The sequence below is a fragment of the Dendrobium catenatum genome, unplaced genomic scaffold, assembly GCF_001605985.2.
Source record: "Dendrobium catenatum unplaced genomic scaffold, ASM160598v2 fragScaff_scaffold_1483, whole genome shotgun sequence".
NCBI lineage: Eukaryota > Viridiplantae > Streptophyta > Magnoliopsida > Asparagales > Orchidaceae > Dendrobium > Dendrobium catenatum.
This window is the reverse complement of record NW_021319945.1, coordinates 405,261-549,439: the sequence shown is the minus strand read 5'-3', so window position 1 is coordinate 549,439 and position 144,179 is coordinate 405,261. Positions and strand designations below refer to the sequence as shown.

Genomic DNA, 144,179 nt, shown 5'->3' with positions numbered 1-144,179 from the left:
AAAGCGTGCGAAGCCTAAAACGACGTTTTCGGGTTTTACAGTTTAAACATGAATTTAGATTTCAAGTCCAATATTCTTACTTAAAAGGACTAGAATTTACATAACTTGGATTAATAAGTGAATGTACAAAGGTAAAATCCAACGAGATTTTGTTTTGTGTTCACATTAGGGGTTTAAAGCATCTTAAAAAGAAATTCGTCATAAAAATACAAGCTTTTGATTTCTACATTCATAAAACAATTCACAAGATCAATATTTAAACCTAATTTTATGTTAGGGGGCAAACAAAGTTGATGAGATTTAAATAACAAAATTATGAATTATTTAAATTCTCAATGTTGACCGTGTTGGAAGTGAATCTCAAATGGAGGAAACTTTATCATTTTAAATGCCTCCAAACCCTGATAAAACATAAATATAAATTTTAAATGGCTTCAATTTCACTCTTATGATAGTTATGTTGATGATAAATCTCAACCAGGGATTAATTCTAATAATCGAATTCTCATAGCGAAAGTGACTTAAATGTCATCCACAATAATGGTCATGTTGAATGTGAATCTAAGTCGGAGGAAACTTTATCTTTTTTAAATGCATTTAAAATCAAATAAAATATATATTTTTTGAAAATGTCTTGAATGTCATTTTGATGATGACGGTGTTGAAAGTAACACTTAATCGAAAGGTTAGATATCAAAATATTTCCAATTTTAAAATTCAATGTGTATCAAAATTCAAATATTTAGAGAAAAAAATAATCACATAAAAATTGAAGCAAAATTCTTCCATCTTTCGCAATCATTTGATGAGGTCGAAGAATTCAGAAATAATTTTAGCTCACAAATAACGAATTTCCAATCGAGAGTTTTACATGGCACATATCCTCTAACTGGTATTTTGGTTTCAAAATAGCTCCATAGGATTAGTGGTTAGGCCTATATGGCTCCACAAGTAAATAGTTATGACCGAGGCTCTTTGACTGAGTGGTTTTGCCATGGATAAACTTCTCTATATTACAATCACAACTAAGCTGGTATGCTCCCTAATGGCTAATACATTTGAATAATGAATCATATGTTATACTTAATATATAACAAAATCTTAAGTTATCAAAGGTTGACTTGAATTTGTCTTTTAGGAAAATATTCACCCCAAGTCTATAAGGTATCATTGTACGAAGCAACTCATGGCTGCCGGCAAAGATCCTTTGGTTATTGTAGGTCGACTATCTCCTTTGACCGAGTAAACTAGGGCCGATGACAACTCAGGACGATAGAATTATGAGATTTTGATTGAGTTTGTCATCATTCATTCACCATCCTCTTTAACTGTAATTTGGTAAATTTTAAAGCATAAATAGTAAAATTGCTACTATTATATGCTAGGTATTTAGTACCTATTTAATGATTATCTTTGATCCAAATTGTTTTCCTGTCATTGAGAGGGATAATTAGCCATGGGAGTTTCCAGGTATGGGAAACCTGAACTCAGATCCTAATGTCCTTACAAATGAAGGTAAAATTCCTGGGTAGTGTCTTATCTCTGACCAATTTGCTTTCTCAAATTTTAACTCAAAACTTAATCTGTTAATACTGTTTCCGAACATTTGGAGAGGCTGGGGTGCAAAATTTTCGAAGCCCACATATTTTTGGCAACATCGCTAGGGAATTTTTTTCTTTCATCTTTAAATAGTCGTACATAACCTATGAACTCATTAAATTCCCTTAAGCAAGGTTCCAAACTCTTACAATTTTATAAGACATTTGTTCGTATTATTTTGTTCTGTCGAGTTTATGCATTTTTAAAGTGTAAGGTGATGTGTAAAATTCTGATTACTAATTTTCAACTTTTATTTGTGTAGATTAGATCTCTAGAACACTCCTTCCATAATCCCATCTATTATGTGGTGCCAACATTTTGTTGGCTAATGATCTCATCAACATCAGAGACTCAGGAGAGGCCATCCAATTTGCTAGGCTAGAAGTACCTGTAGTTACTTCCGGGGCTGTCATCATCCCTATTCATGACATGACTACCCAAAGGCTTATCAAATGGCCTTATTCTATTGAAGCCTCGACATGATGCACACAGTTGTCAATGCAGTGAGTTCAATATTTGAGAGAGTTACCACTGTTGAAGAGGTTCCCCGAAAGAGGATCTCAGTCTTCAAAGGCTATCCCAATTAGAGACCTTGGGAAGAAAATCTTTTTGGTACCTACAAATGCTGCTACTCTTCCAGTTGAATTGTTGGCACTTGGAAATAATGATCATGAGGCTTTTTCATTTGGAGGAGGGCTGTCTAAGAGACAGAGGAAGATGAATGCTGAATTGTGGGCTCAATTATTACAACAGTGCACCTCTCTATACAACCAGCCCAAGAGACAAAAGTGAGTAATCATACTCGGAATAAATTTACAAACTTAAAATATGTGAAAAGGGACAACTCTATCATTGAGTTGAAACAGTCATTTTGGGCTCAATAACGCTAGGCCCTAATCCTTCTGAAGGAGCCCGAAATTCTATCCACCAAGGTTCATAAAGTCCTTAAAGTTTTTATTGAGAGAGGGCTAATGAAGAATAAAATATCAAAAGCTGCTTGTAATAGGGACTAAACCCCACGTGTAGGTTATCATCTGTCGTGGTAGCAGAAAAAGAAGGGAGACAAGCTCCGTAGATTGAACATTGGGGCTTGACACTTGGACCTCATGTCCAAGAATCCGCCGCTGAAAGGTCCTGGTGGAAGGAAAATGAAGTATGGAGACTAGAGTCTCTAAAAGAAAAATATATGAAGAAGAATAAAGGCATGATATATGGCGTGTACTCCTAGCGATCCGCCTATGAAAAATCCATCAACAATGGGTGTTGAAAAAGAAGGTCCCATATGATATCATATATGATGGTCGACACCCTAGAGAATTTTTTAGGAGATCCCATCGCCTTACAACTCCACTCTCAGGAAGAGGCCAATTTTAACCTTAGCTCTCCGATTGAGGAGCCTTTCATTTTAGATACAGAGCCAAAAATCTAGTGGATACGCCGCTTGAAAATCTGGATATAATAAGTAGAAGAAGATGATGATGAAACCGTAGAGGTCGAAGTAGTCTACATGGTGGGGCATAAGAATGAGCCAAGCAACACCATGAAGCAAGATCTACTATTGTTGGAGCCACAATCTCTCAAGAAGAATGAGCACAATATGATCATACTGAATGCACAAAGTCTTTTGCAGGGGATGAATAAGAGGAACATGAAGAAGGCCAACTACTAACTAATACCATCACGTTGGCACAATCATAGAGGTCTATGAAGTGCCAAATGAAGGAAAAATATAAAGAGATCTTGCAGCCAAACACAATAATGACTGAAATGATTGCATAGATAGCCGTGATGATGTTGTTGATGTAAAAAAGCATTGCTATTAATCTCGCACCAATGACAACGACTCAATGACTGAGAAATAGTGAGAAGATGCAAATGCCTCTGCCGAGTTAGCGTGACAGATGTTGAAATGAACCATGAATTATTAATTATAATTTCGCTCTCAACAAGAGTCAACCATATAACACTACGATGTGATGTGTCAAAGCAGTGTGACATGCACGTTTTACTATGTGCTTGTGCTTTATAGGCAACCTATGTACAGGGCAAGCACATAACTAGTTCAAAGGAGAAAACCTTTGTGCATCGAGGAACATCCATAATGTTTCTTGTGAATCCCGATTCAGGTTTCATTCAAGGTCACAATCGGCTATAACGAGCTATAGCAAGAAACCATAGATGATGATAACCTTGAAGTATATTCAAAACTTATGAATATTTCATTTGGCTTTTTTTGTCAATTAAAAATTATTATCCAAGTTCTGAAATATGAATAAGGGCACATGGGTCATTTGGCCATATGCAAAAACACAGTAGTAGGAGTGTAGGACAACTGGATTTTTCAAATAGCATGAACAAAAACTGTTTCATCCATAACAACTTTAGATAGTAGATTCTTTTTTAGCAATTTCACAATTGTCTTTAAATGCAACTCGAGCTATCTGGACCCTTTATCTTCACGTAATATTATTGTTGTTCTAGTAATCTTAAACCCATATCTCCTTTTTTTTTATTGTTACACTTTCCATTTATTTCAATAGATGCCCTACCAATTATAATTGCCCTTATGTGAAAACAGGAAGCAGACACTGAGGCATCTCACTTTAAATATACATGCATTCATTGATGGAATCGATCTTTTAATATTATAAATTTTCCAATTTTTATTTTGACTCTTAGATTTTGTAATTCTATGAAATATTGGTTTAATTTTGATTATAAATTAGAAGTCTCCGGGCATGTAAATTCACTGCAGATGTGAACATGATATATATGGAATTTAAACTATTTGATAATGTAATGGTATGCTTGAATCTTGAAAGGTTTCCTATAAGAATTTCTAAGAAACTTATTGCTAGACAAACATAACCTTATGAATTATGAATTGGAATTTCAATAACGCTCTGGCATAATTCCGCTCTTCAATATGTCTACTCTTACTATCTTTTATGAACCTGTTACCAATACCTTGAATTCTTTTCCCTTTACATTCCTTCTTGTTAAATTAGTAGCCAACATTTTACCAAAAAAATATATTCATTTTGTTCTTGAAATTACTCTGAATGGTGCATACTTGAGGTACTTGTGCATTGTTATGATAAATCTACTTTTAATGATTCTTCGATTCCTTTACAGAAGCATTGCAAGCCTTGATTAATGATATATTTTTTTCTTAAAAACCTGGTAAAATAATGCGAATCTGAAAGTCTATACAAATCAGATAGACCAATCACTTGTTAATTTTGATTTAGTTGTTTTATTTCGTTGTTTTTTTGTTGTAGTTCTTTGGAAATATGTCTATGATTGTTCCCTATAGAGAATGGCTTCTCGTTTGTTTGATGGTCGTGTCCAATCAATGTTCCTCGATGTTGATTTTGAGTTAGTTTGGCTGGGTTTACTGTTGCTGTGTTTCCTTCTGTGGCATCCTAGCTGAAGTAGCAGATTCAATGTTTGAGGAGCCATTCCCGCTGCTGGTGCTGTTGCTGGTTTGCGCTTTGCTAATAATCGATAATTTCTTTATTTCCTTCTATTCCCGATTACTGCACTGCAACGTTAGATTCTGGAAGTCTTGTGGCTTCTTTTGGCAGAGGTCTCTGATATTGAAGTACTTGGAGATTTCAAGTAAAATCTAACACTATTGATAAAAACAGTTCACAACTCCAATGGAAAACAGCAAAAACAAAAATTCTATTGAAAAATCTGAGGAAAAACACTTGAAATTCACTAATAGAAGAAGAAAAATAGCAAGATACAATTGATCTTCTATTCGAGAGGAGGATCGATCTCTCCCAAATCTCTAGACGCCTATAGAGCCCAATAGAAAACCTAAATCTAAGAGATCGCAAATTTAAGCCAAATTCAAGATGCCTGATCCTAGGAAAACAAACTATTTAATGCATATAATTCAAAAGGAAATCTCTAAACATTCCCTACACTCAAATTTTCCTCTCAAATCGCTAAAAAATCTTTCCCAAAAAGCTCCCTCCGAACTGGGCGGTCGGCTCCTGCATACCAGAGGCGTAAAGTCCTCCTGTTTCGTGTAAGCCGGTCCCGACCGGCTGGACCAATCTAACGGTCTCTGTCATGTGTATGACCGTCTGTGTAATTTCCTTATTCGGCTGGGTTTCGTAGTTTATATTGCCTTGTTTGTTATCTCAGAATATGGGAATCTTATACTTCGTGTTTAGCGTGTGGTGGAGATCGCGGTAGATAGACCTGAAACTATTGCTGGAAATGGGTTTTTGAGACTGTAGTCTTGCGTTTATCTTGATTCTTAGTTTTTGTGAAACTAATAAACATAAGTTTATTTTCAATTATGAATGAAGGGTCTCTAGGCTTTTAAAACCCAGTCTTATTAAAATTCAAATCCTCTCAAATTTGCGCACTGTTGACTGTGAATTCTTGGAACGTCTTTTACTGGCATGTTACTTAAATTTTGAGTAGCTTTTTGTACTTTTTATCTATTAATTTTATAATTGGTTTTTTATTTTTTATTTTTTATTTATAATTGATTTTTGCATGCGTGATTGAGATTTGGTCAAATTTGTTACACTATAATTTCTTTTTTATAGTCTAAATCTTAAATTGTTGCATGGTTCTTCATTCCCACATAATGTATTTTGTGCTTGGACTATAGATTGCAAGAAATCAATTTAATCCCGAGTTGGTGGTTTACAATGCTGGCACTGATATTCTAGATGGAGATCCTTTGGGAAGGTTGAAGGTACTATCTTTTCTTATCCATTTTTCATTTTTTTGTTAATATTGTTTTTCTCACTAGACATTAGCAAGAGGATGTACCTTGGTGTATGCTTTTTGCTGATGATATTCTTCTTGTTGATAGGACTAGAGAGGGAGATGAAGGTAAACTTGAATTATGGAGGTCAATTTTAGAGTCTAAAGGTTTTCGCATGAGTAGATTTAAAACGGAATATATGGAGTGTAATTTTAGTAGTAATAGACCTAGTGAGGGGATTGTGACTTTGGGGCGATCAAGTCATTAATAAGAGTACACGATTTAGATATCTTGAATCTATTGTTCAGAGTGATGGTGAAATAGATGAGGATATTATTAGCAGAATTCAAGTTGGATGGTTGAAGTGGAGGAATGCATCGGGCTTGTTGTGTGATAGAAAAGTACCCCTCAAACTTAAGGAAAAATTCTATAAGATGGTGGTGAGGCCTGCAATGCTTTATGGTGCCAAATGTTGGCCATTAAAAGAGAAGCATAATACTAAGTTAAGTGTGGTAGAGATGAGGATGCTCAGGTGGATGAGTGGCTTTACCCTTAGAGATAAGATACGAAATGAGCATATACGTGAAAAGGTTGGAGTAGCTCCAGTATAAGATAAGATTAGAGAGAGTCGCCTTAGATGGTTTGGTCACATAAAACGGCGGCCTTCCGATGACCCGGTTAGGAGAGTAGAGATATTAGATTTGACTTATATTAAGAAAGATAGAGGCAGACCTAAAAAGATTTGGTTAGAAAATATTAGGAACGATCTTTCTTTGTTAGATTTAAACGAGAATTTGACTTTTAATAAGACACAATGGAGAAAAAGGATTTATGTTGCCGACCCCATATAGTGGGATAAAGGCTTGATGCTGTTGTTGTTGTTGTGATATCCTTTGAAAAAAAAAAAATTAAAAAACCATCAGCCCATTGAAGCCCTCGTCTAGCCCAGCTGGGCTCACCCGTGACCTTGCCCCCCAATAGCCCTACGGGGCCAATGACCCGCTGCCCGCCGATTCGCCTTGGCTCACCCTCCTATGCCCTGGCTCATCCGTAACTCGCTGCCCGCCTTGCGTGACCTGCCCGCCATGTCTGCGTCTAGCAGGGTTTGAACCCCGCCCTTTAGCCCTCCCGCTGCCCGCAAGACCATCTTGCCACCACAAAAAAAGTATTAAATGATGAGTTGTTTTCTATTTATATTATAAAAGACATAATATTTAAAAGCTGAGTTTATATTTTATTTAAGAAAAATTAAAATAATCAAATTAATTTATAAAAGCTGAGTTGGTTTAGTTTAATTTATATTTTATTTAAAATAATTACTATATTTAAAAGCTGAGTTTTTTTTACGAATTTATTTCGGTTGGAAATCAGTGTTTTTCCTGTAGTAGGTCTACTCAAATGAAAATCTTTAAACTCTATGGTTGAGCTTCATAATTCGAGTTTACCTACAACTTCATCTCTAGTCTTATCAACAAGAAGAATATCATGAGCAATAAGCATACACCAAGGTACATCCTCTTGCGAATGCCTAGTGAGAATATCCATAACTAAAGAAAAAGTAACGGCTTAAGGTTGATCCTTGATGTAATCCAATTGAAATAGGAAAATACTTGGTCAAACCACCTTATGTTTGAACACAAGTAACAACTCCTGCATATATATCCCTAATGAATTGAATATAAGCATTATTAACCTCTTTCTTTCTTTTCTCAAACTCTCCATAGCACTTCTCTTGGAACTTTATCATATGCTTTCTCTAAATCAATAAAAATCATATGTAGATCCTCCTTATTCTCTTTAAACTTCTCCAGCAACCCTCTCAATAAATGAATAGCTTCCATAGTAGACCTACCCGACATGAATCCAAATTGATTTTAAGAAACATTAACATCACGTCATAACCTATGCTCCATAACTCTCTCCCAATGTTTAAAGTATGTCACATCAACTTAATTTCTCTATAATTCGCACAATTTTATGCATCTCCTTTATTCTTAAAAATAAGAATCAATACACTCATTCTCCACTCATCTGACATTTTTTAGTCTTCAAAATAATATTAAAAAATCTAGTAATCCAAGAAATTCATTCAACTCACACTTTTATTGGAATATTATAATGTACACTAGTTTTTCCACACTTCATTTTCTTTAAAGCCTCTCTAACTTTAGTTTTACTAATATGCCAATCAAAATAAAAATCTCTATTTTCATTTAGAGTGCTAAGGTCACTAAAGTCAATTATATTCTTGCAATCTTCATTGAATAACTTAGCAAAATATTTCATCCACCTTTGTTAAATATTCTCTTAAAAAAATATTTTTTGATCTTCATTCTTAATACACTTCACTTGAACTAAATCCTTACTACTTCCATCTTTTTATTTGACTAACTTATATATATATATCTTTCGTCCTCTTTAGAGTCTAATATATTATATAAATTATTAAAAGCTAAAATCTAGAGAGGGAGTTGAAAGTAAACTTGAATTATGGAGGTCAACATTAGAGACTAAAGATTTTCACTTGAGTAGATCTAAAACGGAATATATATAATGTAATTTTAGTAGTGGTAGATCAAGTGAGGGGATTGTGGCTTTGGACGATCAAGTCATTAATAAGAGTACACGTTTTAGATATCTTGGATCTATTATTCAGAGTGATGGTGAAATATCTGGTAATATTATTAGCAGAATTCAAGTTGGATGGTTGAATCGGAGGAATGCATCGGATTTGTTGTGTGATAAAAAAATACCCCTCAAACTTAAGGGAAAATTCTATAAGATGGCAGTGAGGCCTGTAATGCTTTATGGTGCTGAATGTTGGCCATTAAAATAGAAGCATAATACTAAGTTAAGCATGGCAGAGATGAGGATGCTCATGTGGATGATTGGTTTTACCCTTAGAGATAAGATACAAAATGAGCATATACATGAAAAGGTTGGAGTAGCTCCAGTAGAAGATAAGATTAGAGAGTCACCTTAGATGGTTTGGTCACATAAAACAGCGGACTTCTAATGATCCGGTTAGGAGAGTAGAGGTATTAGATTTGACTTATATTACGAAAGGTAGAGGCAGACCTAAAAAGACTTGGTTATAAAATATTAGGAATGACATTTCTTTATTAGATTTAAATGAGAATTTGACCTTTAATAGGACACAATGGAGAAAAAAGATTCATGTTGCCGACCCCACGTAGTGGGATAAAGGCTTGATGTTGTTGTTGTTGTTGTTGAGGTATCTTTTGAATTAATTCTTCTAAGCCATTCCAAAATCTTAATTTTAAACACATATCCAAACTTGCTTGAGTAGTATAAGCACCTATAATATAAATAATCTTAGCATCAACAATAATCTTCAGAACAATAATTATATCTTCACTTCTATCAATTTTTATAACATTATCCTTTAAACCCTTATTTATAATTACGCATACATCATTTCTAGTATGACTTCTACCAGAATACCAAGGTTTAAAACCTAAACTATCAATCTCCTTAGGCTTCTCTCAAACCATTTAGTTTCTTGAATGCATAAAATATTTATCTTCCTTTGGATTATAATATCAATTAATTCTATTAATGCCTATAAGAGAACCTACATTTCAAGATCCTATTCAAATTTTAGTTTCATGGACTAGTTTATTTGCCCACATCCGTCAATGATGTAGGAACCCTTTCTTATTTAACACTGCACATGGGCTTCGGTGTAGTGGCCCTTGCTTATTTGTCGCTATATTCAAGCCATACAACGCGTCGCTTCCAGGAAACACCCTAACATTAACATAATATATTAAAGGATTCATGTCATGATTATTCGACAAATTTTACGCTGATTGTCGACTACCTAACACATCCTTATATTTTTCTCATGTAGGACTTGAGACCTGGCAACAACAGTGGGTTAAAAAATTTATCTTTTGTAAAATTAATTAAGATATTTACTAAAGTTAATTAGTTTCTAAATATAAGTTTAATTCAATTGGTTTTGCTATTTGGCTAGTCTTAAATTATATTAAACCTAATTATATCCTATTTAGGTAAGTTGATCCATTTGCTCAGATTGACGTAATAGGTTGGTTAAATGGGTTGGATCATATTAGATTTGTGTTTCTAACTTTCCTAGCTATAATCTCATGAATTTGATTTGATTTGACCAATTAATTAAGCTTGTCCACTTTGAAAAGTATATTTTTATTTGGGTCTGAAAGAGATACATTGCACTATTTTAATAAATTGATCATCTTAGAGTAGTCAAATTTGGTCAAGTCCAACTAGAATTTTCTTTCTAACATATAGAGAATCACTCACAGCAATTTGACCAATTAAAGGATTTAGGCTAAGAGACCTTGGATTGGAGCCTTTGGGGTATTTTGATATTTTAGGATTTTAGGTAAAACCATGGTCAATAAGAGTTGACCATGGGTTTGGTTGAGTGAAGTTGAACCTTAAAGGATTTTGGGTCAATTTGGCTCAAGTCCAATGTCACTTTGGATGACCCAAAGGTAAAGATTATGAGTGTTTTTAATATTTTGACTATGCAAATGTTGACTCTGGTCAAAAAGTTTCATCAGGGTCAATCATGGACAAATTATGGTCAAAAGTAGGTCTTTTTAATTTGGTTTGGGTTCTCATGTTAGGCTTTATGATCATTTAAGGGTTATAATCAAATCTTGGTTGACCATAATCAAAGGAGTTTGATTATGGATCAACCTTCGGTGAAGATACTTCTACAATAGATTAGGAGTATTTAAACCCCAATCCTACATCAAAATATATGAAATTCTTCTAATTGAGGTGCTCATTTTTTATCATCAAATGTGTTTATGTGGGCTCCAAAAATTCGGCCCTGGCCTCCGCCCGACACTGTTGCAAGCTTTTCTTCGAGTTTTAACGAAATCAGTTCTGAGGTAAATTTTGAAAGGCATATGGGTTTGTAGATAAGACACTACCCAGAGATTTCGTCTTCATTTTGTGAGGACTTTATGATCTGAGTTCTGGTTTCCTATAGGCGCAAGCCCCTATAGTTAATTACCCCTCCCGATAACAGGAGAGAACTTTCGATTAAGGCTAGTCGTTAATCAGATACGTAGAGATACATGTTATCTGGCATATAATAGCAGCATGGGTTTGGATGTTGGAAAATTGAAGGTTTTATATTTAAAATAGAAATTTCACCATTTAGCACTTAAAGCGGATGGTGAGTGAATGAATGATGGACCCGATCAAGATCCTATAGTTCCGTCGTCCCGGGCCATCGTGGTCTCTAGTCTACTTACTCAGAGGAGGTAGTCGACCCAACCTGACAGAAGGATCCTTGTCGGCAGCCATGGGTTGCTTCATCCAAGGGTACCTTGTAGACCTGGGTGGGTATTTGCCTAAGGGGACAAATTTTAATCCACCTTAGCTAACAGAGGGCTTTCTGCTCTATCGATTATATTCTATTGATTCATATCTCAAGGATTTGATGCCATTAAGGAACGTATTAGCTTTGGCCATAACCAGTATTTCGTGGTGCCATTCGGTGGTAAAACCACTCGGTTCAGAGGGCCCTGGGTCATAACCGTTTATCCTGCGGTGCCATTTGGCAGCAAAATTGCCGGTTAGAGGACATGTACTATGTCCTTACTAGCAGTAGATTGTTTGAGAATGGATCATAGTGATATTTTTGACTAGGCATTAGCTCTTTGTGAGCTGAAGTAAATTTTAATTTATCCTCCTCGGCAAACTGTTGCGGATGGTGGATGGATTTTGCTTTAAGTGTTTGATAGTTGGATTTCAATTTTAAATATTTTTGAGATTTTGGGATTTTTGAGATTTTTTTTTTTAGATTTTGTGGGTATTTGGATGAAATTTGAAATATTTAGAATTAACCCCTCCGGTTGAGATCTTCGTTCAACACGACCATCATCGGGGTGCAAGGGGTTACTTCTCTTTGTTGATTGAACCCTATCTACCCTATCAAGTTGCCGATAGGGGATCAGGTTTCGTAGGATGTGCCTTTTTTAGTGAATTTTTTTTACTATAGTCATTGAAGGCCTAATATGAATGTATAAATTAAATATTTCGGTTAACTTCGTGACCGCATATTTATCTAATGGTTCGAACTCTCTCTATTTCTATTTACCTACTTAGGAGGATCAGGTTTGAATTCATTGACCCGCGCAGCATCTTTAGACGTCACGTGTGTTCTTACAACACGCTCGCTGGGGCCCATGTGGGTGTTTGGGGGTATTTTGTAATTATTTATTGAACATTGTCGACTCCTATTTACCCGCTTAGGAGGATCGGGTTCTAATTTGTTAACTTGCGCAGCATCCTTAAACGTCACGTGTGTTCCAATAACACGCTTGTCGGGGCCCATGCGGGTCGAGATTGTATTTTTCCCTTTAGTGTACCTATGTGTATACAATTTATGGTGCACATGCAGGGGTATTTTGAAATATTTTAGTTGTGCAGGTAATTATCATTTAAATACACAACATTTTTTTGAGAGCTTATACACGCCTTCTGTCCGCTAATACGAGTGTTGCGGATCCGGTGACGGTATGGTCTTGACGTTGACTCCCCCTTTCTCATTCACCGGGGAGGGTTCTTCTGGACTTTGAAATCAATGACTGCTGTCTTGAAAAGATCTCCTTTCAAGATCTTTAGTGTAGTAGAGTTGTTATTTCCAACGTTTGTGGACACCAGAACTATTTTTTTCTTAAGTATAAGACTAAGAAAAGGTTTTGGAACACCGGAAAGTTAAGTTCTAATTTGTTCAAACCTCTCTTCCATTATGCCAGGAGGTGTCCCTTTTCGTACATCGAATTGCCCTTGTACCCGACGTACTTGAAGAAATTAATCACCGTTGTCGTAGATGATATATATGTACTTGTGACCACAGTGGTTTGTTGTACATACGATATATCCACTGTTTTTATCCACAAATGGCTTGTGTTTATTTGTAGGGACCTGTTGTATCCACTACGATCTCTTGGAGGTGTTCGTAGAAGACTCGTTGTTCCTACATCATATCCACCATTTCACCAATCTTGGGTGATTTGATTGTACTTGTTTGTAGGGGATGGTCTTCCACTATTGAATGTCGGTATTGCCATCTCAATCTACAGGCATACTTGTAAGGAACATCATTTGTTGTGCATCATTGCTATGATTGTTGATAAGTCATTATGTTCATTCTTTTTTACTGATTTCAATACATGTATAGAACCAATGAGTCTTCTTGCATATCACTTATGTTTGAGGATTTTCCTCCGCGAGTTCCTCGTGGTTCATTCAAATTCGAACTCAAATTCATCTTGCCCATGTGAGTTTGAGTCCAAGAGTCCTTTGTGGCTTTATTGGGTTCAGGTTCTTATCACTCAAATTAAGCTTGAATTAAGTTCAAGATGAGTTTAGGTCGCCAAATTCTACATTGATCTTTGACAATAAATTTGTCAAACATTGATCATCAGCTCCAGTGGGCATGATGCAGTATATGCTGACATCTACTTGAATACATCTAGATATATCACGTGATTACTTCCATTGCATTTTGAATCCCTTTGGTTACAACTGAGATGCTGAATGTGGCTCTCTTGGTGCCACTCGTAGGCATTCATATTCTATGTAATTATGTTGCATTTTATTCGTGGGTGGTAGATTGAATACATAGGGCGCCTTCCACGATAGATTGTGGATGCTTGCATTTTATGTGTATTATACATCTTCACTTGCAAGAGAGCGATGTATCTGGCTGTCATTGAAGGGTTGTTAACTACATGATTGAACACAATTGCCTTTGTGATATCACTAAGAGTTTGTATTGTTGCTTGTGAGTGAACCAACATTTCACTTATATTTCGAATTTTAATGAATGTCCTTCATTCATTCATTGATCTCCACTTGCATAATCAAACTTAGTGATTGATATTAAGGTAATTATACATTCATTAAATTTGATTATCTAATTATGGTTCAAATCCGGGTTCATATCCACTATGCTTGATCCGGATCAAGTCCCAGTGTTCAAATTCACATGTCCCTTGTGTACAACTCAGATCTTTGCTTGAGTTAAAATTGTGTTCACTTGATATTCAATTCCGGTTCAAGTTTGAATTTATCTTATTTAGATTCAAGTCTTGCTTAATGATTTAAATTTTGTTCAAGTACAGGTCCATGTGTTTCATGCTCAAGTCCACTAGTTTGTGTTCGTTTGAGTCCAAGTTTTTGCATGTCCTTTTTGAGTTCAAAGAGGTCCGAGTACTGTCATATTTTCACCCAAAATTTCGGCAACCTCCTGGCGTTTCCCTCGTTTAGGGGAAAATTATGAAAAATTGTTTCTTTCCCACCACGCTAAGAAAAATGTGTATGGTAGGTGCCCTCTTTCGAGGACATCGCGGCCGTGTAAAGTCTTTGTCCCCATCATGCTAAGAAAAACGTGTATGGATCTTCAGTACATGTTACAAGAAAAGAGCAGTCGTTTCCCCGCAGGTACAAAGCTGCGTACGGTTACTTAAAAGTTATCCCGGCCATGCTAAGAAAAGCGTGCTCCAGGCTTACATGCCTCGTCGTATGCATCGCATCGGATTCCCTCCTAACACGCTAAGAAAAACATGTATAGGTGGTTAGCCGGCTCGTCGCGCACGCCGAGGGCAGGATTTTGGGGGCCGAGGGGTCGCTCACTTATCTCGTCGTAGGTGTCGTACCGGGTTTCCTTCCCACCATGCTAAGAAAAGCGTGTATGGGCGGTCTGCCAGCCCGACATGCATGTCAAGGTATTTTATTATTATTATTATTATTTATTTTTTTATTAATTATAATTAAATATTATTATTATTAATTAATTAAAATTAATTAGAATTAAATTTTTAATCAATTAAAATTAATATACAACTAATTATATTAATTATAGTTAGTATTTAATTAATCATGTGATTAATTATGATTAATTAATATTAATTATAATTATTAATTAATTGTAAGCCTCTCTAACTTTAGTTTTACTAATATGCTAATTAAAATAAAAATCTCTATTTTCACTTAGAGTGCTAAGGTCACTAAAGTCAATTATATTCTTGCAATCTTCATTGAATAACTTAGCAAAATATCTCATCCACTTTTGTTAAATATTCTCTTTTAAAAAAAATATTTTTTGATCTTCATTCTTAATACACTTCACTTGAACTAAATCTATATATATATATATATATATCTTTCGTCCTCTTTAGAATCTAATATATTATATAAATTATTAAAAGCTAAAATCTAGAGAGGGAGTTGAAAGTAAACTTGAATTATGGAGGTCAACATTAGAGACTAAAGGTTTTCAATTGAGTAGATTTAAAACGGAATATATATATAGTGTAATTTTAGTAGTAGTAGATCTAGTGAGGGGATTGTGACTTTGGGCGATCAAGTCATTAATAAGAGTACACGTTTTAGATATATTGGATCTATTATTCAGAGTGATGGTGAAATAGATGGTGATATTATCAGCAGAATTCAAGTTGGATGGTTGAAGCAGAGGAATGCATCAGATTTGTTGTGTGATAGACAAGTACCCCTCAAACTTAAGGGAAAATTCTATAAGATGGCAGTGAGGCCTGTAATGCTTTATGGTGCTGAATGTTGGTCATTAAAAGATAAGCATAATACTAAGTTAAGCGTGGTAGAGATGAGGATGCTTATTTGGATGATTGGCTTTACCCTTAGAGATAGGATACAAAATGAGCATATACATGAAAAGGTTGGAGTAGCTCCAGTAGAAGATAAGATTAGAGAGTCACCTTAGATGGTTTGGTCACATAAAACGGCGGCCTTCTAATGATCCGGTTAGGAGAGTAGAGGTATTAGATTTGACTTATATTAAGAAAGGTAGAGGCAGACCTAAAAAGACTTGGTTATAAAATATTATGAATGACATTTCTTTATTAGATTTAAAAGAGAATTTGACCTTTAATAAGTCACAATGTAGAAAAATGATTCATGTAGCCGACCCCACGTAGTGGGATAAAGGCTTGATGTTGTTGTTGTTGTAAAATTTTTGCATCCTAGATTGACATATTATTTTTTTAGACACCTTATGAGCCTCTTTATATCTTATCCAATTTTTAGAGTTTTTACATTTATACTAATTATTATGACAAAACTTCTTATTTTTTATCTTTTCTTACACAGTTTGATTCTACCGCCAACTTTTTTTATTAGGAGCTTTTTCTTTTGAAACTTCAAGCATATCCTTTGCAACATTCTTATTATGACTAGTTATTATTTCTCACATATCCTTTGCTTTATTATACATAGACAAAATCTTAAGTTCTCAAATCTTATTATCAAACATACTTTTGTTAGTGTTCTTTAAATGCTTACATCTAATTTTAGAATAATGTTTTACTATATTTGTCATATTCTACCCCTTCATCTTAAAGTCTAAAACTAACAAGTAATGTTAGATACATAAATTTTTACTTGGAATAACTTTACAATCTTAATGATTTGTTTTTCTTATAAAAAAATAGATATCTATTCTTATAAGTGAAGAGATGCTCATCTTTTTTCTTAAATAAAGTATTAGCAATGATAAAATTATAAGTTATAGCAAAATATAATATAGTCTTACCACCTTCATTAGTCGCTCCAAACCCATAGCCTCCATAAATACTTTTAAAATTCTCTACTTCTCTACCAACATGCTCATTTAAATCTTCTCCAATAAAAATTCTTTCTTCTAGAGGTATCTTTTGAATTAATTCTTCTAAGCCATTCCAAAATCTTAATTTTAAACACATTTAAACTTGCTCGAGTAGTATAAGCACCTATAATATGAATAATCTTAGCATCAACAATAATCTTCAGAGCAATAATTATATCTTCACTTCTATCAATTTTTATAACATTATCCTTTAAACCCTTATTTATAATTACACATACATCATTTCTAGTATGACTTCTACCAGAATATCAAGGTTTAAAACCTAAACTATCAATCTCCTTAGGCTTCTCTCCAACCCATTTAGTTTCTTGAATGCATAAAATATTTATCTTCCTTTGGATTATAATATCAATTAATTCTATTAATGCCTATAAGAGAACCTACATTCCAAGATCCTATTCAAATTCTAGTTTCATCGACTAGATTTTTTGCCCACATCCATCCATGATGTAGGAACCCTTTCCTATTTAACATTGCACCTCCGGTGTAGTGGCCCTTGCTTATTTGTCGCTATATTCAGGCCATACAACGCGTCGCTTTCAGAAAACACCCTAACATTAACATAATATATTAAAGGATTCATGTCATGATTATTCGACAAGTTTTACGCTGGTTGTCGACTACCTAACACATCCTTATATTTTTCTCATGTAGGACTTGAGATATGGCAACAACAGTGGGTTAAAAATTTTATCTTTTGTAAAATTAATTAAGATGTTTACTAAAGTTAATTAGTTTCTAAATATAAGATTTAATTCAATTAGTTTAGCTATTTTGATAGTCTTAAATTATAATAAACCTAATTATATCCTATTTTTGGTAAGTTGATCCATTTGGTCAGTTTGATGTAGTTAGGTGTGTTAAATGGGTTGGATCATATTAGATTTGTGTTTCTAGCATTCCTAGCTAAAATTAATCTCATGAGTTTGATTTGATTTGACCAATTAATTAAGCTTGTCCACTTTGAAAAGTATATTTTTATTTGGGTCTGAAAGAGATATGTTGCACTGTTTTAATAAATTGATCATCTTAGAGTAGTCAAATTTGGTCAAGTCCAACTAGAATTTTATTTCTAACATATAGAGAATCACTCACAGCAATTTGACCAATTAAAGGATTTAGGCTAAGAGACATAGGATAGGAGCCTTAGGGGCATTTTGATATGTTAGGATTTTAGGTAAAACCATGGTCAATAAGAGTTGATAACTTCATAGGCAGATTTATTAATCCATGAATTAGAATAAAATTTACATTTTTTTTAATGCTAACACCCTATTTTCCCTTCGAAGTATTGATATGCATTTATATTTTTCACTTTGTTGTGATCACACTCTTGTTTTTATTGGCTCAGATCAGCTCTGAGGGAGTGGTGATAAGAGATGAAAAGGTCTTCAGATTTGCAAAAGAAATGAATGTACCCATTGTCATGCTAACTTCAGGTACTAATCACCTCAGCTTCGATTGGGACAGTTTTTTAGTATAAAAATTTTTAGTTTAAAAAATTTTTATACTAAAAGGTGCTTTAAAAAATAATAAAAAAAATGTTTCAAATTTAGGTTTCGTTTGGGACGGCTTTTTCACTCATTCTTAAAAGCAGCTTTCTCGTATAAAATTTTTAATTTTTGTACTAAAAAGTTGCTTTAAGATATAATAAGAAAGTCGTCTCAAGTTTCGTTTGGGACAACTTTTTTACCGCTTCTTAAAGCAACTGCTTAGTACAAAAATTAAAATTTTTGTACTAAAACACTACTTTAAGAAGCATTAAAAAAATCGTTCCGAACGAAGCCTTAATCTTCATCTTGGTATCACTATCGCGTGTTCTCTCAAATAGATATTCTCCTTAAGCCTGTTTTATTTCAGGTGGTTACATGAAATCAAGCGCTCGAGTTATTGCAGATTCAATTACAAATCTTTCAAAGAAAAATTTGATTGATCTGAACTCTTCTACAAATAACAATCTGTAATATTCTGATATCTATGTTTTTTAATTGTATAGAAAAATGTTTGTAATTAATATGAGATGTATGTTTGATGAGAAAATTTTTTTGCATGCATACCTTTTCTATGAAAACATTATTATGCAAATCATAGTTCTATTTGAAATATAAAAATGTGATGATTTTGTTCATCTTGGCACAACAAAATTATATTTGCAGTAGAATTGTATCAAATGAAATATATATATTTGTTTGGCTATTTTGTCAAATTAGATATTTCAAAATTTTAGGATTTTTTTTTTCATTTGCAAATCTAAAGATTTTAAGGGGAAAGTTACATATATTGAATCCTTATGTATTTGTTTATTTAATATTTAAATATTTCTATTTTTATATAATATTTTAACTTTTAAATTATGTGAAAAATGTGATTAACAGTAATTATCAAAAGTAAAATATATATTTTAAAGCATGAGTTTTGATATGGCTTAGCGTTAAGTTGTTAAAAAATTAAACAAAAAAGCTTGACCTCTTTAATTGGGTTTCTATTGCTTGACCTATTAATCGCCATCTTTGGATTACGAAGGTTCATTGTGTGATGCGACTCACGTCTCTTCGCCTTGAACGAGATCCATTGCCACTCTTCGCCTAAAGCACACAGTCGTTGTCGTTGCCCCTACCGCACTGCTATTGCCGGCCTGCCGCATCTCCTGTCTGTCACTGTTGTTGCGTCTCTTCGCCTCCTTCGAGGTCGTCGCCGGCCTAATGGCCTCCAACAACATTCCTTTGTTGGCCTAAGTATCGCTGCCTCGCCGGAATTGGAAGTAGCACGCTTCTTCAACCATATCTCTTAAATCCGTGTCGGATCTGGTCAGCCCGGAAACCCAACGGTTTGGGTCTCGGTTGAACAAATCAACCTATTTATAAAACCTCGTAATGTCAAATAGTAACGGGTCAGTTTTAGGTTTCACCCGTTAACCCAAATTGACAACGCTAATTGCATGACCAACATCATCAGATTCCCACTGCTTGATCATTATTATTGAGCCACCACCCTCACCCAATCACCTTTATCGGATCACAATGGCTTAATCATTGTCCTTGGTAGGGGTGTAAGTAAGTCAAGTAGGCTCAAGCTTGACTCGTTTAAGATGCAGTCAAGGCTAGCTATTTTATGTTTTCTTTATTTTCTACTTGTGTTTATAGCTCTCTTTCTCATGTGGCTTTTCATTTTCTCTTGTTGGCCCTTGGCTTCCCTATTGCCCTTAGGTTTCTCTAGCTACTGGCTGCTCATTTTACGCTCACTATTGATCCCTATAAAGGTGTATTGACTTCTCATTATGTTGGCTATTTGGTTGAGTTCTATTGGATGCTTGACTGGTTCATTTAGGAGAGCATTTAATGCCTTTTCTCCCTTCTTCTCCTATATAATGTGGCTGATTTTCTTGTGTAAAAAGAGAGATTTGTGATGAATTTTTGGAATGTGAAACCTATGAGTTTTTAGCTTGCAAGCTATCGTCTTCTACCTTCCCTTTACTAATTCGTATTGGACTTCTATCTTCTTCTCTCCATATTTTTTATTCCATTTGTATCCTTTTCTTGAAACTATTATAAGTTGTAAGTGATGTTGTGTCGTGTTTTATTATAAGTTATAAGGTGTTGTTATGTCCTATTTAATGTGAGTTTGAAGTGCCGTGTTGTTCAGTTTTATTTGTGTTTAAGTTATATTGAAATGAAGTTTTTAATTTGCATTCCTAGAACCAAGGTTATTTTTAGGTTACATCAATTTGGTAATAGAGCCTTATGTTTCATCATTTTGGTATCAGATACTTGGGTTGTCGTGTGAGTCTTTCTTTCTCTTTAAAAATAAAAAAAGGAAAGTCTAAACAGTTAACAAGCTGAAGCTTCAATTTAAGAGGAAGATCTGTCATCAGAAAGAACGCATTTGGAACCTCAGGGAAGCACTGCCATTCAACCCAATGAATCAAACCAAGTAATCCATAACTTTTCATCAATAAATTGGCTTTCGTTTCAAGCAATTTCTACATATCGAATTTAGAATGATCGTCCGGATATCTTCCAGCAAGTTATTGATGCATTCTCATCAGGAGATGATATTCTTCTAATATGGGAGAATTGATGCAGTTAATCTGTGAAAGTTGTTTTTCTTCCAGGATCGTCCAGGACAAAGTTGGATCGTCCTGGGACGATCGGTACAGGTTGTGAAGAAAATTATGGCAGAGAAGTTCGTCCCAGGACGAACTGGGGTTCGTCTGGACAAAAATGCCTCCCGAGAGCAAATCGTCCCGAGACGATTTGGGATCGTCCAGGACGATCTGCATGGGTTTATATGAAAAAGAGATCTTTTTGAAGAGAGAGAAAAGCTCAGGAGAGAGAAATTCGAAGGAAAACGAAGAAAAAGTAATTTTTGGATGACTTCTGTCCGTTTCCGTCCCTAGCTGCAGTTGAGAAAGTTGACCAACTCGAGGTAAGACACATTCCTCCTTTCTCAATTTTCAGAAACGAGGATTTTGACGACTTTTCTGTTTCAGATTTTGTTTCCGTTAGCGAATAATTGATTCGTTTTGTACCGATAAAGGTTTTACCGCGTAACTTTTGGTATGTTTCTAAGATGATAATTGTGCACGTTTTGAGTATTTTTTGGAATATTTTTATCGGGTATTTCGAATTCTGCGGAGTTTTGATTGATTAACAATTTATTTGGATGTTTGAATTTACTGTTTCAGTACAATGAAAGTCTTATAATGATGTTGTGTACTCTCTATGATAATTTGGTAAATTTCTGAATCTGTGAATTTTATGGAAAATTTCGTATACTGCCATTATGCCGCTGACGATTTTTCTGATGAATTCTGATTTTTTGATTTGAATGAATTGTTGTGCTGTGATATAAAAAGAGAGTTATAAGGGGCCGGAATCCTTTGGGATTCCGTTGTCTGGGTCCGGGAAATCTGAAAATCTTAGAATCAGTTTTGTTCTGAAAAATTTCGTATATCTGTTCTGTTCTGGTGCTTCAAGCACAAAGGGAGACATAAGGGGCCAGAATCCGTCAAGATTCTGTCAGTGTCAGGGGAGGGAGGCATAAGGGGCCAGAATCTGTAGAGATTCTGTAAGGGTCTGGGAATCTGAAATCTGATATGTGTTCTGAGGTTGAAATGTGATTTCATCTGATTTGACATATGTTCTGTACTATTCTGTTTGTTCTGTACGATTCTGTCTGTTCTGTGAATCTGACTTGAATATTTGGTTATGAAGGGAATTCTGTTTGATGTATAAGTGATTTGATTTCTATTTGATCAAGTATCTGTATTCTTATAACTATATGATTTATGTACAATTATTTGAATTCTGTATGGCTATTTAAATATCTGCTTCTGATATGTTTTCTGATGAAAATTTTTTGGAGATTTGGATTGGTGAGTGTAGTCTTGCTGAGCTGTTAGCTCATCTTTATTTTCTGCGTGATTTTTAGGTTCTGGGAAAGGGAAGGAAGTATTGGACTAGAAGTTCAGTGTCTGATGTGTGATTAGGTATTTTGCACTTTTGATTTTTTGTACAGTCATGGCTTTTATGTTCTGTTCTTTTCGTCTATAGCTATGCATTGTATTGTACATGATTATTTTGATGAGAAAAAAAAAAAGAAAGAAGGAAAAAATAGTGGATGCATTTCTGTATATTTGGATGTTTTTAGCAGCTCTGTGTTTTCTGTCTGTTTGTTTGAATATCGGGAAGAAAGTTCTGAAGCAAATTTCAAAACTAGATCCTGGATTTCAAGTTCTATCGCCACTCGATGCGAGCGAAATTCGTTCCGGTCGGGTTGGGTCGTGACACAATTCTAGCTATTTTATGTTTTCTTTATTTTTCACTTGTGTTTTAAGCTCTCTTTCTTCTATCACTTTTCATTTTCTCCTATTGGCCCTCAACTTCTCTATTGCCCCTTCGATTTCTTCTGCTGGCTGTTTGTTTTTTCTTACTGGCCCCTTCGTTTCCCTTCTGTTGGTTCTTGATTTTCCCAGCTGGCTCTCAGTTTCCGTGTTACCGTTTAGTTTCTAGCTGCTGGCAGGTTGTTTTTGGTTCTTTGTTGATTTCTATGATGGTGTTTTGACTTCTCATTATGTTGGTTGTCTAGCTGAGTTCTATTGGTTGCTTGGGTGCTTCATTCAGGAGAGCATTTAATGCCTTTTTCCCCTTCCTCTCCAATATAATGTGGTCAATTTCCTTGTGAAAAAAGATAGATTTGTGATGAATTTTTGGAATGTGAAACATGCGGGTTTTTAGCTTGCAAGCCATCCTCTTCCACCTCCCTTTGCTAATTCATCTTGGACTTCTATCTTCTTCTTCTCTCCACGGTTTTCATTTCACCTGTATCATTCTTCTTGAAACTATTAGAAGTGTTAAGTGGTATTGTATCTTGTTTTATTGTAAGTTGTGAAGTATTATTATGTCCTGTTTAATGTGAGTTTGAAGTGATGCGTTGTTATGTTCTATTTGTGTTTGTTTAAGTTATATTGGAAGGAAGTTTGTAATTTGCATTCCTAGAACCAATGTTGTTTTTAGGTTGCATCAGTTATCGAGGGCTGCAAGTTCGAGCGCGAGCTTGTACTTGAGCTTAAGCCTAGCTCGGCTAGAAGGCTTGTTGAGCTGCTCGATTAAATTAAAATATATATGATAATTAATTTAAATTAATATTACATAATATAGTTTAATAATATTAAATTACTTATATGTTAACAAATAAAAATTCTTACAAATTTAAAAATTTTAATTTAAAATTAAAAAATTAAGTTCAACAATTGAGTTGAGCTCTTACTTTCTAAACGAGCTCGAGCTATGAGTTTTTAACTAGCAGAGCTCGAGCTTAGTAAACAAGCTTGAGTTGTGCTAGAGCTCGAGCTTAATAACAGTTAAATAAGCTTAGCTCAATTAGGGAGATACTCGACTCGACTCGACTTGTTTACACACATAATTGTCAGACCGCTATCACTTAGTCACTATTATATAAACTCCTCTCATGCCCTATCGGCTCTACACTTTTTTCCATCAAAGGCTCAAACTTTGCGATCTCAACTTCTCCAATTTAGGTGATGGGCAAATCTTTGGAATCAATTTTGTCATTGTACTTATCCAAATATTCTAATATGCAATAATTATATTATTATTCTTTAAATAATATTAAGCTTAATGCTAAGTTTTTCACAAACCTAACATAAGATTTGCTTTGCCTTTCACTATATATAATATTACTTTATATATTCTTATATCATAATTCATAGTAGGGGTGTCAATATTTGACACGACACGAAAACTCGATCCGGACCCGACCCGAAAAATCCGGGTTGGACCCGACCCGATTTCAAAACGGGTCAGGTTCGGGTTCCAGAAATCGACCCGTTTGAAAAACGGGTCGGGTTCGGGTTGACCCGGCGGGTTGCCGGGTCAACCCGCGAACCCGTTTTAACCTAATGCGCGACCAAGCCAGCCCCGTTGCCGCGCTAAAAACGGCGCTCGACCCCGTGGCGCGACCGCTCCGCCGCTTCCACTGCGTGACAACTCCGCGCGCGACCACCGCGACCGCGCGACCACTGCTCCGTGACCACGCCTTAGCTCCGTGACCGCGACACCGCGATCCGCGCGACCACCGCACCCGACATAGCACCGCGGCGTCCGCGCGACCCAGCTCGACCAGCATTCCCGGGTCGGGTCGGGTCAACCCGGCAACCCGCCGGGTCGGGTCCGGGTTCGCATTTCCAACCCGTTTTCCTAACCGGGTCGGGTTAGGGTCGACCCGTTTGAACCCGGGTCAGTTTCGGGTCCGACCCGAACCCGACCCGTGACCCGAAATTGACACCCCAAATTCATAGCAAAAATCAAATAAAATTTACCCATCAAATCATTTAAAATAAACAAATAATTTAATTTATTAGTTAATTTACTCTCTTTGAAGACCAACAAAGTTCATAACACAATTTTACTCTCTTTTCTTTCCCCATTTAAAGCTCTTTTTCCTTAAAAATTCTAGAAGCTTCATTCCAGAATTCTTCTAAAGTAAGTTCTTATACAACCCTTCTTAGTTCTTTCCTTCGCTCTACCAATTCCAAAACCCCAATGGCGAACTACGGTACGATACCTTCCTCCGCTTCTCCTCCATCTCTCGACTTCATCTCCCGCGCCAAGGAGCGTGGCCGAGCTGCTCTCTCAACTCGCCGGCCATGGAGCGAGATGATCAGCGCCCGGGTCTTATCCCTTCCCCCGAGCCTCGGCGATGTCTATCTCCGGATCCGCACAAACGTCACCTATTTTTCCATGAACTACGGCATCGTCTTTTTATTCGTCGTCTTTCTCAGCCTGTTGTTGCATCCCGGTTCCCTCCTAGTCTTCTTCCTCTTGATCGGCGCATGGATCTTCCTTTTCTTCCTCAGGGATCAGCCACTTGTGATTGGTGGTCGGGCGTTTGATGAATCGTTTATTCTCATCTGTCTATCGGTTGTCACCATTGTGTTGTTGTTGATATCCAATTCTACCGTGGACATTGTTGGATCGGTGGCTACCGGGAGTGTGGTGGTTCTAGCGCACGCGGTGCTGCGGAGGACCGATGATCTGGCTGTGGATGAGGAGGCGGCGGTGGCCGGTGGGTGGTATGCGGCTGTTGGGGAGAGCAGCAGGACTTCTCCGGCATCATAGTTCTGGACGATTTAGGTATTCATTTCAGGATTTATTGAAGCTTAGGTTTTGATATTGTTGGATGTTTGATTTCCAATTTTTTACTTGTATAGGTTTGATTAGGAGCATATCCCTTTTCTTATTTTTCAGTCATTCACAAATTAATGCAGTTTTAATGATTTTTTGTGTGATTTATATGTTACAAATGCCTTTGATGCGCATCATTCATGTTCTTGTTTGGCAGCTCATGTAGACCTATTTCAACAACGTATTTTGGATGTTTTAATTACTACTATTCTACCGTTTTCATCTCCGGTTTTCTTGGAAGAAAGGGATTTTTACTTGTGGTTATCTATTTTTATGTTGTGATTATAGAGCTTTAACTATGGGTGTTAAAATGGGTTGATGGATCAGGTTTGGGTCCGTATAAAAGTTGACCCAAACCAAATCTAGTCAATTCAAATTCGATCAGTTTAATAAACAGGTCAAAAACACCAACCCTTTTAAACCTATTTTTGTTTAATTTTTTTTTTAGCTTACTAACTATAAAGTTTAAAATATTTGATAAAAAAATAAGAAGAATATACTCATAAGCAAAAAAGTTTAAGGATAAAAAATATCAAATGAATTATTTCCAAGTTAAAAATGGATTTGTTGGTCAACTTGAATTCAACTGGTTTAATAAGTTGGTCAAAAAACCTAACCTGAACCCGATCTCTTTATTAAACAGGCCAAGCTTAACTAAAATTTTTTGGGCCTGATTGACGGGTTGAGTCATTTATTGAAACATCTAGCTTCAACTATTTTCCCCAAATGTTTCCCACTCTTCTTTTTGTCCAAATGGCGCGTTTTCATTTCTCTTCATATTTTTTGTTGAAAGATCTGTAGGTTGTTAACTCTGTGATTAGTTTTGAGTTGTTGATGACCTGTTTGCTATATGGTGGTTATTTAAGTTTAGTTTTCGGCTCCAAATCCTTCTCCACCATCTTTAATTGTAACCACACTGCACTTCACCTCTTCATCTTCCTCTTCCAGTGAAGATTTTGGGTTCTTGGTCACAACTGGAGCACTTCGAGTATCCTGTGGCTTGTCACTCCCAGCTACACAACCAAAGCTCTGAAACAGAAAAGAAATGAACATAGTAATTCTCTTCCTGCTCAGCTTTGATTTTCTCCTTTAGAAAAAGATTACAATATTAGTAATTGACCGACGGAAAACAGTTACAACAGACTCAACTAGCTGTATTACAAATTTCAATTTCTACTAAACTCCAGTTTGCGCCTTACAAATATGATAACAATAAGAGATAGTTACACTCAACTAACATATCCGTCAACCATGCCAGTGTTTTTGAAGAAATTATTATGTGCGTACAACGGACTGTCTGGGGCCGAATCAGAGCGTGTCAGGTCACATAGTACACGGTGGGTATACAGCCGTGATACACAACAAAGAGGTGATGTGGCACGCTTTGATTCGCCTCTGGATGACGTCTATATCTGCATAGAATAATTTCACCTGTTTTTGTGCTCTGTTTTCGGTGACCTTGTCCTTAAGATCAAAGATCAGATAGACCAACTGTAATTCTTATGTAGAAATCTAATAAGGGTCCTCTGTCTGGTGTCAAACCATCCATTGAAGTAAGTACTGCATAACCTGTTTATTGTTATGAAAAAGGGAACGCTGGTTAGGAAAACCTTTTGGTTGCAGTGGTGGTTGGCCCTCTATTAATGGTACTGATAGTGTCGCTGGGTGTAAATTGAAATCTTTGCAGAACAATATAAGGCAAAAGCTGGATGTATTTTACTTGTTTCCAGAAATCCCAACTTGTAAGTTGTCGGCCCAATCTTTGCTTTCACCCAAATTGTTCATAAAATCATATTCAATTTGCTAAAAGGCTGTGTGACTATTGATGATTGTTAATAAGGAGAAATTATTCTGTGCGGAGACCGGACGACGAGAACAGTTCGGATTTGCTGTCCTTTAACGTCTCTTTTGCAAATACTTAGCAAAATGGCAGCAAAATGGCAATCATGAATGCACTTTTGCTGAGTATTTGCAAAAGCGCAGCAAAATGACAGCAAATATTTCATTAGTAGGATATTTGTTGCGCTTTAGCTACACTTTTGCCGCGCTTTAGCTACACTTTTGCCGCGCTTTTGCAAATACTCAATAAAAGAGTAACATAAGTGTAATTGTGAATGCATATTTGCTGCCATTTTGCTGAGTATTTGCAAAAATGCAGTAAAAGAACAGCTAATGTGCAGCAAATCCGGAATGTTTTTGCCATCCAGTCTTCACACAGAATAATTTTTCATCAATAAGACTGTAATTTAGCTCACATTTGAGCACCCCCTGCAAAACTTATTCTCTGAGATGTTTTTGCTCTAATTGCTTCATAAGATTCTCTATGTGGTGTATGTTGATTCTTGGTTGCGTCAATACTCTATCTCTTTCCTTCAATAACACATCAACTGCCTCCTCATTGGTGTTATGATAGTCATATGGTATAGTAGACGGTGATTGACGTCAATACTCTATTGAGAGTCGCTACCGTGGTGGTTGGCCCTCAATATTTGACACGACACGAAAATCTGATCCGGATCTGACCCGAAAAATCTGGATTAGACCCGACCCGGTTTCAAAACGGGTCGGGTTCGGGTTCCAGAAATCGACCCGTTTGAAAAATGGGTCGGGTTCGGGTTGACCCGACGGGATTTTTTTTATTTATAATAAATATTTGTTTAAATATTAGATAAATTATTATTGGACCATAGCAATTAATTTACATTTTACGTGTTTATAAAATTATAAATTATAAATTTAAATTATTTGTCCTCAGGTTTAGTTCATTTTATTTTAGTTAGTTTTTTTATGCTCAAGAATATAATCATATATTGTGATTGTTTGATTCTAAGTATTGTATATAATTTTTTTAAGTAATATAAATACATATGGATGTTTTCATCAATAGAATTTACTTTCACTGATATATGATTCTATTATTGATAAATAAAATTAGATAGTTCTGAATGTTGTCTAATAAAAGATAAAAGAAAGAATTTTTTCAAATTAAATTTTTAGGCATAACATATATGATAAGGTAATAGTAGCATGTAAGTAGAACCATCAATCCTCTTAATAACCTCAAAAGGTCCAATGTATCGTGAACATAATATAGTGATTATTTCAAATACGCTGACATCTTTCATATGATTGACTTTGAAATAAATAAAATTACAAACTTAATATGAACGATTTTGCATTTATGATAATAATATTTTTTTTGTTTATACTGTAAAGAAATCAATCTTTCTTTGATTTGATGGATCCTTGTAGTTTCATCCACAAAAGCTGACCCCATCACATGTTAATTACCCACCTTTGTTAAAGACAAATGGGTCACAAACGAGTCTTGCATTTTCTACTATACAGAGCTTCATAAAGAGTCATATTTATGATGGACTAATAATTGTTATAAGTAAACTCTATCAGTGGAATATTATCCTCCTAATTACCCCCAAAATTCAAACCATAGAATCTGAGAAGATCCTCCAATATCTTAATAGTACTTTCGGACTGTCCGTCTATTTACGGATGAAGAGTTATACTAAAATTGTAAATATCTAGTTCATTAATGAAAAAACAACAACCGAACTATGAGCATCCGTATCAGACCAAGATATTTAACTAATGTTCATAGATTTTGAACTTATGAAAAAATGAAAAATAATTATGTAATCTTGCATGCCTCACTGATATCTAACAGCTAGTTGATGGTAACTCAATACTTACCACATGCCTAGATCATCTCAGTCACACACTCTCTCTTAGGGCAAACATTTTCACTAAACTTAGTTACATGATGCGCGTATTCATAGTACCCTTAGTTATACTCGCCACGATCATCTGAGCCAATGCTCTCCCTTCATAGCATCTCACTAACCTCACTCTACGCAGGTGATCTCGAAGCTCTCATACAAGTCCCTAACTACATCAGCCCACTCGCCAGTAGTCGGTTTCCTCGCTCACCCAAGCACACTTGCCCTTATCAACTTGATAAAGCTGGATACACAAAAAAATAATTCCCCAAAAACCTTCCAACCTCATCCTCTTTATGCCAATTAGGTGGTGGCACATGTTTAAGGCAAAATGCAATGTTGTACTTATTTTACTTTTTCTTGTGCAAATTTTCATGTAGCTATTAGAAATCTATAAGTAAAGGATGATGAATATCCATAAGCAAAATGCCCCTTTATTACAACTCATAATTTATATAATTTTTTAGTGATCAAGTTATTCCCACAAATTTTGAAGGAGACTGGCATATTCTGTCACAGTCTTGCTTCCTTATTTTGTGCTTCTCACCTTGACCGTAATTTTGAAGATTTGGGCAACATCCCGAGCTTTTGAGAAGATTTGTCTAGAGACATCCCATATGCCCTTTTCAGTAGATAGGAACATAAATGTATAACTAATTTCTGGAGTCATGAAATTTCATAGCCATGACACAATCATGGAGTTCTCTTCATCCCATGCTAAAAAGTTAGGATCTCCTTCTTTTGGTCCTCCTCCAAGGAGGTGGTGCATCTTTCCTCGCCCTTTCAGTTAGGTCTTCACAAATTGAGACCACTTCAGATAGTTCTTCCCATTTAGGCGATAGAAATGTTGCATACTTTGGAGATCGCCCCATCCTTGGTTATGAAATTTTTTTTAATTGATATAGTAGATAACTAGATACATTGCCATCTTAAATACTCACAATTTCTCACGTATTACACAACTCTCTCTCTCTCTCTCTCTCTCTCTCTCTCTCTCTCTCTCTCTCTCTCTCGTACACTCTTTGTTTTGACCTGTTAGTATGATCGGGTGTCTTTCACGAATAAATTTGAATTCAACGATAATTATGTCAAGTATCGTCTTATAAATATTATATGGTTTTTAAAACCTTAAAATTTATTTTTATGATTAGTATTACATATAAATAGATTATCTTATATTAGTTTTAAAATAAAATTCAATAGTTTTCAACCGATATCTTGATACAACCTTAAAAAAATACAGTCACAAAAGAAAATAACTCATGAAACAAAGTTTTAACATCATTATTTTTTATCATTACCTAGTGACATATACAGAAAAGAAGATTGTATTTCGATTCCATTAGAGATTGTATTTATAGCAAATTTCTTATTTGTACGACATATCTCACATAAGATATCTCTAGTAATAAACTTATTAAGGCTTAGGCTTTGTTTGCGACGGCTTTTTTATTGCTTTCTAAAACGGAGTTTTAGTACAAAAATAAGAAAATTTGTACTAAAACTCCGTTTTAGAAAGCAATAAAAAAGCTGTCTCAAACGAAGCCTTAGTTTGAGACGCTTTTTTATTGTTTCTTAAAGCGATTTTTTAGTATAAAATTTTTAATTTTTGCACTAAAAAGTCGCTTTATGAAGCAGGAAGAAAGTTGTCCTAAACAAAGCCTAAATCATTTTAAGTGTTTTATGAACTTAAAAAGCTAGCAATTTTTTAACTAAAAAAATACTTTAAAAACCAGGAAAAAAAGCTCTCTCTAACGAAGGCTTTGTTTGGGACGACATTCTTAATGCTTCTTAAAACAGCTTTTTAGTAAAAATCTTGTACTAAAAAACTATTTTAAAAAGCAAGAACGAAGCCATCCCCAACGAAGCCGAAGTTTAAATCTGACAAATTTGTAAGACATCACATTTGTAAGCCCGCAGAACCCAACAAATCCTCACAATCATCCCTAACTAAATTCCTCATAATCGTCTTTTGATCGCAACCAACCATCAACCCTCACAATTGTCCTTTGCAGTGCCCCTTATTGTGGTACTCTGCACTCATAACAATCTCAATCATCATAGCGCCAACAATTTCTATCATCTTTTTACAACCACCTTTTAACACAGCTCACTTTGATCTGTTAGCTGATAACTTTGGCTATCAACTGAGTGGTTTTGAATTCTCGTCTTGAGTATGCGATATGTGTGTGTGAGTTTGTCCTCTTAAAAAAAGACTTTTAGTTTAATTTTTTTTTGTATTTAAAAGTTACCTTAAAAAATAATAAAAAAATAATGTCAAACGAAATCTTAATTGACCTAAATGTCCTCACAAAAAAACAACCACTTTGCATGTTGTCGATGACTCGTTGTCATTTACATTACATATGAATATTATTGCTGGTGCGCTAGACTAAAATCAAGAGATAAATTTTCAACTAATCAAATAAAAAAATGTCATACATTATTTTATAATTAATTAAAATTGAAAAAAAAAATTTTTCATTTACATTATATTTGAGTTATCAAATATCCTAAATAATTGCAAATAAGCAGCTGCTATAAATATATACTTCTGAAATAAATATTTAATTATTTTAGCAAATTCTTACTCCAAAATATTTACCGTATCCTCGTAGGGGTGTAAATGAGTCGAGCTGAGGTCTTATCGAGGTTGGCTAGTCGGTTGGAAAGCGAGCTGGAATTTGAGCTCGTCCAACTGTAAATGAACTCGGACGACTCGTGAGTCATGAACATGATTTTTAAAACTCAGCTTTCAACCCATAAACGAGTTGAGCTCAAGCCGACTAGGAAGCGGCTGGCTCACTTCACCCGTGTATCTGCTCAAACTTCTCTCCCGCAACAGAGATAAGGGCGGGTCCCACACGAAGCGAAATGGAGCGATCTGCCGGGCACTAGAAGTACGAAATTTCGGAAAAAAAATTATTAAATTTATTTTTGAAAATTTATATTTATTAAAAATTTGAAATATTTTAATCACAAAAAAAAATTTAACAGATTTCTGCTTCTTAATTCTTAATAAATTGTTACAGCAATAGCAACCAACCTCCAATAATTCTTGCCTTCTTCCGCAATTATCTTCGGCACTCTCTCGCTCTCTCTTTCTCTCCATGGGGTATCACCGGAGGATCGCGCCCGCCGCCGTTCCAATTTCATTTGTTCTTCTACTTCTATGCGAATCGTCACTGGCCTTCTACCTTCCCGGAGTCGTACCTCGCGATTTCCAGAACGTAATGCCATTTTTTATAGTTTAATTTCGTATTGGAAACTATTCGGATCTGCTAGGTTTAAGTGGTCTATTGGGTTTCGTTAGGAGATCTGCAATCTTATTTTGTTTTTTCTTTGGGATCAAGACTTGTGATGGGTGAACTCAGTTTTGTTGGCTTGTTTTGAGATGGCATGTTTGTGATTTGTTTCCCATTGTGCAATGCGTGGTTGTTTAATCAAAATTTGGCTGCTGCTATTCTAAATCTTGGTATGTTTGTTTCAAGATTTGATTGATTTTTTTTTTTCTGGGGATTTAGCTTGATATCTATTTTGCTTCCTAAATGGATACTCACGATGTTTGATGTTTGGTTGTCGGTTGGCTTTTTGTTTTCTTGATGAATGCTCTTCAGTTGGATTTGTTGCGAACACCTAAAATTTTATAGGAATCTATTCGTTTCATCTGGAGCCCATAGATTGTTGTTTCAGTGGAGCAAGAACGTCCCAGTTTACCTGAATAATATTGTATTAAATATTAACTGATTATTTAGTTTAGATTTGTCTTTCAAAATAGTTGGTTGAAAATTGCCAGATTTATAGACTGAGTCTTTATGTTGGAAGTTTCAAATAGTCTGGAGAGTGATTAATAGAGGGAAATTAGATAAAACTTTTATAAGACAGTGGAGCATGTGACATGTTGTCAAGGGAATTAGTCAGGATGTGGAAGAAGCTATATAGTTTTTTTGTGCAACCGTAATATAATTTAACTATGTCTTCTCAGATGTTTTTTCCAAGGTTTAAAATTGTACAATTGAATATTGAGGTGTTTTTTGTTCGTAAGGTGAGGTGTAGGCCTCAACCTCAAAATAAAAAAAAATTGCATAAAGTAAAAAATAAAAAATAAAAATAATTTTTTATATAATACCTAAATAATATGTTAGAAGATGACATATTAACTTTCTATTGAACTATGAAGTAATAAATTGACATATATAAAATAAAAAAATCATATAAGACGTAAAATGATAAGTGATAAATTGTGTGAAATAGAATTGAAATCCAAATATTACAAGAATAAAATAATATTAAATATAAGAATTATATAAAGTATCATATAATATCAAATTTAGCTCCAAATTCATTCTTTCTCAGCTCCAATCTCATTCATATTCAATTCTAAAAAATGCTGAAATAGTTGGCAACAACTCAGAAATCAACTACACTGTCTTCACTGAGGGAATTTTTATTTGAGTCGTAGTCATAACAAATTAGTCTTTCCTGTCTCATCCTGTTGAGTTTAACGTCTCTCAATCTGCTTCTTCTTCGTTTCAGTTACCGTCCCCTTTCATAAGATGGTTTGACCAAGTATTTTCCTATATTAGGTGGATTATATCAAAGATCATCCTTAAGCCCATATCTTTTGCTTTAGTCATAGGTGTTCTCATTAGACATTTGCAAGAGATTGTACCTTATTGTATGTTTTGTGTGAATGATATTATTTTTGTTGATGAAACTAGAGTGGGAGTTGAAGGTAAACTTGAATTATGGAGGTCAACTTTAGAGTTTAAAGGTTTTCGTTTGAGTAGATCTAAAATTAAATATATGGAGTAATTTTAGCACTAATAGATCTAGTGGGGGATTGTGACTTTGGGCGATTAAGTCATTAATAAGACTACACATTTTAGATATATTGGGTCTATTGTTTAGAGTGATGGTGAAATAGATGGGAATATTATTAGTAGAATTCAAGTTGGATGGTTGAAGTGGAGGAATGCATCGGGCTTGTTGTGTGATAGAAAATCCCCCCTCAAACTTAAGAGAAAATTCTGTAAGATGGTGATGAGACCTGCAATACTTTATGATGCAGAATGTTGGTCATTAAAAGAGAAGTATAATATTAAGTTATGTGTTGCAAAGATGAGAATGCTCAGGTGGATGAGTGGCTTTACTCTTAGAGATAGGATACGAAATGAGCATATACGTGAAAATGTTGAAGTAGCTCTAGTGGGAGATAAGATTAAAGAGAGTCACCTTAGATGGTTTAGTCACATAAAACAACGACCTTCGATGATCTTGTTAGGAAAGTCAATATATTGGATTTGGCTTATGTTAGACCTAAAAAGACTTTGTTAAAAGATATTAGAAATGACCTTACTTTATTAGATTTAAATGATAATTTGACTCTTAATAGGACACAATCAAGAAAAAAGATTCATGTAGTCGACCCTATATAATGGGATAAAGGCTTGATGTTGTTGTTGTTGTATTGTTCTCTTTCATAAATATTTTTCATCAACATAAAGATGAGATTGTATGCCAACATTATTAGCGTAGGAGGAGGTGGTGGTGCGTGTTTTCAAGTGATCCCTGTGACAGCTACGACAATGGTGGCTACAACAAAGGCGGGGGCTCGAGATTAAGGCAGTCGAGAGGAAGTAGTTGTGGCTTGAGGGTGCATGAAAGCCATGATTTATTCGGGGCTTTAGTTTAGAATTTAGATAAGTTTTAATAAAAAATATATAAATATCGTTTAAAAAGGAAGACAAAACGTATGCCTCGAGGCACGCCTCGAGGCACGCCTCAATTTGAGGGGCAACCCAAGTGACTCGAGGCTTCGATTGCTCGGATGAGGGGTTCGATCTTTTCTGATGAGGTGTACGCCTGGAGATGTAGTGCCTTGAGGCAAATTGAGGCATTGTCTCAGTTTACTAATTTTTTTTTTAATAACACGTGAGCGATCGCGAGGCGAGTATAATGTTTAGGGCTTTACTGCTTCTTGAGAGGAGTATTAAAAAAGAACTCCTTCGCCATCTTCGACGACATTGTTTAAAATTTAACAATATGAGGTTCGCCTCAGCGCAATTCCATTGGAAAACGCCTCGAGACTTACGTCTGAATTTTTTTTATGAGGCTCGCCTTGAGGTGCGTCTCGCCTTACTGGCGTGAGGCCTACGCCTTAGTTGATTTATATTTTTTTTTATTAAAACTTACTTAATTCATAAACTAAAGCCCCGAACAAATTATGTCTTCATGCACCCCCAAGACGCAGTAACTTCCTCTCAACCGCCTTGACGTCCGGCCCATTGCCTTTGTCGTAACCACCACCGGGAATCACTTGAACTTCACACCACCACCACCACCACCTCCACCTCTAAAAATTTTGTAGTAATATTCTTATCTTTATGTTGATAAATATTTATAAAAAAGAAAGATAATTGAAATAAATGAAAAAGAAACTGATTGAGAGGCATTGAATTCCACAGGATGAGATATGGAGAGATCAATTTTTTATGACGATGACTCAAATAAAAACCCCGTCAATGATAGTAGTGTAGATGATTTCTAAGTTGTTACCAATTATATAAATTTTTTAAAAAACTAAATGTTAAATAATTAGTGAACTAAGAAAAAAGGAATTTATAGTTGAATTTGATGTTATTAGATACTTTTGCATAATTCATATATTTCATGGTATTTTGTTCTTGTAATATTTGATTTCAATTCTATTTCGCATAATTTATCACTTGTCATTGTATGTCTTATGCAATTTTTAGTTTCATATATATAACAATTTGTCCCTTCATAGTTTAGTAGAAAGTTAAATTGTCATTATTTAACATATTATTTGGGTATTATACAAAAAATCACTTTTAACCTTTATTTTTACTTTACACAATTTTTGAATTTTGAGGCGTAACGTCTTGAGGTTACGCCTCGCTTCACAAATGAAAAATGCCTCAATAGTCAATACCCAATCGCGCAATTTTAAACCTTGTTCGACAGTAACATTCCTGTCGAATTTGATATAGTTCACAGTGAAGGTAACAATTTAACTCCCATTTGCGTGTTGTTGTGGCTTCATCTTCTTTGTGTATGTGCACTATTGCGGCTTCGCCTTCTTTGTGATAAGTAGAGTTCTGAAAAAGACGATTCGATAGGAGCGCTCAATAGACAACCTTTATTCAACAAAAGATTGCTGCTTTGGGTGGGTTCGTCTGCTTCGTGTGAAGTTGGAGCTCGTAGTGAAGGTGATGTTATTCTTCCTCTTTGTTGATTGCTTTGGCTTTGACCGCTTCTTGCTTGCTACAACAAAGGTAACAATCTTTGTTCATACTTGTTTATTGCTTCTGTTTCACGTGCTTTGAAAATAGCTTCGGTTATGCCTCGAGGAATAATAAATTGAAAATATTACAATAATGATCTTTTCCATAAATAAATCTTTTAATTGATAAAAGATGAAAGAAAACAAACAAGATACAATGGAACCTCAATTGGAGAGGAGGATCCATCTCTCCCAATCTCTAGCCCGCGATTAGAGGCCAAGCAAACCTTAGGAACTCTCTAAAATTCAACAAATATCTAGATAACCCTAACTCTAAACAATCTCATCTATTTAAAGCATGCAAATATGATCCCAATTACTTAACAACCCCTCCTTAAATCAAATCATTCCTAAAACAACCCTTCCTCTTGAAGCAATGGGCCCCATAAGATCATCTGCCCCCTCTTTAAACCAATCATGCCTAAATTCTTCCCTTCCTCTTCAAGCAATGAGGCCCATCGGCGGCTGGCTTGGCTGTCTAGAGTAAACCAGCCCTAGGGCTGGTTTAGTTGGCCCTCCTTGGGTCGGCTCCGATCTAACAATATCTCCTCCCAAAGACCCACCTTGTTCGCAAGATGGAAAGACGACTCATTCCTCAACTTCCTCATTACCACAAATGGTGAGAATTTGAAGAGTCTGGTCCTTACATCTGTGCCCCGGTGTATACCTCTATTCACATTAGAAATAGAACCCCTTTTCCCTCTTCTCCTGCAACTCTATTTCTGTGAGCTTCTTAAAGTTGTCTCCAGTTCTTCCACCTATAGTCTTCTCCTTTAGGGTCTTTCGAAGGTACCCGGTGTCGGCTCCTTGGGTGCCAAAAAGTCAGTAGTCATCCTGCACGAGCTTCCGGAGCTGCTGCCTCCCGTCCCTTTCTCCAGGTGCCTCTAATCCTCTGCCAATTGAGCTAACTCCATAGATTCCCAAATCATGAGGTCTCATCACTCTAATTGCCACTCGAATCTCTGGTTTGAGCCATTTCATAAAGTTTTCCTCTAGTACAATCTCTGGGAGTAGGTCTAATTTGCTAGCTAGGTGCTCAAATTGCCCACGATTTTCCACCACTGCCCCCTCATGGGTCAGGACGAAGAACTTCTCATTGAAATCACCTTCTTGGCTGGTTCAGAAACATTTCAACAAGCAATCCTTAAACTCCCTCTAAGTCCGTATGGGTTGCCTCGTATCCCTCCACTGGTATCATGCCAACGCTTTCCCATTAAAGCACATACCGACTGCCATCAGTATCTCCTCCTTCGTCAATCTATTGACGGTAAATTATCTCTCCACCCTATAGATCCACCTCTGTGCATCATCTCTCTAAAAAATAGACATATTCAGTTTCCTCATCCTCAGATCTCCTCTATAAACCCTGCTTCGTCCAAAGCTTCCCATTTCCCAAGGGTTGGTTTCCCCCAATTGTGCCAATCATCCCTTCTCCACCGGCACCCAAACCTTTCATCACAAGCCCATCTTCTCCCTTCAAATTTTGCACCCCTTTGATTAGGGCTATCAAAATTGAATTTCGGGTCGGGTCCAACTCGAAACTGACCCAGAACTATTTAACCCGAACCTGACCCATTTTATAGACAAGTCAAAAATTTCAACCCAGACCTGACCCGTCGGGTTTCCGGGTTGATCCAACCAGACACAAAACTTTACCTAAATCCTGCTTCCAAACAGCTCCTAAGTCCTCGTCCGTGGCTAATTAACAAACATTTATTCACCTATGAGTCTTTTTTGGTCTTCAGGAGATTATTTTTTTATTTGTGAACGAGCTTCAGTCTCCTTGTCATGTGCGATTGGACCTTCTCACTTTCTCTTCTTTACTACTATCTAAGTAACGTTCTTTATTTGTTTTTTCGTGGAAGTTTGTCGCTCTTCCTCTAGATGGCAAATTTTAGTGTGCAACCCGGTAGAGTGCTTCGGCTTAACTCTGTTACGGCTTATTTTGAGCCCATTTTCCCTTGTCTTATACCTTTTTTTTCCACACTGCACTATATTTTTGGTGAGCTGTTGTGACTTTCGACCTGATAGGAAGGGAATGTCATCAAAGGAGGCAAAAAAGTCTTTTATCGACTTGTTCAAAACTTTACCTCAAGCGCGAATCAGTGAATGGGAGAAAATGGTTACCTTCATAATGAGCGAGCTCTCTCTGTCGTCATCGACACGACGTCATTACTTTCGATCCACAAAAGAATGGCTATTTGTCGTGACTTCTGACCGAACAGGAAGGAACGTCGTCGAAGGAGGCGAAGAAGTCTTTTATCTTCTCGTTCAAACTTTGGGTTAGCAGGGGAATCGGGTCAGATCCGTGTTAATTTTGGGTTAGCGGGTTGACCTAGACTTGACCCGATTTCTCAAACGGGTTGAAAATTTGAACCCGAACCTGACCTGTTTACCAAACGAGTTGACCCTAACCCAGAATATTTGGGTCGGGTTTAGGTCACATTTTCGGGTCGTGTCAAATATTGGCACCCCTACCTTCGATCATATTCATCCCATTTCCTTTCTAATTCGACAACTCTTCAATCATAATCGAGCCCTCACCTTTCAAATTCGTCTCCTCTCCTTTCAAATTCAACACCCCTCCACTCATGCCCAACTTTCTCACGCCTCTCCACATGCCCTCTACCCGACTCTTCCCTAGGAATAGGCCCTAGGGGAGGGTTTTTTTTTATGCTCCCTCTATAATCTCCACCTTCTGATTTTCCCTTCATTTGATCGGCTTAGGATTTTCCCCACTTCCATAGCTGTCGACGGCTTCCCACCCCTTCGACGACGATGCTTTGGTTTGGCCCTTGAGCAATTTCTTCAACATCTCCTCTAGGATGGAAAATTTCAGGTAGATCTTGTCATGTACAACTGCGAATTCATTTTTTAAATTTGAAACTTGAGTTTGGAGATTTGAAATTTCAAATTTCATTTATCTGATCTCCCCTTCCAATATTTACACATTTCTTCCCGCCATAGGTCATCAGATATTTGTTAGACTAAAAAATTTGGATTTCCTCCCAAAAACAACAAAAGCAATGGTTTGAAGGAGGAAAATTGTTATAAAAATCAGGCCAAACAGTCCCAAAACTGCCCAAGACACCGCTATGATAGAAATGTTTGTAGGCATAAGAATTTCCCTTGCTGAATTTGAATTTCAACCCTTGCAAAATATATTAGAGAAGAATTTGGAAGAAATAACTAGAAATAAATCTTTTTATTGATAAAAGATGAAAGAAAACAAACAAGATATAATGAATCCTCAATTGGAGATGAGGATCTGTCTCTCCCAATCTCTAGCTAGCGGCTAGTGCCCAAGTAAACCCTAGGAACCCTCTAAAATTCCTTAAATATGTCCATATAACCCTAAACCTAAACAATCTTATCTATTTAAAGCATACAAATATGATCCTAATTATTAAACAACCCCTCCCTAAATCAAATCATGCTTAAAACATCCCTTCCTCTTGAAGCAATGGGCCCCACAAGATTAGTTGCCCCCTCTTTAATCTAATTATGCCTAAATTCGCCTATTCCTCTTCAACCAATTGGCCCCACAAGGGGGCCGACGGTTGGCTTGGCCGTCTAGAGTAAACCAGCTCTAGAGATGGTTTAACCGGCCCTCCTTGGGTCAGTTTCGGTCTAACAAATTTCTCTTTTAGAGTCTTTAAATTTTGAAATTATTTTGCAATTATTTCATTATCCATGCTATTAAATATATCCTTTTTAATATAAATAATCAGACAGTCATTTATCCAAGTGTCTCCCATACAGTTGCATTAATGATTCTCTATAATCTTCATTGTTGAGGATGGTCAATCGACCGTTATAGCAATTGACAATATTAGAGCAAGCTTTATATGTAGAAATATCAAATGATAAATGTTATTCTTCTTAGTCACTGGTAATTTTTGAACAAGCTCACCAATTCCTTTTAAATTCCTGAAAGCATTACTAAATCTCATATCAATGATAAAATTATCGGGTTGGTTGTCTAATATGATGAGATTTATATTTGAAAAATCTAATTGATAAAACTTGGCCAATATATCAATCATTCCTTATCAAAAGCTGATAATAAATCATATGGAATCAAGCATGCCACATGCTTAAGTAGCTCTATATTTATTTCATCAAATATATTGTTGATTTCTTAAAGTTGCTTATCTATCATAGTATAAAATAGTTCAATTTGATAATGATGTCTATTCGCGATTGTAGGAGTGTTTCGCCTTGATCTTTCTCGTATTACAAAAATATCATCCATATTTGAAATAATTATATTATTTTCTTCACAAAATAGACAAACTTCCTTAAGCAAAGTGTTCTAACCATTATCTTTCATATTATGGAGCCTTTATTTAGATATATTTATAAAAGTCATGACATTTATGTTGTCTTAATCTTTTCTTTGTAACACTTGTGATAATTAATTTATGACCCTCAATATAGCCTTCATCATATACAAATTGGAAACAAATTCAAATCATTATATAGAATAAACAAAGGCTTATGCTTCATCTTTTTGTTCACTGTTTGAACCATCCTTTATTATGATTTCAAGAACCTCAATGATAAATATGGATAAAAGTAATAAATTTGTAATTAATCCATAATGTGAATCTCAATGCATATCTCCAACTCGTTGAAGAGCAACTGCTTGATTCAAGCCTCTACCTCTAAATGCTTCTCCACTTTGTAATTGTTCAATGATTTTGTCATTCTATTTCTCTTCTTTTGCATGAAATCCTAATAATATTTATCAAATTAAAAATTATATTAAAAAGAAGTAACTTGGACATAATTTTTAGTCAGACCAATCAGTGTTAGTTGTAGTTGATATGTAATTAACTGAATTATTTTCTTTCATGATCTAAGTATTTAGTAAACTCACCACGCACATTCCTAGCTCTATTATAACATTGTTCGCGTAATCATGATATACTCAACCATATTTTGTGAAAAGTGATTCGATGGCTTTTTTTCAGTGTTAAAGCAGACGTCTGTTTTACATGCACAATCCTGCAACTTGTTTGACTGATATATCTAGTGATTCATTCCATAAAATTGTGAATAAATTGTTGTATAGTACATTAATTATGATATTTGAAGTCTCAATGGCAGTGGCAGTGGGATGCATAATTTCTTTTTGAATTTCAGGAGCAATTAGTTTAGTATTTTGCAGAGCATTATCCAAGAAAACCTTTCTCATGTCTTCATTGTGGCATGCAAGAAAGAGTAGAAGTTCAAAAAAAAATTCTTGATTATCACTCTTCGGATTCTTGATAACCACAAAAAGCTAAATCTCGATGTAAAAGGAAATGTATGCAATCTATTCTAGCAGTGTTGACCTTCATGTTATACCCAATAGAATCAGAAATGGAGAAGAAATGAACTCAGATCATAAAGTCCTCACCAAATGAGGGCGAAATCTCTGGGTAGTGTCTCATCTACAAACCCATCTGCCTTCCAAAATTTACCTCGGAACTTAGTTCGTTAAAACTCCCTCACCGAATAAGAAAAGCGAGCGGAGGCCGGGGCCGAATTTTCGGAGCCCACAAGCAGTTAGATGTATTCAATAATCATGACGATTTTAATCAAAAGGTTTTTCAAAAGCAAATATAATATCATGTTTATTATTCATTAAATCTTCATATTTACTTGAAGCAATATTCTTAGCACTGATAACTTTACCAGTACATGAACTTGAAATCTATTATTCTTCTTCCAATTTCTTTATCTTTTTTTTGTTAAAAATATCACTGCTTGCTTGCACTCCAATCTCAGGTCTATAAATATAACAAAATAAATAATAAGCTGTATCTTTTGTTATATTATACTCTAACCAACATTTGTATTTATCAAACTATACATGATTAAATCTTCGCAATTTATTTCCTATTTGCGTACATTGAAAATCATGATCATGAGGCTGATATGGCCCTTTCAGTAAATAATATCTTCGCGCCTTATCTCTCTCATTTGGATGTTAATCAGATTTTTTTTTCTTAATCTGGGATTTGCAGGGATATCGTCATAATTGATTTCTAAATGAATTTGTTTGGATTGTGCATTGTTATCGCCACAATTTCTAAATGAATTTGCTTGGATTGTGCATTGTTATCACCACATATAGTGTCATGTACATCTGCTTTGCTTTTCTTTTAAAGTATATCTCCATATCTAATATAAATAAAAAACTATTTAATAAATTTCTATTTGATTTCTTCTTATTCAAATATGACGTTTAAAAATAAAAATTTACTTGAATAAAAAATTGCAATCCTCTTAACAACGTACACGACTCCAATTTATAATTGACACTTCCATAAACTTTCTATGAACAAAAAAAAATCAAATGTGATAATCAATGTAATTCAGTAGCAATTTTTTTAAGTGAGATTATAAAGCAAAATATTGCTAATTACTGCAACATTAGGGTCCTTGCAGTAAAGCTTGCAACTTTTACTTCCAGACAGATTCCAACACACTATAATAAAAAAAAAAAAGTATATAGAGTTTAACCTGCAGGTTTCAATTAAAGAAAATAGCATCAACATGATTCTTGTCTTCACCAATGGTACTCTTGCTTTCTAAAACAAATAAATTAAAGAGTTCTTAAAGAGTGACTTCTCCTATATCGTTGGATCTGCCGATATATTGACCATTGCTTCACACCATAGCATCATCATAGCATGTAACACTCGATCTGCCATTGCTTAAGAGACTTGGGAGGCTTCCGAGCAGCCGACTGCAAAGTGTGGAGGAAGAATTGAGGCCCCGTCGGTGGAAGACTTTAGGGTTCAGCTGCAGGAGACGTTGTTGACAACAACAACAACAACAAGCCTTTATCCCCCCACGTGGGGTCGGCTACGTGAATCCTTTTTCTCCATTGTGTCATATTAAAAGTCAAATTCTCATTTAAATCTAATAAAGAAAGATCATTTCTAATTTTTTCTAACCAAGTCTTTTTAGGTCTGCCTCTACCTTTCTTAACATAAGTTAAATCTAATACCTCTACTTTCCTAACCGGGTCATCGGAAGGCCACCGTTTTATATGACCATACCATCTAAGGCGACTCTCTCTAATCTTATCTTCTACTGGAGCCACTCCAATCTTTTCATGTATATGCTCATTTCGTATCCTATCTCTAAGGGTAAAACCCTAAAAATGTCCATAAGCACAATCTACACCCTAAAAATGTCCCGCTAACAATGCTGTAAAGTCTGTAATCTAAAATCTTGATCAAGGCGATCTATCCTCATCCTATCCCAAGTGGCTCTGGTCTCAGCCTCTAAATCAGCAAAAATCATGTAAGACAATCTCTGAGAAGTTTAGTCAAGCTGAAGCAACCCAAACTCAACAGTGCGACATGAAATCTCACATATCTGTAAAAGGCTATCTCGAAGACCGCAGGAGGAAGCAAAGTCCAAAAGTAAGCAGACCTCCATGTGAAAACTTGACAAATCTAGTAAAGCGTTGAGGTCCACTCGCCGTAATAAAACTCGTAGTGCTGCAACAGCATACTGCATTCCCCTCGGCCACCACCGATTGAAAGAGCGACGAGCTCAGAACATTGATCTTGACTTGAAATATGAGAGCTCTAGACCTAGAACATGAAGGAAAGAGTTATCATTGAGAAATATTTATATATAAAATATGATAACAAATGTTAATTTGAAATAAGAAAATACCAGAGGAATGAAAGTCCTCTGCAAAAGCTACAGATTAACAACCAATTAAGTGAGAAATAACGCCTGGTGAAGACCCCCCTGAGGAGCAACCTGAAACCACTTGAGTCAAGTAAGGGTGGGTGATCAGCTCCGTTGTGGTGTCATCAGCATTACTCCTGGGTAGTAACTGGGTAGAGCCACTACGAGTATACTGAGCAACAGGTGAAAGCCCTCCCAAAGACCCACTAATGACTACTCAAGTGAAATATGAAAAAGTAAGAGATGAAACAAGCTGCTCCACTAAAAGTTCACTAGGACCACCGACAATGTGATCCATAAAAAACACTGGTTGTCACCTACAAACATATATTAAAGGGAAGTGAAAAGAGAGAAATAATAATAAATAAAGGCCATTGAATAAATAAGCATATAAGAAATATTTACCTCTAACTTTACCAGAAGCACCAGAAGTAGTGATTACGATAGGTGGGATTTGAGTGATCTTCTATGTGCAGGTCACCTGATGACGGGTGATGTGAAGGGCTACCTATGCCCAATGCTGGACTCGAACTGGTGTGATGAGCTGGTGGAGCAGGTGTAAGTCTGCTAGGCTTAGTAATTTGAATTAAGGTGAATGCATTTTTTTTTTAATGTATATAATAATTTACCTTAAACAGAGTGAATCAGAGCAGGTTCGTTTGGCCAATGTAGGGCGCAACTGTAAATCTGCTAATGGTCATGCCACAACCATGAAAGCTAATGGCTCACAATAGTTTGTCACTTTGTGCTTTATCGGTTGGTCTAAATTGAAGTATTATATCAATGTCCAAAACGTTTCAATATGATGACTGTATTGTTTCAATAATCTTTAATGTAGGTTAAATTGAAATTTTATATCAATATCTAAAATGTTTTAATCTGATGTGCTGTATTGTTTCAACAATCTTTTATGTGGAATTTTTAATTCAAAGGAATTCATAAAATGTTTGTTGTGTTATGTGATTCAATGCAAAAGCTTGTCATATCTATGTTTTACAATTTGCATATCCATTTATGCTTGTTTGACATCTTTTGATACCTTTTATACCATTCATGTTGATTTTTTTTTCATTTCATGAATTACACGCATAAATTTTCTTGTATGTTTCTGACGTATGAATCTGCATTTTAAAAATGTAGCAGTAGTGAATCAATTATTGTAATTGGCTGAATAATTTATTTTTGTTTTGCAAACACAGGGTGATGAACTACAAGTGAAAGTGAATAAGCTTTCATCTACAAAGACACAACTTCCATATGTTTACTATTTCTTAGATTATTGTAAACCCTCCAAAATCATGAATAGTGCAGAGAATCTTGGGGAGGTTCTTCGTGGTGATCGCATTGAGAATTCTGTATATGTAGTAAGTCTTTTTCATCAGTTAAAATTCTTGTCAGGCTATGTTTTGCAGTTATAAAAGGGGAACTTTTGAAGTTGGTATAATTGTTTTCCCTTAGGAAGGTAATGAGGAAAAAGTTCTTGCAACTGCTTGTTCACATTTGTTTGTCATTTATCGTATTTGTCAGTTTAAAATGAGGATGGACGAGACTTGCAAAGTTGCATGTCGTGTAAAGCTTACCCAAAAAGCTGCAAAGAAATTCAAAGAGAAGATTGATGATGAATATCGAGTTAATATGTAAGTTCATATCTCATTATTGCTCTAAGTTTTGTTCTGAGATTACAACTATAATTGACTTTTTTTTTCTTTTTTTTTTTGTATTTATCCCACTTGTTAAGAATGTATTACATTTTGTAGGATCTTGGATAATCTGCCTGTTGCAGTTCCTAGGCAAAGGAAAGATGGAAATCATGCTCTCACTTATGAGCATGGTTTTCGAGTGGGTATAAAGGTTGGCTTAGAAATATATAAAATTTTCTGTTTCTAGCTCTGTTGGAGATTTATTCTTGTATCATATATTTAACGCATGTTTTTATTCTTCAGAATAAGGATAAAAAATATTATCTCAATAACCACTTGAGCTTTAAAGTCATGTACCATAAAGATTTGGATGGTGATGATGGCCGTATTGTTGGCTTTGAGGTCCTTCCAAGCAGGTGAGGTGTTCAATGTTTTGCTAAACTCACTGTATAAAATAACTACCATGATGTTTTCACGGCCACATTTAAATTTTATTAGAAGAATCGTTCAATGCGGGTGCTTCTATTTCTTTAGTTTTGGCAATGTTTTTAACAATAATTATTACATTATGTAATAGCAGATGCTCGTAAATATGCATAAAAGGTGCATGGAGGTGGTTTTAGCTACGGTGTCAAAACAGGTCGGGTTCAAGTTCAACCTAAAATTGTCTCAACTAATTTGGTCAACACGAACCCGATATATTTAATAAACAGGTAAAAAATGTGGATCCAAACCCGACCTTCTAGCAACTCGAACTTGACCCGATAACCCATTTAAATAAAAAAAATATTAACTTGTTAACAATAAATTTTAGGTTGATTGATAATAAATAAGAAGATTATAGTAACAAATAAAAGAATTTAAGGAAAAAAATATTAAACTGGCCATTTTCATGTCAAAATCAGGTTAGTGGGTCAATCTGAACCCTACCTATTTAAAAAATAGGTTGGATTGCACAACCCGAACTTGACCCGATTATTATACGGATTAACCCGAACTCGGATTTTTCGGGTCAGATCCAAGTTGGGGTGGATTGGGTTATTTGTTGATGCCCCTAATTTTTGTTGTATTGATTGTTCAAGATATGATGACAATAATTAAAAAAAAAAAAGGATATGATGACACTAAAGAAAGAAAAAAATATTTGTAATGAGATTTGAGATGTATGGAAGGACGTAGGATGAAACCACGTTTTATCCAAACAGTTTTGAACAAGGAAATCTGAGTAGTATCCCTTAATGAGCGCAAGGTGATGACATTAAGGAAGCTAAAAGTGGAAAATGATTATTTTGCTAGAGTTTAGCTCCGGATCTGAAATGGACAGCAGAAAGAATGCCACAAAGGCTGTGGACTAGAATTAATCTGAAAGAGCCAGGGTGTAGAAGAGGTTGCCTATGCCAGGTGAACTAGGACCAAATCCAAATTCTTTTGTTAACATGAATGATAGGAAAACGGATTCAGGAATTCAACCTTAACTAGTTGGGATAGCCTGGTCATGATACAACAACAACAACATCAAGTTTTTATCCCTCTATGTGGGATTGGATACATGAATCATTTTTCTCTATTGTATCCTGTTAAGAGGTAAATTCTCATTTAAATCTAATAAAGAAAGGTCATTCCTAATATTTTCTAAACAAGTCTATTTAGGTCTTTCTCTATTTTTCTTAACATAAGTCAAATTTAATATATCTAGTTTCCTAATTGAGTTATCGGAAGGCCGCCGTTTAAGTGACCAAATCATCTAAGATGTCTCTCTATAATCTTATCTTCCACTAGAGCTACTCCAACCTTTTCACATATATGCTCTTTTTGTATCCTGTCTCTAAGAGTAAAGCCACTCATCCACTTGAGCATCATCATCTCTGCAATACTTAACATAACATTATGCTTTTCTTTTAATGACAAACATTCTTTACCTTAAAGCATTGTAGGTCTAACCACCATCTCATAGAATTTTCCCTTAACTTTGAGGGGTACTTTTTCTATCACATAACAAACTTGATGCATTCCTCCACTTCAACCATCCAACTTGAATTCTATTAATAATAGCCCCATCTATTTCACCATCACTCTAAACAATAGACTCAAGATATTTAGAAGTGTACTCTTATTAATAACTTCACCACCCAAAGTTACAATCCCTCCACTAGATCTATTATTATTAAAACTACACTTCATATATCCAGTTTTAGATCTACTCAAATGAAAGCCTTTAGACTCTAAGGTTGACCTCCATAATTCAAGTTTACCTTCAACTCCCTCTCTAGTCTTATGAACAAGAAGAATATCATCAGCAAAAAGCATACACTAGGGTACAACCTCTTGCAAATGTCTAGTGAGATCATCCATGACTAAAGCAAAAAGATATGGGCTTAAGACTGATCCTTGGTATAATCCAACTGAAATAGAAAAATACTTGGTTAAACCATCTTGTGTTTGAACACAAGTGAGAGCTCCTGCATACATATCCTTAATAACTTAACCCCTTTCTTTTCTAGAACTCTCCATAGCACTTCTCTTAGAACTTATAATATTCTTTTTCTAAATCAATGAATATCATATGTAGACCCTCCCTATTCTCTCTATACTTCTCCATCAATCCTTTCAATAAATGTATAGCTTCCATAATAAACCTACACGGTAGAATCCAAATTGATTTTGATAAACATTAGTATCACGCCACAACCTATGCTCAATAACTCTCTCCCATAGTTTTAAAATATGACACATTAACTTAATTCTTCTATAATTCACACAATCTTGTGCATCACCTTTATTCTTAAAAATAGGAATCAATCCACTCATTTGACATTTTTTTAGTCTTTAAAATAATATTAAAAATTTTAGTAAGCTAAGAAATTTCATCTCTTAATCATTTCCACACCTCTATTGGAATATCATCAGGTCCAACAGTTTTGCCACACTTAATTTTCTTTGAAGCCTCTTTAACTTCAGTTTTATTAATACGTCGATAAAAATAAAAATCTTTATTTTCATTTACGCTGCTAATGTTACTAAAGTCAATCACATTCTCATAATTTTCATTGAAAATCTTAGAAATAATATCTCATCCACCTTTGTTGGATATATTTTTTAATAAAAACATTTTTTTTATCTTCATCCTTAATACAGTTCACTCGAACCAAATTCTTATTACTCTTATATATTTGTTAACTAATTTATACATATATCTTTCGTCCTCTTTAGTATCTAATGTATTATATAAATCATTAAAAGCTAAAATCTTTGCCTTGCATATTGCTTTCTTAAAATTTTTATGAGCCTCTTTATATTTTCTCCAATTATTAGAATTTTTACATCCAAATTAATTTTTATAACAAATCTTCTTATTTTTTATCTTCTCTTGCACATTTTGATTTCACCAATTATTTTTACTATTATGAGTTTTTTCCTTTGATGCTCTATGCACATCTTTTGTAATATTTTTAATATTACTGACTACTTTTTCCCATATAACATTAGCTTTCTCATGCACAGATAAAATTTTAAGATCTAGTATTTTACTCTAAAAAATATTTTTATTAATATTTTTACCATCTAATCCTAGAAAGACGTTTAACTATAATTTTTATTTTCTGTCCCTTCATCTTAAAGTTCAAAGCTAATAAATAATATTGGGTATATAAACTTTCACTCAAAATAATTTTACAATCTAATCGATTTATTTTCTTATAAGAAAATAATCAATTTGAGTTTTACTATATATATTCTTAGAAGTGATGAAATGCTAATCTTTTTTCTTAAATAAGGTATTAGCAATTACAAAATCATAAGATAAAGAAAAATTTAGTATGGTCTTATCGCATTCATTAGTCGCTTCAAATCTATAGCCACTATAGATACTTTTAAAATCATATTTCTTTCTACTAACATGTCAATTTAAATCTCCTTTAATAAATTTTTTTTCTTGAATAGATATTTTTTGCATTAATTCTCGTAAGTCATTTTCAAATTTTAATTGTGAATATGTATACAAATCTATTTGAAGAGTATAAGTACTTATAATATTAATAATTTTAGCATCAATAATAATCTTTAAAGCTATAATTCTTACTTCAATTCTATTAATTTTTATAACATTATCCTTTAAATTCTTATCTATAATCACACCTACTCCATTTTTAGTAGACTCTTATCAGAATATCATAGTTTAAATCTTAAACCATCAATCTCGTTAGTCTTCTCTCTAACCCGTTTAGTTTTTTGAATGTATAGATTATTTATCTTTCTATGAATCATAATATCTATTATTACCATTAATTTACCTATAAAAAAAATCTATATTCCAAGTTCTTATTATAATTTTAGTTTCATGGACTAACATCCATACATGATGTGGGAGACCTTGCCTATTTAACATTGCACCCAGATGTCGGTGCAGTGGCCCTTGCACACTTGTCGTTGTATTTAGGCCATACAAAGCGTTGCTTCCAGAGAATGCCCTAGCATTAACACAATATATTAAATGATTTATGTAATAATTATTCGACAAGTTTTATGGTGACTATTGACTACCTAACACAACCCTCCATTTTTTTCATCCAAAAGTTAGGACTTGGCAACGACAGCGTTAATTACTTAGGAAGTTCAAATAGACATGTCCACACATTAAAACTACATCTTGTTAATGCTCTTTTTCTTGGAATGTAAATCAATCATCCCATCAAAGGCTAGATTAGAATTTCAACGTGATAATTTCACTTACCTTAGCAATTATTTCATGAGTGCATTGAATTATCTGGTTATGATTAAAACCTAATATAAGGAAATTGATCTGTCCAATATATTTCCTTCTTGCCACCCTTTTGGTGGGCAAATTTTTCATTGATGCATTCTTATGGAATCCTTCATTGCATAGCTCATGTAACAAATTGTCTAATATTAAGCATCCTTGACGGTTCTATAATTACTTATTTATTCATGCAATATTTTAAAGTTTTTTTCTGCTTTCCTTCGATATTTATCTCTGATTATCCTGCTCATCAAAATGCACTACCAACAAGATTATTCTCTCATACTGCACTTTTCACGGCTAGCGTTTGATATCCCTTTCTGATTATTTACTTCTTCCAACAGCGTAAAACATGCGTACCATGAATGGGATGATAAGAACCCTAATTTGACGACTTGCAATGCAAACACTAAAATAATTCCTGGTAGCCAGACTCCTCAGGAAGTCACTCCCGATACATTCGTTGTGTTCACTTATGATGTTACCTTTGAGGTTCGTGCTGAATTCAGTTTATTAAACCTTTTTTGCATTGAACAGCTCTTATTATTCTCCATTTCTTCCTGCAGCCGAGTGAAATCAAATGGGCTTCTCGTTGGGACACCTACCTTCTCATGAGTGATGATCAGATCCATTGGTTCTCAATTATTAATTCCCTTATGATTGTACTCTTTCTCTCCGGTATGGTAGCCATGATTATGATGAGAACTCTTTACAGAGATATTGCCAATTACAATCAACTAGACTCTCGGGAAGAAGCCCAGGAAGAATCTGGTTGGAAACTTGTCCACGGTGATGTTTTTAGGCCTCCAGTCAACTATAGTCTTCTTTGCGTTTATGTCGGAACCGGGGTGCAGTTCTTAGGGATGACACTAGTTACCATGATCTTTGCCTTACTAGGCTTCCTTTCCCCATCCAACCGTGGTGGGCTTATGACTGCAATGGTCTTCTTATGGGTTTTAATGGGTCTATTTGCCGGCTACTCTTCTGCTCGTCTTTACAAGATGTTCAAAGGCACAGACTGGAAGAAAAACACCTTCAAAACAGCCTTGATTTTCCCTGCCATTGTCTTCTCCATCTTCTTTGTTCTCAATGCCTTGATTTGGGGCGAGAAGTCTTCCGGCGCGGTTCCCTTTGGCACCATGTTTGCTCTGGTTTTCTTATGGTTTGGAATATCAGTTCCCTTAGTTTTTGTTGGAAGCTACCTGGGATTCAGGAAGCCGGCCATTGATGACCCAGTAAAAACCAACAAAATCCCCAGGCAGGTACCTGAGCAGGCCTGGTACATGCAGCCGATTTTCGTGATATCGATCGGCGGAATCCTTCCTTTCGGTGCCGTGTTCATCGAGCTTTTCTTCATCTTGACCTCGATCTGGCTGAACCAGTTCTACTACATCTTCGGCTTCTTGTTCATCGTCTTCATCATTCTTCTCATAACCTGTGCCGAAATCACGATTGTACTTTGCTACTTCCAGTTGTGCAGCGAGGATTACCATTGGTGGTGGAGGGCTTATCTGACTGCTGGATCTTCAGCAATCTACATATTCTTATATGCTGTGTTCTATTTCTTCACGAAGCTGGAGATAACTAAGGTCGTCTCTGGTATTCTTTACTTCGGCTATATGTTGATCGTGTCCTACGCCTTCTTTGTGCTGACTGGCACAATTGGCTTCTATGCCTGCTTATGGTTCGTCAGGAAGATCTATTCTTCAGTGAAAATAGATTGAAATGAGATTTTGAAGATGGAAATTTGTGAGAACATTACTCTTCAGATGAGACTGAGGGATCTTCAATGGTAGTAGGATAGATGAAGCTCCATCTTGTTACTCGAGAGCTTCGAATGTCTAAGAAGAGATTCATGGTTTTTATTTTTTATTTTTTATTTTTTTTTTAATTTTTTGTAAGAGGTAGTAGTGCCATGTTTTTCTTTAAAAGCTAGAACAATGGATGTTTGTGTCTACTTTAAGGGATTGCAGCAACTACCAGTTTTTATTATTATTTTTTTTTATCATAATATTTTTTTATTGTGATGCCTGAATGTTGCGTATTTGTTTGATTTATCTGATAGTTTTAATAGTTAGGAACTTAAGATTAAGGCTTCATTTGGGACGTTTTTTTTACGGCTTCTTAAAGCAGCTTTCTAGTTTAAAAATTAAATTTTTTATACTAGAAAGCTGCTTTAAGAAACAATAAGAAAGTCGCCCCAAACGAAACCTAAGACTTCGTTTGGGATGATTTTTTTACTATTTTTTAAATTAATTTTGAATAAAAAAAATTTTTGAGCTAGAAATTTTTGTTAAAAAAATGATTTCTAAAAAGTTATCATAAATGAAGCCTAAGAGTTTAAATTGTTCATGTGAATAAATTGTGGTGCCCTAACAAATTTGGGATGATAGAGAAGATTTATATATTTTTCTGGCATTAAGTTCTGCATGCACATAGATAAAGAGGAATAAAATTAATTTTGCATGGTAAGATCATATAGATTTGTCATTTGGAAAATTTATGAAGGGGAAAATCATGAGTATTGATTATTTAGCACATATTTAGACTTCGTTTGAGACGGCTTTTTTACTGTTTTCTAAAACGGAGTAACTCCGTTTTAGAAAGCAATAAAAAAACCGTCCCAAACGAAGCCTTAGTTGAGATCTTTCAGAGGTACTTAAGGGGGTTGATTTTGAATAAATATTAGATAAGCTCCTATAATGGCTATAAATGACAATATGTGATGTGGGGTAAATTTGAATAAATCCAAAATTTTAAAATTTATGATTTTGCTCCTTTTATGCCACTTTTAAGGTATTGAGATTTTTTTTATTTTAATTTTTGTCATAAAAATTACTTACAACAAACAAAATTTTAAAAATAGTCTAACAACAATAAGAATAAGCTTTTATCCCACTAAATGGGGATTATAGCATAAATTTTTTTTCATTGTATTTCATTAAGAATTAAATTCTCATTTAAATATAATAAAAAAATAATCTTTAATATTTGTTAATAAGTGTTTTAGGTCTCTTTTTACCTTTTTTTAATATAGGTTGAATCTAACACACCTACTCTCTTAACATGGTCATCAAAAGATCGACATGATCAAATAATCTAAAATGACTCTCTTATCTTATTTGTCATTAGAGCTACTCAAATCTTTTCACATATATATTTGTTTCGAATTTTATCTCTAAATATAAAGCTGCTTAGCCACTTGAGCATCCTCATCTTTGAAACACACCTAGATTTTATGCTTCTCTTTTAATGCTTAACATTTTGTGCCATAAAGCATTACAAGCCTCACCAACATCTTATAAATCTTTTTGTTAACTTTAAGAGGTATTTTTCTATTACACAACAGACCTAATGCATTCCTCCACTTCAAAAATCCACCTTGAATTTTGCTAATAACTATTTAACCATTGCTTTGAACAATATACCTGATATATCTAAAACATGCACTCTTTTTAATGACTTGATCACCCAACATCACAATCCAATCACTAGGTCTACTTCTAATAATATTAAACTTCATATATTCAATTTTAGATCTATTCAAATAAAAACTTTTAGACTCTAAAGTTGACCTTCATAATTAAAGTTTTTCATTAACTCCCTTTCTAGTCTTATCAACAAAAAGAATATTATTCATAAAAAACGTACACCAAGGTACATCCTCTTGCAAATAACTAGTAAAAACATATATTCATGTCTAAAGCAAAAAAGATATGGGCTTAAAGCTAATCTTTGATGCAATCCTACTAAAATAAGAAAATATTTGGTTCAACCATATTATATTTGAATATCAGTAACAACTCATATATATGTATTTTTAATGGCTAGAATATAAGCATTATTAACATATTTCCTTTCTAAACTCTCCTAAGTGCTTATCGTGGAATTTTATCACATATATATTTTAGATGAGTAAATATCATATGTAGACCATCCTTGCTCTCTCTATACTTTTTCCATCAAACCACTCAACAAATGTATAACTTCCATAGTAGAACTTCCTGACATGAATTCAAACTAATTATGAGAAATAGTATAATCACACGTTATAACATATGCTCAATTACTCTCTCTAATAATTTTAATGTATGACACAATAACTTAAATTATTTATAATTCACACTATTGTGCATCACCTTTATTCTTATAAATAAGAATCAACACACTCTTCTTCCACTCATTTAGCAACTTTTTATCTTCAAAATAATATTAAAAAAGTTTAGCAAGTCAAGAACATTGATCTTCTAAGCATTTCTACACTTCTATGGAATATCACAAATCCTACTTTTTTAACACTTTGTTTTTTTAAAGCCTCTTCAACTTTGATTTCACAAATACAATGATGAAAATGAATCTCTATTTTCATTTAGGGTGCTATAGTAACTAAAGGCAATTGTATTCTCACAAGCTTCATTAAAAAGTTTATTAAAATATAATACCCGCCTATATAAAAAAATAGTTCAAATAACTAAAATTCCAAACATATCCTCACTCTAGTTGAGGATTTAAGATATCATAATTTCACTTCTTAACCTCTATTTTTCTCTAACATGAGAGGCAAAAAGCTATCTAAAATTAGTGAAATTGTTCTTGGGTGCTGAAGTTAGCACTTCTTGCTTAAGGCTCTTTAAAAGGAGGCTAATTATGGAAGTTATCATGAGAGAACTACGGTGGTGACACTACAGGAAAATCACTTATTACCGGCGGAATTTTCCGGCGGCTTTCCGGCGGTCAATTTTCCGGCGGCTTTCCGGCGGTTTATGACGTCTTATTTCCAACAAAAAATTCCGGCAGCTTTCCGACGGCTCATGAGGTTTATAACTCTATTCGATGGCTTGAACGTTCTTCCGAAAGGTGAAATTATTCTGTACGGAGACCGGACGTAGAAAACCATCCGGAGATCAACCAGAATATGTCACGTTAGCGATACCGAGCATAGAGGTGATGTGATGCATTCTGGTTAGTCTCCAGATGACGTTCGGCATCTGCACATAATAATTAATCTTCCAAAAAAGAGTGGTTGACAAAGGAAAGTTGCTCAAATGATTTTGGAGGTAGTTATTGATATATAATTATTATGGTGGAATTGAGGTGGTAATGAAAACAAGAGTACCAAAAAACACAACGTAATTAATGAGGTGACTAGATTTTAATTTTTTCTTAATATTTTGTTATTACTTTAGTCAAATTTTCCAGCCTTCATCTTGCTTTTTGATAGATTTTTTTTTGCTTTGTAACCTCATTTCTTTGTATTCACTTTTCCTAACTTTCTTTGACAAGAAACTCCACTGATTTTGGTTTTGTTTGGGACAACTAATTTCTTACTGTTTTCTAAATCAGCTTTAGATTATTAAAAAATTTTGAACTAAAAGTTTTTGTACTAAAAAAATATTTTAGAAAAGAAAAAAATTGTCCCAAACAAAGACTTTATCTTTGAAAAAATTTTTATCATCAAAATTTTGTAGCTTGAATTATAATGCATCTATATTTGGTGATTTTTCAAGATAAAAACTTTTATGGTAAAAAAATCAAAATATTGTGATACATCTGTTTTTTTTTCTATCTGAGATCTAATGGTTTGATTTGGAGAAAATTTCTCAAAATGAAACAATAGCGAATTTATTTTGTTTTATTTGAATTCAAAAACAAAAAAAAAACATTGCAACTGGAAAACTCTTTTTTTTTTTTTTATAATCCTTCTCAACCTATAAAGACTCCCTAACAATTCTTATTAATTATTTTCCTTGAAGACTTATTTACTTGCAAAATCTTAGTGGTTGTTCATTAAGATTTCCTGCTTAAATTGATCTAAGAGGGTTAGATTAATACTTTGGGTCACCTTGTAATATCCCTAGTGAGAAATTCAGGTTTTTTTTCGTCATTGGTCACTACAGGAAAATCATAAATTACAGAAAAAGTCATATAACCTGTCGGAAAGTGCCGCCACTTTTTTCATGTAGTGAGTCCTTATGTTAATTTGATTAGAAATTATAAGTCTTAAAATATTTAATGGGGTTTTAAGTGTAATGCCCAAGAATTTAAATATAAAGAATTATATCTTTCATCTCTTAATTAATCTACCAAAGCCTCTAATTTTCATTTAAAATAAAAGAAAAATTAGCATACGCACTTTAAAATCTTTCACTATTTCATTTAATCAAAATTTGATTTACAATAAACAGGAGATCACCTACAACATCAATCTATCCCACTAAACTCCTAACAACAAAAGATAAAATAAAATGCAGAGCCAAAAGAAATTTGGGAATTTTGATCAACCTCACACCTTACGATCCAAATCCATTTCTGACCTAAAATCAATAAAACCCACATAATGGCTTGCAAAACCTAGCAGTACTCCAAATACAACCAAAGCTTCCAATGCAAAGTCACAAGAATCAATATGCATGCTCATTTAACTCAATATAAAATCTGTAGCTATCAATATGAACAACAATTAGTCATTAGTGATATGAATCAATATGAATAGTACCCGTGGAAAAGCTCATATTTCACTGCACTGAAACCTATAAATCAATGTCATATACTAGAAAAGTGAATATATTAGGATATTCAGTATAGTATCGAATATGGCGCTATCAGTTATCTTTATTGTATGTTGTATATGAATCATGAATACTTCTATCACTACTATCAACACTATAATCACATGTAAATATTGAATAGGCATGCTCCAATCAATCTTTTTCATCTCTATGGATTTATCATATAATTCATGTATGTAATTTTTGTATGTATTGGCACCTATATATTTTCTGTATTCATGTCAATGTGATCATCAGTATTATATGAATTTATACAACAATGTAGGACATCTAACTTTTATATAGTATTTTTATCCTTCTATCTATCATCCATCTATCATATCAATCCATCATTATTTGTAGATCAAATATTTTAATTATTTTTATTAAAAATTCACTTTAAAAGGTGGATTTTAATAAATCAATAAAGTTATCATTCTCTACCCGTTGGTGTAATCAGTCAGTCAGTTACAGACTAACATCTAGAATTAGAACAAAAACTTTTATTTTAAGGAATATCTATTAGCCTAGCCATATCGTTTTAATAGCCAACACATATTAATTAGAGTGTTGATATCCATCCTTTCTTGCTTACATACAAATGTCATATTTATCATGCAATAGTTATATAATTTCGTCTATGTAATGTAATATTATGTATGAAATATAATAATCTATGGAATTAAAAAATATATATACATTATTTATTAATTTTAGAAAATCATAACTATTAATTTGCCCAATGAAATTTCATAAAATTACAGTGAAAATGCCTATAAAAATCATGTCTATAATTGTTAAGTGAATATTATGCTATTATTTTGTGCTTTAAATTTTAGTAAAAATGTGTTTTAGTTGATGTTGTGTAGGAATTTTGAGGCAAAAGGCTTGAAATTATAAATTGGTTGTAGTGTCGCACGCCCGTATGCCTGCAGCCCGTTTGTTGCTGTAGGGCTATTAAAGCCCCAACGCCACTTTTGGAATGCTGGGGCAGATTGAGTTCAAAATTTTTGCAAAATCACAACATCGGTCCTTCCAGTGCTTCAACATGACAGTGCCATAATTTGGAGCGTCAGGGTGGTATGATCTCTATAAATTGGCAAAGGAATGGCGTTAGGGCATGTAATGCCCAAGCACTCAGAGCGCCACAACATAAATTCTAGTTTAACATTATAATTGTAGTATGACATCACGGCACCAAATCACCCTCAACACTGTGGCTCGAGAGTTGGAGCAGCTAACTATGGAGGCATCGCATTGATTTAGCCCAACACCACGTTAAAGCCAAGCATTGAGCGTCTAGGTGTTAGTCATTATTGTAAAACTGCAATGCCCAACTTTTGAGTGGTGTGGTGGTGCATGTCGCAATTATTTACTTAGTATAACTAGTTTTCTTTTTCATTTTATTGAGGGTTGTTCATCTGTTTATTGTGCAAAATAGAATATAGGAGAGAGTTTAGAGTGGAGAGTGAACGTGCTTAAGGAAAATCAATTTGAGAAGTATTTGTTGTTTGGCATTGCTCGTAAATGCTTATTTGGGTAATATTTTTACACTTATCTCTTTTATTTTTTATATTGTTAATGAAATCTATTTTGTGTAAAATAACTTTTATGACTAACTAAAAATCTTTATTTTAGGCTTATAATGTGAATGAAGTGTATTGTTCCTAATGTAGACACTTGCATATGAAATTATTTATGATTGTTCTCAGTTACTTCTGTAGTTCATTCAATTTAGGCAACAATTATATATGAAAGTAAAATCTAGTGTGATTAATTATCTTTATAGAGGAATATTGGAACAAAAAAGAGAATTGAGATGGAAAACTTACATACCTAGACATAGGATAAATAAATTTTAGGGTCTATGGATATAAAATCACTATAGTGATGTGAAAGCTTTACTTTTCAACCTGTATAAACTTAACAGAGATCTAAGGGTGCATATATTCTGATTCACAATATAACTTAGATGAGTCTACTTAGGGAAGTACTAAAATATTCATTATTATGAGTCCAAACATCTTTTATTATTAGTACTTTATCTTTTAAGTATTTTCAGTCGTTTGTAAAACCTCACCTTCAAATAGATTCAGTAAGATAATCATGCCACTTGAGTAGACAACACTAAGAGATTCTTAGGGATACATTTTTTCTCGTGGGATCGACAATCCTATAATTCACTTTATTAATTGATTGACATGCACTTACATAATTAAACCTCTTGTGTGCCATGCACACACTGGATGCCACTTATCAATCATATGAAAAATTAGGAGAAAATACATTTTTATTGATTTATGAGAGACTATATTCATAGTCCAAAGTCACTTAAAATAAATGTAGGATTCATGTAACCTAACACAATCAGAAGAAATTTCGTAATAGGTCTAACATATGAAATTCCAAATGCAACTTCCTCTCTCTTCTCTCTCTGCTTCTTCTCCCCTTTTCCACTCCTCTATCTTCCCTAGCAAGGCATGCAAAAATTGTGGGAAATTGGTGGGAGTAAGGGAGTTAATGAAGTGGATTAAGATATTTTATTATTTAAAAAATCTTTATTTTGACCTAGCGCCATAACTCTCACTCAAAAATCTTTTTTTGTCCAAAAAATCGAGAGCTCAATAACAGGGTGCAACCAACCCCAGAGCCGTAATGCTCATAGAGAAAATTTTAAAAAATAAAAATTTAGCTATTATAGTAAATAACCAAGATTTGGGTTTGATAAGTGAAAATTTAAGTGGGAAAAATAATTCTATGGGCATCGTAGCACCATGGTTGGCAACACTACATCATTGAACTCTCAAAAAAATGAAGAAAAAATGGGGTTATGGGTGTGCACTGTGGTCTTAGGAAGCATAGCCGTGGTGTCGAGTTTTAGTTGAAGATATTCAGTGAGAATCTGGAAGATTGCCTGGGAGCACAATAGTGCTGGAAAGTTAGGCACCATAGTGCTAGGTCAAGTTAGTGGGTTTTTAAATAATAAAATATTTAAAATCATTTGCACAAAATAATTTCTCTAGCCAACCTTGCTAGAGAAGAAAGGGAGAGGAGGAGGAGAAGATGAAGAGGAGGGAGAGAGAGAGAGAGAGAGAGAGAGAGAGAGAGAGAGAGAGAGAGAGAGAGAGAGAGAGAGAGAATTTGGGCGCTAAAGCTCAAGATTCTTCTGTTGGGCCTATTTGAGATATTAAAAAGCACTAAATAGACTTATGAATCTTGATCTCTGATTTCAATTTATGCTATTTTATAAACAAATATGGATTAAAATTAATTTTCCTCAAATTTTAGCAAAGCTTTTGTCGTCACATAACTTTTCATATATTGTTGCATGCTCTGCTTTTAACATTTGGACTATAAAAAATTGAATTTTCATTGGTTGATTTTTTGTATAAATTTTTTATTCTATAATCCAATTGAGATTTTTCATGCTATTGCGGCATTTTATAAATATCTTAATTGTTCATATAAATATTCCTCTGAAGTTGAAAATTATTTAGAAAGCAAATTAGTGGGTGTCATGTTTTGTAAGTAATATGGCTTTTAATTGCATATTATGCATTATACATGCATTGCATTAAAAGGTGCAATTCAGTTACTATTATAATTATATTTATATTATTCACGATATGGCATTGGAGATGTTCTGATATATGAAAAAGTAAACTCTTTGATATGTGGCAAGGGCCTTAAATATTCTATTATGGCCTCATCTACCTAGTACATATGTGGGAGAAATTGTAACCCCACTTATTGAATATAGGTGTTGAAGGTTATGCAATATTTTATGTACTCTTCTAACCTTATTTACCTAGTGCGAATGTGCGAGGGATTCTAGCCACACTTGTTATATGTTAGTGTGGTAGGTTGGTGAAAACTCTGAGAAAGTGGTTTTACAAGTTAGTGAAAATGTCAAGTGTGCACAAGAACCTTTAAAGTTGTATTTTATTGTTATATTAGTACTTTAATGATTCTTTATTGCTCATTCTATTTTATTTCAATTTCATCTTTTAATTTGAATATTGTTATATGTGAGTGATCATGATAATAAGTCTACTAAACTAGCTGTATTGATTCTATTCTATTTAATATTTTAGGAAAGAGTATAAGGCCCAACATAGTAAATTAGGTGTAGTGGGGAGATCATTGGGATTTGATTAACAAGGTATTGATTTTTGAAATCTAGTTTTATTATTTTGACATATAGATATTCCAGAGCTGGATTATTATAATTATGCATTGGTAAAATGAAGTTGGTTGATATTGCCTTTATGATTAGAAATATTAGTAGCTCTAGTTGCTGTTATTGATGTTTGAGATTAAATCATTGGTTTGGACAAATCAATCCTTCCATTAGATCTAAGGGCATCACACATCTACTCCAAGGCTTGAGAAAAATGATTTTATCTTAAGATGGTATTTTCTATTGTCTTAAAGGGATAGTTTGACTAGGGAAAAGTTCTATAATTGACACCAAAAGATTATTAGTCCCACCAAATATGTTAGTTCAACCTCATATAACGCATCATGGAGATAAAAGTTGCGACCTAAACAAGGAACTAGACCTTTAGTCATTAAAGAGAGATTAAATAGTTTGATACTTTCAGGCATGCAATGATTTGCATACTATCCAAAATTATAAATGTAATGAGAATTGATAGATGATCATTGCAAAACATCATAAAGTAAAATCAAGAAGTTATCAAATAGACACTAAGCTTCCTAAAAGGTATAATAAATTATTCATTCAAGTTTAAAAGAGATGGCTTGAAATTATAGATATATATTAATCAGTATTTAGGAGGCCTATATGCACAAAAAAGTATTACTTGTACATCTACATTTTAAATTATATCACCAATAATTGGTGTTGGGGTGTAAAAGATAGCCATGCAATTAATAATAGAGGTCAACTATATAACAATCGTTAAATCTAGATTAGGATATTCTAGCTTAAAAATTACATAATCATTGAATATTTATTGACTTTTTTCTTCTTCCTTCATCACTTCAATCTTAGTCCCTAATACTAGGAGGTTGTGTCTTCTCATTGTTTAGCATCAACTAGGATAACAAACTCTCCCATAATATTAGAGTGATGCGGCAGTATGCTTATGAGCACAATGATACTAGTCTCTATGTATTTTAAGTTATGATTGTAAGAGCGTAGCAACATTAAGAGCTGCACTGCATCATCATCTCCTTTATTTTAATGTAGCTTGGGGAAGCTGTGGTGTTGGGGCCTCAAGTATTACAGTATTAGTCAAATATTTTTTTTTAATATCTAAAACCACTGCCCTATATTTAAAACCCACACCACACCCCAAATGCCCCATTCTTCAGTTCCTTGGATGGGAAAGAGAGGAAGAGAAGAGGGGGAGAGGAAGAGGAGAGAGAAGAGATAGAAAGATTCTCTAGAGCTATTTTGCCCATTATTCTTATTGAGAAAGTTGCTCTGATCACGGTAGGTAACTTTAATCTTATTTTTGTATTTGATGACTTTGATTTATGCAATTTTATCTCTCCCAAATTTATTTAAAATGCATTATCTTCCAATTTAGTAAGTTTTCACCGTATAACTTTTGATATGTGGCAAACAACATTATTCTGAGTATTAAGTCATGAACATATTAAAATTCTATCAGGTAGTTTTGCACATATGCCATTTTGAATAAAATGAATAGAATAATGCATGTATTAAATCTGTAAGAGCTATCAATGATTTTTATTTATCCAATTTTATTTATTCCAAATCTATTTAAAATGCATTATCTTCTGACATAGAAAGTTTCCATCATGTAACTTTTGTTATGTGATAGATAGTATTATTTTGACCATTTTGTTATGAACATATTGAAATTCCATTGATTAATTTTGCATAAATGCCATTTTGAATGAAATAAATAAATAGAATAAAAGCATCTATAAAATGTGGCTAGTGTGGGCACGAAACATAACATGTTTATAATTACTCTTCATTAACACACGCCATGCATTTTAACATACCACTTACATTCTGATAAGCACACTATATAGATTTGCATGCTATAATAATTGTATTGTTAAGTTGAGCATATTAAAAAAAATCATAGAATTAGGAACTCTAGAGAAGAATATTGAACTTTCAAAGTGATTGACACAAAAGCCTAACAATGCAATAAAATTCTCCATAATTCTTAGCATCAATATATATTTTTGGACATTTAGACAAATTAAGGCAAATTCATATATACATCTTATACGCAAGACTTAAATTCAGGGCCTCTTAATTAGCAGTCAAAGCTCCCAACCATCACATCAAGATAAACTGCATTTTAGAAGCAATGATATTAATACAATATTTTTAGAACACAAAAGTTCATTACTATAGAACTCTTGATGTCATTGTTGTGATTTATATATTTCTATGTATATATTTTAATAATTACGATGCTAAAAATTTAAGGTAACTATTTAAATAGTTCTTGTGTGACATATATGTAATTTTTTTTGGACATTTAGGTCATTTAAGATAAATTAACACATATGACGCATACACAAAGACTCAAATTTAAGACATCTTAGTTGAATACTCTCAACCAACACGCCAAGTTGAGTTGTGGATATATATATATATGTAATTTATTGAGTTTAGCATTTGGTTTCCATTTTTGCCGCCCTGCGCACTCGCTCTCATGGAGCTAACACACCTACTCTCTAAGATCGCCAGCGAAGTCCGGCAATCCAATGCCGTCGACCTCAACTTCAAGGGCGGTGAAAAGGATGGAACATCTAAGGCCATCTCTTCCCTAAGCAAATCTCTTAACTCCGATGATAACTCCTCGACTGGGATTAGGGTTTTGGACGCGGCGCTCTCCCTTATGTGTCTGAAAACAACCGACGTGTTCTTCTCATCTCTCTCATTTTCCATTTAATTATTTTCCTGCCTCTTTGCGGACTCTCACAAGCATCTTTTTGGAATTTGCAGGTCTGCAGCGCTCGGATTGAGCGCCTCATCGAGACCATGATATCAGTGCTCTATTCTTCAGCTTCTTGCAAAATCTCGCGTTTAGGGAGGGAGGGTCCGGAATTATTGCAAGTTGGGAGCTCCATCTCCTTTGGAGATTGCGATGAAATTATGAGAATGGTCGCAGATGTGCTTGAAAGTCTTGAAGCAAACAAGGGTAATTGTTGTCATTGTATCTATTGTGGATATTTGATTCTTTGTGGCTGTTTTCCACTCTTGCTTGTACTTTTGATATGCACTGAATTACCTGAAGGACAGGTTAACTTTCTCTTTCTCAAAATAAGAGGTATAGTGTGGTGCCATTATACATGGTCAAAGAAATAGGGAAGAGACTCATACTTGTTACGTCAGTTACGATATTATAGAACGAGTTTTAGTTCCTTGACAATCTGAAGGTTGAAAATATAGGGACATCCTGATTTCTGCTATTAATAAACATAAATGGTGGATTGTATTACCTTATTGCTTGGCCTACGATCTAAGGTAATAAGCTATGTTGCACCGATACGAATACAACGACACAGATACGACACGATATGCATACGAGACACGTCAATTCTTAAAAATACAGGATACAGATATGGCGCGAACACGGCATTATAATTTATAAATCATACATAAAAATTAAGAAAAAAATTAAAGCATAATATTTAAAATTAAAAAAAAGCAACATCTTTTGTAGCATTATAGCTTATAATATCAAAATCCATCTCGGAAATGAGAGAACCTCGCTCGCAGCTGCGGAAGTAAATACGACGTGCCTTTTTTCAATTTTTTTTTTCCAATGGATACAAGTATCTGATATGCATGTCCTTTTGAAATTAAATAATATTTTAATTGGATACGACAAAGCCGTATCCGTTACGTATCAGTGCCATATCGGAGGCGTATTCGTGTATCAGTGTATCAGATACAACACGCCTTCATAAATAGGTCTATCGGTGCAACATAGGTAATAAGCTATTGAGGCTGGGATGGATTGATGATCAATTAGTTAGTTTTTCCACAACCTAAAACCCAAGCATAGTTTACTGGATTATTGTTAGAGAGTGATGGATGGTTTAATGATCTATGCCAAATAATAAAAAGATGCGTCGGTTAAGCCTAATTTAAAAAAAAGAAGAATCATAGAGCATTAACTTCTCTTTTGACCTTTTGTAAATGATGAGGTTATCCTTTGAGACAAGAAGTCTTAGAAAATCATAGATGGTCTTGAAGAAAGTTGCACCTTTTCAAAAAGGATGTTTACATTAAAAACCATTGAGTCATTGTTATTCCCTGCTCTAGATAGATATCTTCCTTTATCAGTCATTACAATAAGTGTACCATATCCATTTCTCTCCATTACAACCATTTCTTTTAATTATTTCCTTTTTTATGTCTGTAACGTTGTGCATATATTTATTATGCAAGAATAATGAAACAAATAACATTTACCTATCAACTCTCAAATTCCTTTTTCTCAATCAAACATGGTATTATTCTTATTAGTTACACCCACTGGCCTTTGATTGGCACCATAGTGCAGTTGTAAAAATTTCAATATGTTGCCTCCATTATGCAGCTTGTTAAAAATTTTCAATTTGTTTCCACAATTTGATTTTAATGTGATTTCAATGCAACTGCTAGAATTTCTTTGCCAATGTCTCGCTGGGCATAAATGTTTTTGCACTGTAGTGTGACAAGCCTTTTTTTTGGCGCTATTTTCAATGTGGCCTGCATTTTGGGTTTGTCACCAAAATGTTTCAAATCCAAAGTTTCTTGTTTTAGTGGTTAGCTCTATTTCATATGGAAGTATTTAATAGGCTATAGTTATTAGTTCATTTTCATCTTGGACCATTGATAAGGCGGAGAATTTTTCAAATGATTTAAATCCCATAATGCACTTTCTCAAATTCTACTTTGAGAAATTATTAAATAAGAGTTTCGAGGAAGCAAATTTCAAATATTATAATGAATATATGTTTGAAATGTATTATAAATTGATCTTCTAAAATGTAGGAGAATTATTTGTGAAAAAGATGCACAAGGCGAAGCTTTATGTTGAGATGAGATATTTATTAAGGTTTAGAGAGCTATAGTGGCATCAGAGCAGCTTAGTTAACAAATGATTTCTATAGAAATGTGAAGGTTTGGAGTATGGTAGATAATTGAGAAGTACTTAGACAGCAATGTACAAGAAGTAGATGTTCATGATTGTGATAGTTGTTTGTAGATTCACTTTTATGAGGCATACATGAAGTTGTGGAAGAGTGCATTAAGGACTAGAAGGTGTGTCCAAAGCATGGTTTTAACTTTTGATGGTTTCTGTTTAAATCGATCCAAAATACATTATTTTTTGTTTCAATTATTTTCAAGAGTTTTGGTAAATTTTATGATGTAACTCAATAATTTCACCCGAATTTCAAATAGTTTGAATGAAACTTCATTGAAGCTCTTGATTGTTCATCAAAATTCTACTAGAATTCTATTATTAAGGCTATATTATATTTTGAGAAAAGATTAAAATAGTCCCTAACTATTTGCAAGTGCCCAATTTAGTCCTAGTGTTTTGCATTGCCCCAATTTAGTCCATTGACTGTTGAAAATAGATTCAATTTGGCCTTGAGGCTTAAAATAATAGTTGAAGTTAACATCAAAGTTAAATGTGAGGGTATTTTAGGTAGTGCGATTGTATGTGAGATTATATTGCTTATGTTGCTCATTTTATCATTTAATAAATTATAATAAATATAAAAGTATAAAACTAAAATAAAAATTAACTTACTATATATAGCAAGGGTGAACACTTAGTAAAAGAATATTGTTAAGCAAAATTTAACTAGAAGATTATACAAACAACAACAAGCCTTTATCCCACTACGTGGGGTTGGCTACATGAATCATTTTTCTTCATTGTCATTTTAAAAATTAAATGCTCATTTAAATCTAATAAAGAAACGTTATTTCTAAAATTTTTCAAACAAGTCTTTTTAGGTCTACCTCAAGCTTTCTTAACATAATCCAAATTTAATACATCTACTCTCCTAACTAGGTCTTCGAAAGGAACTTTTATTTGATTCGGTGTAAGGATGCAGAGGAACATTTGGTCGTAGGAAAAATCGCGCCTATACTGAGGTGTACCGAGTTTTTTTGAAAAAACTCGGTACACCTCGGTATAGGCGCGATTTTGCCTACGACCGAATGTTCCTCTGCATCCGGTCGGAGGACGTAATAATTCTTCCTTCGAAAGACTGCCATTTTATGTGACCAAACCATCTAAGCTATGATGCACCGACACTCCACTTAAAGAGTGAATGCAGTGTCAGACATGGACATGCGTCCGACACGACATGGACACAAGTCCGACATGACATGGACACACGTCCGACACGATATGGACACACGTCCGACACGGCATGGACATGTGTCCGACACGACATGTAAACGTGTCTGTCACGCCATGGACATGTGTTCAACACGGCATTGGCGTGCCACATTTAAAAATATATTAAATTAAATCAAACACGCATGGCCCAATCATAGATTAAAAAAGCGTTCGAGGAGGACTCGTGCGTGTGCGCTTTTGCTGCGCTTTCACTACACTTTTGTTGCTCTTTTACTTTTCCTTTTTGCTGCTCTTTTGGTTTGTAATAACTATTTTGACCAAATTTTTGTTGTACTTTCACTGCGCTTTTTCTGCCCTTTTGCTGCACTTTCATTTTTGCTGCCCTTTTGTTGTGCTTTTACTTTATAATCAATTGTTTTGACCATCATAAACTTAATTTACTGCATTTTTGCTGCGCTTTTGTTGCATTTTCACTTTTGCTGCTTTTTTGTTGCTCTTTTGCTTTGTAATCAGTTGTAATTACGCTTAGACAAAGCGTCTCGATTCTTGATTTCGCCTTTTAAAATCTTGGTCCTAATATTTAATAATTAAATTAAAAAAAAGAAAATCTTTATGTATATGCGTATTCCCCCTAGCCCTAATTTTCGTTTGGGCGGCTTTCCTTCGTATTTGTCTAGGGCAAGTGAGGCGAGCTCCCGAAGCCAAACCGCGACCTGCAGCCGAACAGGTCTTCGCTTCCTTTGTCGTTTCTGCTTGCACCCGAGGCCAAACTGCGAGCAACCGAGCTAGTCTTCTCTTCCTTCGTCATTTTCGTGTGCCCCTGAGGCCAAATCGCGAGTAGCCGAGCAGGTCTTCCCTTTCCTTTGTTGTTTCCACGCCCACTCGAGGCCAAGGTGAGCATAAGTTTTCATCTTCTCCGTCCCCTACCTGTTCCTTCATCGTTTCTACGCACAACTGAAGCAAGCTGCGGCCAAACCTTGCATCTCTTCAAGTCCTGTAAGTGTATTTCGCCATTTCTTTTCTCCATTCACCATTTCTTCTCTTCATTTCTCAATGATTCAATGTATTAGTGATCGAAAGAGCAATTTATATTTTTTCTTTTGAAAGTTTGATTTAGTTTCCTTCATAGCTTTAGAAATGGTTATGCATTTTGATTTTATTCATATATAAAGTTATTTGAACAACTTTTGTATGTTACATTTCAAACCTTTAAGCAATCTTTTTAAGTATGAAGTTTGGGATGTAAGTAGTAGTTTAGAAAATTTGTTTCTCTTTGTCATCATCATAAGATTCTTTTTTAAAGACCCAAATCTTTCATGTCAAACTTTATTAAGATTTAAGATTTAAGAGTTGTATTCATAAACACATGATGCAATAGTTCTTTAATTTTTCTGGAACTTTGTTTGACAAATTTTAAATGTTTTACAATATGTCACCTAAATACCCAATTTATTAGGCCTTTAGTTCTTTAATTGTTCTTGAACTGTTTTTGGCAAATACCCAATTTATTAAGCCTTTATTTTTCAAATTCTACCTAGGGTTCTAGACCAAATACAAGCACCTGGAATGCAAGATGTGGTTGAATAGAGATAGTGCTATTTATTCTTTGTGGGATTTGTGTATAAATTTTTTTCATCCTTTGTGTCAGCCAATTTCGTAGGGTTTGTAAAATGAGTTTTAGTGCTGGTGGGAGTGGTTGAAAAGAGCCATATGTAGAAACTGATAAGCCATTATGGAATCATGTTACCAAGTTAGGAAAAATATTTGAAGGAGGAGGGAATGTGTTATTCAAATGCAATTATTGTGGTGACCCTTACAAAAGATCATATTATAGGGTGAAAGCACATCTACTTAAGATTGCGGGCCATGGAATTTTTATATATTATATTAAAAAAATTATCATGTCGTGTCCTTGTTGTACTCGTGTCCAATATTTTTAAAAAATACCGTGTTCCGTGCTCGTGTCGTGTCGTGTCCGTGTCGGTGCATCATAGTATCTAAGGTAACTCTCTCTAATCTGATCTTCCACTGGCGCTACTCCAACCTTTTCATGTATATGCTTGTTATGTATCTTGTTTCTAAGAGTAATGCCACTCATCCACCAGAGTATCCTCATCTCTGCAACACTTAACTTAATATTATATTTATCTTTAATGGCCAACATTCTGCACCATAAAGCATTGCAGGTCCCACCACCATCGTATATAATTTTCTTTTTTTAAAATCAAAGATGAATGCAAAGTCTCTTTACTTATTAATTCGCGTTGACCATTTGAACTTAATTCTTGAAGATGCAAATCATCTTGTGAACCTGCATTGTATTGTATGTCTTCTTCAATTTGAAGTGTTTGAGCAAGAAGAGTTTCTGTGATTTTTTCTTTCTTTTTAGCATAAATTCTTCTATTATGAACACCTTGTTTACATTTACTACAATGGAGGGTCATAGTTGAATTTCTTAAGCTTCTTCTTTGTGAGTTGTTTAGTTGCTCATATGGAGCACTTCTTATTAACTTTGGTGTGTAGGCCCCTTAGGTTTATTGTACATTAGTGGTAATAGATATTCTCTGTTACTTCTAGGCCATTCATGAGGCTTGTGAATATGCATACTATTATATTAAGAAGTTCTAATACAGTTATTCACTGAGTATTGGCTGTGAACAAAATTCTCATGGTGAAGCTCGATCGCATGCCGAAAATCTTGCTTGCGCCCCCTGACTTCATCTTTGTTGGAGGCCGTGTTTCGTCGCTTGCACAATTGTAGAATCCCACTCGCAGTCCTCCAAGATGTTGATTTGCTGCTTGCATGCACAGTAAAAAGCTCTAATTGCTTACTTGTTGCTTGTCGGTTATTGTCGTATGTTGCTCGTTTATTTTTGCTGCATGTTGCTTCAATGACTCGACTCTCTCAATTGTAATGCTACAATCCTTTGCCGCTTGATCTGACACTCACATGAGAGGGTTCTGAAACAGGATGAGTCGTGACTTAAAAAAAAATGAAATTTAAATATTTTTTACTAAAGTGCCCCTTGTACATTATGCAAAATGGGAGGTCTAAAATATTTTTATCTTTAAAATAACATAAATTCTTTATTTTTCATTATCAAATAACATATTCATTTTCGTTTTTCATTTTGTATAGGAGCATCATCTAAATGTACCAATAAATGTTCAATCATTTTTATTTCCTTTCCTTTTCCTTTTTCATTTAACGTGCATGGTTACGTTGCTTCCCCAGTTAGTACCATACGAGGGTGAACTTCTGTAATTTGCTGTTTGCATACATATTCCTTTTCCCTTTTTTATTTATGCTTTCATTTACATATTAGAAATTTATTTCATGATTCTTTACATATATCTTTGCGAGTATTTCAAATATATATATAATCTTTCACATATACATATATATTTATCTATCATAATAATCATATACATCCTTATTGTCAATTTTTCATTACACATACATTTGAATTAACATTATCTTGCACGTAATAGCAATCAACTATAAGTAAACAAATATAAAAAGCATTACATTTAGAATTTAAATAAAATAAGATAATGAAAATTTTATAAATAATTATAATTACCAACTTTAATTGCTTATGTACTTTAATTCCTTTCAAATAATTGGTCTCAGAGATAGCCTTCCTTAATGCAACCTAAAATTACACATCCAATTATATAACTATTACCATCTTTAATTTTTATTAATTTCTCATAAAAAATTTTCAAATACAATCTTACCTCAAATCCCTTTTTGAAGTTGAGATTCACCACCAGTTTTCTTCTCCGTATTAGGCGATCACTTATTATTTCATCAATTAATGAAAATCAAAATAATAAATATGAATGTAAATGATAATTAGATTACTTACCCGTTCCTCTGTTGCTAGAAAATGGAAGAACTTCAAATTCTAAATTATCATTTCCTCTTCTTCTTACTGTTTTTAACATTTCAATTTATGAAAATTATCCTACACTTGAATTCACATCAATCGACATTAAATTTCTAAAATTTGAAATAAATAAATCTTAAATTAAAGGTAATTACATTCGAATACCTTGTTGATGTTCTTCTAATTTCCTTCTCTTTCCTCTCTAATGTCTTCCTCTTTCTCTTCAAATTTTCTTTCTTTACCTTTAGAGAAGATATTCCCCTGCTAATTATATAAAATATCACATAAGGATTTATACAAAAATGGAAAATTGACGAACATAACTTCTTTGTTCTTCTTCCTCTCATTCACTGTCTTTTCTCCCGAGTTTTGCTTCTTTAGTGATAATGAGCAAAGAGGGGGAAGTTATTTTTCGTGAGAAGTCATCTATTTTCATTCCCGAACTCAAATCTTCGCTCGGAATCTAAGATCGTCACTTCCAGCCATGCCTACGCTTGCGTGCAGTCCACCTGGGCCACAGATATGCTCGGTTCAGTCTCTTTGTTTCGTTCGCTATTTTAAGAGGTCCACTATTTTAAGAGATATCCGGTTCAGATGAACCGGATAGGTTCGTTTCTTAGAAAAATAGGTTGGATAATGCTAACTAGGATATTGGGATAAAGGTAATTGTGATGATATTGTTCTTTCTCAAATTATCAAATCTTGTACTGTTCACCATAGAAATGATATTATGTTTGATATTTATTCGATGACCTCTGAAGATATTCTCTTGTAACGTTGTTTGTGTTCCCTACACCAAATCTATGCATTATCCAGATTACAAATAAGCTCAAGTGCTATTTGGTCTTCTTGTTAATCATCATTTTATCTGGGATTTTGCTTGAATAGACTATCCGTGTTGGGAAGTAGCGTGCAGGCTTTATTATCTTACTCAAACATCCTCCCTTCTACCTTGAAGGCCATACCGGATGTCCTTTAGTAGAAACAACTTGTGATCCTTACAATACCATAATGCTAAATATTGCTCCGTGACCACTCTTATTAACTGGCATTTATTGGTAGATAAATGACCATACTTGTTATTTGATACCATTAAAATTTCCCGCAAAAAACCTTTGATATTTTATTTTTTTGTGATAATTGGGGTCCTCCCTGACCAATGCAATTTTCCGGCATCACATGATTCTTAGCCGTTCTAGATGATTTCTCTTGCACATTGTTTTTTCTTCTGCAGTTCAAACTATAAACCATAAGTTTGTTAAATGATTTACCTCTTGTAGGATCCAATCAAACGAATTAGTAAACAACTTCATAATCCCAGTGCTATGGAATTTCTTTGCATTGAAATGCAAGATTAGATTCTTGAGATAGTGGAATCTTACTTGAATGTAATTGTGTCTGCAATCAACAACTGGAATGGGGCTGTTGAATGCTATTATTTGCATATTATTTCAAAACTGTTCATGAATTTCTTACTAAAGTTCTGCTATTTAATTTAGGGTTTGCATGTATATTATCAACAATTTATTTGATAATTCAGTTAGCAAGTAGCAAGAATGAAAGCTCTTTATGAATTGCTTCATCAATGGATACCTTTGTGCTCCAATTCACATGATTTTCAATGCCTTTGTTTACTATTGAGGGGCTATTTATTTGTTTGTTTGTAAAATACATATATTATAGGAATATAGAGTTGTTGGAATGTATGTAGTTAGAAACATGAGTTTTTTGGTTGGATGCAAATCAAATGCATTGAAACTAAACAAATAGAGACGACATTGTACTTGAAGATGTAATTATTGCACGTTATGTAGTTGATAAGATTTATGCTATACAACTAATGATGACTTAGGAGAATATGCATAGCATCCATGGGAAGGACATCAAATGAAATATTGCTTTTTATAACTAATGAATTGGATCGGAACTAGACAACACTTAGTAATATATATGGATGCTTGTTTCATCCATATCACATGCAAAAGAATTGGATTTTTCTCTTATGTAAGCTCCTTTAAAGGTATCATTCATGTTACTATCACCATTTATGACTAATATGTACCTTATGTCCTTATACAGTGCATACAATCAAAATCAGTTATTGTGTTTTTAAATCTCAAAAGTGGATGAGTGTAACAGCTCAAACTCTTAACCATTGAGATATTATTCGCTTTGGCTTAAGGGCCTCATGGTTTTGTCCTGTTAGTGTAACTTCCAAGGAGATCACCCATCCCAGGATTTCTCTAGGATGAACACGCTTAACTACAAAGTTTCTTAATGAAATATCAACAATTATACCAAAAGATGCCGGGATGTTTAAGAGTTTAGCTTCTTTTACTTAAGGGGTAAGTAACTGACGTTCTTGTCAGCTTCTTTATCCCAAAATCATCCACTAGACAGATATGATTCTAGATGTGACCCATACAAGTTCAAGTGGTGACTTCCGCCATGTATCACTTTGTTCTATACGTGGTTCAAGAGGTAGCTTCCATGGTGTAGCACTTTGTCTTATATAACACTTAGTTCTCATCTTCTAACTGGTGTATTCCTCTAATATCATTTGTAACAGTCAAAACTTTTAACTATCGAGATATTGTCTTCTATGACCTAAGAGCCTCATAGCTTTGTTCTGTTGATGTAACTTCCTAGGAGGTTACTCATCCTAGGATTTCTTCGGGATGAGCACGCTTAAATGCGAACAATTATACCAAACGGCGCATCGATGTTTAAAAGTTTAGCTTCTTTTATTCAAGGGGTTTCATAAATGAGAATATAAAATGTATCTCATAACATGTAACTATGAAGGGTTGTCATCAAGAACCAAAGTAATATCATCAACCAAAAGCTCATTATCGATCATATCTCAAACTCGGCTTCTTTTTGGGTCAATGAAGTTAGGCTTCTTTTGATCTATCAAAACTTTTATTTGAGGGAATTGTTCCATAGCATAATTTTTCTGGTAGCACGTTAAATAAGCTATAGTTGAAGTAGAGGGCCCATCTCTTGCAATGTATTGCAATGGTCTCGACTAAAGCTTGGGAACTGGGCTAACAAGAACAAATGCTTCAAAAATCTTTTCATATCTATGTCGAACAAGTGCCAAACATGACATATTTTCCACTAGTTCCGACACTTATCAAACATGCTATAAATTGTGTCTACTATATTTTATTCCAAAATTAGAGTTGACCACAATTATGTGATGCCTCAACATGGCCAAAAAATGCATCGACATAGATTGGACACACATAAACTATCCTTTAATAAAATTTCAATTCAGGTGGACGATCATTGGGTGTCTTTGTGCTATGTTTCTTGGGTAAAATTAAAGATATATCAATGCGTTCATATTTTGTGTCGTTATTTTTAAGAGTAGATTTTCATGGTGTGTGATTTTTTTATGGATTATGGCATTGTTCTTAGGTAATGCAATGTTAAGATCATGTATAATAATTAATGCTATTGTTGTTGTGTTCTTCAGGAATATGTGCACTTAATGAAATTTTGAAATGTAATTGTAATTAAACTAACATAGTTTTTCTTTTGTTGATCCTTAATTTTTTTTTTGTGATGCATATAATATTACCTTATTGTGTATTGCCTTTTGTTAATAAATATTTACATTGGGTGTCTTGATTACGCATTTTGTATTAATGATTAAAAAAACATTATATTCATGGTGTGTCATTCTTGCATTTCATGGTTTTGTTGTCTCGTTGTCTCTGTATTGTGCTCATGTCTCATGTCACTTTCCACACTTCATAGGGAGTAAGTCTTTGCTTATTTGGCCGTGCAGGACCAGTAGTCACTTTGGATCGGAGGTTTCCAACCTGACTTAGTTTATCATGCCAGTCTTGAGGAAAATTAACAACACACCTTGGTACTCTAGTTCTCTTAGAGAACTTAGTTTTTGTGTTAATTTCGCTGCATTAAGTTTTAGAATTATATATTATGTATTTTTTGTTTTGTCTGAATGTGTTGAAATCAGGGATTTGAGAGGGAAAATCATAATTTTATTATACAACATCATCCCTATTTATAGATCTATACAAGAGGTCTTACTATGGAAACAAATAACTACATAATAATGAATAATTGTTGTGATATAATCATTTCTAAATTGGATGTCTAGCTATGGAAGGTACTAAATGTGAGTCAAGAGAGCTTCCCACGGATCTCTATCCTAAGCCGTTGGATTCATACAGGAACTAGGGGCTGAGATTTGACACTCCCCCTCAAGCTAGAGAATATAGATAGTCATTCTAAGCTTGACAATCATTTTGAGAAAGGTAGAGCTGTCTAATCTTTTGGTAAGGATATTTATAAGTTGATCTTTAAATGATATATGGTTGATACATATTAGACTATGGTCTAATTTTTCTTTAATAAAGTGTCTGTCCACTTTTATGTGCTTGGTTCTGTCATACTGGACTGGATTGTGGGCTATGCTGATTACTGATTTGTTGTCACAATGTAGCTTCATGGGATCGTTCCACTTGATCTTTAGGTCTTTTAGAATCACCTTGATCCATAGTAACTCACATATTTCTAGGGCCATATCTCTATATTCTGCTTCTGCCCTTAATCGTACAACCACATTTTGTTTCTTGCTTCTCTATGTAACTCGGTGCCCTCTAAGAAATGTGCAGTATTCAGAGGTAGATCTTCTGTCTATTAGTGATCCTGTATAATCAACGTCAGTGTATGCTTCTAGGGTTATTCCGTGATCTCTTCTAAATAGAATCCATTTCCCTGAGTTTCCCTTAAGGTAATGTAGTATTTTATGTAATGCTTGCATATGTGTTTGTTTTGGATTTTGCATAAACTGATTGACCATACTTACAACAAATATCTGGTTTAGTCTGGGAAAGATAGATCAATTTTCCCACAAGTCTCTGGTGGTATGCACCCTTGTCTACATTTAGATTTTCTTTAGTTTACCCCCATTTGAGATTTGGTTCTACTAGTGTTGGTGTTGGCTTACATGTTAGTTTTCCTAGCTCTTTCAAAAGATCTTTAACGTATTTTTGCAGTGTGATGAAGATTCCTCTGCTGGAGTAAGCTACTTCAATTTCAAAAAAATATTTTAGCATACCAAGTTCTTTGATATCATATTCCTTGGTTAGATTTTTTCGTAGACATTCTCCTTTTCATTACTCCCAGTCAAGATAATGTCATCCACATACATTAATAGTATTGTAACTTCTCATGTGTAGGAGTGTTTAAAAAATAGTTTATGATCCCCTTAACTTTGTTTATACCCATTAAGAAGCATGAATTTAGAGAACCTTCGAAACCAGGCTCTTGGTGATTGTTTGAGCCCATATAGAGCCATTTTCAGTTTGCACACCTTGTAACCTCCAAAATTTTTCTTAAATCCTGGTGATATTTCCATAAATATCTCTTCTTTCAATTCCTCATGTAGGAATGTATTTGTTATGTCAACTGCTATTGAGAATGAGATTCTGACAGTGTTCATCTTGGCTACGGGTGGAAAGGTTTCCTGGTAGTCAATGCCATATGTATGAGTTTACCCTTTCGCCACTAGTCTTGTCTTGTTTCTTTTTAGTGTACCATCAGCTTTGTATTTTACAGAGAACACCCATTAACAGCCGACTGATTTTTTTTCCTATCGGTTGGTTGATGATCTCCCATGTGTTATTCTTTTCTAGGGCTTGCATTTCATATTTCATTATATTTTTCTAATTTTCATCGGATAAGACCTCAGAAATATCATTAGGAATATAAATATCATCTGGTGTAATCAGGAAGTTTTTGTACAGGGAGGAAAAATTATTGAATGATATAGAGTTGGTTATAGGATATTAGGGAGGTGGTGAGCTTACCTTATTTTCAGGGGATGATTCAAATTCTTTGATCTGCTTCGAAGCACAATTTGAACTTGTACGCCTGGAGTATACATTCTCAAATCTAAGGATAGTTTTGTCTTCAGCTTCCCTATTTTGAATTTCAGGAGGGCCAAGCATATTTTCATCATATTCCTCTTTTTCAGTCTCCCCCTAATGGTGAGATTTGGTAAAGTAGGAATTTTGTTCATCAAAAGTGACATTTTTGGATACACATGTTTTCTTTGTAGGGGATGATGACACTTGTAACATTTTTTGGTGGCAGAGTATCCAATGAAGATATATTTGAGTGCCCTTGGATCTAGTTTTCCTCTGTTCTAGTTGTGAATGTGAACATAAGCAGTGCACCCAAAGATTCTGGGTGTAAGGTTATTATGTGTTCAAAACTCGAGGTAAAAGGAGGACAAAATATTCATTGGAGCTTTCAGCCCCAAGGTTTTTGAAGGTAATCGATTTATGAGGTAAGTGACAGTTAGGAGGGTTTCCCCCCAGTAGGATTTTGGTTTATTGTGGTGGAGTTGGAATGCACGAGTGGAGGCTAGGAGGTGACCATTTTTTCTTTTTGCAACATCATTTTGTTGTGGGGTGTGAATGCATGACTCGTGGATGATACCTTTACTCTGAAAATAGGAGTATAGGGTTTGTTTGAAGTAGTCTTTGGCCTTGTCAGAACGAAATTTCTTTATTTTAACCTCGATTGATTCTAGATCATGGTGTAAAAAATTGGAAGAATGATATTAACGTCAAATTTATTTTTAAGATGATATATCCAAGATACTCGAGTACAATCATCAATGAAAGATACAAACTAGCAAGCCGCAGAGATGTTGGGGATCTTTGAGGCTCCTCATATGTTACTATAAATGAGATAGAAGGGAGTATCACATCTCTTATTCTTGTTTGGAAAAGAGGTTCTTTTATATTTGATTAATTCACAAGTTTCACAATGAAAATTTTTATTTTTCAATTTATGAAAAGGTTTTGGATACATATGTTTCATGATCTCTAATGATGGATGTCCTAACCTGAAGTGATTAAGCCCTCGTTTGGTTCCCCTGGACTTTTTTTTTTCGTTTTTAAATAGAGGTATTAGAATGGAAATGCATAATTTTTTTCTTCTCGGTTCGACAAAAATACAGAGTTGTAGCAAAAGGTATTTTGAAAAAGTCGCGTAAATAAACATTAAATTAATAATTTTTTCACCGATTAAAATGGAAACTGAGAAATTACGACGAACCAAACGAGGCTTAAGCTAGATAGTAGATTTCTTGTCAACTAGGGATAACATAGAGTAGCTATTTTTAGATTTGTTCAGCTCTTCCAAGTAGTACAGTCCAGCTCTCTCCTTAGCAAATCCAATCGTCTTCCCCAATTACTGGTTCTGAAATAAGGAAAAGGTTGGTTTAAATAATGCTTGACAATTATGGTCATTGGTAAGTTTTTGTATGGATAATTGTGGTACATGGAGCACATTTTTTAGAGTGAGGGGTGAGGATAAGGGTATGCCTTCTTGGCCTTCTATTGTGTCAAAAGAACCATCAACAATGATGATTTTCTTGTCTATTGGGCAAGGATCATAATTGATGAAGTGAGTAGTGGAGTTTGTAATGTGATATGTGACTGCTGAGTCAATGATCCATACTCCTTTTAAATGATCATTGTTTAAAATTGCGTAATATGAGGCTCTCCTTGAGGCCCGCCTCTACGCAATTTCATTGAAAAATGCCTTGAGGCTTACTCCTCGAATATTTTTATGAGGCTTGCGCCTCAACTTGGCTGAGGTTTGCCTTAAGAAGCGCCTCACCTCGTTGGTGTGAGGCGGTACGCCTCACCCTACTTATATATGTTTTTTATTAAAACTTACCTAAATCCTAAACTAAAGACGTAAACAAATCATGTTCTAATGCACCCCCGAGCCACAACAACTTCCTCCCGACTACCTCGACCTCTAGCGTACCGCCTTCGTCGCAGCCACCACTTTCATAGCCATCGTTGGGGATCACTTGAAAACCGCACACCACCAACACCTCATCTAAAAATTTAGGAGTATTACTCTCATCATTATACTGATGATAAATATTTATGAAAGATGAAGATGACTAAAATAAATGATGGAGAAGCAGAGTGGGAGGCTTAGACTCCATAGGATGAGACAGAGGTAAAAACTTCCTCACTGATGACGATGTAGATGGTTTTTGAGTCATTGACAACTCTTGTAGCTTTCTTTAAGAATTAATTGTGGATAAGTAAGGAAGTGAGAGAGAAGGAATTTGAAGTTAAATTTGATGTTATATTATACTTTTATGCAATTCTAATATTTTCTGTTATTTTGCTTTTGGATTTCAATTCTATTTTATGCAATTTATTACTTGTCACTTTACATCATGTGCAATTTTTTTCCATATGTATGTTATTTTGTTATTTCATAGTTCAATAAAAAGCTAATATGTCATTCTTTAACATATTATTTTGGCATTATATAAAAAATCACTTTTAACCTTTATTTTCACTTCACAAAATTATTTGATTTTGAGGCTTACACCTCAAAACGACTTGAGGCTTACGCCTCGCCTCACGAATGGAAAACCCTTCAATATCCAATTGCGAAATTTTAAACTTTGCAAATGATTTCTAGAGGTATTTAATCCAGTGAATATGAGAAACTTACCTGAAAGTGCAAGAGAGGAAGATGCAAGTGGGTTTTCAAGGGATACCAGGAGTTGTTTGAGTTTGTCATTGTCTTCTTTATTGAGTTCTTTGAAGCTAGTCGGTGTTTCTGGGTTAGGCTGACTTGTTGTGCTGTTGGCATATGATGTGACTCTTTTCTCATTTCTTTGGTTCCACTCCTTGGGGGCTTTCCGTGTATCTTCTAGCATGTCTCCTTTATATGTCGTGACTTCTTGTAATAGCTACATATAAGAGAGTCTCTGTCTTTGAATTTTGCAGTCTTTACCTTTCTCCTTCCATGGTGCTTCTTTGGTTGTCATTGCTGAGCTTTGAACTACTTTTGGATCCAACATTACGCCTTGTCAGCTTCTTCAGTGCGGATGAGAGCGATGTTTTCATTCAGTAATGGCGTCTCCTCGTTGCCAAGGATCTGGATTCTTACTTGAGCAAGTTCTGCATTTAGTCCTGCAAGAAAATCACAAACTATATCTTTTTCAATAAAGTTTTTTAGAATAGCAGCATCTTTTGGAGACCTGGTTTCTATGCATCTATAGTGATCAAGTTCTTGTCATAGGTTTTATAGAAGAGTGGCATACTCCATTATGATCTTGCTTCCTTGTTTTGTTCTTCATACTTTGATTTTAATTTCAAAGATTTGAGCAGCATCCAATCTTTTGAAAATTTTGTCTGGCAGTATTCCATATATCATTTGTAGTGGAAAGGAACATAAAGGTATCACTAATTTCTGGAGTCATGAAATTCCATAACCATGACATAATCATAGAGTCCGCTTCATCCTATGCCCCAAAATTAGGTTTTCCTCCTTTTGGTCCTCCTCCAAGGAGGTGATGTATTTTTCCTTTCCCTTTTAAATATGTCATCACAAATTGAGACAATTTTAGATAATTTTTTCCCATTTAGGCTATGGGAAGGTTGCATGCTTTGGAGATCACCTCGTTCTTGGCGTATTATGGAATCTTCAAATTGATCAAAGCTCTGAGATGAATTTTCTTCAGACATTGTGGTATAACTAGATTACTTTTAATTATGTCAGCAATAAAGGTTGATTATATTAACAACAAAGGCTGATATTTATAGGGTTTTAATTAAATCAGGTCATTTGATTTGGTCTCACAGGTTTGGAAAATACCGTAATAAGATGGGGAGGTCTCATACGCTTGAGCTGGCTCATGCAATTCCGTCCCGCTAGCTTCCCAGTCTCGCAAGTTTCGTTCTACAACAGAAGACTATGTCTACGTCTTCCGTCGACAATGCTTCGTCCCACAAGATCGTGCGCAAGGCTTTGTCTTTCGTCAGCAAAACTCCATCCTGCGAGGTTGTCTGCGAGCCTCCTTTTGTCGGCAAGGCTTCGTCCTGTGAGATCGTCCGCGAGGCTTCCGTCAGCAAAGCTTCATCCCGCGAGGTCGTCCGCGAGGCTTCTTCTTTAGTTGGCAAGGTTCCTTCCGGTAAGGCTTCCGATAGTTTCCTCTTTACTTCCTTCGTGTCTCTGATAACATGTTGAAATCCTGGATTTGAGATGGAAAACCATAACTTTATTATACAACATCATTCCTATTTATAGATCTATCAAGAGGTCTTACGAAAGAAACAAATAACTATAGAATAATGAATAATTGCTGTAATATAATCCTTCCTAAGTCAGATGTCTAGCTATGGAAGGTACTCAATGTGAGTCAAGAGAACTTCCCATGGATCTCTATCCTAAGCCGTTGGATTCATACAGGAACTAGGGGTTGAGATTTAACAGAATGGTGTACTATTAATTTGAATTCATTCTCTAAGTATGAATTTCTCTTGGTAATTATTGTTCATTTTTGTTGCTTAATTAATTTCCCTCCATTAAGTTTTAGAATTAATTTTTGTGTTAATTTCGCTTACGTGTGCTGAATGACCTCTCTGTATTGCTTTACATGGCATTAACGTAGTTCCTATCGCTACAGGATTTGTTCATGACCTACTGCATGCTGTTCTTAGAACAGCAGTATCTTCATCTGTCTGGCCTTCTATATGTGACCGAGGAATTGAAATAACGGGCATTAGTAGAACTGCAAATTCTAGGCTTATGCACATTTTATGTGATAAAATCTATCCTAGCAGTCATGAAACTCCACTAAGGTTTGCTTATTATAATTCTTCAATTATATTTTCATTGTGCTTGGCTAATGTTTCTATGCTTATTTATGGACTTTCTAATCATTTAATTTCAGATTTTTACTGATATAAAATTTTTTGAAAATTGCTTAGTTTTTTTTATTGAATTTGTAAAGCAGGACAGTTTTAGTTATCGGCTGAGTAATTCTCTTTCATGATGGACAGACATAATGTTTTTTTCTTATGCAGCAAGGTGATCTTTTGAGTATGTCATGCTGGTGCTTGACAATTCCTTGACATGTGATTTGTCCATTCTCTTGGCAACTCCCTCTCTCAGGGATATCTAGTGATTTATTCAGTAGCAGGCTCAACATCCCTTCACCGCAAAATGGATGGATGGCTTTTCCTAGGGCAACGCTCCTAAACGCGAGTCTCCATCTCCATGACATAATAAAATGGAGATATGGAATGTTGTAGATTGTTCTAGAAAATGGAATGCATATATATCAGAAATTAAAAATTGGAGTCATTTTTTTGCATGATCCAATGCTCTCCGCTTAATGTTCTGACCTCATTATCTTCTACCTTTTCTAGAGGACACTTCTCTCTTTGTTTTGCCTCTGCTCTTCCTGTAGACAGCAGTTATAATTATTTTTCTTGTTTCCTGGATTGCTATTCCCTGTTTCTTTGACTGGTAATTCGTGGCAGCACAGGCAAAACACAATTCAAAGCATTTTTGGGATCTTCAAGTGGGAAGGCATCCAATAATTAGTTGTCCTTTGCCTTCAGATAGACCGGGCTAGGTGTATAAAACATTGTTCCATCCCTGTTATAAGATATAGTTTATTAAGCCCGAACTAATCCCATATTGTGAGTACGCTTTGAAACTCCTAGAACAAATCCCCGAGATAACCATAACTAGGATTTCACGTGGTGAAAATGGCAAAGCCGATGGGCTGGCAAAACTGGCTAAAGAAATGACAAATTTTTAAGAGGATCCAATCATTATAATAATTCATAATAGACATGCATTGGCCCCGGCCTCCTTACAAGAAGAGGAGGGAAAAGAAACACCTGAGAGCTTGCATATATCAGATGAGAATGACTGGAGGGAACCATTCATTACATATTTTAAAGAGGGTTGATTACCGAAGGATAAATCTACCACCTCGCAAATATCTAAGAGAGCGTTAAGATATGCTTACGTAAATGACGCACTATATCATAGATCGTTTGACCAAATGTGGCTACGATGTATGGGTCCTGATAAATCCCAAAAAGTCATAATTGAAGTCCATGAAGGATTGTGCGGTGCACACCAATCTGGATCAAAAATGAAAATTAAAATCAAACGTATGAGATATTGTTGGTATATTATGGTTAATGATTGTCTTAATTATGCTAAGAAATGTCATCAATGTCAGGTGCATGCCGATATTATACACCGACCACCTTAACCTGCTACATCCTACAGTATCATCTTCGTCATTTGAAAGTTGGGGTACCGATATAATTTGTCCTATAGAACCATGCTCCTCTTTAGGACATCGGTTCATCCTTGCTGCCACAAATTACTTCTCAAAGTGGGCTGAAACAATTCCCCTACGAGAAGTTAAAGCGGACAATGTGATGAAATTCTTCCGAAATAATATAGTCTATCGTTTTGACGTACCGCGTAGAATTATATCAGACAACAGTACCGCTTTTAAAAGTACCAAAATTTATCGATTTATAGAGCGCCATAAGATAGACTGGCTATTTGTCGATATATAACCAAAGAGCTAATGGTTTGGCCGAAACATTTAACAAAACTTTGGTTAAGCTGCTCAAGAAAATTCTCTCTAAAAATAAGAGAGAATGACACCATATATTAACATAAGCTTTATGGGCATATTACACAACCCATAAGACTGCGACACAGGCTAGCCCGTATTCTCTGGTCTTCAGAATAGAAGCGATATTACCTCTCAAGATAGAGTTACCCTCGCTTCTTATTGCTATACAATACGAACTAACCCGAGAAGAGAATGATCTTTTAAGGTTGGAATAACTTGAAGCTTTAGATGAAATTTGACTTCAAGCCCAACAAAATCTAGAAATTTATAAAGCGCGTATGACTAGGGCCCATGAGCGAATAGTCTGTCCTAGAAGCTTCAAAGAAGGTTAGCTTGTAGTAGTTTGTAAAAAACCCATAATCCCCCATCGCCGAGTTGATGATAAATTCGACCCAATATGGGAAGGGCCCTTCATTATCGAAAAGATATATGTAGGAGCCTACCAACTTATAGATATTTTTGGTCAAAGGCCTATGCTACCAATTAATGGCTAATATCTGAAGAAATACTACACATAACCTCTCAATTGATAGATTATTATGATGAAAACTCTTCATGTAATACATGAGACAATTTATATATATCTCCCTATAAGGAAGGGGATGATATTTAATCACTCCTATAACAATAAGAGACGATTTATACATATTCCTACAATGCAGGATGCAAATTTATAACTAATCCTGCAATACATGAGGCAATTTATATATCTCCATGCAAGATAAAAGATAATATTAATCTCTCCTATAACAATAGGTGACGATCAACATATATTCCTATGATACATAATGTAAGTTTACATATTCTCTTGCAATACAAGGAGCACTTGACATACACCCTTCTGAAATATAAGAGTCAATTTTATCTATATAATCCCATAAGGTAGAAGATACCTTATACTCCCTCCTGTAATACAGGAGGCAATTTTTATAAAAATATCCCTTTATCAATCAGTGTAAGGGAATCATGAGACTGCATATTGACTTAATGATTTATCATTATAGTTAACTGCTAAAGTTTGTCACGCTCACAAACCTAAGGGTTGAGCTAAAATTCATTGGTTCAATAAGCCTAAGGGCTGAACCTCTAAGTCTTTTAAGCTCACAGACCTAAGGGTCGAGCTAAAATCTATTGGTTCAATAAGCCTAAGGTCGAACCTCTAAGCTTTTTATGCTCACAATCCCTAAGGGTTGATCTAAAATCTATTGATTCAATAAGCCGAAGAGCCAAACTTTTAAATCATTTATGCTCACAAACATAAGGGTTGAGCTATAAAAAAAGAAAGAAAAAGAAGATAAACTATAAAATTAATGTAGAATTATAAATAAATATATGCATAAGTACCAGGAAGGTAGTAGTGAGGTTGTTAAAGTTTGAATTGAATGTTGCTGATATGTTGCCTAACTCTAAACAAACGATCCTGCAACATCGCTCGCTGCTCCTATGCAAACTCCAACCGACGACGCGCCGATTCAAACTCTGTGGAAAAGACAATTTACCCTCCAAATGCTCGACCTCAACAGCTATCAAAGAAAAGTCCTATGTATGGGTAGCCGCTGCTCTTACCTCTTGACGTCTCGCTAGAAGAGCTCTCTCCCTTAGTTTCAAAACTCTGAGCTCAGCTTCTATGCCCATAAGCACAATCTACACCCTAAAAATGTCCCGCTAACAATGCTCTAAAGTCTGTAATCTAAAATCTAGATCAAGGCGATCTATCCTCATCCTATCCCAAGTGGCTCTGGTCTCAGCCTCTAAATCATCAAAAATCATTTAAGACAATCTCTGAGAAGTTTAGTCTAGATGAAGAAACCCAAACTCAACAGTGCGACATGAAATCTCACACATCTGTAAAAGGTTATCTCGAAGACCGCAGGAGGAAGCAAAGTCCAAAAGTAAGCAGACCTCCATGTGAAAACTTGACAAATCTAGTAAAGTGTTGAGGTCCACTCGCCGTAATAAAACTCGTAGTGCTGTAACAGCATACTGCATTCCCCTCGGCCACCGCCGATTGAAAGAGCGACGAGCTCGGAACACTGATCTTGACTCGAAATATGAGAGCTCTAGACCTAGAACATGAAGGAAAGAGTTATCATTGAGAAATATTTATATATAAAATATGATAACAAATGTTAATTTGAAATAAGAAAATACCTGAGGAATGAAAGTCCTCTGCAAAAGCTACAGATTAACAACCAATTAAGTGAGAAATAATGCCTGGTGAAGACCCCCCTGAGGAGCAACCTGAGACCACTTGAGTCAAGTAAGGGTGGGTGATCAGCTCCGTTATGGTGTCATCAGCATTACTCCTGGGTAGTAACTGGGTAGAGCCACTACGAGTATACTGAGCAACAGGTGAAAGCCCTCCCAAAGAGCCACTAATGACTACTCAAGTGAGATATGAAAAAGTAAGAGATGAAACAAGCTGCTCCACTAAAAGTTCACTAGGACCACCGACAATGAGATCCATAAAAAATACTGGTTGTCACCTACAAACATATATTAAAGGGAAGTGAAAGGAGAGAAATAATAATAAATAAAGGCCATTAAATAAATAAGCATATAAGAAATATTTACCTCTAACTTTACCAGAAGCACCAGAAGTAGTGATTGCGATATGTGGGATCTGAGTGCCTGAGTGATCTTCTATGTGCAGGTCACCTGATGATGGGTGATGTGAAGGGCTACCTATGCCCAATGCCGGACTCGAACTGGTGTGATGAGCTGGTGGAGCAGGTGTAAGTCTGCTAGGCTGTAGCCCAAGAGAAAACTTACCACCTGAGTGAAAAAAGTCAATATATTCATTATTTAATCAATTAATATAAAAATAAATAAAATACATTAATTCCTTTCATTCGTATGAGAAAACTTATATGGGCCCGGAGAATTATGTGCAATGTCCAGGCAAATTGCTTTTAAGGGAGAAGAGATAGGAAGAGTGTGAGGAGTGTCCTATATATCAACAAGAGCATGCCAGGATGCTGAAAAATGAACAAAGAAATTATATTAAAATATGACATGATATTTAAATTTAACATATAATACCCAATCGAGGTAAGTGTGTAACCTGTCTACTCGTACGAAGTCCTGCTCCTGGGTCGACCCCTCTCTACAGAAGAAGTCGGCAAGGGGGCTACAAACATTAGAATTTAATAATGTATGTGTGTATGAGAGGATATATATAATAATAATAATAATAATAATAATAATAATAATAAAATAGTAATAAATAAAATAACAATACTAGTATACTTACCAGGGCAATCATGCATATAAGTAGGCTTAGGATACCTCTTTCGCCTTTTTTCTAACACTCTATAAGACTATGTTCGTGCAGGAGTGTAATCCCTCAAGCTTGATGAATGCCTCGGTTGGTCACTGCCCTTGATCCTCTTACTATATCTTTGAATGCCTAGCTCAAAAAAGGAGAAAAATGTGTATCGAATCCAGAGTAGGCGCAAGTGTGAAATGCCGGTAAGAGCATCTGTAGGTGCTATATAAAAGCGAGAATCCGTCCCAAATCGAAGGAGAAAACCCCAAGTCATGGAGGTCACATTAAGATAAGCTGAAAACGAAAGAGAGCTCAAATAGCGATGATCTGTCACCCCAGGAAGTGCTAGAAGTCCATCTAAGGTAGTGACCTGAACAAAATCAAACTGTTGCGCTGCTCTGTTGACTGTTGGGGTTATACCCCTCCGAGACTATAGAGCAATCTCTCTTGTAACAAAGCCATCCAGGTCTCATGTTGACAAAGTAAGAAGCGATAGGCGCAAAGCCGCTCCTGGAAAGCAAAGTAGGTTTGCCCATCTCTGTCAAAGAATCTAACATTGAAACTCCTAAACTCCGAGAGAGTAAATCTCCAACTGGAGACTTATAAACCAGTCTAAAATGGCCGGTCATGTGTAAGGGTGCAAAGAAAAACAATCTGATCTGGGCCCTGTCTGTAGTTGAGATCGCCTCGACTAACTGGATTAATAGGGGGAAAAGGTGATCTGAATTGTGGCTTGGTAAATCAGTGCAACTGAAAGCTCCCTCTATGTGTATATGCACCCATCCATGAACATAATGCCACGGTACCTCAACCACACGCTGTCAACGACCATAAGAGGTAGAAATTTGTCCAAAATCGTAGTATATCTGAGCAAGTGCAGCTGGGGCTAAAGAAACCTGTATCCCACTAGCAATCAGGCTGACCATCAAAAGTGTACTGGGACGAAAGGATCTGTCCTGACTCGGAAAGACAAAATTGCACAATCAAGTAGCCATAAAAGCTACCAAAGAAGTCTCATCTGAAATCTCCTTAACGGTAACTGGCCGAACTCCTGCTGCTGAACCAGGCTCAAAAAACTCAGCTGAAGCCTGCTCGCTATACTGAAGATCTGTGCCAAAGGGATAATGGGGATGAGCAACCAATAATACATGTCTTCTAGAGCAATACTCTCCATCCAAATACCCAAAGAAACTGCAGTCACATGGCGGTGACCTCTATGTCTCCGAAGGCGATAGTACTGTGCTAAACTCTGGTGATGACCATTTGAGTAAGCAAACTCTCCCCGTCTCGAGTGACCAGCTTGCCGACGCCTGAACAAGTCGTAGTCCTGAGGAATGCACTCATAAGGAATGCCCAAAGTAGGTAAGCTAGAAATCAACTACAAATCTCAAAGGGTAATCATCATCTCGTTCGGTCCAATGCAACAAGTGTTTGTGGTACTATTCCAGTGCTCCGCTAGTGCTTGAAGCTAGGAGTACGAAACCTAACTATAATCAAACAATGAGGCATAAATGGCTCCGTAGATGCCTGCCTGCTGAACTACCTTTTGATGAGCTCTCAGGACGTATCAAGCCCAAAAAAAAGATAACCCTTCAGCATACTGAAAGACCTCCCAAATATCAAGTTTTTCAATCTCATGACGAGATAAGCTGTAACTCAACAGTTTGATGACGAGATAAGTGTTTGTGATACTATCACTATGATGGTAGGTCTTTAGATCAGATCGTCGAGGGCTTGAGTTATGAAGCTCAGGATGTGTTACAACCTATTACAGATATTGCAGTGCGGACCGATATCATCAGATTGTTGAGTTACAACTTATCTCATCATGAGATTGAAGAACAATAGCATGATTCGATATTTGAGAGACCTTTCAGTATGCTGAAAGGCTATCTTTGTTGGGATTGATACATCCTGAGAGCTCGCCAAAAAGTACTTCAGTAGGTAGGCATATACGGAGCCATTTATGCTTCATTGTTTGATTATAGTTGACTTTCATATTCCTGTCTTCAGGCACTAACGAAGCACTGGGATAGTACCACAAACACTTGCTGGATTGGACCGAACGAGATGACGATTGTTCAGCTTACGTACTTTGGGCATTCCTTACGAGGAGTGCATTCCTAATGACTACGATTTGTTCAGGCGTCGACCAGCTGGTCAACTGAGACGAGGAGAGTTTGCTTATTCAAATGATCTTCACCAGAGTTTAGTCCATTACTATCGCCTTCAGAGATAGAGAGGTCACCGCAGTGTGACTGCAGTTTCCTTGGATAGTTGGATTGAGAGTTTGTTGCTCTAGGAGACATGTATTGTTGGTTGCTCAGCCCCATGATCCCTTTAACATTGATCTTTAGTATAGCGAGCAGGCTTCAGCTGAGTTTTTTGAGCCTGGTTCAGTAGCAGGAGTTCAGCCGATTATCATTAGGGGGTTCAAGAGGAGACTTCTTTGGTAGTTTTTGTAGTCACTTGGTTGTGCAGTTTTGTCTTTTCGAGTCAGGACAGATTTTTTCGTCCCATTACACTTCTGATGACCAACCTGATTATTAGTGGGTGACAGGTTTCTTTAGCCCCGACTGCACATGCTCAGACATACTATGGTTTTGGACAGATTTCTGCCTTTTATGGTCTTCGACAGCGTGTGATTGAGGTACCGTGTCATTATGTCCATGGATGGGTGCATATACACATAAAGAGAGCTTTCAGTTGCACAGAGTTATCAAGCCACTATTCAGATCACTTCTTCCCTCTATTGATCCAGTTAGCTAGGGCGATCTCAGCTACAAATAGGGTCCATATCAGATTATTTTTTTTGCACCCTTACACGTGGCCGGCTGTTTTAGACTGATTTACAGGTCTCCAGTTGGAGATTTACACTCCCGGAATTTAGGAGTTTCACTGTTAGATTCTTTGACAGAGAGGGGCAGACATATTTTGCTTTTCAGGTGAGACTTTACGCCTATTATTTCTTACTTTATCAGCATGAGACCTGGATGACTTTGTTAATGAAGAGATTGCTCTATAGTCTTGGAGGGGTATAACCCTAATAGAGCAACGTGACAGTTTGACTTTGTTCATGCCACTCCCTTAGATGGACTTCCAGCACTTCCTAGGGTGACAGATCATCGCTATTTGAGCTCTCTTTCATTTCCAGCTTGTCTTGAGTTGACCTCCATGACTTGGGTTTTCTCCTTCGATTTGGGACGGGTTCTCGCTTTTACATGACACCTACATATGCTTCTACCGGCATTTCACACTTGCGCCTACTCTGGATTCGACACACCTTTTCCTCCTTTTTTGAGTTAGGCATTTAAAGATATAGTAGGAGGATCAAGGGCAATGACCAACTGAGGCATTCGTCAAGCTTGAGGGATTATACTTCCGTACATACAGAGTCTTATAGAGCGTCTGACAAAAGACGAAAGAGGAGCCCTGAGCTTACTTATAGGCATGGTTGCCTTGGTACGTATATTAGTATTATTATTTTATTTATTATATATATCCTCTCATACACATATACATAATTAAATTCTAATGTTTGTAGCCCCCTTGCTTTGGCGTAGATCAACTTCTCCTTCTCTAGAGAGGGGTCGACCCAGGAGCAAGGCTTCGTACGAGCAGACAGGTTACACATTTATTTCGATTGGTTATTATATGTTAAATTTAAATATCATATCATATTTTTATATATTTTCTCTGTTTACTTTTTAGCATCCCAGCATGCTCCTGTTGATATACAAGACACTCTCCGCACTCTTCATGTCTCTTCTGCTTTAGAGGCAGTTTGCCTGGATATTGCCATACTTTTCCGGGCCCATATGAGTTTCCTCATACGAATGAAAGTATTTATGCGTTTTATTTATTTATTTTTATATTAATTAATTAAATAATGAATATCTTGGCTTTCTTTCACTCAGGTGATAGGTTTTCTCCTAAGCTACAGCTTAGTGGACTTACACCTACTCCATTAGCTCATTACACCAATTCGAGTCCGGCATTGGGCATAGGTAGCCCTTTACATCACCCGTCATGGGGTGACTTGCACATAGGAGATCACTCAGGCACTGAGATCCCACATATCGCCATCACTGCTTTTGGTGCTTTTGGTGTTGTTTTAGGTAATTATTTCTTTTATGCTTATTTATTCAATGGCCTTATTTGTTATTATTCATCTATTTTCACTTCCGTTTAATATATGTTTGTAGGTGACAGACCAGTGTTTTTTATGGATCACACTGTTGGTGGTCCTATTGGACTTGCAGTGGAACAGGTTGTTTCGTCTCCTATTTTTTCAGATTCCACTTGGGTAGTCGTTGGTGACTTGTTGGGAGGGCTTTCACCTGATGATCTGTGTACTCGTAGTGGCTCTACCCAGTTACTACCCAGGAGTGATGCTGATGACACCACAATGAAGCTGATCACCCAACCTTGACTCAAGTGGTCTCAAGTTGCTCCTCAAGGGGATCATCACCAGGCGTTACTTCTCACTTAAGTGGTTGACAATCTATAGCTTTTGTAGAGGACTTTTATTCCTCAGGTATTTTTTTATTTCAAATTAGCATTTCTTATCATATTGTATATATAAATATTTCTCAATGATAACTCCTTCCTACATGTTCTTGGTCTAGAGCTCTCATATTTCGAGTCAAGATCAGTGTTCCGAGCTCGACGCTCTTTTAGTCGGTGGTGGTCGAGGGGAGTGCATTATGCTGTCACAGAGCTACGAGTTTTACTACAACGAGTGGACCTTGACGCTCTACCATACTTATCTAGTTTTCATATGGAGGCCTGCTTACTTTTGGACTTTGCTTCCTCCTACGATCTTCGAGATAGCCTTTAGCAGATGTGGGAGATTTCCCGTCGCACTGTTGAGTTCGGGTTGCTTCAGCTAGACTACATTTCTCAGAGATTGTCTTACATGATTCTTGTTGATTTAGAAGCTGAGGCTCGAGCTGCTTGGGATAGGATGAGGAGAGATCACCTAATCTAGATTTTGGATTACAGACTTTGCAATAGTGTCAGCGGGACATTTCTAGGGAGCAAATTGTGCTTTTGGGCATAGAAGCTGAGTTCAGAGTTTTGAAACTGAGGGAGAGTTCTTCTAGCGAGATGTCAACAGGTTAGAGCAGAGACTACCCATACCGTGAAGGACTTTTTCTTTGATAGCTGCCGAGGTTGAGCATTTGGAGTTTAGTCTTTTTCCACAGAGGAGTTCGACTCGGCTCGCCATCGGCTAGAGTTTGCATAGGAGCAACGAGCGATATTTCAGGATCGTTTGTTCAGAGTTATACAACAGATCAACAACATTCAATTCAGACTTTGACAGCCACTCTACCACTTTCTTGGTACTTATGCATGTATTTATTTATAATTCTGCATTTATTTTGTAGTTTCTCTCTCTTTTTTTTTTATCTCGACCCTTAGGTTTGTGAACATAAACGATTTAGAAGTTTGGCCCTTAGGCTTATTGAACCATTGAATTTTTGTCAACCCTTAGGTTTATGAGCATAAGATGTTTAGAGATTCGATCCTTAGGCTTGTTGAACCTGTATATTTTATTTCTCAACCTTTTAGGTAGGTTGATGAAAATAAAGCTCGACCCTTAGGTTTGTGAGCTTGAAGGATTTTTTTCTTAAATTTGGCCCTAGCTTATCGAATCAATGGATTTTAGCTTGACCCTTAGGTTTGTGAGTTTAAAAGACTTAGAGGTTCGGCCCTTATGCTTATTGAATCAATAAATTTTAGCTCGACCTTAGATTTGTGAGCATGAAAAACTTCAGTAGTTAATTATAATGATAAATCATTAAGTCAATATGTAGTCTCATGATTCCCTTATATTATTTGGTAAAGGGCTATTTTTTATAAAAATTGTCTTCTGTATTACAGGAGGGAGTGTAAGGTATCTTCTACCTTATGAGATTATATAGATAAAATTGCATCCTGTATTTCAGGAGGGTGTATGTAAAGTGCTCATTGTATTGCAAGAGAACATGTAAACTTATATCCTGTATTGTAAGAATATATGTTGATCGTCTCCTGTTGTTATAGGAGAGATTAAATATTATCTTCTACCTTGCGGGAATATATATAAATTGCCTCATGTATTACAAGAGTTATAAATTTGCATCCTGCATTGTAGGAATATGTATAAATCATCTCCTATTTTATATGAGTGATTAAATATCACCCCTTTCCTTATAGAGAGATATATAAATTGTCTCATGTATTACAGGAGGAGCTTTCATCATAATATTATGTCAATTGAGAGGTTATGTATAGTATTTCTTTAGATATTGATCATTAATTGGTAACATAGGCCTTTGATCAGAAATTTTATAAGTTGGTAGGATCCTCCATATATCTTTTCAATAATGATGGGCTGATGCATTTAGATTTTTTTGCCTTTTCTAAAGATAGTTGTTTTCTTATCTTATTTTGTTCTCAAAGTTATGTCTTAATTTTATAAAAGTAAGATTTGTTTCTCTTGATTGATTTCTCTTTGTGCCTCGCTCTAATTTGTTTACGTCATGGGCCCTTCCCATATTGGGTCGAATTTACCACCGACTCGGCGGTGGGGGATTATGGGTCTTTTACGAACTACTACAAGTTCATTTTCTTTGAAGCTTCTAGGACGAACCATTCGCTCATGTGTCCTAGTCATATGCGCTTTATAAATTTCTAGATCTTGTTGTGCTTGAAGTCTAATTTCATTTAAAGCTTCAAGTTCTTCCAACCTTAGAAGATCATTATCTTCTCGGGTTAGTTCGTATTGTATAACAATACGAAGCGATAGTAACTCCACCTCGAGAAGTAATATCGCCTCTGTTCCAAAGACCAGAGAATATGGGGTAGCTTGTGTCGCATTCTTATAAGTTGTGCGATCTGCACATAAAGCTTCTGTTAATTTATCGTGCCATTCTCTCTTATTTTTATAGAGAATTTTCTTGAGCAGCTTAATCAAAGATTTGTTAAATGTTTCGTCCAAACCACTGGCTTTTAGGTTATATATTGATGAATAACGCCAGTCTATCTTATAGCGCTCTATAAATCGATAAATTGACACTTTTAAAGACGGCATTGTTGTTTGATATAATTCGATGCGGTACACCAAAACAATAGACTATGTTATCTCGGAAGAATTTCATCATATTGTCCGCTTTAACTTCTCGTAGGGGAAATGCTTCAGCTCACTTTGAGAAGTAATCTGTGGCAGCAAGGATGAACCGATGTCCTAAAGCGGAGCATGGTTTTATATGACCAATTATATTGATACCCCAACTTTCAAATGACCAAGATGCTACTGTAGAATGTTGCGGGTTAGGTGGCTGGTGTATAACATCGGCATGCACCTGACATTGATGACATTTCTTAGCATAGTTAAGATAATCCTTAACCATGCTAGGCCAACAATATCCCATGCGTTTGATTTTAATTTTCATATCTGGTCCGGATTGGTATGCACTGCACTATCCTTCGTGGACTTCAATTATGACTTTTTGGGATTCATCAGGACCCAGACATCGTAGCCACATTTGGTCAAACAATCTATAATATAGTGCGTCATTTACGTAAGCATATCTTAACGCTCTCTTGGATATTTGCATGGTATCAATTATATTGATACCCCAACTTTCAAATGACCAAGATGCTACTGTAGGATGTTGCGGGTTAGGTGACCGGTGTATAACATCGGCATGCACCTGACATTGATGACATTTCTTAGCATAGTTAAGATAATCCTTAACCATGCTAGGCCAACAATATCCCATGCGTTTGATTTTAATTTTCATTTTTGGTCCGGATTGGTGTGCACCGCACTATCCTTCGTGGACTTCAATTATGACTTTTTGGGATTCATCAGGACCCAAACATCGTAGCCACATTTGGTCAAACAATCTACGATATAGTGCGTCATTTACGTAAGCATATCTTAACGCTCTCTTGGATATTTGCAAGGTGGTAGATTTATCCTCAGGTAATCTATCCTCTTTGAAATATGTAATGAATGGTTCCCTCCAGTCATTCCCATCTGATATATGCAAGCTCTCGTGTGTTTCTTTTCCCTCCTCTTCTTGTAAGGAGGCTTGGGCCAATGCATGTATATTTTGAATGATTATAATGATTGTATCCTCTTAAAATTTATCATTTCTTTAGCCAGTTTTGCCAGCGCATCGGCTTTGCCATTTTCACCACATGAAATCCTAGTTATGGTTACCTTGGAGATTTGTTCTAGGAGTTTCAAAGCGTACTCACAATATAGGATTAATTCAGGATTATTAATGTTAAAAGCACCTGCTATTTGCTTAATTATAAGTTGAGAATCTCCATATATATGGAGTCTCTGAATTTGCATATTAATTGCAAGCTCAAGACTTGCAATTAAAGCTTCATGTTCAGCTTCATAGTTAGTGCGATGTTCTATTAAGCTATATGAGTTTCGCAGATGGGAGTTTAGGTGGTCGGGTTGGTTTTATTGATGAAGCTCCATCAAAATAGAGCTCCTATTTATGTAGATGTATTCTCCATCCACCTTGAGTATCTGCTCATCTTGCAGCTCGTTGTTAAGTGGAGAACTTACAGGTAAAGGATGTGCAACAAGAAAATACGCTAGTGCCTGTCCTTTAACAGCCTTCTATGGGATGTCGGTTATATCAAATTGCATTAGTAATACGGTCCATCTAGCTAGATGTCTCGTCAGAGTGGGTCTAGTCATTAAGAATTTTAATGGATTCACTTTAGATGTTAATGTTATCTTATGAGATAACATATAGTGTCGCAATTTTTGCGTGGCAAAAATTAATGCTAAACATTGTTTTTCAATTGGTAAGTATTTTGATTCAGCTCCTATTAGTCCTCGACTCATATAGTAAAGGGCATTCTCTTTGTCATCAATATTGTCTTGTGCCAGTAATACTCTGAGAGATTCCTCCAGAGCTACTATATACAAAATTAAGGGCTTGCCCAGAATAGTAACAGCAAAGATTGGAGGATTTAATAAATATTATTTTATACTATTAAAATGCCTCATGGCAAGCATCGTCCAACACGAAAGGAGCATTTTTCTTTATTAATCGTGCTAAGGGTTGACATTTACCCGAAAGATTAGATATAAATTTACGAATATATGTCAATCTTCCTTGTAATGAACAAAATCGTCTTAGGATTTTTGGAGGTTGCATTTCCACTATTGCTTGAATTTTATCAGGATAAATTTCAATCCCTCTATGGTGTACAATAAATTCGAGGAATTTTCCGGAAGACACCGAAAGCGCATTTAAGGGGATTCATTTTCAAATTAAATTTACGAATCCTTTCAAATACAATTTTGAAATAGTTTATATGCTCAATTTGATCTTTACTTTTTAGAACTAAATCATCAACAAAACATTCCACGTGCTTGTGGATAAGATCATAAAAAATGTGGTTTATCGTCCTTTGATAGGTGGCCCCAGCATTTTTCAATCCAAATGGCATAACCTTGTAACAGTATATGCCTATACGAGTTCGAAAACCCGTATGTTTTTCATCATTTGGATCGATTTTGATTTGATTATAACTCGATGATCCATCCATGAAGTGGAACATATCATGGTTTGATGTATTATCGACCATAAGTTCAACATTGGGAAGTGGAAAATCATCCTTCGGACATGCCTTGTTCAGGTCCCGATAGTCAATACATATGCGAATTTGACCATTTTTCTTCTTTACTGGGACGATATTGGCAATCCAATCAGCATATTTTTATTCTCAGATAAATTAAGCTTCAATGAGCATTTTAGTTTCGGCGATGACTTGCTCTTCAATTTCAAGTCGCATTCACCTGGGTACTTGTTTGATAGGCGACACTTTGGCATTGATGGAGAGCTTATGCACAACCACCTCTGGTGATAAATCATGCATTTCAGTGTAGTTCCATGTGAAATAATCTTTATACTCAAGAAGTAGTATTCTTAGCTCTTTTGCTTTATCATGTGGAACATTTGCACTAATAAAGGTTGGCTTTGGATCTTCTTCGGAACCCAAATTTATCTCCTTAAGTTCATCCACAGTAGCCTGACCACCTTTTTCAAATTCTTTTGGAGCTTCTTTCAGATTTACAACTTGATTTTCGGGTTCTGGTGGTCCCTCCTACTAATCTGTTATGCTGTAGGAGGTTGCATACGTAAGACGTGAACATTGGGGGTATTCAAGATAGTGATAGGATGCTGCTCGTGTGAGATATGACTGTCGAGCATATCCAAGCCCCCATGTTGTAGACAAATCATTGCCAATAGGTCTTTGTGCATGCTCATTGCCACATTCCAAAGTTTATTTGTTTGCACGAAGAAGACATTTCTCTCTATGAGCTTTCTCATAATTGGTGAAGGACATTGAGGAATAATTATCCATATATCTTCGTAGTTCCACTCATCTTCAATTTCTATTTCGTGAGCGGCATGATATGACATCACCCTTGACTCGTAGAAAAGGGATCCGCGTTAATTGAGACCTCTTTGGGGAGGGGCATAGAATGTCTTAACATTCCTATGTTCGTATTTATTGAGGTTGTCAATGCTTTGGAATGTGTCATTGGCATAAGTACTATTTTAATGATATTTGTGGATATCTGTTCTTCAGATACCCTTATCATCAAAATTGACATATTTTTCAATTTCTTCGATATAGAATTAAGTCCTGGATCCCCTTCCTCTAGAAATTATGTAGTACCTTTTGGATGATAAAAGAATTATTCTTCTTCCTCTATAGTTGATTTGCTCGAACATCGCGCTTTATTTGCATGACTTACTTTGTAATCAAAAGGAATGGCGGATAGTTCACTCTTTATTTTCCCTATGATTAGGGGTTTGAAAGTTGCGGAGATATCATCATCCTCTTCAATATCACTACCGAGGTGAGGCACTGAGAATATTTTCTTCAGTTTATCCTTGCCTTTATCCTTCAACTTTCCTTTATCCTGCATAGCGGCCTTGATTCTCGGAAGATTGATGCCTTCTGGCTTTTGCACGATAAAGTACTTGGCGTCATTGTAGATTTAACCTTATGCACCAAGAACGGTTGTTCATCGCCATCAATGCGACGTTCTTCATTATCTCGATTGTACTTCATGCATTGATGAAGTATTGAAGGCACTGAGCCATACTTGTGGAGCCATGGTCTTCCGAGAAGTGTCTTGTGTGATTTATTGGAATAATTATGTGGAATCTTGCCTCTGTATGTAGCTCTCCAAATCTTAGAGATAAGACCACGAATCCTAAGGTTCTTTGACCCTGTTCATTAAACCCTTGCAGGAATACTGTGCTTTTTGGTTAGATATTGAACATCCAGGGCTAATTCTTTGTGTTCTGAGGCTCATTAGATTGACAGAGGAACCTGAATCAATCAAAATTCTATTAATTTCTACATTGTTACTTTTCGCCGTAACATATAGTGGTCGATTATGATCTACAGTTCCCAAAAGCATATCACTATCATAGAAAGTAATTGTAGCATTATTCTGTGTATATAAGGCTTCTTTCAAGCTTTGCTCGGTGAAGAAAGACTCATACTGCTTAGGATTTTGCAACTCCTTGATGATTGTGTCCCTAAGGTCTTTGGACATGATAAGGGCATCATATATGCTCAGCAATGTAGGCAGCTTGCGAAGATGAGATAAGATATTGTAATCCACATTTGCATTGGCCTCTTTAGGCTTTGGTGGTCTTTGGACTTGATTGAGCTGAGTATTTCTATCCTGCTCTTTTCCTTCTTTTGAGGTGGATGATGAATTTGTTTTCCACTTCTTAGCTGAATTTGCATCACTTTTTCAGACGAATCATCTTCAACATGGGAATCTTCTATGTTTGCCACTTCTTCAGCTCCTCATGAATCTGAGCTGCTTCCGAGTTTTGGACAACTAATTTTAAGAGTTATTTTACTCTTATTTTTATCATCAGGAAAACATAGTTCTTCATCTGAGTCCGTAAACGGCGATGCCGTACGACACGTTTCTTTAGGAGTGACTTTTGAATTGGCCTTTTGAAGATTGAGAGGTCCGCCTCGTCCTCTCCCATTTCTTCCACTTCTTTGGCTTATAACTCAACAAGTTTCTGTCGGAATAATTGTCTCTTCTTCATATTCCAAGTCGAGGTGTAAGTTGGCCATGGAATCCTCCAACTTGATCAGTCTTCTAGGAGGTTGCTGGTATTCCTCGATATAATCGATGTACTGCTGGATTTTGGTCTTCTGTTCCGATTATCTCTTCTTCTTTCTTCTTCGAGATCTAGACGTAGAAGCTTTTCCTCCTTAGTCCTTATAATATTTCGAACGTTTCTTTTTAAGTGATGTAGGATCCTCCTTAGTCGACTTCTTCAAGCGGAGGAGTCTCGGATCAACTTCTAGTTCTAGAGCATTCTTTTGACGATGCCCCTAGGCTTGGGTAGCCTTTCAAACTTAGCTACACGATCTAATAATTCTTGAAAGGTATTGATCGTGGCCATTGCTAAGTAAGGAGCCTTATGATCGCCAATATAGTAGCTACCTTCAGGGGAATTCTAGTTAACTACAATCTGACTCAAGGAAAATGAAATTCCATATGTGTAAAGCGGGATTCATGCCAACACGCCATTTTTCTTGAGCCAACATCTTGGTGAGAATAATTTTTGATACCGTATTTTTCTTTTCTTATAACTGATCCTCTTTCAGTTTTGATGGCTGTCACGACCCGGCCCGGATGCTCGATCTAACGAGGCGGGTATGAAAAGTTGGACGATAAAATTATTAAACATTATACTGCTTTTTCATTTGTACTGAAGAGCCACTAAAACACAATATGTAGATTACCTGTTGTCATTTGAACGTCGTCTTCTGTAAACATGTTCTTCTTTGTCAGCCATTTCTTCTTTAGGAACTTGAAACATTTAAACTCGTGGGTTGAGTTTACTAAGTAAACTCAATGGGTAACTATTTAAAATATAGATTAATGTATATTCTATCATTTCTTAACTTTATTTCTTTCATTTCATTGATTTATACTTCTTTGGATATTTTCATTTGAAATAATTTAAAATATTTGTTATATTTAATATTTCATTTTTTTATTTCCTTTTCCCATTTGATTTGCACAGGTGCACCATCTCAAAGTACCCAAAGGTACAACCTTTTCCATTTGATTACCTTTTCCATTTCCATAGCATTTTTTTTCCTTTTTTTTGTGCACGAGTACGGCGTCTCCAGCTAGTATCATAAGGGGGTGAACTCCTGTCATTTTCAATACCTTTTCCTTTATTCTCTTTTTTTTCTTTTCTCATTTTCATCCTTATTGTTACCATTGCATACAACATATCTTACATGTATCTCTATAAATATTACTTATTATTTGCATAAACGAATAATATACATATGTATGTTTTCTTTCTAAACTTTACTTTCTATTTTTTTGATATACTCATTACATATCCTTTTTCTTTCCCATAATTGTACTCATACATATTGTTGCTTATTTCAGGTAAACATTTCCAACAGTAGCATAATTCATAAGTCTAAACAATTACATATATACTTCTTTCTAAATGAAAATAGAATTGAAATAAAGAAATTTAAACTTTTATAAATACCCACTTTGAACTTTTCAGGCATTCGATGCTTGATATAACCTTGAATCAATTTACCTCCTTGCTGAATCCTTGATTGATCAACTCTTATAACCTTGATCTCTCTTTCTAAAATTTCTAAATTGTACAATATAACTCTCATGAAATAAAATGATTAATTAACAAAATCTAATTAATGCTATAACATGGAGAATTCACTCACAAAAAGGAATTTTCTCAAAATCCCTTAAATTCTTCTTTCTTCCTCAAAATTCTTTCTCTTTGCTTCAATTCTCTTCCTTTACCTTCAAGAAACATATTGTTCGCTTTAAACGAAGTAAAAGAAGAAAATTTATATAAAAATCCATAAGAAAATCCAACAAACCTTTTTCCTTTTCTTTCCTCGTTCGTTTCTCTCGTTCTTGAAATTCTTCCCAATTTAGTACTTCTGTAACAATAAGGATGAGAAGGAAGGATATCTTTTGCTAAAATTGGAAAACAGAACTTACCTCGCTCTCGCACGAAGCCCTCGGTCGTCCGCCCGATCCTCTATTTCGCGAATACTGTTGTTCCGCGAACCTTCTCTCTGTTCGCGATTTAATAAGGTAGGCTGGCCGGTTCAGTTGAACCGGCCGGATGAACCGGTCGTCACAATGGCGGCCTAGATTTCTCAACAATGTTCTAAAAAAAGTGTCTTTTTTTCTTCAGAATGCTTGATCAGTTGGTAAGAAAATGTGATGATAATTAAATCATGAAATTATCCCACCATATTTTAGTGTGAATACTTTGGATAATTCCATATTGCATGGGCATGCGCACCTTGATAACACCCTATATATTGAAAAGTCACTAATTTTCAACGTAAGTGTTGTTTCTTTTGATTGTTTTTTTGAGATATATGTGATCACAACTTCTTATAAAATATTCAACTCATCATCGATCAATGGATATAAGTACATATCTCTTTTTCCTTTTGGATTATGCGGTCAAGGTATAATTTGTGTGAGAAGTATATATGGTATAGTCATGCGTATTTTAGGTGTAGATTGTTAAGTGTAAGTATTATTGGTCAGCATGAAGGTTATTTGGAGTAAAACCATTAGCACATAATCTAAGCCTAAGATTTTGTGGATTTGAAGTGAACTATGGATGTGCTTGATCAAATTGCTTCTAGGCCTCAACATTAAATGGATAAATTATAACACTTGGTTATGCAATTCTTTCATGATGCTATCTCATGTGATCGATAGAACTCGTAGATGTATAAAATTTTTATAGATGTGTAATGTAAATAAAATAACAGACATCCTTCTGCTTCCACTATTTTACACTTTTTGGTTTAATCCAAGTACATTGTAATGCCTATATTCTATTTTTAGCAAACCATCCTTGAATTATAGCATATAACCATTACTGAAACAACCTTTTTTTTTTGTGCACGCAACCATAATTTGGATACTTATTTTATCATTATGTGCATAGCAATTTATTTTTTTGTGCACTCAAACATAATTTGGATGCTAATTTTTTTATATTGTATAAATCAACTTGAATTAAGTTGTTCATTGGATTAGTTTCTTTTAATGATTCAACAAATTGATTAAAATATTCTTGTGACATGTTAAATTTTATTCTAATGATAAATATCCTAATTGCAACTAATAACTCAGAGTGATTGGTGCAATCATCCCAAAGTAATTGTTGATTTGCACGTAATAATTTATAAAACTTTTGGGCTTTGATATTAGGAGGTTCTTCTGTATATTCTATAAATTGCATGCTAGTTACATCAAGGTCCATCTTTTCGTATGTCCCAATATGTTCTTCATTTATTGGTATAGAGTTAACACCGTATTGAGCATTAGTATGTGTCTCATGCTCTTCGTATGATGTCTTAATCTAATAGTTTCATTGGAATACTCTTTGATATAAATTAACTCTATACCTCATTTTTTAGTTTAGAGCGTGAAAAGTTAAACTTTTCTTTGGATAAAAATGGTGGTTATTGGGAAGTTATATGCACAAAATTTTCAACACCCTTGAGGTTTTCATTAGTTAATCCCTTACGTTAAGGTGATACTTTATATTCACGTTCTTTGGCTGAGAATATATATATATATATATTATAACATAAATTTTCTAAACCCTAAATGAAATCTTAAATATCAAAAATTATATTTGCTTAAAAATTTCATAACCAATAAATATAAATCTACTAAATATAAATTTCACTTAATAGATCCCAGATATGAAAATATTTGTAGATCTACAAAAAAAAATTAAAATTTACCTAAAATATAAAGATTTGTTACAAATATGTTTCTAACCTAAATTGAAATGTAGATATAAAGATTTTTTTTTTTTTTAACACTTTGAAACCCTAACCTTTAGAAGAAAAATCTTAAATTGATTGTTAAATCAGGTAGAAAATGAGATTCACCTATAGATAGACTATTGAATCGGAGAAATCCAGTTAACTATTCCCCAAAATGGACGGTGAAGCTCTCTCGGTGAAATAGGGCAAGAAAGTGGTGGATGCAGCTGAAATTGTGAATAGAAGAAAGCAAACTTGGGTTGGAAAAAATATTGAGAGTTTTCTAGCAGCATTTCTAGTTGAAATTTTCCTATGATGTCTTATTTTCAATTTGTTTTCTTCTTAAAGCCTAGACAGAATCATATGCTAGAATCATGATTATACTAGTTTTGAGTAAGTGTTAATGGATCTTTGTTTAATCTTTCAAACTTATGAGCTTATGTGAAGCTGTGAACTTACATGAGATTTACGTAAGATGAAATGTGCTGCACTTTTTCTCCGCTTATGCTCCTATCATTTGCCTTGCGAAGGAATTAAAATGCAACTTATGTAATTCTATTGATATATGGAACTATCTACAAACTCTAGTTTGTAACTTGGATATTTTTCCTTGTTACTGTTAAGAGCTGGCTGGGGTGGAACAAGTAAGAACTTGTCTCACTCAGAATTAAAGATGTCAGTTTGTGCTAGAGTCAAGTTAAAAATGATTGGTTTCGAATTAATCTTCAAGAAGACTTAAACCCAACCTATCAACTAAAATAAGCATATTTCGTAAAGTTTAATTTGAGTGTATTATATGCACTTGAACTTACAACACGATTAGACATTTATACAGAATTTATGCTTACGGGCATGCATTCTCAAAGTTTTTAAGTGAAAGCAAATCATTTTAATTCTTGATTTGATTACCTTACAGAAATTATGAATTCAATTTTGAGCTTCAACCCAAATTTTCATCCCTAAAAGCTGGTACTCTCAATTTTGAAGGTTATTCTTTTGGTATCTCGATCCATTACTTTTGAAGAATGACATCTCAGAAGTACTACGGGAAATCATGCATAGGCCTTTCCTTTCTTTGAAAGAAGAATTCTATAATCGTCCAACTTGGAGAAGAATTATTTCATGTTTGGCAACTTCCCCATCTATGTTTAGGCAGGCAAGCACACTTTTACATAGCTGGTTTCTTATGACGTAAGTTCTTGGTTTCTTCATGCTTTAGATAGCTTGTTTATTTAATGAAAGTTTTAGCTGTAATTTTGACATTTTACAATTTCACGGCAGTCCCCTCACACCATTTTTCTAATGCATGCCTTAAAATAAAATAGTTAGATTTGGTCTACCTTATTAAAAGAACAAAAAATAAAGTAAAACTCATATATTTGTAGAACACTTTTTATATGTTACCAGTCTTAACAATTTTGTAGTTCTTTGGTAGACTTTAATGGTTGTTGGTTGGTCATTTATGTTGGTAGCTCATTCTTCACAATTTGCTTGTATCACTTTAGGATCCAATCAAATATATTGATGTTTAATGCTACAAGAACAAAAATAAAATAAAGCTCATTACATATTTATAGACCACTTTTTCTATGTTATCAATCTTGATAATTTAGGAGTTCTTCTTTGGTAGACTCTAATGATTGTTGGCTGGTCCTTCATGTTGGCAGCCCATTCTTTACAATTTGCTTGTGCCATTTTAAGATCTAATGAAATATATTGATATTTAGCACTTTAGGATCCTTCATGTTTAACACTGTTGAATATCAATATATTTCATTGGATCATAAAGTGGTACAAGCATATTCTGAAGAATAGGCTACCAATATCAAGGACCAACCAACAATCATTAGAGTCTACCAAAGATGAAGAAGAACTCCAAAATTGTCAAGATTGATAACATAGAAAAAGTGTCCTACAAATATGTAATGATCTTTACTTTATTTTTGTTCTTTTAGTAAGATAGACCAAGTCTACTTATTTTATTTTAAGCGTGTAATAGGTAGGCCATGTCTATCTTATAAACCTGATCTATCCAAGTTTTATAAATAGCTCCTATCGTAATCAATTAGTGTGAATGAAAATTTCTGGTTTATTCTCTTGTTTTCCCTCTCTTCTCTCTTTCTCTTGGGAGTCTACACTACTCTAAAGCTACCTCACTTCTTGGCCTCCAAAAAGCATATCCATGGTGCTCTTGTTGCAGCAGCCCGTTTCCTTCCGAGCCACAGTTCCCCCACAATGCCCGCGATTCTGCTTCTCTCACTGCTGCAGCTGTACTTCAGTACAACATACTTTCCCCTGGAAGCTGAAACAGCTCAAAGAACTGTCCAAGAAAGGCCCTTCAGCATCCTGATAGCCGCCACTACAATCCTCCTGACAATTTCAAGAACTGTTCAGCACATCGCCTCTACCGTTCTTCAGCCCCTAACAGCCGAAACCATCTCCTGGACAGCCCCACATCTCAGCCCCCGAACTGTATCAACTTCTTACCCGCAATCTTCCATCAGCCAACCTCATTTCTACCACTTTCCAAGATTCTCAAGATCCTTTCAGTAGCTCTCTGATAGGAAATACTTGATTTCAAGTAGTTCCTAACCAAAGTCTGAAGCAATTCGTGATAACTCCTGCTGTTTACAGCAGGAAAACAGTAAAATCTGGACCAAAACAGAGAAAACCGGAGAGAAAAAATGTAGAAAAACTCGCCCAAACAATTGTACTTTACTAGTAGATGAAAGAAAACTTGCAAAGATACAAAGATCCTCTATTCGAGAGGAGGATCGCACTCTCCAAATCTCTAGAATTCGTTCTAGAGCCCAAGCCTCCAAGAAAACCCTAATTTGCAATCAAACAAAACATAATCCCTCCTAAACTCCCTCCTCTCACTTAATACCAAATATTTCCTAATTGATTTTCCCTCCCATTGCCTAGCCACCCAGCCCAATTTGAAAATTGCATTAAGTGGGGCCCTCATGTGGGCAGGCCAGAAGATGGGAGGCGGACTGTCCGCCTCTTGTAAACCTGAACCGGCCTTTTGTCCGGTTCTGCCGGTTCCTTGTGAACCGGCTGCACATCACTCTCCGATTATTTTTCTATAGGATTCAACAACCTACAAGGATTCAAGTTTTTTTGTCAACCCACATTTTGCCTGCACATGAACCATATTTTTTTACAGTTTATATCAGGTTCTTTGTTTTCTTGTTCTTTGTTGATTGTTTTCTCTTTCTTTTATTCTACACATTCTAGTCGTTTTCTCCCTTTTTATTTTGATACAGGTACCAATTCTTGCAACAAAGAATTTCATCTTTTTAAAATTCAACATGAAGACTGCGGATTTGGCCTAAGCTTTATGCTCAATGCAAAGTAATCATGACTTGCATCTTTTTGAAATCCAAAATCGCTCCGACAAGCCGACGTCCAATTCACTTCCATTTGCACCTCTATCCAACAATTTCAAACTTTCATTGATCCATTAATAAGCCTCTTGATAGCTTATGCACTGACCGACCACCTTCCTTTCATCATCAAGGTCCTGCTTTCTCCACTGGCATTCTTGGATCCGCCATCCCCTTGCCTAATTCACAACCGATCCCCGTTTCTCCAGGTTTTTCTTATCTTATAATTATGAAAATCGAACTTCCTCACTTTAATGAATCTTATGTGAAAACATAGATCTTTAAAGCAAGAAAATACTTCGATTTTCCTAATACTCCTGATTGTTAGTCTATTAGGATTTCTTCTTTTCATTTGGAAGGTCTCATTTCTACTTGGTATCAATGGGTTAGGATGAAATTTCAATTTCTTTCTTGGTTTGATTTTATTTTATCTTTACAATAATGATTTGACATTTCTTCTTATGGAGATTTACATGGGAATCTTTTAAAATTAACCCAACAAACTTCTGTTTTAGATTATCATATAGCTTTTGAAAACCTTGCATTTAAAATTCTCAATCTTTCGGAATCTACCTTTATTAGTTATTTCTTTTTCGGACTTAAACAAGAATTTTGATGTGAACTTTTACTAGCTCATCCTACTTCTCTTTTGGATTCAATGGAACTCGCTAGACATCATGAATTAAAGATTCAAGACTTCTTTTGTACCCCTATCCCAAATTAGCATTAAACAATTCTTTCTCATCCATCTACCAAGATTATACCTACCTCTTTCCCTCCATTTAGTCTCAATCCCATTCATTCAATCCAACCTTCTCTCACCATTCAAAAACCTCCTAACCGCCCTATTCGCAAACTCCCTCATGCTGAAATTCAACATAGACATGAAAAAGGCTTTTATTTTAATTTTGATGTAAAATTTGGACCCCAATATTGCTGCCCTAATAAATTATACTTATTATTTAGCACTAACAACAGTGATTGCATAGAGTGCCCTCCCTCTATTGGTATTGATGATAATTATGATCTTTCTTTTGAAATTACTGCCTTAGCCGAACAATTTATTCCCCATTCTTTTCGTTTAAATGAATATATTAATAATCATAAGGTTTACATTTTAATTGATAGCGGGGTGCCAATAATTTTATTTAAGCCAATCTTATCCACCAGTTTGCTCTTACACCTCAATCCATCAACCAATTTAAATTTTCAGTAGGCAATAGTAATTTACTATTTTGCTTAGCCAAATGCTGAATGTCATAATTACTATGCAAGGCTTTCGTATCACCTTAGATTCATTCGTTCTTTTCATCCATGGGGTTGATGTCATCCTTGGTATGCATTGGCTACAATCCTTAGAACTAATTTTACATGATTATCACGACTTGACTATGCAATTTCATTTTCAAAACCAGCCACATAAACTTTTTGGAGAATCACCATAATCCTCCAATCCCATTTCTTTTAACCAATTGCATGCCCTCGTTGCTCATTCACTAGCCATCCAATTATTCACTATTCAACCCCATCATCCAAATACCGATCTTGCACCACCTGAGTCTTTAAACAAATATCTAGATAATCTTCCTCGTCCTCTTCATACTCTCATTTCGACATTATTATATGAATTTCAACACTTATTCAATCCACTGCAAGGGTTATCACCACCATGTACCATCGACCATCATATCCATCTCCTATTTATTTAAAACCTGTTAACATTCATCCTTATCGTTACCCACATTATCAAAAGGATGCAATGAAGCAATTAGTTTTTTAAATGTTACATTATGATATTATTCAACATGGTCATAGTCCCTATCCTCGTCAAGAAAAGAGATGGCACTAGCATTTTTGTGTTGACTATCATACCCTGAATATCCTTACTATTAAAGATAAATTTCCTATTCAAGCTGTAAATGAATTGTTTGATGAATTTCATGGAGCCTTTTTTTTTCCTTTCTGAACTTGACCTTTGTTCCGGATATCTTCATGTCTGTATGCATTCGCATGACATTCATAAAACAACTTTTTTGCTATCACGACGGTCGGGATCAACACTTATGACTTGAATCTTTCACTTTCAAAAACCCTAATTTCAAACAATAACTTCTATCAATATAATATTTTGATTTAAATTCTAAATATCATTAAAACTGAAATTGGAAGGAATTCACTTACACTTTTGAATGGAGACTTCTCAAAACTATCAAAATCCTTCTTCTCGAAATTTCCTTTCTCTCCCAATTTCCTTTTTCTTCGCTACAATCTCTTCCCTAACCTTCAAGAAATAAATTGTTCACTTTAAATGAAGTAGAAGAAGAAATTTATAGGAAAAAATCCGAAAGAAATTCAACAAACCTTCTTCTCTTAATCCTTCTCGTCCGTTTCTCTTGTTCTTCAATTTCTCCCAAAATAACACTCTGATAACGATAAGAATGAAAAGGAATCGTTATTTCTTATCCTAGAAGGTAATCACTTGCTAAAATTGGAGAAAGAAGAAACCTACCTCGCTCTCGCGTGAAGCCCGACCGTCCGCCCTTTCTGTTCGCGCGAACTGCCTGTTCCGCGATTTGTCTGTTCGCGGAATTATAAAAGCGGGCCGGCCGGTTCGGTTGAACCGGCCGGAAGAACCGGTTATTACATCTATAGTCCTACTCTAGTACTTCATGTTGATCGCATCCTCCTTGTTTTTCAATGTTTAACTACAAACAAGCTATTTATTAAATTAAATAAATGTAACTTTTGTCAATTCTCCTTCGAATATCTTGGTCTTATTAGATATTTTGAAAGTGTCCAATGGTTGACTAACTCTTTCATCTTTAAAATAGTTTCTCTCCTTTTTCGGGTTTAACGGGCTATTATTGCCACTTCATCTCAAATTATGCTTCTATTGCATCCCCTTTAACATGTTTACTCAAGAAAGACTCTTTTAAATGGAACGATTCTGCTTCTACTGTCTTTAACAACCTCAAGCAAGCCATGACCATAGCCCCTGTGTTATCTTTACCAGTTTTTTCAAAACAATTTGTTAATGAAACTGATGCTTGAATCACTGGTATTGATGCTGTTTTGCTAAAAAACAATCATCCTATATCTTTTTTTGCAAAAAAATAAACACTTGCCTATCCCACTCTTCTACTTGAAAGAATTATATGCCATCACTAAGGCTGTTTGCAAATGCGTCAATACGTATTAGGCACTGAGTTCATTCTTCGCACATATCATAAAAACTTCCATGACCTTCAAACACAAATCCTTCAAACACCAAACAAACAATATTATCTTCACAAACTCTTAGGTTTTAATTTCTCCATTGAGTATAAACAAGGTAAATCAAATATAGTTGTTGATTCCTTATCGTGATTACCCGAAGATAGAGTTCCTTTTCGATCTGCCTTATTTTCACTCTCCACACTAACTAATTTCTTCTTCTTTTTTTTTTTAATTCATTAATCAATGATTTAAAGAAGGAAGCCCTTACATCTTCCGATATCCTTCAAATTACTTCCCAACTATCAAAAGGTGAAATCTCTTCTTCAGATTACCAAATTCGAGACAATATTCTTTATGTTAAAGGTTGAATCTACATCAGTAAGTCTTCTTTTCTAAAAAAATCAAATTCTTACTTAATTTTATTCCACTCCTCTTGTTAGCCACCAGGGTATTCTCAAAACCATTAAATGAATCTTTACAAATTTTTATTGGCTTGGATTCCATAAAGACATCATTTATTTCGTTAATAATTGTCTTACATGCCAAGGAATAAAAACCTATACCTTGCATTTTGTTGGTCTATTAACTCATTTACATCCCGATTATGGTCAACATTTCTTTGTTGGGCTGAACTTTTTTATAACACTTCATTTCATACTACTATTCAAATGTCCTCTTCTCTGGTTCTATATGGTTGATTACCCCATTAATTCCCTCATATCTTTGCAATACTTCTGACATTTTCATTGTAGACACCTTATTAACAAACCGTGATACCCTTTTACAGCACCTTTGTCAGAATATGTCTCAAGCTCAAAATCACATGAAATTAATGGCAGATTGTAATAGACTAGAATTGTTGTTCTCAATAGGAGATCTAGTCATGGTCAAACTATAACCCTTCAGGAAAAATTCTATTTCCACAGAATACATTCCAAATTAACCAAATGATATTTTGGATATTTTCCAATTCAAGATGTTATTAGCCCAGCAGCTTACCGCCTAACCCTTACGTCTAATAGTAGAATTCATTCTAATTTTTGTTGGCTTAGAAAAAAATAGGCGCAAACCTTCCTCTCACAAGTTTAAGGTCTTTATGTTCCCGAGGTAAATTGAATTTTAAATTAACTTTGATTTCATTGGGAGTAATGTCAGGGTTTATTTAGATTTAGGTCTTACTTCCTATGATTGCAAGCCCTCATACGCCAACTGTTAGGTAGACTTGTCCTACCCTTACCTTTTTTTATATTCTTTTTCCTAATAGAAGTAATGAATCCTCCAGGAATATCTTTATGGAGATCATTTATATATTGTGCAAAAATATCTTTGTCCTAAATTTTATTGTAGACCAGCATGATCTGTAGATATTATGCAGCAATCTATTTCGTTTGCATTGTTCAACAATAATGTAAAATTTTCCATTATTTTACTTGATAGCAAAACTGCTTTCTTGTCATTGGATGTTATCTTGCCATCTAGCCATGATGCATTCATGTAAATGAATAGTATAACAAATAACTATTCTTCTATGGTATGTTTTTTTTGCTAATATATGACTTTTTATATATATCTTATTTGTTTATTCTCACATTTTTCACATTTTTTTTCTCATTCCATTTAAAGGAATCTCTCCGCTGACTCCATCCACCTTGCTAAACCTTATAATGATCAAACACTCCTTATTCTTATGCCATTTTAACATTCCACATTATAAAGCTTCATGGCCAATCTCAACATCAAGTCTTGTTGCAATGGAAATTAAATACACCTGAGGATGCCACAAGGGAAAATTTTGCAGCACTATCTTCATTTTTTTGCTTCTCTCAACCTTGAGAATAATGTTATTTTTTATGGCGGCGGGAGTGTTAAATATCAATATATTTCATTGGATCCTAAAGTGATACAATCAAATTGTAAAGAATGAGCTACTAAGATAGGGACCAATCATCAATCATTAGAGTACCAAAGAAGAAGAATTCCAAAGTTGTCAAGATTGATAACATAGAAAAAGTAATCTACAAATGTATTATGATCTTTACTTTTTTTTTGTTCTTTTAGTACGGTAGACCAAGCCTACCTATTTTATTTTAAGGCATTTATTAAGTAGACCATGTCTATCTTATAAATTTAGTCTACCTATGATGTGAAAAAACTAATAATAATAATAATAAAAAAGTATGACATAAGCTACAAGCTCAAAAGTAGAGGCTCTGCATCGTAGCCGTCGATCTGCGCCGTCGGCGATGGTACACGTGTCGAAATCTGATGTCCCCATCAACCTATGTAGTATAAATAGTCCCTATTGTAATCAATTAGTATGAATGGAAATTTTTGGTTTTCTCTTAATTTTCCTTTCTTTCTTCCTCTTTGGAGTCTACACCTACTCCAAAGGTGCCTCACTTCTTGGCCTTCAAAAAGCATATCACAGCCCCCTCCCATCCTTTTCCCCATTCCTTACTGTGGTCGCTCACTTTCTATTGCCAGCCACATAAATATTAATCTCTTTTCTAGGCGAGTGATGTCTATTTACTGTTTTGCTACTTATATGCAAAAAACAGTAATCTGAACTTACCAAGTATTTTAGATTTACTTTAAACAACTCGAGTAAGTTGCTTGCACATGATATTGCTCTGAGAAAGTTTTTTTTTCTTTCCGAATGTTTATGTGGCACTGAATCTGTATTGTGGACCTGTATTTACTTGTTGTTTAGCCTCAGTTTATCTCTAGCATTCTTAATGATTAGGATGGTATTTGTTCCCTTTTAGAATCCGTCAATAAATTCCTTTTTTGGTTCCTGATTGTCCACCATGCAATGTTTGCCGGACTTCATACTTATTTCTTTTCTATATTTCCATTTCTATGCATGTGTAGAAACTCATATTCCTGTTCGTTCATAAAAGTTGCTGAAGACTTCCTAGTGGCACTTTAAATGTTTAAATCACGTAGTCTTCTTCTGATCTTCTAATGGCTCTTTTGAATTGTCTTTGAATTTTCTTCCTCTTTAAAGTTTCTTCAATTAATTGCGTAATAATCTATTACATCGAATAGTAAATTGTAACCTTGTTTGCGTGAAAAATTATGAATAGAAGAATTCTAATTTGTAGTCTGTTTCCAATTAGTTAGTCTTTCAATTTATCACTCCCTTCATTCAACAATTTTCTTCTTTTAAATTCTACCAAGTGGAATTTCCTTTCAAAGTTGCCTCATTATTAGCCTTCTTACACAGCCTGCTCGTTTGTTATTTTTATTAGAAATTCTGCTCGTTTATTATCTGTACGGTTTGTTTGTTCTCATCATACTTTGCTTCAAAATCCCGTCCTTTCCTTCTTATTTTCTACTTCCCCTTAACAACTTCCTAGAAGATCCTTGTTGGGAAAATAATTCTAACATGATTATCAATTTCTATTTTTTAATTGAATATAATATAATGAATAATATATTATCTCGAAAGACAACAAATATAAAAGTATAAATGTTCTCTTAATTATTGTAATTGATTATCATAAAGAATAATAAACAATCTCAAAAGAGTGTCTATTTTTATATTATTTTAAGAATATTTTTTTAGTAGAATTTTTTTTCTAAAGAGCGTGACGAAATTTAATTCCATGCAATTCACACAGAAAGAAAGACTAGGAAAAATAGTTATTTCTAATGCACAATCAAAATAAACAATCATCCTAACAAAGTAAGAAATAAGAGAATAAAAATACAATCCATGGTGGCAAGTGTCACTTAATTACTACCCATTTGAAAAAAAAAAGACTCAATACTCTTTGCAAATCAAATTAGCAGTTTATTTTGAAACAATTTAACCATTCATCGCTATTTGTTTAAGTACTAATTCATTTATTCTTTTCATCTAATATGCGGAGCTCTTCTATCCTCAAGCGAGTATTATGTTCTGTTATAGAATGAAGTGGTGTCCGAACTAATGATAGTCAGGAGATTACTTACAATCACTAATTTATCAGAAGCTCATGATTACTAAAGAATAAGAGAAAACACATAACAAAATCTAAATAAAGACCTGAAATTCTCGGCCAATCTCACTATACTTGGTCTTGGTCCTAGCCCTGGCCCTTGCCCCTTTCCTAACCTGAATATTAAAATCCAAGCCCAACAATAACTCAAAATCATCATTAAAGCTATCAATGCAAGGCTCAGGAATCAATACGCATGCTCATTGCAATAAGTAAAATCAATAGCAATCTATATCATCAGTGAACAATCATCACTAGTATGATTTCATATGATCAATAATGAAAAAAGCAATGATTATTATACTTAAATCTAAAAATTAGCATATGTATGACACTATAAATGCATTGATAATTAGTAATAGTAATCAGTATTTATATTAGTAGGATAATAAAGGCAGTAGAATGGTAAATCCGTACAAGAAAAAGTAACTCAATGGTATTGAAATTATGTGAGTCTATAGATAAATCATAAGTATATATGTGTCAATGTCAATGTCATCAGACTTATCTATCTTAGTTAACAATTAGTGCATGCATCAATGCACACCTATCACTAATCTTTCTATTTATATATTTATATTGGTATATAGTTCAATATATGATTTAGCAAGACAGGACATCCAGCTTTAATTTGGTGTATTCATTTTTTTCATATGTATTCATTATATCCTTATATCATTATCATTATTTGTCATCTTTTATAATTATTATTACACGTGGTTTTCAATAAGTCATTAAGAGTCATCATCCTCTGTTCGTGGTGTAATTTGATCATCAATTACATGCTACAATTAGAATAACATAAAAAATCATATTTTAAGGAAAGCTCATTGGCCCACCCTCATGTGTAGGGTATTATTTTTTTAATAATCAACATATTTTATAGTGTTAAAAGTCAATTTTCCTTGTTTATGCAAATGTCACAATAAAATGTAGTATGCAATATTCAATTTTGTTCAATACAAGAAAATATATATAATATTTTATAACTTTAGAAAATCATAAGTTTTATTTTACCTAGTGAAATTTAATAATATTATTCCTAAAATTTATATCTATTGTATATGAAAAGTTATATGATAAAAGTATGATAAATAAGGAGAAAATGTATTTTTATTGATTTAGAAGAGAACAAATTTGGCAAACTCAAAATCATTAAAATTAAAATGAGATTTGAGTTAATTAGAATGAACAGAAGAAATATCTAAATAAAATATACAGATGAAAGTGACCAAATCCTGACTTTCAATCTCCTCTTCATCTCCCTTTCCTTATCTTCTTCCATGGAAAGCTTAAGCAAATAGGGGAAAGTGGCGAAGTTGGGCTTTTAGTGCTTACGATTAGATTAAGATATATATAAAAATACTTTTAATAGCTTAACACCACAACTCTCAAACGCAGTGTCATAGCGCCACATGTTGAATTTTGGGTTATTGTAGAACAGATACGCAAACTACAGCGCCGTAGCCATCACCGCTAGCCATCATGTTGGCCATCGGCGTATTAAAAATATTAATTTTAATTTGCAAGTAACCAAATATAAAAAAATAAACTCATAAAATTCTTTTATAACTAAACAACTAAGTTTTTCAAATACATGATTTTAGTTTACATTTTATTTAAAACACTCAAATTTCAATTTCCTCGAACCAAATAGAGTTCTTGAAATTAATCATTGTCATATAATATTTAAAGTAAGAATCTATACTATTTATTCATGTAATATATACTTATCATCGAGAATATTCTATTTTATTATATTTTCATTATTGCTTTCTTCTATGGCCTTTATAAGGTATATGTGTATTAGTATTAAATCAATCAAATAAATTTAGCCGTTAGGCCAATTCCGATGGTACAAATTGGTGGACCAGAGCGGTGAAATTTCTAGTAACTTGTATTGGCAGCCTGGCTAGCTAATTTTTTCTGGTGGGATTTGCTATCTGTTTTAAACCAATATTCTGATAGCCAGTCCATCAAAAACATGTAAATATCTAAATCTAACTGAACCATATTAGTCATTTCTCTCTTTGGTCTTTCACGAAATTCTTTGCCCCCTTTCGGCCTCCATCTCGTTGATCGCCAAACTGTTATTTTGGCTTGATTTATTTTCCTCATAGATCTAAAGGCGCGTTACTCTATCTTTTCTCCTTTAAACTTTATTTCGAAACTTAATGAATTGTTTTTTTTTTTTCTGGAAATAACTTTAGGATTCAAAATTTTTTTTGTTAGATTGTTAGATCTAAAAAAAATGTTAATTTATATCTTTACATTTTATATTTATTTATTTAGTTATTTGCATATAGATTTTTTGTTTGATCTACAATTTTTTAGATCTATGTAAGATTTAGATTTGTTAAATATAAATATTTTTTTTAATAATTTGTTAACTTAGAATCTTTAACTTTTTTAGATTAATTTAGAATAATTAAATTTAGTTATTTACTATTCAAAGTTAATTTTAAAATTTATATTTATATGCAAATAATATAAGTTAGAAAATTTCTTTAAAGATTTTTTAATTTTTTTAATAGGATAAGGTTGTTTCCAAATTTGATTTGTATGAAGGTGTAGGGGTGTAAGTGGGCCTAGTTGGCTCGTGACCCGACTCTAGCTTAACTCGTTAATGAGCTTGTGAGTTGAGCTTATTGAGTCATGAGTTAAAGCTCGATCCTATATTTGAGCTCATTTGTTAAATGGGTTTGAGCTCGAGCTCGAGCTCTAGCTTGGCTCGGCTTGAAAGCTTGTTGAGTTGCTTGGTTAAATTAAAATATATATTAGTCATGGATTTGAAAATCTGATCGGACCGGTTGGTTCAACCCTTTGAACTGGGAATCGGCCGGCTAACTGGTCGCTTAAAATTGGGATATCATCGGACCAGAAAAGAATTGGACGAACCACCGGTCGAACTGGGAAACCGTAGAACCGGCTGGATTTTAAAGAACTGGCCGGTTCAAAAACGAGATGTTTTGGTATTGGATTGAAACGTGAACGGCCGAGATTTTACTTGGCACCGAATAATTTCTATTGCTTTTTAATAAGCAAAGGACTTTTGATACTTTAAATCTAGAAGATGACTTCTAGATTAATTTGCATATTTATTTTTGAAGTTTGACTTGATATGAAATTATGAACAATTAATCTTACTCAAACATTTTAATTATCAATCAATAATGAATAAGCTTTCTGTTTCTTATACGAATATATGTCAATTATTTTTATATTTTGTTTCTATTTCCAATTTGCACACTTCTTGGTTGTTGCCAAAAGTTATGCATTTGTTTATGTTTTATTGACTTATTTGATGCGACATTGATATTATGTGTTATTTGTTTATGTTTTATAAATTTAATTGATGTTATATTTATGTTATTTGATTAATTTTATATGAAAATAGATTGTAGAATGAAGATATTAGGGGAAATTTATCATTTATTTTATATATTTTAATAATATTATTATATATTACATCATCCGGTTCGGCTCTGGTTCGACCGGTCGAATCGAACCATGAACCTCTCATGTCGGTTCGTTGTCCAAAGTTACAATATCTTAAGATATGTAAAACGTGTACTCTTATTAATGGCTTGATTGCCCAAAGTTACAATATCTTTACAAGATATGTTACTGCTAAAATTATATTTCATGTATTCAGTTATGGATCTACTCAAACGAAAACCTTTAGACTCTTAAGGTTGGCCTCTATAATTCAAAATTTCCTTCAACTACCTCTCTAGTCTTATCAACAATAAGATTATCATCAACAAACAACATACACTAAGGCACAACCTCTTGTAAACGTTAAGTAAGAACATCCATGATTAAAGAAAAAATTTATGGGCTTAAAGTTAATCCTTGATGTAATCCAACTGATATAGAAAAATACTTAGTCAAACCTCCCTGTGTTTGAACACAAATAACAACTCCAACATGTCTATCCTTAATGACTTGAATATAAGCATTATCAACTCATTTCTTTTCTAGACCTCTCTAGAGCACTTCTCTTGAAATTTTATCATATGCTTTCTCTAAATCAATAAATATCATATGCGGATCCTCTTTATCCTCTATTTACTTCTCCATTAAACCTCTCAATAAATGTATAGCTTCCATAGTAGACATATCTATCATGAATCCAAATTGATTTTGAGAAATATTAGTATCACGCCGTAATCTATGCTTAATAAATCTCTCCCATAGTTTTAATGTATGATACATTAGCGTAATTCCTCTATAACCCGCACACTTTTTTGCAACATATTTATTATTAAAAATAGGAATCAAAACACTCCGCTCATCTGACATCTTTTAGGGTTGGTTGTAATCAAATAAGATACATCCCTATGATCATCTGTTGTAGTTACCAACCCAAGAACAACATTGAGACTGAGCTTGACGTCAATGCCAAACTCGAGATATGTTTTAAGCTCACCCACACCGAAGCAAAGAATCAAGATATGCAGGAAATTGCCCTAGTTGCTACTTGGTCTGCCTTGTCGACTATGTGGAGGAGGATGATGGTGAATGGTGCCATGCCAATATCTTTAGCCGAAGTGGCTTCACTTGCAATTGAACATGCATAGATTTATATACATGAATTTCCAACAGTTATATCACCTCATCATCATGGCTCTACACCTATCCGAAAATCCTCAATGACACAAAAGCATGAGCTTGTGAAACAGCCTCCTCCAACCGCTCTATAGCCCTCAACACCAGCTTACATCGACATTCCGAACCACGTTTAAATTGAAAGAGAAGTTTATGCTGTCACACCCCAACCTAATCAGGACTGATCCTATCGTGTTGTGCTGTGACAAGCTATTCCCAAGATCTAGTTTTGAAATACTTCAAATTTTCTTTCAAATTTCATTTTAAAAATTAAACTACAAACTACATAGCTACTAAAACTTTCGAGTACTAAAAATAAACTCATTCATCAGGTTTCTTTCATTTCATCAAAATATATATCTATACTATAGTACATGGTTACATGTAGAAGCTACGGAACATAATAATAAAGATTTTATATAGAGAAAGGAAATAAAAGCATAATAGCTGTACAATTAATTTAAATAACAATATTGAACAGATAAATAAACTGTAATTCATATCATAAAGGAGTTTATCATAAAATAATTCATATCACATATCCTGGTCCCAAATAGAATCTCAAATGATTTTGGCCTCTTATGTCTCCCTTCTGTGCTTATAACATGAAAACATGCTTCAAGGCACCATAACATGGCTTATAGCCACCAGAAAATGACTTTATAGCCGCTAAAACATGCCTCATAGGCATTAAAATAATCCTTGACATCGACGGAATTTCAAAGGATTCTAACCTCTTATAACTGCCATCAGATGTTTTTCAATCATATAAACATATATCTCATTACTTAAGCATATATTTCATTACATTGTAATAATTAAAGTAAAATTTAGCATATCTCAGAATTGTGCAGTGTCCTATAATGGTAGATAACAGAACTTCATACTGAGCAAATTTTTACAATTTTAGAACATAACCAAATTACAAAGGATTGTGTAAAACATTGTTTTAAGACATTGTATTATAGCATTATTTTTTGGTGTCCAGATTATTTTTTTGTTTAATTAAAACAGTACAAATTCTGAAATGCCAAGTATTAATTTTTTAGAAAATATTCAAAATGTTCATAATCATGATCTCTATTGCATATAAAAAAGTTACGTTGTGAAATTTTTTTTCGTTGCAAAGTTATACGTGTTTTTTGCTAGTGAAAATATAGATTTAATAAAAAAAATTGATAAAATTTTGTATTTTTGATAACTTAGATAAGCATAATGTGACCTACCTCGATCCGGACAACTTTCCCAATTGGGCTGATGGCTGAAAATGACTCGAAGGAGTTCAAAATGTAATTTTCCCTCTCCAAATCTCTATCTTTCTCTCCTCTCTCATGTTCGGCTGGTTGCTTATGAGAAATGGCAATAGAATAGTGAAAAAAATATATTTAATGTGCTCATAATGCCCTAGCATTGTAGAACTCAAATCGGAGACAACCGGCACCGTTTCGCTCAGAGCTAAGATTTACTCATATGAAGAGTAACGTTAGGGCTGCAAATAAACTGAGCCGAATCGAGGTTTAGCATGTTTAAGCTCAAACTTGCTTGACGGGATCCTGTTCGAGCTCAACTCGTTAAAAATCAAGCTTTGGTGGCCTTTATTCAAGCTTGAGCTCATTTAAAAAGCCCTCATGTTCACATTCAAACTTGCTATTTAGGCTTATCGAGACGCTTATTAACCCAAGCCAATAGTTCAACTTGTTTAGACAAAATAAAATCACAAATAAATACAACCAGCTGAGCCAAGCCACCCGCTGCCTGATATGCAGCAATTGCTCCTCACTTGTTTTTTTTTTTCTTCTATAGAGCAAAGTCATGGCATTCCAGGCGGTGTGAGACTAAACTCCTAATATTTTTTTGGGTTTTGTTGATGCCACAAAGAGGAGAGAGAGAGAGAGAGAGCAGGTGGGCAAGAGAAGGAAAAATCGAAAACGAAGGAGAGAGAGAGCCGGGGGGTTCGGAGGGAGTATAAAAATGAAAATGTTCTTATACTATTTAAAAAAATAGTTAAATGAGGTGAGTCTTAATCATCTTATTAGTCAGATAAGGCATAATTGAGCTGTGATGGAGCTTTAAACAAGCCTTGAATGCAAGCCTTAATCGAGCTTCTTAATGAGTATGTTCACGAGCTTTAAACGATACTGGTCGTGAACATAAACAAACTGAATGACAATCTGTTCAAGCATGTTTATTTAGCTATTGATTATTTATCAAAAGTATTCAAGCTCATTCATTTAGTTTGTCAAATGAACATAAACGAGCTTTTATCGTGCCAAGCCTTGAGCTGCTCAACGAACGCTCGATTCATTTGCTGCCTTAGGTAACCTCGTATAAATTCTGATATTTGTATAGAGAATTCTTTTAGGTGTAAGACCATGCAATTAATGTTTTAATAGTAACTATAGATAGAGGTCAATTAGGGCTGTAATCTCTTACAACTTTTATCATTTTTTTTTACATTAACTTGGTTTTAGTTTATTTTTATCTGTTTTTGATAATTTTTTTAAAAATATTTAGTATTATTAATAGATTTTTTAAGTTTAAATTTTATTTAATTTTTAAATTATTTAAATTTCAATTTAGAAATTTTTTAAAAAATTTTATTAATATATTCTTAAACTACAGTACATTTATTTGAAAATTTTAATTTAATAGATTGTTTTAAGCTCTAGATCCATCAACTCGACCCATTTTATCTTGTTGATCTGCTTAAAAACTATAATATAATTTTATTAATTATTGTTTTGTTTTAACTGCACTCAGATCTTATTAAAGATCAATCTAATTCTGATTTGGGACATCCTGCAACTAATAAATTTAATAAAAATTATTTATCCTGTAGATACTAATAGGCTAATAGCCGTTGTGTGAGACCCTACCATCACTTTAAATCAGCCAAAATAAAATAATAAAAAAATAAAAAAGAACTACGTTTTTTTTATTTGAAAAATTAGGGAAAAAGAACGATATTTTGATTCAAATTTAATCGAAATATAATTTTTGATTATTAAATTCATTTTGAGATGGATATAACATATAGTTAATTAATTAAAATTTGTATTATATTAAACTTAAGTTATACTTGTTAAATTCCAAATTGATGAGGATAATTAATTAAAAAATAATACTGATGTTTAAAATAAAACTTGTTTTATCTTACCTGGCTTCTTTGATAGTATCCATGGTGGTAATTAAATACAAATTAAAATTTAAATCACTCAAAAAATTAAAAGTAAAGTTAACTTAAAAAAGATCTATTAATATTACCATAGCATTTAAAAAAATAAAAAAAGTATAAAATCTAAGTTAATGTAGTTAAATAACAACAACAATAACAACATAAATTATTGTACAAGTAATAAAGTATTTTTTTTCATTTAAGAAAATCTAACGAAAATTTAATTAATTCTTAAAAGTTGAAATATAATTTCTAATTAACAAAAGTTAGTATCATTTATAAAAAAAACTTCAATTTATAAATTAAATTAAAAAGTTCTGATTTTTTTAATGTTCCCACGTGGTTATAGCCACCGTTTCTACTCAATTAAAAAAAATTCTGTTCTTAAAATTTCTTCCTTGAAAAATTATTTAAGATAAAAATGACGACTTACAAATACTACGAAATCTTGACCATTTATTGAATTATTGAATTGAGATCAAATAGTTAAATACTGGTATTGTAGATCAGCTGATAAGAAATCTAAGAGATCAATCATACGCACACAGTACCAAGGTCAAAATGACGCCACACCAGACTTCAAATGGAACATATTACAGTTTAAGCTCCAGCAAGCAGCTGGTTCAATCATCTCCTTCACACTATTATAAATCTACATATACTATGAATGTTCAATTGTAAGCGAGGAACGGCACACCGGACAAGTCGGTCGCCGCCGCAACCACGGATCCACACATCCCGCATGAAATAAGTGCCCGTACTCAGGCAAAAGCCTCAATGCCGCCGCCGCCTCCTCTTCGTAGTCGACAAGACAAATCGAGCAGCAACTGGCGTCGACCGCCCTTGGATCCTTATTCTTGGCTTCAGCGTAGGTTAACACAGGCCAGGTCCTTAGCGTGTCGTTGTCGAGCTAGGCGGCTGTGCGGGATATTTGGGAGAAATTGGTTTGATTAGGGCAAAAAATATATTTGAGGGGGGGGGGGGCAAATTTACAAAACAGCCCTACCTCTAATTAATTTTTTTTTTTTTAGGGGGGGCAATTGCCCCCCCTCACATACAAATGGTTCCGCTAGTGAGCCCAGTCTGGACGTTGTGTTCGGGCTGGAGCGGAGGGGGAGCGGGAGCGGCGGAGTAATAGCGGCATAAATATACAATGTAGGTGATCTAGGTGATAAGGAAGAGGATGACAATGGAGATGGCGACGGCGTACCGCATTGTGGATTGGGGAGCGGGCTGATTTAACTTAAACCTGCAGGTTCCACGAGCTTCGCTTCCACGTTCGCCGGCATTAAGGGCTGCAGAATGGTTGGTGGAGGCTATATATTTCAAGAGCTTGTCTTTCTGTGCCACCGAAGGAATTTCGGATGGATGATGACGACGTCTGATAATACGTCGAGAAATAACTGGTAATAAACAATTACAAAATAGACATGGATTGTGCGTATCGACCTGTTATATGAAAAACTATTAATCACATCCACCTGCTCTGCTGACGAACCGAAATAGCCAGCTTGATATATTCAATTTTATTTTAATTAAATTTTAATTTTAAGCTTTATTTTATTAAGGATCTGTTTGGTTGGAAGTATTTTGGATGTAAAGTAAACTAACTTCAAAAAAATTATCTTTCTTTGAACAAGACTTACCCAAAAGGAAGTGAAGTGATTGAACGAAGCAGGGTTGGATGGGGTAGTAAGAATCATGGTTGTGACAATGAATATCATGATGACGAGGAAAGAATTGAATAATATAATCATAATCATAAGATGTAAGAAATGATGAAGAATAAACTTGCAAGTTAAGTAGAAGAGCATAATTAATTTCATTTCTTACATAATCATAATCAACATTTAATTATAGGTTATTGTAGAATACCTATGCCGAGCAATGCTTCTCAATGGGGAACCATAAGAAATAATTGAAACCATTGAATTCGATGGTAGTATCAATGGTGGACAATTTCAATTCATTGAGATAAGAATGAGAAGTCATAACACTTTTTGAGAAGAGAAGATTCTAAGAGGTAGCATAGAGCATAAAAGTTCGAGCCATGAGATTGTTAAGACATAGGAGTTCGGTTTCATAAAGCAAAGGCTGTTTTAAGAGTCATAGTGATCACATGAACGAGTACACACATATGAGAAAGTACAACAACGGTATGTAAGTTAGATAACGTATAGTTTGGATGAGCAAGCGAGCACAGTAGTTTGTGGGTAACAAGTGATGGAGCAGGCCATGAGTATGTGGCACCATTTACAAGGTATGAAAAAATGTAAAATTGAAAATTTGCCACTGCCAATTTTAGGTATTTAAAACATTTAGCCCACCTTTAGAGGCCCATGTACTTGAAAAGTGATTGAAATTAATCCAACATTACTATTATAATTTCCAAGAACAACAAGATAAATATTATTTATGAAACTAAAAGTGGAAACCTGATGAAGTTTGAATTCTTTTACCATTAGACAACCAAATTTTGCAATGTCTTGGACCACACTATAATTTTCTCTCCTCACCACTTCTCTAAGATAAGGAAAAATACACTCAATGGGTAGGTAACTCCTTCCAAAATAGGATAAATTTGAAAGCCATTTCTCAAAGAAACCCCTTCTCAAAGAAGGTATGAATACTTATAGATAGTTGGTCCTAATAACACCTATAAGCCATAATAACTAAATTGCCCCTATGAAATTAGGATAAGAAAAATCCCCATACTAATCAATTAATTGGGCAAAAGACCACTAAGGGATAAAAAATGAGTTATAAATACTTCCGCAATAAATCTTATCCTCAAACAATGACATGTGTGTTTTAGCAATGACAAAAGCTCCGTACTAATTAATCATTCTTGGTTCAAGAATTAATTGTGGAAAACATTTATAAATTATTTTTTATCCCTTTGTGGTCTTTTCCCCAATTAATTAATTAGTAAGAGGATTTTTCTTACCTATTGCAATTTAATTATTTTGGCTCATAGGTGTTATTAAGATTGATATCTCTGAATAGGCATGCCTTATTTGAGAAGGGGTTTATTTGAGAATCGATTTTCATATTTATCCTATTTGGGAAGGAGTTCCCTACCCTTGGGATCTATTTTGCCTTATCTTAGGGAGGTGGTGAGGACATGAAACTATAGTGTGTTCCAAGGTCTTGCAAATGTTGGTTGTCCAATGGCTAGGTTTTCCCGTGAGGATGGCCTGTAAACCAAGCTTCTTGGAACCAGAGGATCATTTATGAAAGGAAATCCAATGTTTCAAATCAGGAACAATTTTAACAACTTGAAACGGATTTTATTGAGTGGGAATTCAAGAATTGCAAATTTTCTTGGTTCAAGAATTCAAACCCTATTTGGTTCTCCATTTTCAGTTTCATGAATAATATATATTTTGTCTTTCATGAAAATTATAATAGTAATGTTGGATTAATTTCAACCATTTTTCAAGTGCATGGACGCCTACATGTCGGTTGGGAAAAAAACTCCAGCCGCATGTTCAAGGTCATGTTTTATTTCTAGAATGTATTAGCTACCTAACTAGTAGCTTGGCTTGGCACATATAGGTTAAGAAATTGGCTGGAAATGAAATTTGCATGCAACAACAGTTCAGAGCCGCTACCTTAAAATAGATCTTGAAGATAATTTTGGTTGGAAGTGTATCTAATTTTATTTTTATATTTTAATTTTTTTTTTTAATTCTTGTAGCTGGTATTGACGTTTAGTTCATTTGTCTAGAGTTTCTTACCTTCTCTTTTATTGTAATGATATTGGCAATAACAAAATTTCATGACTCAACTTTTATATTCTAAGTTACCTCTTAGAATCTTCTGTCATCTCAAAAATTGTTATGGCTTCTTATTCTTATCTCAATGAGATGAAATCATCCACCATTGGTACTACCATCAAATTCAATGGTTCCAATTATCTCTTATGTTTGAGGGTCATCCGCTTCATGTTCAGTTCCCATGACAAACTCCATTACTTTAATGTCTCTCCTCCAAATAGCACTGTTATCGTCATGATCTTAAATTTTCGACTATGCTATTCTTACCTGGTTGCTCAAGTCTTGAACCTTCAATTATAGCAATTTAGGTTTTAATACTCGAGCAAAAACCTCCAGGATTTCTTGGCTCAGTGAACTTTCAGTAAAGAAATATTTCTCTTGTTATGAGATATTTTCTTTTTAGTTGCATGATATGTAGATCCAAGAATGTTAGGGCTTTGGCTCATTCAGGTTGCGAAATGATTACAACTCTAGTAGAAGAATTTTACTTTTCTAATGTGTAGTCTATGATCTTTAACTGTGATAATGAGACAACTTTCGATATTATAAGTAGCATTACTTTTATAAAAGAATCAAACATATCAAAGTAGGTTGTCACTTCATAAGAGATGCAGTCTTGTAAAAGAAGATCATTACTCCTAACATCTCTAGTGAAGAACAATTGACTGGTATCATTGCTAAAGCTTTCATGTCTCTTGATTTTTTTCAATATTTCTAACAAGCCGAAACTTATGCTATGTATGGTCAAATTGTAGAGGGATTGTTATTGTAGGAAAATAACTAGATTGTAAAGTATTATCGTTACAAAGTACTAGAGTGATGATACATTTTTTTATTATGTTTTTATATCTCTAAAGTGAAAATAGTCACTTCTTTATTTTCTTCTTCTTGTACTTGTCTTGTATATTTATATATTGGCAAATCCTCTCAATCAACAATACACAACATTTCTCTCTTCCAACATATAGAAAGTTCTTGGAGACTAGTTCAAGCTAGCTTGTTTAATGTCTACTTTCTTTTTTCACATATGCTGTGCTTTTTGTAGCTGCTTTATCAGTTTTTTGGCTTTTCATTTTGAATATTGACACTTTATCGTATATACTGGCTAACTGTCATTAGTCCTTAAGGACCTTTGTGTTTCTATTGTAAGCTTCTGATAGGAAATACTTAGATCCAAGTATTTCCTATCGACTCGAGTGGGGAAAACAGCAATAGAGCTGCTGTTTTCTGCAGGAAAACAGCCCAAATCGCAGGAAAACAGTAGAAAACTGTAGGAAATCTGAGAGAAAAACACCCAATGGACTTATATTCCACTAGTAGATGATCAAAACGAAAGCAAGATACAATGTTCTTCGATTCGAATGGAAGAACAACTCTCCGACAATCTCCGGCAACGCCAAGAGCCCAAGCAAGAAAAACCTAGATCTCAAATTACATTCAAATTCAAGATGATCTCCCTTTCCCCCCTAATCTCCTAATTATACAAATTAATCATAAAGGACCATAATGGACTTCCTAAAACAGCCCCTCATTCAAAATTCTCCCTCCCAAAATCAATTTCAGCAACCGTGGGGTCCACAGGGGGTTCCGCCCCTTTTTGCTGTTTCCGCCTGGAATAGCATCGGACCGGTCCAGAAGGGACCGGTCCGCTCGTAACAGCTTCTCTTTGGAAGTCCGGTGCTAACTTAATCTGTTCAGCAAATTTAGTAGTCCAATGATATGCCGGTTCACACTGAACCGGCCTAGCCGCCCCTTGAATTGAGGATCTCTTGTATCTTTGCTTTGTTCTTATTTCTCTTTGTTTTCTATAAGATTGACTATCGTTTGATTGTTCTTCCACCACAATTTCTTCATTTTCTCGCTGTTTTTACCGATTATTGTTAGTTTGCTTGCGAACTCAAGTAGATCCAATAAGATTACTTGCGAAGTCAAGTATTTCCTATCATCAAATTAACTCAACTGGTGTAGTTTGTGGAAATTGCCAATTTTCCAATTGTCCTAAATGCCTGGCTCTGAAATTCCTGTTGTCTAGTATGTCTGATGCCATTTGCTTTCTGGTTGTTGAAAATAATTATTTATCTGTTCAAATAGCTCAAAAGTGGAGACATTTATATGATCTTTGTATAATATTTCTCTCAAAGCGTACCATGTATATCAATCATTAACTTGCCCTAGTTCTTTTAAACAGGGGTCTGACTTCTGTATTAGAACTCAACATTGCACTTGTTTCGGCTGTATTAGATATGGTTTCTAGGCCAATGGCCTGGGGCGTATCAATGGAAATGGGACTCAAGTATCCGTTTCCCCATGCTTATTTTCCCAGTAACTTTCAGGAACTACTGGGCCTGTTGAATGGACCTATTTCATGTAATACTTTTGTGGATTTGGGTCATCATATTAAATTATCAGTTATTTGTACAGAAGCATCCTTGGATCCAATTGATGATAATTCTACCTGGTACATGCAAATCTTCAATCTAGTTGGCTGATTCTTTTCTTTTTTTTCTATAATGACAGTTTGAGCTATTGTATTGCAGGTCAATGCTAATGAAATTTCCTACCTGGTTCTATTTTGCAACTGTGTTGATCTTCTATTATGAAGACATGCAAGATTCTTTTATTTCAAAAGTTATTTCTAATGAATGGAAATTAGATCTGAATGAGGCATTTATTTTATATCTTTCATTTGTTCTGTGCCCAGTTGACAAAGGCCATCGTGAACGACTTGCCGAACATTTACTCGAACTATCAAGGTCTTGGAGGTTAGCAAGCAGAGCAATTTCTAGCTATGAACAATGCTCCTTTTTAGGTGGCCATAATAAGGTTCCACTTAGCTGGAGTAAGAAGCTCAAAATAAGTAAGAATGGTGATGATAAGCTTGCTCTGGCAGCACATAAATGTAGTTTTGCTGCACTAGCATCTTGGCTCATAGAATTTAATGGTGTATGTGTTGAATCATGGATCAAGCCTTTCATTAGATACAAGCCAGCTGGTTCAAAAGGTGAAGAAAAGGCCTCGACAAGGCCGACGAAGTTAGCTAATAAAATTCCTCTTGGCATATTGATATTGTACCAGGATATTTTAAGTGACAGTGAATGTGAACTGCTACTTTACTACGCCACTACCGGTGAAATACTGCAGCATGAAGAAGACCAAATGAAGATCAGTAACTATCATGAGCATGAAATTGCTTTTTGTTATGGAAGTGATGGAAGAAAGTGGGCATTTGATGGAGCTTGCCTTGTATTTTCATTGTTTGACATTGTTGAGGAGATGTCAGTGATGTTGTTTGACTGTGAAGCTACCAGGCTTGATTTTATCTGCCATTTGAAAGGAAAGGTTTGCAACTACTTGCTTAGATGTGTTGAAATGCTGCTCCAGCTCTGTATTCAGCAGTTAGTTGAAGTCAGTGGCAGGGTTGGTTTACTTGATCTTTTCAGGAGATTGATCCAGTGGAAGCAGCAAGGACGAGAAGTTTTTACGGGCTGTGAAAAATTTAATGATCTGGTTGATGGATTTAAAAAGAAGTTTTTAAAATCAAAGGAGCTTGAGGAAGCAATCTAAGATTTCAAGTCATTGCATTTTCTATGGTCAGATGTAAATGCACATAATCTTTTGGCAGTTCTGTGGTTTTCCATCGATAGTGACTTAAATTGAACCAAAGATTTAAGCTTGCAGTTTTTCTAAGATTGATATTTTGAGTACTAGTCAATTCAACTAAGTGCAGGTATGTAACAGCAAGAAACTCTTCATTTTTCTTTGTTTTCTTTTTGGTTGATCAAGGAGTATAGGCTGTCACTGTCTGTTTTACAAATATAATTTACTAAATTCATCATCAGAATGGATGGGGATATAAATTTTAGTGTATGTGCTAGTCAAGTAGTTATATTTGTTGACCTCATTTTCTAATTGAAATATATAATCGTCATCGCCTATTCTTTTGGAATCAAATCGAGGCAAGTTAAATCGAGCTGAATTTGATCAAAGAAAATTTAAATGGCGACGACTGGACTTGTGTTGCAAGTCAGATCAAATTAATTCGAGTTAAATTAACCCAATCAAACTAGATCAACTCAAATCCAATTTAAAAAAGCCAAATCGGTTCAGCTTTCCCCTTTCAATCTTTCCCAAATCAAACAAAACCTGATTCAATAGCTGGGAGTAGTTGAAGTACAGCAACTTGCTGCACATTCTTGTGTCATCTTGCACGTTCCCTGGTTTCTGTAGAGTTCTTGGGGGTAGGATAATATTATCAGTGCATCTCGACCATCAAACACTACATCATGAGGTAGCATAGTAATTTTAGATCCCAAGCCTGGCGCAGTAGAGAAAATGAAAGAGAGAGTGAAGGGCAGGGAGCTCTGTTTCCTTCATTTTCTTTCCTATTGCTTGTGAATCCTCCTAGAGAGCGAGAGAGATGGATAAGAGGGGATGTTCGTTAGGCATTTTGAGAAGCTAAGGTAGAGAGTTTCACTCTTCCCCTTAGCAATCGAGAGCTGGGTTTGGTTTTTCTTGGAGAGAATGGCGAAGAGCTGGATTCGGTTCCTCTTCGAAGATCGAGAGCAACGGGAACTGGGAGTTTGATCCTTCTCTCAAAATCGAAAGCAAGGAAGGGAGGTTCATTGCCGGCATTGGTTTACTGCTAGAATCGAGCAAACTGCTGTGAGTGCAGTTTGCTTCCTCCTATAGCCAATAAACAGCACATTGAGGTTTACTTTCTCACTCTTCTCTTCTAGAAATCAGATAATAGTAAAAAATGGCTGCTATGATTGGTTCTATTTCCTCTTAGATTCAATCAAATCCACCAGCTATAATGGTTTTTATATTTCTTCCAAAAAACAAAAATCAGTAGATATAGCTCTGAGGAATTTCATTTGTTTTAGCAATCACATTACACTTTACTAAATACATTTGTAATTTAAAGTATTCCATATCTTAGCTAAATGTCAATGACAATGGAAGAGTTGATGAGAGGGAGATTTTGGGAACATCAGAATCATTCTTTATAAGTTAGATTAGTGAATTATGACAATGTTTTGTATTAATCATTGGTTCAATGCACCACTCATTACCAATAGTATAAATGATGTTTGCATTAATACCTAGTAAGAAATGTTATAGGCACACTTGATATCAATGAATTATGGCTATATTGGAGAATTAACATGTATGTCCGTGCTTTGAAATTATGTGTACATTGATATCAAGTGATCATGGATATATTGGAAAGTCTATATGCACATTTTTGTCCCAGCATCATGTATACATTAGGATCATGTTGTACTTTCTTTAGGGTTCTTCTTTGTGTAGCCTTGTATAGTCATTGATTATATTTGTTCATTGGTTTACCCATAAATAAGTGTATAAGGTTGTAATGTTGAGAAGAGAAGAATTATTGCAGTTCATTTTTGGCTCCTCCCCCCCACATTAAAGAAGCCCAGCTCCTCAAGAATCCCAACATCTATAAATCAAACAAGATGAAGACTAATCTCAAATACTTGTAGTTGAAGTTTGCAACCAAGAATGCAATACTTAGTGGCTCTGTTGTCTATTAATGTTTGAAAGAAATTTGAAAAGTTTTTTAGAACTTAAACTTTGGGCTTGGTCTGCCACCATTCAACATTATATGACTTAATTGTTCTATCTATGGATTTTATCGAGTTGGATTGTTAAATTTATCACTGGTACAAAATTTATAAAAATACCAACATTAGTTTTCTGGCTTCCCCAGCCTTAGATTTGGAGTTCCTCCCTCTTTTCTTCTTAGCAAAACTTATACTTTGATGCCCTAAAAGTTTTAGCATCAAAACTATCAGAACCCTAAATACAATTTTCATCACCACCTTAAGCGGACACAAATCAAGTTGTTACACTCACCATAAAGATTTTATAGACCCTACACTATAGTATATACTTTGAATTATTATGTTTACAACAAGATGTCAAATTTAGTCAAGACTACTACAGTTTAAAAGGAATATGGGATGACCTTCAATATAACACCTGTAGCACCAATCAAAATACTTGGTTTCCATGTTTCTTTTAGGCTTCATCATTCTCTCAAATATTCAAGTTTAATTGATTTTTTACTTTGTTAACCTGAACATTTCCACCTTTTGATTATAATCACACTTTGCTTACCGCTAGAACAAGTGGTTTTCATTGTGCTTGTGGATGTTGTGGCCAAGTTGATGGACACAATCATTTTCACAACTCTTTCCCACATTATCACCGATGTCAGAGGACAAATCAATCATCTATGAAAAATTTAGATGTCCATTTTCACCTCTTATCAGTTCAGTTGATCATTCTTGTAGAAGCAGAGACGTAAGTAGACGAGCTTTTTGTTTAAGAGGAATAGGTAGGGGCAAAAGAGGAAGAACAGAAGTGGGTACTATCATGAAAGGTTACATTAGAGGTAGTATACACCCCTCTCATGCTTATCTCAGTTTATTTGGCGAGCAAAATACATGAAAAAATTTGGTAGAGCCAAAGACCAATGGGGTATAAGAAAAATTGGCTTGGTTGGTATAGATAATGGAGATAGCTGAGGTGTTAGTAGAACTAAAGAGTTATGTTATTGATGAGATAGGAAGAATTAAGACAAAACTTGAGAACTGTCAAGGAACATTTATGTGAAAGAACGAAGTCTTGGTCATATCAAGTAGTGTAATTTTTCCTTCAACAAAAACATTTTGTTGAGAGAGTTGTCTTAGATGGTTTTGTCACATAAAATGGCGGCCTTCGGATGACCCGGTTAGAAAAGGAGGTGTTAGATTTGACTTATGTGAAGAAAGGTAGCGATGGACCTAAAAAGATTTGGTTATAAAATATTAGAAATGATATTTCTTTATTAGATTTAAACGAGAATTTGACTTGTAACAGGACACAATGGAGAAAAATGATTCATATTGCTGACCCCACATAGTGGGACAAAGGCTTGATGATATTGTTGTTGTTATGGTGGTGGTAATTTTTGTTGTGATCCTTAGTAAATCTCACTCGGTGAGGCTTATTTTGAATCGTCAGTTTATCCTAACATAAAATATTGTTTTTGTAGTTTTTACATGGCAATGAAACTCAAGCATTTTGATTTATATATTTAAAAACATTTTGTTGAGAGTTATAAAAGCATGAAGTTAGTGAATAATAGCATAGGTAGGGTTAAAGGTGCAAAATTGAGATTACATGAATTCGAATGTATTGTTGGTACATGGTGTTTTAATGAGAATGAAAAATTACCAATATAGTTTACAAAATAATGGAAGCTCTGGTGAATGGGGATTGAACTAAGATCTTACATGTCTGAGTTCACATCCTTTTGAGGATGCAACATATCTGTGCATATTAAATGAAAAAGGAAATGATAATATAAATGAAAATAATTATTCCTTCATTGGTATAAAAATTTAGACGGTGTTTATGTAATAAATGAACTATTATAAGAATAAAACATAAAAAAAAAATAAAGATCACAAAAGAATGTTTTATTAATCAAGAAATTTTAATATTTAAATTCAAATTATATATTTATATATATGTCCAATGAAAAAAAATAATAAATATTTAGTTTACTACTTACATGTTTTACTGTCATACATAACTATAATTTACCACTGAATTTGTTATAAAAAATTCAAATTATTAAATTGTAAATTTCAGATAAATCTGTTGTGGATTAAATGGTTGATAGAGAAGGGTTTGTATATAGAAGAAGGGGTTCAAATGAAAATATGTAATAATTATTTTACCATATGCTCATACTAACAAACTTTTTAGTGGCTCTTTAGTTGCATTCCGATATTAACTTATTGAGCAATTATAATTATTGAAACAATTGAAATATTCGTTAGATCGTCTGTTTTCTTCTCATTAACTTGAGTTTTTAGGTCAGGTCATGAAAAAAGTGATATCATAGCTCAAATAGGATATGAATCATTTTGTAAAAGTCATAGGATGATTATTAAATTTAAAAAGTTAACTTGAAATTATTATGAAATTTAATTAAATGTTTACTTTATTTCAGGTCTTTGAATGATTCCAAAGAGAATATAGAATTGGTTGTACCGAGTGTTACTGTCAATATCGATGCATTATCTCAAATGATGACAACAATGACTCAACTAATACAAGATTTGAAATTTCAGCCTTAAGGAAGTAATAACAGTAACATCTCGATGGATAAATACCTAAAATTATTCTAGGATATGCGGTCGCCGTTATTTAAAGGAATAGAGGAACCAATCGAGACAAACAAATGGATATTATAGATTGAGAAGACATTAGATGGTATGTTTTGCCCGGAAAAGAAAAAGGTTTCACAAGTAATATTTGTACTTGATGGTGAGATGAAAGGTGATGAAGGGGCTAGAATCATAACAAGTTTGGAGGGATACATGGTATTCAAATTAAATGGGAAGAATTTACACGTGTTTAGAGATTGATTTGTGCCTCTTTCTACAAAGATGCAAATGCAAGGTTCTTGAGGCTAGTTCAAGGAGATAGATCATTAATGAAATATGAAGCAGAATTTACTACCTTATCAATATATACTTTTCAGTTAGTTCATATTACAGTAGAGAAATGTTATAGATTCTTATCAAAATTAATGAATATAATCATATAGCCACTTGTTCCTCTAGGAAATGATGATTATTTTGTTTTGATAGAGAGAGCTAGAAGAATTGAAATGAATATTTAAATTACTCAAAGGATGCATGAAATTTAGAAAAAAAATGTAGAGAGCATAAGAGTTTCAAAAAATTCTCAAGTTCGATTATTCTTTCAATCTGAAAAGTCTAATTGGAAGAAAGCAAAATCCAATAGCAGTGGTAATCAGATGAGTTTAAATAATTACAGTAAATATGAAAAATAATAAAATGATGAATGTCTTTCTATTATAAATACATATTTATGATATAATTAATTTGGACATATAGCTAAGAATTATCCTACTCTTGGACAAAAACCCTAAAGAGAAATAAAAATTAATCTTGGATCATCACAGAAGAATTTTGGCAGATAGAGAATAACAGAATTAACTGTATCAACTTTGGGATCATATTAAAATTTACTTAACACTCAGCCTAGAGTATATGCATTATCACAGCAGGTTGTTAATGATTTAATCGAAGTAATTACAAGCATGTTGTTCATTTGATGTATGAAATTTTTAATTTATTTGTTATAAGAAGTTAAATATTACATCAATTGTTAAATAAATTAAATAATATTTATGTTAATTATTATAAAATTATTGTAGCTGTGAAAATAATTTAAGAGAGACATGTATAATTTTTCTTTATTACTGGAGCCTTACATTCATTCATTTCAAAAGAATTTGTAAAATCAGCTGGATTGAAGATTTTTGAAGCACCTACGACTTTAAAAGTCTTGATGTCAAATAAGTCCAAAGTGAATGTTAATAATTTAGATTAGATAAAATTTCAAAATAAATCATAGGAAATTTAAAGCAATTATGAATGTATTATTGCTGCATGAATTTGATACGATATTGGGGATGGATTGACTATCTAGTCATTTTGTCACTATGGATTGAAATAAGAAGATTATTAAATTTAAAATTACATGAGAAAAAAGAATGTAAATTTTATTGAGATTGTAGACTTTTCTCAATAATGATAACTTATTTGAAAGCTTACAAATTGCTAAACAATGAGCATTAGGGTTTTCTTGCTCAAATAAAATTTTCAATTAAAGAAGTTTATCGAAAGACATATCCATAGTGAAAGAATATCAAAAGTATTTTTAGATGACTTGTCGAGTTTGCCATCATACAGAGAAATAGATTTTACTATTAAAATATTATCAGGATAAGAACCAATTGTTTTTTTTTGGGAAAAATAAGAACCAATTGTAAAAGCACCTTACATAATAAAGGTTAAAGAATTACAATAGTTAAAAAGTCAGTTGTAGGATTATTATATAAATGATTTATTAGGTCAAGTTTGTCACCTTGGAGAACTCCATTGTTGTTTGTAAAGAAAAAGCATGTGAGTTTCAGCATATGTATTGATTATCAAGAATTAAATAAGCTTGGTTAAGAATAAGTACTTATTATCAAGAATTAATGAATTATTTGATCAGCTTGAGGGAGCTATAGTTTTCTCTAAATTAATTTGCATTATAGACATCATTCGGTGGGAATTAAGAAAAAAAAAGCTAAATTTATTTTTAGAATGAGTTATGACAATTATGAATTTATGATGGTTTCATTTGGAGTGACGAATGCTCCAATAATATTTATGGATTTAATGAATCGAATTTTTCAAATCATTTTTGAATATGTTTGTGATGGTATTTATGGATAATATATTGATTTATTCAAAAGATAAAAATAGTCATTCCAATCACTGCATATAGTGTTACGAACACTCAAGGAGAATAAGTTATATGCATAATTCTTTAAATGTGAATTTGGGTTAGTGTCACTTTTTTGGGTATGTGATTAGTGGTGAAGGTATTTCTTTTAATCAGAATAAAATTAAAGCTATTGTAGGTTGGTCAAGGCTGACTACAATTTCAAAAGTGAGGAGTTTTGGGGGTCTTATTAAATACTGCAGGCGATTCGTGGAGGAATTTTCTTAGATTGCAATGCTATTGTCAAGGTTAATACAAAAAACAGTAAAATTTGAATGAGATGATTAGAGTGAAGAAGTTTTTTAGAAGTTGAAGATTGGTTTAATGATTGTTCCAATATTAACCATTTCATCAAGTACAGAAGGATTTTAGATTTTTAATGATGTTTCGTTGAAGGGAGTAGGGTGTGTGTTGATACAACATATAAAAATATCGGCATAAGTTCTAAGACAATTAAAAGCTCATGAAAAATACTATCATACATATGCTTTAGAATTGATAGTGGTGGTTTTTGCACTCAAGATATGGAGACATTACTTATATGAAGACAGATGTGAAGTTTTTATAGATCATAAAAGCCTTGGTTATATATTTAACTAGAAAGACATTAATATAAGACATAGATGAGGGTTGGAGTTTATCAAAGAATATCATTTAGATATACAGTATCATACTGGAAAGGCATATATGATTGTAGATGCATTAAGCATAAAGACTTATGACAATACAAATTAATTACTTACCCAACAGGATCAGATAATTCAGCATATGAAAAGATTGAGAATTTTTGTGGTAAATTTTAATGATACAAATTTCAAATTATTAAATTAATTAATGATACAGTCAATATTGAAAGGTCAGATGGGCAATTCCTTATCTCAAGATATTAGGGTTAAGGCAGGATAATTCAAAATTTTAAAATTAAATGAAAATAAATTATTGAAATATAAAGGCATAATCTGCATTCTAATTATTGATAATTTAAGAGAAGAAATATTACAATAAGCTCATCTCTTTTGTTATACCATACACCCAGACAACAATAAAATATATGAAGAGTTCAGGTGAATATTTTGGTGGCCAAGATTATTTGTGGCAAAATGTATTTTATGTTAAATGATTAAATATTTGAGTCTTATTTAAATCAAATTTTATCATAATGACCTCAAAAGTAGTCAACAATCTAGAGATGAAGTATTTTGATTTTTTTGGGCTTATTTTCACAAGAAATGAAATTGTGGCCATATATCTTCAATTTTGGGCATTACTAGACATAAATTTAAAATTTTCTATGCTAATTTGTTTCTAAAATAAAAGTGTATTTTGAAAATAAAAGAAGGGGATGAGGTATTAAAAAATTAAACAACCTAAAGAAAAAACTTATACCAGTATATAAATATACATACATAAAACACATTATTGTTATTAGGAACTTCGTATTCTTATATATTGTTCTTTAAAACTTTATGATATATGCATCATTCTTTTTAAAATTATCACAGATGGACTGGCCACCAACTTATTTATATATATAATATTAAAGTGTTTATTTCCCAAGTTCTCCACCTCTTAGTATATGCATTTAATATTAAGAAATTGATCCCTTAAGTCCTCCCTCTCCTTGCAAGCAATATAATAGTAAGGTTTTGATCCCTTAAGTCCTCCCACTCTTATGTGAACATATATTGGTAAGGGGTTGGTCCCCTAATTCCTCTAACTCCTCTATCTCTTGCTTCACTTTTTCTTCTACTGAACCTCATCAACGGTCATGTTAGTGGTGTCACTCTAGAATATATATTAGAAGAATTACATCAATCTTATCCGGAGCCTCATATCATAGGATCCTTACCCTTTCTTGAAAACATGTAAAACTATATAATGAGCATATAGCCTAGCAAATAACTAAAATCTTACAATTAAAACCATTGCAAGATAAAAGAAAATAATATGTCATAACTCATATAAATAAATATATGCATGAATGTCTATATTTTCTATTTGTATCAATTTATTCTTCTATAGTTCATCAGTCATATTATCAGTAAAAGTCAGTAATAATATTAGTATAATGATCAATAACGTAAAATACTATTAATGACAGAAAACATTATTAGTGTTAGTCACAATATAAATTCAGTGTGCGTAGCAGTGTAAGTATCAATATTCGGAAATTCAATGAATATATTTTAAGGGTATATGCTCCTCCACTTATTACTCTTAATAGTCAATCACGTAGATCAATAGGATATCACGTGAAGTTATCATATCATATATCTTATATTATTTAGTACTTTATTTAAAATATAATAAAATCATATCAAATTGTTCAGAATAACCAAATCTATAATATATCCAAAATTACACGGTAAAAACTTATGAAATCAGGAGATAATATAATTTTTGTAGATTTAGGAGAGATAAAATTTTTAGAAATCAAAATTATTAAAAATATAAGTAAGAGATTAGTCACTTACAATGAATAAAATAAAATCTTACAAATTGCTAAACAATGAGCATTAATTAGGGTTTTCTTGCTCAAATAAAATTTTCAATTAAAGAAGTTTATCGAAAGACATATCCATAGTGAAAGAATATCAAAAGTATTTTCAGTATTCGTAGCAGTGTCAGTATCAATATTCAGATATTTAATGAATATATTTTAAGGGTATATGCTCCTCCACTTATTACTCTTAATTAGTCAATCACGTAGATCAATAGGATATCACGTGAAGTTATCATATCATATATCTGATATTATTTAATACTTTATTTAAAATATAATAAAATCATACCAAATTGTTCAGAATAGCTAAATCTATAACATATCCAAAATTACATGGTAAAAACTTATGAAATCAGGAGATAATATAATTTTTGCAAATTTAGGAGAGAGAAAATTTTTAGAAATCAAAATTATTAAAAATATAAGAAAGAGATTAGTCACTTACAATGAATAGAATAAAATCTATAATAAGAATGACTGACAAATAAGATCCAAAGACCTTTATCTCTATTATCTCTTCTTCCACTCTTTAATTTATTCTTGGCCTAATATATATATATATATATATATATATAGTTCACGGCCTAGCACAACCTTACTTATCAGATCAGCGCCAAAACACTCTAATTCAAATTTATCATATTTTTCAAATAAATTTATTTCACATATTTGAATTATTATAAGTGGAAAACACATGCTCACTTTTTTCTCCCTTTCTCCTTCTTCCTCTATTGTTGACATTCCTTATATAAAAACTATGTATAATCTTATTTGGTTATTATCTAGGATGAATTAGCCATTTTTAAACTCCAAAATAATAATCGAAACTTGCTTCATCCCTTTCTAGGATGGAATGAATTAGCATGCAATGATTGGTTGTACTTCCACTATCATTGCTCTCACTTTAAAAATATGAGAGCTCAATTTCTTCATTATATATCAAACTGAGATAAGCTTGAGAGGGGAATATGTATAATAGATTTAGATAAGTCCATTTTATAAACTCTATGCATCATTTTATGATGGATAGCTCCCCACAAAAAATAAGATAGAAAGTGCTAGTGAGCAAATCAAATATTTGCTTCTTTAAAATATAAGTAATTGTAAAAAAAACCTTTGTAACTTTATTCATGAGTTATGATAAGAAACCACTGCTCGTGACCATATTATTACTTCTCTAGCTTGGCATACTATGCACTTTCTTCTCAAAGAAGTCATCAAATGTCTTCCCCAAGTCTGAAATGGTTTCTTAAGTCAATATTATAATGACACATCATGTCCAATTACATTGTAATAGGCCAGGGTTGTCTTCATTAGTGCCCCTCCCTCATAATGTACCATGACGTTCTTTCCTATGGGTATCTTTCTTCAAAGTGCTCTCAATTGTGGTCTAGTAAATTCATGACGATCATGTTAATGCTTCTCCGCTATAACCTAGAAATAGGAAGAGTTGTGTGTGAGGGATCTTTCATAGACTAATCTTATTGTTAATATTGGAATTTATTGTTGAAACGATCCATGTATGCAATGTCGGATTAAGTTGGCTATCCTTTTGAACTTAACTTTTAGTTATGTGATTTAACCTAAGCTAAGTGCCTTTTTTTATATTTATCTTATCGTTCAATTCCGCATAAGAACTTGTTTATTATTGTGCTCTCAAAATTAAGCGTGCAAATTCATTATGAAATTCATCTTCGTATGGATTGTATCACATCATATCATCATCATGAACTCATCATTAGTTGAGAGCTCTTCAAAATACAACCCAATCACTAAAGCAAACTTAGCAATTTCAAAGACTATATCTCCTCCAGTTGAACACAATGGAGTAGGTATCATTATCATTATCAACAATCATCCCTAGTAATAATTGATGAATGAGGGTACTTGAGAATTGTATTTTATGATCTCTAAAGAAGTGCTTGAAGGTAGATCACTCAGTCTAGCCAATGAGATTATTAGTCTCAAATTGCCTAACTAATTTATCCTCATCCCTTTGGGTTTATATATTACCCGATTCCTATAATGCCTCATAATAAGTAGTATTAGATCAGATATATGCATATCATAATAACACAAATGAGTGAATCCTAAAATGAGCGATGCAAACAAAATAACATATTTAATAATTATTAAATAATCTTGGATCATGCTTTAACTATCATGGTCGACCCAAATGATCAATCTATTACTTAGTGGATTTCTACAACATCGAGGGAAAAGGGAAAGCGAAAGGAAATGGTGAGAGAGTTAATGTTCACTCTGCTGAGAGCTTTTTAGGGTTTTCTTTCCTTCCCTCTGTTGTTGCCGCCTTCTTCCCTGTGGGAGAGGCCTTCCTCTCCTGGCATGCGTGGCCCTAAATCCATATGACTTCCCCGCCTTGGGCTCCTCCCTTCTTTGGCCTCCTCCGACTTCCTCTGACTGCTCCTACGCTAACAACTTTTCTTCCCCTCCGCCCATTTCTGAAAACTTTCCCATGTCCTTTGTCCCCCCCACACAGAAACTTTCCTTTGTTGCTGATGATTTATCTGAAGGTGCATCCCTCTAGAATTTATCTCTGGTGGGCTACTCCCTTGGCCCTTACCCCTACTATGAAAGATTGCTTGCCGTCATGCACAAGGTATGGCCACTTAAAGGCTCAATCTCTCTCCTTTCACTTGCTGATGGCTTTTTCCTCATCAAATTTACGTTTGGTGAAGATTACAACATGGTCTGGATGAGTGGTCCATGGTTTCTACTTGGGAAACCATTTATTTTGTAAAAATGGTCTCCCAAGTTCAAACCTAAAAGGGATGAAGCTGCTTTCATCCCTATTTGGATTAAAATTATTGATTTTCCACTTGCCCTATGGACTCCTTATGGTATTTCTAAGATCATCTGCGACATTGGGATTTTTTTTGTGGACTCTCTCACTACTAATAGGACCCGATTAACTTTTGCAAGAGTTTGTGTACAAATATCTAAAGACTCCCCTCCTGGATGTGATCCCACTACAAATTGATGGAGAAGATCTTGTTCTTCAAGTCCTATATGATTGGAATCCTTCATAGTGTGAAGGCTGTGGATCTCTGGTTCATCCCTTCTCCCTATGCCCCTTTAATCCCAATCCAAAACCTAAGCTCCCTCCTCCGATGAAAAGCAGAGGCTGAAGCTCAAGTAGACATCCTTGTCAACATCCGGTTGGCCCCTCCTCCAACACCCGAACTCCTTCAAGACCTCCTTTCACTCCCCCTGCCAACCCCTTTCCAACTCCTCCCAACCCCACCTCCTCAACCCAACTGCAATCAATTAATCCTACCTCGTTGACCCTCCATCCTCCTGTTTCTCCTCCCATTGTTGTTGTCGCAGCATCCTCTCTCCCTCCTGAGAAAGAATCTACTATCCCTAACCTTAATTTCTCTGTTGAGTAATCCTCATCTCAGACCTCCCTCCCAAACCCCAAATGAATAATCTTCCCAACTTCAGCCCCTGTTTCTGTTGCTAATCAGTTTGCATCTCTGGCTACTAACGAAACTTCTTGCCATCTTCCAGACTCTAAACCTTCCTCTGCGAATTCTTTCTGCTCGGCCTATGCTAATCAAACCCAAAACCAAAAATCTCAAATATCTCCTATAGCCCCACTAGTCTCAAAATCCACAAGAGGTAAATATGCCAAAAATGTAAAATCCTCTTAATTTTAGCCCATGTCCCTCCCTCCTATTGCCTATTGGAATGTGATGGGATTTAACAATCCCAACAGGTACAAGCTTGCAAGGACTTGGTTAATTCTCAGAAACTCAACTTTTTGTGTATACTGGAAGCCAAAACCCAAGCGTTTGCTATGGATGACCCTTGGTTTATCAATTCACATCTCATTTTTATCAATGAGAATAGTTGTAATAATTTCAGCTTTTCTACTCCTTGTAGAATTTGGATTAAATGAGATTCTTCCCATTTCTACTTTTCTCCTTCCTATCTTTCAGCTCAACTGATCCTTGGTATCCTCTCCTACGTCTCTTTTCCACCTATTTTTCTATCGGTTGTCTATGCGGCCGACACTGCTACTGAAAGGGAATCTCTTTGGGATCAGCTTAGAGGCCTGGTTCCTGATGCCTCTCATCCTTGGATTATTTTGGGAGACTTTAACTACTATACAATTGATTCAGAGAAAACTGGGGGAACCCCCCTATCAACTGGCAGACTCGACGAGCTTAATAGCCTTATTTTTTATTGTGGAGTTCAAGATCTTACTTCTATTGGCCTCTTCTACACTTGGTTCAATCTTCGGATTGATTAACCCATCCATATCAAGCTTGATAAGGTCCTTGTTAATGCTAGTTTACTTGATGTCATGCCCCAAGCTTTTTACAAAGTTTTGCCCGCGGTAAGCTCTGATCACTCTCCACTCAAAATTCTCCCTTAGACCCTTTTCTAAATAAAAATCTGATTTGGATTAAGGGCCAATTAGACTCTATACAAGGTTACTGGGCTTCCTGGATCTCTCAACGAGCTAAAGCTTATTGGCTCTCTAAAGGGGAAGATAATTTGGGCTTCCTGTATGCCAAAATTTATGCTAGAAATAATCATAATCATATAAGGGAAATCTCCACCCCATTAGGGCATTTCACCTCCTAGAGGATATTGGTGCTGGTATTATCCATCATTTTAAGAGCCTTTTTAACTAACCTAAATCTCCTAATGTCACAGATTACTATTTTCCCTCTGGCAAAACTGTTCCCCCAAACCTCATCCCATCTCTTTTGGCCCCTTTCTCTGATGAAGAAATCAAGTTTGTGGTTTTTGATTGCTAAAGTGACTCTGCTCTAGGCCTTGATGATTTCACTTTTGCCTTTTATAAGCTCACTTGACACATTATTGGTTTTCAAGTATGCAATGCTTTCAAAAGCTTTTTATCATTCTAGCTACCCCCAAATCACCATTACTTTAATCCCCAAGGGATCTCATGCTATCAGCATTTCTGATTACAGACCCATCTCTTTATGTAATATTTTCTATAAAATTGTGGCGAAGCTTCTTGCCAACAAAATTAAACTGGTTTTACCTTGTATTATACATGAAAGTCAAGCTGGCTTTGTCAAGGGCAATTGTTCCACTGACAATATCCTTCTGGCTTCTAAGGTGTTGAGAGAATTTTCTTCCTCACATAATCTTTTTTGTGCCAAACTAGATATTATGAAAGCTTTCGATTCGGTGTTGAATGATTTTCTAGTTTGCAAGATGAAGCAAAAAAAGTTTTCCTGAGAAGTTTATTAACTGGATTAAAGGCTGCATCTTTAATATACACTTTTCCTTTTGCTTGAACGACTCTCTTGAGGGTTTCTTCAGGTCCTCTTCTGGCTTCCGACAGGGGTGCCCTTTTTCACCCCTTCTTTTTTGCATAGTGATGGACGGTCTCTCATGTTGCCTTCTTTTAAACAATCCTCCTGAGACTCTTGACATTATTTAGAATTGGGTCCATATGAGTCACTTTCTCTATGTAGATAACCTGCTCGTGTTTGGTAAAGCCACTCCCTCCTCTGTTGTTGGATTAAATGGGGCCTTATCCATATTAGCTAAATCTTATGGACTCAAAATTAATCCCAATAAGAGCTCGATTATCTTTTCCAAAATTACCACTTCCACTGACGTCATTTGTGACATTCTTGGGATTTCCAATGTGGAATCCTACCTCAAATACCTAGGGCTCCTGATCTCTCCTTCTAGATTAAATTCTTCTCACTTCCAACCACTACTAAGTAAAAGTTTTACTCTACTTGATGGTTGGAAAGTTAATTTCTTTCTTTTGCAAGTAGGGTCTAATTCATCAAGTTTATTATTGCCAACACTTTGGCCTATTTGATTAGGGGCTCTATTATAGCCGTGGCC

At 34.5% G+C, this 144,179-nt stretch overlaps 4 protein-coding genes and 1 long non-coding RNA gene across 6 annotated transcripts; 4 read left to right on the top strand and 1 right to left on the bottom strand.

Moving 5' to 3' along the window:
• The first annotated feature begins 1,472 nt into the window (after nucleotides 1-1,472).
• Nucleotides 1,473-19,158, top strand: LOC110115415 (histone deacetylase 2-like). Its single transcript, XM_020848629.1, has 5 exons — nucleotides 1,473-1,515; nucleotides 5,029-5,084; nucleotides 6,236-6,322; nucleotides 18,382-18,469; nucleotides 18,891-19,158. The coding sequence occupies exons 1-5, from the start codon at nucleotides 1,473-1,475 to the stop codon at nucleotides 18,992-18,994; spliced, it is 378 nt and encodes a 125-aa protein (XP_020704288.1). The 3' UTR covers nucleotides 18,995-19,158.
• A 5,867-nt stretch (nucleotides 19,159-25,025) lies between these two features.
• LOC110115475 (PRA1 family protein F3) lies at nucleotides 25,026-25,957 on the top strand. Its single transcript, XM_020848721.2, has one exon. The coding sequence runs from the start codon at nucleotides 25,094-25,096 to the stop codon at nucleotides 25,667-25,669; it is 576 nt and encodes a 191-aa protein (XP_020704380.1). The 5' UTR covers nucleotides 25,026-25,093; the 3' UTR covers nucleotides 25,670-25,957.
• Nucleotides 25,958-32,488: 6,531 nt separating this feature from the next.
• On the top strand, nucleotides 32,489-52,885 carry LOC110115483 (transmembrane 9 superfamily member 7). The gene is made up of 7 exons (XM_020848730.2): nucleotides 32,489-32,699; nucleotides 45,676-45,840; nucleotides 46,004-46,113; nucleotides 46,234-46,327; nucleotides 46,420-46,532; nucleotides 51,217-51,364; nucleotides 51,439-52,885. Exons 1-7 carry the CDS (start codon nucleotides 32,580-32,582, stop codon nucleotides 52,594-52,596), a joined length of 1,908 nt encoding a protein of 635 aa, XP_020704389.1. The 5' UTR covers nucleotides 32,489-32,579; the 3' UTR covers nucleotides 52,597-52,885.
• An 11,186-nt stretch (nucleotides 52,886-64,071) lies between these two features.
• On the top strand, nucleotides 64,072-129,298 carry LOC110115458. Of its 2 annotated transcripts, none has more exons than XM_020848698.2 (6): nucleotides 64,072-64,298; nucleotides 64,385-64,580; nucleotides 82,140-82,314; nucleotides 104,266-104,469; nucleotides 127,620-127,889; nucleotides 127,969-129,298. In XM_020848698.2, the coding sequence occupies exons 1-6, from the start codon at nucleotides 64,092-64,094 to the stop codon at nucleotides 128,993-128,995; spliced, it is 2,079 nt and encodes a 692-aa protein (XP_020704357.1). In that variant the 5' UTR covers nucleotides 64,072-64,091; the 3' UTR covers nucleotides 128,996-129,298. The 2 variants fall into 2 exon arrangements, with proteins under 2 accessions (XP_020704357.1, XP_020704358.1); XM_020848699.2 differs by lacking the exon at nucleotides 64,072-64,298 and adding an exon at nucleotides 81,316-81,644 and having other exon boundaries at nucleotides 64,444-64,580.
• LOC114581037 lies at nucleotides 108,724-111,333 on the bottom strand. The gene is made up of 3 exons (XR_003702849.1): nucleotides 109,177-111,333; nucleotides 109,029-109,090; nucleotides 108,724-108,948 (listed from the first exon to the last, which is right to left on the bottom strand). It is a non-coding gene; the product is annotated as an uncharacterized LOC114581037 (long non-coding RNA).
• Nucleotides 129,299-144,179: the final 14,881 nt, after the last annotated feature.

Excerpts from the sequence above, each read along its gene's own strand:
- LOC110115458 (XM_020848698.2), top strand. The coding sequence starts at position 64,092 with ATGGAGCTAACACACCTACTCTCTAAGATCGCCAGCGAAGTCCGGCAA. Across the intron at positions 64,299-64,384 it reads TGTGTCTGAAAACAACCGAC|GTCTGCAGCGCTCGGATTGA; the intron begins GTGTTCTTCTCA and ends TGGAATTTGCAG. Across the intron at positions 127,890-127,968 it reads ATTGATGATAATTCTACCTG|GTCAATGCTAATGAAATTTC; the intron begins GTACATGCAAAT and ends ATTGTATTGCAG.
- LOC110115415 (XM_020848629.1), top strand. The coding sequence starts at position 1,473 with ATGGGAAACCTGAACTCAGATCCTAATGTCCTTACAAATGAAG. Across the intron at positions 5,085-6,235 it reads CGCTGCTGGTGCTGTTGCTG|ATTGCAAGAAATCAATTTAA; the intron begins GTTTGCGCTTTG and ends CTTGGACTATAG. Across the intron at positions 18,470-18,890 it reads CATTGTCATGCTAACTTCAG|GTGGTTACATGAAATCAAGC; the intron begins GTACTAATCACC and ends GTTTTATTTCAG.
- LOC110115475 (XM_020848721.2), top strand. The coding sequence starts at position 25,094 with ATGGCGAACTACGGTACGATACCTTCCTCCGCTTCTCCTCCATCTCTC.
- LOC110115483 (XM_020848730.2), top strand. The coding sequence starts at position 32,580 with ATGGGGTATCACCGGAGGATCGCGCCCGCCGCCGTTCCAATTTCATTT. Across the intron at positions 45,841-46,003 it reads TTGAGAATTCTGTATATGTA|TTTAAAATGAGGATGGACGA; the intron begins GTAAGTCTTTTT and ends CGTATTTGTCAG. Across the intron at positions 46,114-46,233 it reads GATGAATATCGAGTTAATAT|GATCTTGGATAATCTGCCTG; the intron begins GTAAGTTCATAT and ends TACATTTTGTAG.